This window comes from Xiphias gladius, chromosome 6 (assembly GCF_016859285.1).
Source record: "Xiphias gladius isolate SHS-SW01 ecotype Sanya breed wild chromosome 6, ASM1685928v1, whole genome shotgun sequence".
NCBI classification, from domain to species: domain Eukaryota; kingdom Metazoa; phylum Chordata; class Actinopteri; order Istiophoriformes; family Xiphiidae; genus Xiphias; species Xiphias gladius.
The window spans coordinates 18,644,023-18,782,829 of NC_053405.1; the positions used below are offsets into that span (position 1 = coordinate 18,644,023).

The window sequence follows — 138,807 nt, forward strand, 5'->3', positions numbered from 1 at the left end:
TTCATCCCTTGAATTATGTGACAATGACAACTCTCACATGACTGCGGTGATGCCTAAATGACTCATGTGACATTTTGGTGTGAATGACCCCAAGAGGTTTGAATTCATGAGGCGTCCGAACAGCCAGCAGAACTGAAGAAGCCCCTTGAGTGGGTGTTGAAACCTCTACAAGTACAATCCAGTGGATGGTTTCATTTTGACCTGGGACTGTCAGGTATTGTCCCCCATTTCCTCTCGGTGCTACACTTCCCTCATTTTGTGCGTGTGTGTGTGTGTGTGTGTGTGTGTGTGTGTGTGTGTGTGTGTGTGTGTGTGTGTGTGTGTGTGTGTGTGTGTGTGTGTGTGAGAGTGTGTGCGTGAGAGAGAGGTACAGAGAGAACCTTTGAGGACCTTTGAGCTGAAATTAAAGTGAACGAAGCGTCAATCAGAAAATAAGAATTTAAACGTTAAACCATCGTAGTTTTACTGAGACACTTCACTTCTCCTCCGCTCTACCATGAACTCAGAGCCATTACACATACTTTAAACAGCGGTCAGCTCTCCAGAGCACACCAGCAGCACACATTCTTACCATGTTGCAGAGGCTGCGGTGTTATCCCGCCGCCCTGCGGTTTGGATACGCAACACCAGCTGCACAGTACATTTCCCGCAAGGGGCCTCGATTCTCGCCACTTCACACATTAGTCCCTCGGTGGCACCCGTAGATTTACAGTCAATTCAGACGTGTATCTTTGCGTCAGACGGAAGTGTCCTACCAAACAGTTGAAACATGAACAGTCCTATGAGCCCTCGCTTGGTCTAAACTTGTTATCATGTTATCATCCGCCTTAATGTTAGACTTCGAAAATAAACAACTTTATCCAGTGATGGATAGTGAGGCAGGCATCACGTCCATCGACCAGGGAGGAGAGTGGGGTAAGTGTCGGTTAAATACACTTGCTAGAAAGAAACACACAGGGTAACAGGGAGAGCTATTATACTATACTAGCTACTGGCTGAGTGTAACTGATAAATTCACCCTTAAAATACAATTTGTGAAAAGGTTGTGGCTTCAAAAACACTTGTACATAAGTCTGAGGTCGATGTGGTAAGAGTGGCAGGTCTTAGCAGCCAGTTAAGCATGAGCTAGCTGCAGGTGATGTGATGATGTAACCTGATGAGCCTGGTTGTAATATGTACATTACAATGTTTCAGCAGTGTGGCAGTGACTGCTCTCCACACATGGATCACACGGTGTATAATCTGTGTTGCTATAGATGGATTGTTGCATTTGTTTTGGAGGAAACTGAGGGAGCCGATTAATAACAGCAACAACAACTTTTTGCGTTGTTATCCTGCGTCGTGCTTCAGTTTTTGTTGTGTTGTAGTATTGTCTGTATTTGGACAATATATATTGTTAATGTGTGTGTATTGGTTTGACAGAAATTGAACTAAACTGATAAAACTCCTACAGTACACATCGCATACATACTGTATAAGGCCGCAACTAGCAATTATTTTCATTGTCAATTAAACTGTGGAGTTTTTTTGATTAATCAAGTAGTCCAGAAAATATATTAAAAAATAACGGCTGAAACTGCCAAATGTTTGGATTTTTTTGTTTGAGAAAAGACTAAAATGAATAATCAATTATCAAAACAGTTGCAGATTATTTTTCTGTTGATCAACTATTAGATTAATCGGCTAATTGTTTCATCTTTGCATACATACATTAAACAACGCATGCAATATCCCTAATTAGTTACACTAAATTAGTTTATATTAGTCAGTTTAAATCCATAAGAAACATACATTTAAAAAAAGCCATATACAGTATGACTGCTTACACAGTATGACTGTTTACAACAAATATGTACTGAAATATTTGTTTCATTACTTTTTTTAGTCATGCCATATTTTCTCTCAGTATCCAGTGTCATAATTTGTCTCTCGAATCAACTCTGCAATGGATTGGAAGCAGTTTGACTAATTTTGTGGGCTGAATGCCTGTATTCATACAGACATAAGCCTGTTCGATGAGCTGGGCAACCTAGGAGATGCAGATGAGCTGTTTGAGGCCCTGGAGAATGGTGGCTATGTGAGTAACTCATCCTGTCAGTCTGCAAATTGTCAAGTGCAATGTAGCCTAACATGAAACAGGGCCAACAGGAAATCTGAAAAGCAGTGGCGCAGAGCTACTGATGCAGGTGCAAAACGGTAGGATAGCACGCAATGCAAGAACACGGGATACAATGTGCAAATGTCAGGCAATAACTGTAGGCAATAACAGGAGTTTTATTGACTTCTTCTTGAACACTTGGAGTTTTCTGCTTACTGTATGTGACCAAACTGTTTTCTCTACACTTGGCAGAAATACATGCCTCATAAGCTATAAATTAACAAAGGAATTATATGCCTTGCTTACACTGTTGATCAGACTCTTACTTTTGTGTCCAATTTGCCTCCGGATAAGGTCAACTTGTTAAAAAGTGTGTTTTTGGTTTCTCAGGCCATTGAGGGTCCAGATCTGGACTTTGATATCGACATACCTCCATGGAATGCAGTGGACACATGCAGCACCTGCACAGGTACAGCAACACATGTTTACAGCTGTGTTAAACATGGTTATCACGTTTTAGCCTGAAATAACAGAAATCTGAGCAGAAATACACGAGAGTCTGATTTCGATCTGTTTAATATTGGTATGATGTAATGACATGATTGTGGCAAGTTGGTTATCATGATTTTCCGAAGTCACCCACAAGTCATAATGTTTGTTAGTGGAGTGGTACTATATTTCTTTAAGGAAATGGTACATTATGATAAAACATAACCTGAATAACTTGCATTTCCTTGCATGGCTACTTTCTGATTGCAGTGCAAAGACAGCAGGTGTAGCTTATTCATGAGCTGTGCATTTATGTGACACAGTGGCTTATGCTGAATTAGAAAATGACATATATAAAGGCTGTTTGTCTTAAGATAAGATAAACTTTTTTAATCCCACGGGGGGAAATTGGCATCATTACAGCAGCTGCAAGATGTAGACGAGGGTAGGTATGAAGCATAGTTAAGAGAGAGAAACTATTTACATCAGTGTAATTAAATGAGGTGTAATATTGCACATTGTTTACATGAATGATATTGTACATAGTCTTGGATTGTGTGAGAATACACAGTGATAGTAAATCCCACCATCCCATGCTGATAAGCCTACATACAGTATATGACACATTTGTCTGTGTCTTTGTCCTTGTGTATCCAGATGGTGAGGTGAGCGTGGACTCTCTGTCACCTGCCCACACTCTGAGCTCTGTCCCCTCTCCTGCCTCTGTGGAAGCTTTGTCCCCTTACTCCTTACAAGTAAGTCACTGTCTTCAACTCTTTGTCCTTCTGAGTTTTGGGCATTTGACTTGAATTTCCAATGCAAATTTTACCTTTGTTATTGGTCGTGACTATTTACATACAATATGTGCCCATCTTGATGCATGGTTAGGACGAATACAATCTTCATCCAGATGGTGTCCAAACAATGACAGCTGCTCCTTGCTTGTGGATAGACACACACAAAAACACACACACACACACACTTATGAACAAAAACCTTAAACACCTTGTCAAACTAATAATTTGCTATCCATTTGAGCTGTGTCAGCCCCCTAGTTAAATAAAAGGTGCTGACAACTTCAGCCACATTAGCATAATTTAGCAGGCAGATGTTTTCACAGTGTGTCAAAACAAGGACAAGGGTTATATCTTTGTCTGGCTCCAACACAGTCTGCACACATTTGTCTGCTCACTGAATCACCCTGTTTCCATCCAAGGACACGTTTGTCTACTGGAGTCTTTGAATATTGACAAGGACACTTGATCCATATCTGATCTGATGTGTTTCAAGTACATGTATTTCATAGTATGAGTGGCTTAATAAAAAGGTCAGTGTGTTTAGCAGCAGAAGTAAAGAATATTTAAACCTATGCAAGATTTAATTGTATTTGATGCATTTTCAGTTGTCACTGTGCTATGACCAGTGCTCCCCCCAAACCTTTGTTTACTGCTGGTATCTAAAAAAAAAAAAAAAAAAAAAGACCATGTGATACAGGACCTAAGCCTTCTCTTCCTCCCTACCCAGGATGAGGCCCTGTCGCCACAGTCACAGCCCTCTCCCGTTTCAGTCTGCTCAGAGTCCAGTGACTTTTCTGAAATCTCCTCCCCAGCTAAGAGAGCTCCAAAGAGGACCAGCCAGACTGCACGAGGTGAGGCAGCATCCTCCACCACACATCTGCTCCTTCAGCGTCATCTATATTTGCACTGTTTGTGTAAAAACCAGGGGAAATTCTGCACCACAATCTGGGTTTGCAAAATTTGGGGATTAAGAAAACAAACAGAGATAAAAGTAGTCTCTCATCATAAAAAAGTGGGAGTATTTGTTGGGAAAAAAGTCTCCTTAAAAATACCCTGTAACTGTAAATGCAACTTTCTTCGCCTGATCTCACAGGCAGCCTTTCCTTGTATTTACGTAAATCCTGTATTAACGTTTTGTAATCTCACTCCTTCCATCCACGTCCCATGACACATACACCAACCAAATCAGCTCAGCCAATCAAGAGGCCGATTCAGATCGGCCCCAAAGTTTCCATCCAGCCCAAACCGCTGATTACAGCTGTGCAGTTGGCTCCTGCAGCAGCTCCCCTGCAGGCCAAGACTATCATCATCCAGCCCCTGCAGACCACTGTGCTGCCTGTGGTCAAACCAGCTCAGGTCAACATCCAACCAGCGCCTCCTCCAGGTCAGAGCTCACACTGCAACACATTGAAACACATTGAGACACATTGCCTCACATCACACTGCATTGCCTCAGACCTGTGCACTGGACATATTAGCAAGCAGTGTGATGATGTTCTTTACTATTTGGTAAATTGTATGATATAATACTAGTAATGTTTGTTGTTTGTGAAGAGTTTGGTGGACATTGTTGCTCAATCATTTGTTTTTGTGTCTTGGCCAGCAGAGGGTGCTTTAACCTAACTTTTTGCTTATTGGTGAGCTTCATACCCTACCATTCTACTTGATGTTCAAATAATAATAAGTAAATCAGACATTTAGATGTTAAGCTTTTATTTTTTGTAACCACAATATGTTAAAATTTGGGCTACATTTGAGAAAAATCCAACTTTGGGAATCAGCCGTCGTAACTATACAATCAAGAAAGTTTGTTTTATAACCCACGTGTAAACCAAAATACTATTTATGAGCTGCTGTGTGTTTTGTGCATTAAAATTATTGTTGCTCTTGTCTTGTGGTCCAGCCTTCCTGGTTTACCAATCTGGTCCTCTCTGTGTGTTACATCAACAGCACCTAGGCCAATGTAAATACTTACGTCATTGCCTGGGACCCAAGTGGGTGGAGTATCTGACCTCTCTTGAGTTGAATTTGAGCTTGGCTCCTCTGTCTGCCTGGTAATGGCCATGGTGGCAGTTTGCTAAGGCCAAGACTTCCAAGTTTAGGACCCCAGATGGAAGTCAAGTCAAGCCTGCTCAGTTTTAGGAGTGTCATTATTTTAAGAAACTCTTCTTAATGTTCACAGCTGATGAGTGAGAACAGTGCATCACGAATATAAAGAAATAAATGACATATCTACTGATGAGTTCACATTTTATAGAGTCTGACCTGGGCAGTCATGTGTTTCCAAAGAACAAACAGGCTGACAGGTGTTCCCGAGGCGTTTCATTTCTTTTGACTTTCAGCCTTATGAATTCTTCTTACTGATGGTGAGCTTGGGCACAAGACAGAGTGCTGGCACCACTCACATTCATTAGCAGGACTGGCTAACACTTCTGCACTATTAGCACTGACAGGTTAGAGGTGAAGGTTGCTGGGTCGGTTGTGAGGAATGGTTCTTGGCACAGTCTTACTGGGAGGGGTGGGCTAAGTTTTGGGAGGCTCCTACATTAACAGGACATTTATGAACATGGACAATATTGTGTTTGGAGGTTTTTGTCAGTTTCTTTCTTTCAGGCCTTAATGCATTTTAAATGCAGGCACACGTGCATGTTTATGTGTGTTCATGCACATAAAACTCACAAAGCTCTCAGTTAGGAATGTGGAAGTTAAAGACCACAGGTCAAGATGATAAACATCCTCTCCACCTGTTCTTTAAACACATAGAGTCCCGTTAAAGACAAGGGGTTAATGTAGGTCACCAGAGTTGAGGCAGGTTCAAGTAGCTGGACTGTACCATCTGCAGCAGGAGACTCTTTAAAGAGCAGATTGATATGGTCTAAAGCTTGTATAAAATATTAGTATGAATGTTTTTGTAATAGATAGAAAGACAACTGTGGGATACGAACATGCACACAAACAACAGACTGACAGACACGCATAATCACAGTTGACGTTATCCATTGTTAATCATACAGTAAAAATATGATTATAGTATAGCTAACCCCTGTAATTCAAGAGTGTCTATGTGTTGTGTCTCTCTCAGGTCGCCCTGTAGTGCTGTCTCAGCCAAGCCAGGTGCTACAGATCCAGACACCAAAGGCTGTCACCAGCAATGTGGTCGCCATGCCAACACTCAGCCAGGAGGGGCCTGTCCCTGTCGCTGCTCCAGCAGTGGTCTCCGTCACACTTCGAACCCCTTCCTCAGATGATGATGTGAGTCACTTATGCTTTCCTACCTGAAAATAGCCACATGGTCGCAGAGCATAGAGATATTAACAATAAGTGTGTTCCCATCCACTTATTTTTGTGAGCATAAAAAAAGGACTTGAGACAAATCTCAACGTGCTCAACTCCTAACCTCTGCATAACAGGAGTGGATTGGAAAACGTATTAATTTGCGTTTTCTTTTGCTGATTTCGTGGAGTTTTCATTAAATTTTGCCCTACATATATATGGAAACCTGACAAAGAGTCAGCGGCAAATATCCACCCCTGTATTTATGAGTAGTTATCCAAAAAGTCTAAACATAATTTTTTCATTTTCTCATAGTCTGATTTGTCTTGATTGGATGATGTTAGCTGGTCAGAATGTGAGGGCTTATTATGAGATACAAGAGATACTAATGCTATATCACCCAACACAGTTTAAAAATTTAAAAAATTTACAAATGTGATTTTTGATCAGGGGTCTCAAAATGTGTTTAGTCCGCTCAGTTTGTCTTGATCAGTTAAACACAACATGGTCTGTAGTGGACCTGTTTTTCTGTGGTTACAAAATGTGAGGTCATTCGCGATGAAATCAAGATAATAAGATTAAACACAGGTACATCTGTGAAGTTAAGTGGCGTCACGGACATCTGATTGCCAGTGTTTGACAAGGGTATCAAACTTTGTTCCTGTGTGTTTCAAAAGCACATGTGACTCGAATTAACACCACCACGATAGGTCTGCTCTAAGGGGAAGAGTATCTCCCTCTCCTTCTATTTGTCTCTTTCCAATCTGAAGGATTTTTGGCTCACAAGCTCTTACGAAGATCATACTCTTTAATTTGCTGCCTAACTATGAAGTTATTAGACAAATGTGTCTTCACATGAATAATTTGCACCTTAAACAGTTGTGTTTGTGTGGAAATGCAATGCCTTGCCTGTGTGCACTTGCACGCAGCTGCATGATTATAAGTAGCCACATGGGCGTGCATGCACTTGCCCATTATGTAACTATGATGTTGTGGTTGCCATGTTCACACTTGGGTGGGATCATGTCCAACGTAAACTTTCTCATATTACCCTATTTTTACTATTTACTTTAATTTCACAAGCCATTAAGTTTAATTTCTGGCTAAAATATGAAAAGAAAATGTTGAAGGAAAAAGTCAATACGTTTTTCCAATTTATGTTAGTGAATGTATTTTTCCACACTGAAGGAAAAATCATTACACTGCATGCACCATGCCAGTCTGTAAAGACACAAATGACGCTTCTCTAAAGTAAATAAATAAGTCCTAATAAATTTTTCTATTATAGGCAAAAATCTATCAAAATTAATGATTTTCACTCAGTAATTGAAAGATACTTCTACAGAACTTAGTAACAGTAAGCATCATCAGATTATGTGATTCCAGGTTTTGTGAAGTGATTGAATTTTGTTTTTATTTGTTAAGATGGAGTTCTTAGAATAAAGTTAAAACTCTAATCAGACCAGTCTTTTTAAAAAATGATACGCTGGTTATCAGAGTGTATCATGAACAATGTAGTCATGGAGGCACAAACAATTGATGGATAATCATTATTGGTCTCTGCATGGGTTGTATCTGTGGGGTTTTATTGGAAAGATAGACATGTTATGTAATTGCAGTTCAGACAATGTGAACAGTGTCACAGAATAACATTACTCTCTGTGTGGATGACAGAGATCCTTCCGTGTGTTGCGTGCATGGGTGATGTAAGGACAGCTGCAAATGACAAAATACACACACACAAACATGCAGATTGAACAAACACAGAAATAGTCTCCTCATCATCAGTATTTCTTCCTGCACACACTAATTTCTTGTAGGTGTGTGTAATGACAGCACAGGACAGTATAGAGCTTTCAGGGAATCTTATAAGGTACTATTAACTGCAGCAGGGACTGCCCCAGAGATTTAAAAGTTAAAAAAGAAAACTCAATTACAGTATGTTGTGTTTATGGTGCAAACTTGTGGCCTCTCAATAAAAGCTCCCCATCTTTTGTGCATGCTGTTCTTATTTTGGGTGGGAGAGTCTCTCATAATCTTTTAAAGGCCTGAGGCTGGTTTGTTGTACTGACTTTATTCTCTTTGTTGCCTGAATAAACTTCAAATGCCTCTCATTCTTGTCTGAAGTATCAGCCTCCATTGCGCAGCCAGGGAGGTGCCATGACTTTCAGCAACTTCAGTGTTGTTTCAGGCTCCGGTAGCCAGCACAACAGTTCCCGATGGCTTTCTCTAGTCTGACCTTTTAGTGAGTTGAGAAACATGTTCTCATGCCGTCTTCTGTTTTTTGTTTTTGAGAGCAAGAGTTCCACATTTGCAGTGCTTCCCATTTGTTTTCTAGCTCATCCTGGTGTGGCAGTGAGGTTGCAAAACTGCTTCATTGGACGTATGAGTAGCTTTTTTAATTATGTGTCACATTTGGGGGATGCCGCCTAAATCACCTGCAGTGATTTCTGTGGTGACACTGGGACGACCGCAGAAAATGGTTCCAATTTTCAGCAATTACCATCTTATAGGAACAATCACTGTGTGGCCCTGATGCATTACTCATGAACCCGAAAAACATTAGTCATAACCTAATGTCAGAAAGCTCTGTTTTACCAGTCTCCATAATTTATCTTAACATTAACGATGTTTTCCATCAGGTTTTTTTAATGATTAACCTCAAATGAAATTTCAGGCAAGTGGTTGTTGTTTTATGAATGGTAATGGTTGACCTCTAGCTGTAAAAGCAGTCGGCCCGAAGGGACTTGTCCAATTATCATGGGCATAATCGAGCCTGGAGAAGCACTTTTTGTGCCAGAGCTCTTGAGAAATGTCAAGGAATTCCAAACCCCAGAAACCAAAACAAATATGCTTCTCAGCCATTTCTAAAGCTAACCAAGTCAATAAAGTTTACAATAGGTGATTAAAGGGGAGGAGCTGTACACATTAATTGTGAGGGGGAAAATAAGACTGGACTTTTGGAGCTTATGCCACAACTTACTTCTCAATAAAGAGCAGTGAAAATTAAAAAAGGTAAGTATAGTCACTGAATAGGATTTCAGCATTGTCCAGGGCAGATATAGCTTCATTTTTTTTTTTTTTAAAGATCTTATTGTAAAGACATGAGAAATATATTTAAAATGCAGAAAATATCAGCTATGCAATGAGCCGTGTCATGCTGTGCAAGCGCGTATGCTAGCGCTCAGACTCGCTGCAGCTGTGTTCACTTTATAACCTCACTGTGGTTTAGCTGCAGCACAGTGGTTGACTTGGTGGGCTGGGGGACGTGTAAAATGCCTGTTAAGGATGGCATAGCTGTGCCAGGTGTTGCTGCATGTTGTATCTAGAGTATGTCTCTGTGTGTGTATGCGTGTGTCACTGTTCATGATGTTTAAAGTACTGTATTTTGACCTATAGTTGGCCTAAATAAGCCCGGGTGTTAAACGGCTGCTAACGATTACATGCTTCAGACAGGTGTACAGGACGAAGCATTTTGCGACAGCTGTAAACAGCCATCAGGGATTGGGTCACTGTAATGTAATGGGCTCCTGCACAGCTGGGGATTTAGCTGTGGGGATATTCTTGAAAAAACAGTCCAGCCTGGAATTGTAGGTGTCAAAAAATCTTCCCATTACTGAGATGGGAGGATTTACAGGAGGGGACCCCAGGAAAGCATGCTGTGATTCTGGAATGAAAGGGGTCCCCTACATCTAGCCTAGAAGCTGATGCTTTTGTGTTTTTAATTTTCTTTTGCCTGGGAGCGTTTTAAAATCGAAGTGCTTAGTTGAGTCAAAAAAAAAAAAAAAATCACCTTGTTAAAAATCACCAGTTATCATATGACGTGTTGAAGATATGTTGAAAATTTCAGCTCAATTTTGAGCTCTTGTTTTTGTCAGCAGTTGTTATAATGTGTAAATCTTGCTTTTGTGTCTTTTGGATTTTGAAATGAATGAATTGATTTTGTGAAATCAAGTTCCTAAAAAGTGAGTTGCAACACAAAATAGCTCTGAAAATCACAGGTTAACAGTTATTTCACATGTGGAGCGCTTGCCAGCGTTATAGGTGTTTTATGACCTACAGTAAAATCAAGCAACATTTTCACCTTGACTTGTTAAATGAAGCCCTTCCCATCTAGCTAGGTTAATGGTTCATCACACACTTCCTCCTAGAGTAACCCTTTGGATGCTGAATGGACAAGATGGAAAGTGTAGACCCTCAACAGCAGTGTGACAGTCAGGCATCTGGGGATCTGTTGCTATTTTCTTGTTGAGTCTTGCTTTTTTTTTTTTTTTCTCTCTTGCCTTCGCCGTTCAGAAGTTGTTGAGCAGGAATTCTTCCTTTCAGCAAAACCCTGCAGCATAATCATCCAATGACACACATTTATACCTAGGACTGATAAGTATACCAACAGCTCTCTGCAGCTGGCCACTGTGCAGTTCTACATGAGCTGGGGACATGTGCCCTGCCTATGGGCACCTATGGGCAGGTTTTTTTTTTTTGTTTGTTTTTTCCCCACGTTGACTTTTCCCACGACACTTAGATAGTTTGAGTTAGAACCAGTGTTAGTGTTAGCCTCCCACCCATTCATGGGAGTTTCATTAAGAAATGCCACTCTGCCAATTTTTGCCCCCTGCCCCACGTATCCCTCTTCAGCCCCATTGTGGTGCCGATGTGACGTTCCCCTTGCTCTCCACTCCCTGGTAACTGCTTACTTGCAGTGTTCCCAGGCTCAGGCTAGTGGCACAACTCCCAGATCTGGGCTGGGAGACAGAGGGGTTTCTCAGGAGACAGAACACAAATACAGGGATCCAAATAACTTAATCACCAGCGGGGCTATTAGGCCCAGGATCTTAGAGGCTTACCGCAGGGAGGGTGTTTGTGTATGGAGAAGGGCAGTAGAGGGGTAGTTGGAGACTGGATGAACAATGAAGGTGTTTGGTCACTGCCATGGGTTGTGTTAATTTGCGATAGGTCATGTCAAGATCTGTGCTATTTGGGGTTAGCATACAGGACTGTGATTTCAGGTCTCGGTTCACTTTCCTCCAGTGGAAATAAATCCCACTGCTCATGGTTACTGGAAACAAACTTTCAACGGCTCTTATTTATTTAGTTATTAATTTGTTTATTTTTACATAAATATTTTTTTGTGGTTTGGCTCACCCTTTTTAAGTTTAGACAGCTGATTTGAAAGAAAACTTTGCATACACAAATTTGGGAATCTAAACAGGAAAATGCAGAATATCATCTATTTATTTGCAGATTAACTTGAGCATGTCAGACTCTAATTACAGCAATTAAGACTAACTATGGTCGGACTTGTTTTTTTACATCTAGACCTATAGTATACATAGTGCCACAGTGTTTATGTGTCTCCGATGTGAACCCATTTTTCAAAGACTGACACACTCCGTAAACATATCCTTCTTCATTTATGGAACAGAGGCATTGCAAGAGACCTCTTGACCTCTCAGATGATGCCGATGTAAATATTTTCAAGCAGAAGCTTGATCGCGTGCACTTAAGGATTCTTTAGAGCGATGTTAAAGCCGTGATTTGTTGCAGAGGAGCCATTAACCTTGCAACACATCTTGAACGTATCTATTTATCATTCTGTCACTGTAGTAAACTGGAGCATCAGCAGCCAGGGAGTTCACCTGGTGAGAATAACAAAGTCGATCCAGGCTTTTATGTCAGGTTCTTTGTTTCTTCCATTGACTTTCTCAATATGTCTGTCTTTTTACAGGTTGTTTCTCTCTAAAGCCAGTGTCCCCTTCTCAGACTTCTGCTGTCTTCTTTCACTTCTTGTTTTACAGAGTCCGACAGTGTTGTTCAGGTTACCACATCATGAGTATGGTCGAGTGGGTGTTGGTATAAAAAAACTGAAAAGATTGACAGAGCAGATGCTAGGGCTCTAGTGTGGGGACGGCAGTAAATATGGACAAGCATATATGACATGCTTATCTAAGACTGACTGTACTATTATTTTTCACATACCTAAATGTGTGCACGTTGTTTTTTTTCCTACTTATCTTCTAGACACATGTTTGGGTGGTTTAACAGAGAGAACTTGCTTATACAGTATGAATGAAAAGCCATTTATAACCACATACCCTTGAGAGCATAGATAGACATTATGTCACACTAGTGAGAGGAACCTAAGATCCAAAACCCAACAGGTGGCTCAGGCCTTTCACTGCATTCTCACAATAACCACCCCCTTTCCTGTTTGGATAGGTGTCAAGTGGATGAAGGACGAAATAGATGACTTGACATGAGTAATAACCTATGTCAAATGTTATTCTTGTGTCTTTGTTTCTGTCTCTCTTACCTCAGTCGAAGTTGTCCCAGAGGCAGCAGCGCATGATAAAGAACCGTGAGTCAGCATCCCTGTCTCGGAAAAAGAAGAAAGAGTATCTTCTGTCGCTGGAGGCTCGCCTGAAATTGGCATTGTCTGAGAATGAGGCTCTCAAGTGTGAGAATGGGAACCTCAAGAGACAGCTGGAGGGCCTGCTGAGTGAGGTGAGAGGCTAGAAGCTACAGTTTTGCCAATGTTTCCACACAGCCTACACTTCTGCACAGATAAGGATGCCTGTGCACAGTGGAAATGCTTAAAGGCTGAAAAGTAACTCAGTAAAACCTATGAGGGAGTTAACAAAAAAAGACAAAAACTGTGCATCATATATGATTTATATCTATGATTTGTAGTTTGCGAAATGATGTGGTTCCTTCCTTTTCCCTGCAGAACACAGTACTAAAGGCGACAGCACCCAAGAGGAGAGCCGTGTGCCTCATGGTGGTTTTGGTGTTCTTCGTGTTTAATGTTGGACCAATGAGGTGAGCATGTGACAGTGAATGTGAAAAAATGGGAAGCCCCGTGACTCATTGTGGGAATCAAGCCTCCTACATGAGACACTGCACAAAAAAAGTTTATTCAAAACAGTGCAGAAGCAGTATTTAGTATTTAGTTATTTTTATCTTCTGAACCTACTTCATCCATATCAAAGGTGACAAAGTTGATAAACAACTCTCTATCTTTTTCCCACCAACGGGCTTGTTAATGTTAGTATTTAAGAAAAAAAATTGATGCAGACTTTGTTTCCTTGATGTACAATCCGTAATAATGTAGTCCAGTTATTCACACACTGTACAAGTCCATTCTTATCCTGACTGAAAGTGATGTGGCTGGTAAAGCAACTGACAATTAGTAGTTCATCCATGCCGCAATGCTCTTGTGTGTATGCTCCAGTCTTCTGATGTTGTTATAGTGATGTCAGAGTTTATAGGACTTCATGACTAGTGGGCAAATTAGCCTCGAAACAACCTGCTTGGCGGGGGGGTTAAACATTTACCACTTACAAATGTTTAAAAATTAAAAAAAAACATTTCAGGCTACATAACAAGTATAAAACATTTGTATCTGGCAGCCTTCTTGTCCATGCTTGTAATATTAACAAATGTGACAAATTAAGATGAGTTATATAAAACTACACTAGGGAAAGTGAGCTTGATCCCACCCAGCTAGCAGATGGAGGGATTGTGTAATTCCTCACTCTAAAGCTCACAGTTCACCTCCAACTATAATGACAGATTCTCTGTTCTCATGTCATGAAAATGTTTGTTTTCTCCCAGGAATAACTTCTCCACAAGGATGCAAGCATCTACTTGTTGGACTTGTTGGTTTTGATTATCTGCATGTGCTCTGTGCTGGGAATGTGTTCTTTCAGTTGTTCTCTAGAGAACAACTGAAACGTTTTCATGTTTAACCATGAAAACGTTTCTTGGGACCCATCAATGAGTTTGCTTTTGCGACTTGAGTGGCATTCACAGTAGCTAAACTCCGTGTGCGTCTGTACATGTGCTTGCATCTGTGTGTTTTGTATTCGGGCTCTCCTTTGGAATGTAAAATATGCCCGCTTTTGAGGTCAGATCCCTTTGAAATGAAAATGCCACCCAGTGTATTAATACTGTTGAAAGAGACTGTGTGTATTTTTGCTTGTGTGTGTGCCCCGGCATGCTTTGGGTTATGCAGTCTAGATCAGAGTTCAGATTCTGCTGCTTGGCTAAAAACGAAAACCCTCCTGTGCACAGGATGTGGGCCACATGGAATTCAGTGGTCATTTCAGTCCAGTACCAAGTTCTTTTCAGTTTGTTCCCTCCATTGCAAGTTTCCTGATTTTACCTCACCTGTCCCTTTTCCTTACCTCCCCTGTCTTGTATTTCATCAGTTTGTTTCAGGGTGACCCAGGCTCCAAGCTCGAAGTTGTTTCCATGCAGCACAGCGGCAGACACCTGCTGGATTTCTCCCCAGAGGCAGAAACTGAGGTCGTGATGGGCCCCGAGCCCCTCGGCAGCGGCCCCCCTGAGATGGCCGACAGGTAATGACCTCACCCCCCAGAACACCTTTTCACAACACTGTATTTAACCACCATGTCATTGAACCAGGAAGCACCTGTGCCTGGGCTCAGTCTGAACTGGTACAGCTCATTACAGCACACGTAAGCACATGCGCCAACCGATTACCAACTCTGTCCAAACGTCTGCCTGATGAATGCCTCCAGGCCCCTGGCTAGTTGGTCAGCAGTTGTGCTTTGAGTAACAAGGTGGGAAATTGGGGTCAGGCCTTGTTTGACATCCAGCTTTATATTGCTAGTAACAGTTTATTTTTCTAAAGGGTTATATATTTTTCTTTCTTTTTTAAATGCACTAGAGGACCAGCAGTCTCATTTGTAAATTGCTTGTTGGGCACATTACCTGCACCCCCATGTCCTTAAAATGATGTTTTGCTAGGTGGTCAGAGCGTCTGATGTATGCATGGCATTGCCAGCCTGTGTTGTGTCAGATCTCTGCGTAGGGTATGTCACATGTTAATGCAAACCATTCATCTGTAGTATCAGGTTTCCCATTAAACCAGCGCAGGCAGGAAGGAACACATTAGCTTTTACAAAAGGGATGACAGCACCAAATGCAGCAGAGAGGAGGATGACGGGGGAGGTATGCAACCTAATCTTGGGGTTCCACTGGGCAGAAAGTTGTGTGTGCAGGAAGGTTAATATGGGCCCCTCAGTTATAGCTATGATCGGGCCTCCAGGGTCTGACATGTTGTCTCGCGGAACCATTTACAAGACATTTTGAGAAGGGAACGCAAGGCGTAGTCAACGTTTCGGCTCAGGTCAGGGAGGCCCAGGGGAGGGACTACGTCACTGGCACACGTTTTTCTTAACAAGCCCCCTTCAGGTGGGCACTGACTGTGGACAGTCTACATCAGCACGTCAAAGCAACATAATCATTCACTCGCAAAAAAGGTATAACAGTTGCAATTAAAGTCTCAGTAACATCTGAGGAAGAAAGTCATTCAACGTGCTATTAACTCATAATGTATGCAAACCCCACTACGGTAACAACCAAGGCTTTTGGGCTGTCATTGTCCATAATCAGAACGGGTCTGACCTACTGGGCGGTACTGCCCACTTCTCTGTAGCATGTTTATGATGACTCTGAGCAGGATTTATGGCAGCATGTGGACAAATCATGTCAGAGTTTTTTCACTTCCCGTGCAAGTCAGCGTTTTTGTTTGTACATTCAGAGAGTGAAGCTCTGCCTCCTCTGCATGTCAAGTAAAAAAAACAAAACTCAGTAGTAGCCAACAAAATTCAATTGAGATATAATTGCCCCCACATTGAAGCCATGCTGGTTTCTTTATGGCACCCTTTTGCTTCCCGTTACCAAATTCACTCAGTGTGTTTCACCTCTTTCTGAGGGCAAGCAACAATGTTGGCTCTCAGTTTGCATTCAAAGCATATTTTCATCATGTGGAAAATGTTTTTACCAGATTTTTATTTGAAATTCTTACACATGATTTCAGAGCCTCTGAACAGCCTTGTAAACTTATCGCCTTTCTCCTCGTTTAACAGCCTCTGTCTGCTTTTTATTCTATGTTGTAGCTCTGAGGATAAGGCCCTGATGGTGGTGAAGGATCCCATCTTCCTCAGACCTCCTCCCCCCTGCCAGCCTCCTGTTAACAGGACCAAGTGCATAGAGTAAGTTATGAACCCGTTAATGTATTTCCCAGTTGTATTTTTTCTCTTATCACATAAGACCACAAAATCAACCCAGTCTTACCTAATACGCAAGAAAACCCGCCGTGTTAAATTTGAATGGCAGGTTGGCCCATGAGTTGAGGGGTTGGGTCCACCGTCATGAAGTGCAGCAGACCAAATCCAGGCGCATGAGTAACAGCAATCACAAACCCACCAGGACCATTCTGGTAAGTCACAGCTGCATGAGTTGAAAAACAGGAAAACATATATAATGGTCCATGCAAAAATTTACACAGTGTTCAGTGTTGGCATTAAAGCTTATAAACCACAATTCACTTGTATTTCAAGCCAGTACTTTCAGTGTAAATGGGGGTTTTTGGCAAACCAAAACCTCTCTTTCACCACTGATTCACCTCTCCTCACACCTTCCCTTTTTCTGCCTCTCATTTCTCTTTATTGGGCTGAGTTTAATCCGGCTGCCCTGAGAAAGTAAACACAACACTTAGAGGGGCGCTGTAGGATTAGTGCCCCCTGCTCCTTTTTTCCATCATTTTTTTCAAATTCTGTCACACTAAGTCCAATCTACCAAGAGCTGCCCAGTTAGTATATACCCGTTCTTCATATTACTATAAACAGAAAGGTAGATGTGTTTATTTCTCACCTGTATTGAGCTTTTTTAGCACTATACACACACAATTAAACGTCATAGTATTTTAACATATGAAACTCCACAATACAAGTCATATAATTACTAAATAACTGTATATCTTTGAAGATTCTAAATGCCCTTGTGTGTAAGGCACTGTTTGACAAGTTTTGATAGCTGTCACCCTACAATGTAAACAGGAAAGGTTTGACTCAAGATCTCTTAACTACATGTGCTTTATTAGGAGAAGACCTTGGGACTGGAATGTGTGTGCTGATGTCTAGATTTTTTGATATGATGGTCACAGTGTTGCCGACAGTTTATTCTGCTCTCTCAAGGTTACTTGATATGATTATAAAGCGATTATAGTTAATTCTTTTTTTTTTCCTAACAGAAAGCAGAGAAAAAAGAGGCTGCCCAGATTTTGACAGTCCATTACACAGAAACTACTGAAGAAAAGTGAGTAAAGGCCCATTACAGTGCATTTATGTCAGATTCAAACAATGAAAAACATTTTCAGGTTGCAATTGTTTTTCTTACAAACATTCCTCAATTGTTTTAAAAGCTGCATCAAGCATGTTTTGACAGGTAGAGGGCAAAACATACTGTAGATATCGGAACACATTGACAGTAACTACTACTTGTGTGGTAAACCAACAATGTGTGGTAAATTAAAATGCTGAGTTGAAACCTGTTTAGAGTTGCAAACTCGAGTGTTTATCATCAGCAGACGTAGATTACTGCAATTGTGTTTTTCCAAGTCCATTACATAAAGAAACTATAGACATAACAAACTGGTATGTTTCATTGTTTTAGAGTTGTATTTGACTAAAGTGGGTCTGTAAATGAAACATTTCTGTTTCTATTTTCCCATTTTTGGAGTGTGTCCGCTTGTTGGTTTTTACAATGTGGCCGATTTGTGAGGGTGATTGTTTACTTTTTTTTTTTTTAAGGATGACCATTGTACACTGCTCGGAGGTTTGGCAGTCAGTACGAACTTTTTCAGCTGGACTGCACTTTGTGGTTTAGATTAGCCAGACTGAGTCCATAGTTCTTTGGCCACTTAAATTTTTTTTCCTAGTTGTAAGTCTGACTATGAAACACCCAAATCTACAGGACAAAACAGGGAAAATCCCTTTCAAAAATCGACCTCTGGTTGGCCAGAATGAAAATAACAAAATACACAGAAAATTCCAATTTCAAGTGTGACACAAACATTTTATTTTGGTTTTTATCCTCATGTCTGTGACCTTTTCATTGCATACATCTTGTTTAGAACCATTCATGCAGACCTGATCACAGCAGTAGAAGGTGGTGTTGTATCGGGGTTAAAACGGAAAGACATATCAAATAATACTAGTGTTTTAAAAATAATCTGATAATAAAGCTGTTAAAGAACTAAATCTGCATTATATTTGCAGAATATAATACATATTTCTGGCACAAAAAATTGATCAGCACTTAATCACAGATTAAAACTGACATGTAGAGTATCTAACTGTCAGTTTCGAAAAAACCCAAATCAATTGGTCTCAGACAGTTTCTGTCTGTCATGTTCTGTCTCCCTATTCCTGAATACTTTTATCAGTCTTTTTCAGTGTTCCTCATATTTATCTGCAATCCTATAATACTTCATCTGCCAACAGGAGCCCGGGCAGTGAGCTGCAGGTGTACTACGCACCTCATCACACCTACAGTGACTTCTTTGAAGAGATCAACCGTCGTGGCGACACTTTCTACGTGGTGTCCTTCCGCAGGGTAAGTTTCAGCTTGCCTGGGGTGTGACACTGATTTGAGAGGAGAAACAAGGGGAAGTTTTCATTGCTCAGCACTAATCAAGATTCATTCCCTTTTTGTCTGAAATGACATGTCCTTTTCCAAACTGACTATAAAAAGTGAGTAATTAATTATAGAAAGAGTAACCCATGAATCATAAATTATATGTAGTAGGTCTTTTCCCCAAAAGCAAGGATTGATTTGAGAGGAAAGTGGAGGGTGGGGAGAGGTTGAAATGCACATGCCAAGGGGTGTAACTACCCCTTTCCATTCCAGTTTCCTTAGTCCATTTTCAATCATCAAGATCATGTTTTAGTTTTTAGGCATGACCATATGTCATTGTTAATCTGGTTGGTCTTTAATCAATTTACCATTTTTCTACATTTGAAACTCTAAACCTGTTTTTAATTTTCTTTCTTGATATGATTAATTCCTGGATACCATATACAGAAAGAGTTCTTTGAATAGTTTTGTTTTGTTTCCTTTGAATACTGTCCTTTCTTCCCAAAAAGATATATTTTTTAGAGCTTCCAGCTGTACATCCTTTTGTTTTCACGTACTAACAGAATAAAAAATGAAAAATATTTTCTGGGGGGAAGCTTTTCTTTTTGAGTTTTATCAATTACAGCATGTGTTTCATAGTTATAAGAACTTGCTGCTCCATCTTTTGTTACTGAGCTGTGCCAAAAAACACACTTCCAAAGGTTCCCAAAAAGTATTGGCTAACAAATAGCTGAATCACCTATTGCTGATAACACATGCAATATGTTTCTTATCAAAAATGCATTTGGTCACTGTTCCAAAGAGCTTGATTAGTATTTCATATCACATTTATCACCTCTAGATACTCTGGGCGCTGTTGAGCTTTTAAATCCTCAGGATTACTCAGCGGGGCGTTTTGAAGCATGTGGTCAAAGATCAAGACCCCTTGTCACCAAGCTAGTGACAAAGGTCTGGCTCTGAGTTGCATGGTGACAGCAGGGACAATGGTAGCAATGGTGTACCCGATCTGAGGGCCTCTAGAGGTCAAGTAGCTGTCCTTCAGTTTCGGGCAGCTTTGTGTTGTGGAGGTGCAGTGAGGGTGTTACAGTTTATCCAGAATAAAAGAAATATCAAACTTTGTACGTTAGAATAAAAAAAATTAACATTACAGGGAAATAACCTTTTTGACACTTAAAACGTTTAATCACAACAGTTAAACAAAACGATACATTGTAATTCCTCAGGTTTGATTCTTACTGACCTGTTGACAAAAGGTAATGATAATATGCTTTATAATTATTTTAAAGCCTTAAATAACTGAGAAACCTGAACTGCAAAATGTTTGGCCTTTTTGCTTAAAAAAATGACATAAGATTGAAAGGTTATCAAAGTAGTTGCTGATTCATTTTCTTAAGAGGATTAATTGATAAATAGTTTCAGCTCTGTGAGGATATATTAATTTTTCTGACTTTCTTTAATTCTCTTCCTTTCATTTTATTCATTTACAGCAAGTGCTGTCTCCTTTATTACATGCCTGCTCCTTTTGGATATAAAGAATGTAGATTACAGACCTGTTATTTAGCGTGACCTTTTTAATTCTTACAGGCCTTTATTAACTTTTCTCAGTCACTTTATTTGCCTGTATTTTATGTCCACGGTTTAAGGGTGTGTATGTGTCTGCAAAAGCGGGCGGGCTTTTGTTTTTTTTGTTCCAGTCAGCATGAAGTTATTGCAAGACTGCCAAAGCTCTGGATCAAATTTCGAATCTGTTTAGATTTTACAGCCAATCACTACCAATTTTGACTTTTGTCCCTCTTTGCAAAAATCTTTCATAGAGATCATCATTACCTGTTTTTTCCCTTCTCGCCAGCAGTTGAGGTCGCTCTCTGCAGTATGTTGCAAACTCCAACATGGTCACACTTAGGTCAAGGTTACTTTAAGCCCTCAACAGATACATTATAACCTGTGGACTTGTTCAAGTGTAAAATGGGGTGAGGTGATGGAAAACATAACTCAACAACACCAAACTGTGGAACTGCTCTTACTCTACCATAATTTTGTGGTCTTGCTTCACTTCTCGTGCTGTTTTAGCACCTGTGACTTTATGTAAGGGTGCATTGAGGTGGGGTGGTGGAAACACTGTGGACCATGTCCAATAAGGATCAAGTAAAATTCACCTGTTGTCATGGCAGCTACAGCTGTTGTGTCAGCTTGACAACCTTGTCAGTCCCCTGATGATGAGCAGTAATGTGGTTGGTGTTTTCCTACCTCCTGCCACTCTCCAGGCACAGTCAAGGCACCCGCTCATTCATTTTTACTATTATAACACTCCCTTTGGTGGCTTTCAGCTAATCCCTAATGCCTTACAGTGCCATGAGCATGTCTGCCACACCAGAGCTTTTATTCAGACAGAGGAATTCTCATATGCGCAAGTCTTAGAGAGATTGGTAACCCTGTATCTCAAGCCTTTTACATTGCTCAATCCTATCTTCTCCCCATAGTCTCTTTCTTAACTTCAGACTATACTCCTGCCTGTCATCAACGTAACACCCCTCATTTTTCATTTTACCTAGACTGAGTTTTGTTTGTGTGCTGGAGTTAATCAGTTTTCAGTTGGTTTTTCGGTAGTTGGAAAGCGAAAGGAACGTCCATTCTTGCAGGTGATGGAGACCAAACCATGGGAATTACCTGTCTTAATTAATTTTTTCTCAAAGGTAATTTTTGTCAAAAATAGCAGCAACTGTTTTGTCACTTCATAGTAAAGTTCTTAATAAATCCTGATTATTTCAATGTTGCGGCTACACTCTCCATTCAAACTGAGAGAAGAGTATCTTCTGATGTCCTATCTCATTTTTAAATTCCATTAGGTCCTTATCTGAATTTAGTCAGTTGATTCTTAATTTCTCCACTCATTTCTAGCAGAAAGATCCTCATGCTGGTTTCAGATACTGCAGGGTTTAATTCACCAATCTTAGTATTACTTGAGTTAAATGATTTAAGTCATACTTTTTGAATCTGTTATTGTAGCTATAGCTCAACACTGCCGTTACCTTGTGTTTGTGAGTCACATGTCTTCACACATTAGTGTTAATCTCCACTGCAACTCCTTCTGAGAGGATATGCTTAAAACCATTCCTCCCATTGTTTAATTGAACAAAAGCTATTTTTAATAGCGCCAGTAACTGAAGTACTTTGCTGGTAAATGCCATTTTGATGTCAGACTTCTAGTGGATTAACAAATACAATAAGTGTGTCAAAATGGCCCCAGGTGAAGGTATTGAAATTAGTGTGAATTTTTTTATGGAAATTATTGCCTTATGCTAGGACCGTATAACCTTCTCAGATGACCCATGCATCACTGATAAACTAGTTTTTTTTACAAGCTCTTCAGTATGTCTAGTGTTATGGGTTATAGCTTTAGCTTCAAATCTTGATCAACAACTGGCAAATGCACGCAGCCAACCAATTTATTTGCTTCAATATTAGTTGTATTTTTTCTCTTGATGACCTTCTGTTCTTTGTTCTCAGGATCATCTTTTACTTCCTGCCACCAGCCACAATAAAGGAAGTCGACCCAAGATGTCTGTGGTATTGCCAGCCATGAACATAAATGGTAAGTGCTACAGCACAGGCACAACAGTTGGGTCAGTCAACAGAGAGTAACAGACTAAAGGGAAGCTGGGAGCAGATTCAAAAACACGTCTCCCCACAAGAATGCATTACTTGTGGCCTAAGACGCTTGTAAGGAGAAACCCCTACAACCAAAACAGAGCACTTTTGTTTTTAAGCCTATTAAGGTGATTCTGATCCTTTTTCTTCTTTAATGGTGTTTTGTGTCTAAAACTCTATTTTCCTGGAACTAGAGTTTATGTTGCCTGTTTAACTTAAATCAAATTTTCTTTGTAGATTCTCCTTGCCAAAACGTTTCTTTGACATCTGGCGTTTTGTTAGTAGATGATCTTTGCTCCTTCCCTCCCTCAGAGTCCTTTGTGGTTTCTGTTATGTCCTTCATCCCCTTACTATACTCTCTGATGCATTTAGCAATACTGTAAAGTGTCTGTATAGCCACTTACTGAACCACACACAGACACAAACATAAAATTTTCCAAAAGAAAATGACCACATTGAAAATGGAGGCCTGGACAGAGACTTGTATTTTGTTAGATGTACTACTATATTTTGTTAGATGTACTGCTATAGGACATATCAAAAATATTATTATATTAAAAATAGAATAATTTTCAGAAAACATTTATAAAATGCCCTTATGCTAGCCTACATGGCATCATCCTATACAACAGTTTTTTATTAACAAGGACAACAAGTGCTATCAGTACAAAGCACCCAAAAAAATGTCCCAGCCAGTGTCATCCAGAACTGTGGTTCCACTCCAAACTGTGCCACCTATAAGCAAGGCAAGTAATAGTTTGTGCAGCTTTGACACTTCTGCTACCTGCAAGCAAGGCAGAGTGTTGAAATTGGTTTCTGGTAGAGTATGTTTGAGATTTTACCCTTCATTTTTCTAGCAAATACTGGAGAGTTTTTGCTGTTTGTAGTGTCGTATCCTCTTCAGCCTGCTTAATGTGAGTTTGTTAGTATGTTACATGCCAGGTAGGAGTAGTTTAGATAAGAAGTCATCACTGTAGATTTATTATTCTGGACATATAGGATTTTGAGTTTTGAAACAGCCAGCAGTGCATCACTTGGTCCTGAAACTGTTTCTCACTGTAATTGTTGCACATAATGGCTGCATGCTATTGATTTAAAAAGTCAGATTACCTTCAAGCAAATACAGGACCCCTTCAGATTGTATAGCAGGGATATAGCTCATCTAGACTGCTTCATTCCCTCTTAAAGAGTACAATTGCTGTCCACAGCTTGTCAGTGTGGGTGGCAATCAGAGTGAACTTGGTTGCAGCTTCGGGGGTGGTTTAGACGAGCCCATTTGAGAAGCAATCATCCGTTTATTTGACCACCTGTCCTCAAAAACAAACGCAAACATTTTAAAACTGGTATACATGAGATGCGTCTTAGCATCTAAACACTTGATCAGCAATAACCTTGTACTACCATTGGCACATTTGTTGCCAAATTGTTTTCAAAGAATCATTAAAGTCCACATATGTTCTTGATTTGAATGAGCTCATCATAACTTTTCTCCATGGCCCTCAGATCTGCTGGATTATCAATGCAGCATTTCAAAGTCAGGTCACCAGAGGTTTCAGTGGAAATAAATCTTATATGTCCACATAATGCAGAGTTAATTATCATTTTCACAGTGCCTGCAGGACAGCGAACTGAAAGGAAACCTACCCAAGTGTAACAGTTTATGTAGGGTGTGAGCAATTAGGAAGACAGCCTGTTGATTTTGGCTGTTTAACTGACATTTTATCAGAAATCCTCTGTGGCAAAGCACCAGCAACAGATTTGTTCAGTGTTTCAACCAGCTCTAGGAGGTGTGAGTCAGTGGAATACGAGCCTCTTACTCAGCATGGAAGACATGGCCATTGGGAAATAACTTTTTTTTCTGGGAGGACGTTGTTGGAGATGAAGATTGATGAAGGTAAACATTGTTCTTGGTCGGTCATGCCAGGGAGGAATGTTAAGGTCTCTGCTGGTCAGATGGCCCATTGAAATAGCACCAAATAGTGAAATCCAAGACCTCCCTTTCAGCTAATTGTTGAAATGGCCGAACAAAGGTGGCATTCAGGGAGAGATACAAGGTCTTGAAAGATTATCTCAAGAAAGAGGTCTTCTATTTGCACGATCTGTCATTGATGTTTGCTGTCGGCTACAAATTTAAAACATTTCCTTCTTCTTTGCTTATACCTTAATTTTTTTTTAATGTTGGTGGGATCATGTGGTGTCTTTTAAATAGAGGGCTAACAACAGTTTTATGTTAGCACAGATGCATGTTCAGTAGCTTTAGTTTCAGATGCCATAACTGCTCCTCTGGGTAGATCCTCACTGACCAGACAGTGAGGACTGTAGTTAAAAACCAAGCCAACAGAAGCTGACAAAGCAAGGGATGGTGGAGATTCACTAGTAGCGCAAAACCTGCATGGTCTTCCCCCCGTTACATACAAAACCCCATCTGTCATGAAGATGACAGCCTTTAAGTAGCATTTTAGATTCATGTTGTCTTGGTTTGAAACTCTGACGTGATGAAGTGCAAATGTACATTTTTAGATGGGGGAGACCCTTCAAAAAGCAGAAACACTGTCCTCTTTCTGGAGCCTGATTGCTTGACAGTGGAGGATAATTCTTTCCAGCTCCCTGTTGCTGCACTCCTTTAGGAATGCCTTCCTTCTCCAGTCACTAAATGGTTTTCATCTGGAGGAACTGGATAGACTCTGCTAATCTGGAGTGATCGTTTGGTCTGTCTTGGTCAGTAACTAAACATCGAAGTGAGAGACTTTGATGTAAGCCGTCGTCTGTTTCTGTCTTGCTGGTTGTCCACGGTTCAAGGGTTCTGTTAAAGTTACTTGACCTTGACCTCCTTGATTCCCTCTGAAAACGCATCTGGCTGAGCGGTGGCTCCTTATAAGGACTGAAGGGTGTGTTTATTTAATGATCTTCTGAGTTTGAAAGTAGCTCAATCAAGTGGAAGTGACATGTTTGGAGGAGAGGAATGTTTTGGAGATGACATCATTTACAGGTGGATCGACCGTGGGACAGCAGTCTATTTTTACTGCACTGAGACTGTACATGTGCACTGTAGCTAACAGGCAGCTTTCACTTGGGGTGCAAGCTTGAGCCCCACACCACTGAAGGAATTGGCAATTTTCCTACTTCTCTAATCTAAACAGAACATCCCCACCAGTCCTCTGAAATAGAGTGCACTCTCGCCAACCCAAATGTCTAACCCTTGCCATCCTTAAATACCCAAAATAAAATTCGAAATTGTGCAAGTGATTATTTGCCTCACTCAGTTAGTACTTTATATTTAAGGCTTGTCATTAGCCAAGCTAGTTTAGTGGCTCTATTGACGGCAATTTCAGTGGGTCAATCGTCAGTCCACCACCTTTAACCAGACTGAAAAATCTTAGCAACGTTTGGATTGATTGCATTGAAATTTGGTACAGATATTCATGGTCCCTTCAGGATGAATTGTAATAACTTTGATGATCTATTAACTTTTCCTCTAGTGTCTAATTTTTCCAGTTCTTCACTGAGTGACTAGATACCCACAGAAGGAATGGGATTCCAGTCAGCCTGAGCTGTACTTTCTGTTTAGTGCAAAACTGCCAATGTTAGCATGCTAACAGACCCAACTAAAATGATGAATAATGTAATACCTGCGCTATACCTGCTAAAGCAGGTTTATGAGCATGTTAGCATGCTGACATTATCATTTAGCTTAAAGCACTGCTGTGCCTAAGCACAACCCCAAAAAGCTGCTATGGTTGTAGACTCTTTTCGTCTTGTTACTGCCTGTGAGATTCTTGACTACTTTTTAAAAAAATAGTTTTATTGTTCCCCTTTGGCTTGTGCATTATAATGTAGAACGTCCCACTCATTCATATACAAAAAATCGTGTTATCCTGTAAATAAAGATGAGCATATTGGTGGAATTTTCTGAAAAAAAAATCAGAAAATTGGCTGGATTAGTAGGTTATGTGAATGTTTAAGTTGCCCAAATGACATCCTATTAGACCCTAATTTATTTTTATTGACTCAAAGCATGTCTTGTAATTTTGTGATTTTTGATGATGAATTGCTTCCTTTCTCATGTTTAAAAAAAAAAAAAAGCTTTCCTCATGAGTGTATCCTCAGAGTCTGTGCCAGTCTGGCAGCCACCATCCTCCCAAGAAGTGCTCTCAGGTTTCCTCAGATGCATCATTGCCAGACATCAGGTCTTTATCAGCACACACCACCTCACTGTGTCGCTGAAACTCTCTGGAGCATCTCCAGATGGCACCAGTAAAAGGGGGAAGGAGACCACGCAGAGCAGGACGGCAGATTTGGCAGTCTTTTCAAAGAGCTGCTGTTTGAAGTTTGGCCTCGTGGCTGTGTGTTTGTGTGCTTCCTTTTCCACTGTTCAAGCCTCTCAAGCAGTTAGCTGAATAGCAGTTAGACAGTTTGGTAATTTGCTGAAAGATGGATATAAACAGTGTGGGGGATTGAATTTGAGTCTTAGATAATGGTTAGATTATGGCCCACAATTTACAGTGTACTTATTTTGTAACTGTTGTGCCTGTAACATAATTATGGGGTACAGCATTCTCATTAACGGGTAACAGAAAGTCTCAGAATAAAGACTTAACAACTTTAATTGATTTTTTTTTTTTACAAGCTGTAAACACAGCATTGACATATCATCACTTTTGCCTGTGTACATGTCCAGCAGACATGATGCAACATTAACATTCATTTAAAGTCATGTTTCTGTCCACCTGATGAATCCACTGAAGTCCAATATTCACTTTCCTTTTATTTCTGTTTTGCACTCCATCAACTCCTGAGGGAAATATCTGGCTCATAAGTTGTTAAATGTGCCGCGAAGTTCACCAGCTAGTCTAACCTTGTTTAGGAATAATATGATCACTTATCAGTTATGGGGTACAGTAACTTTAGAATGTGGGGCAAAACAATTATTGCATGGTAAATATGGTGAAAGTATCTCACTGGAATGGTGGATTTACAGACTTAGCTGGCCACCTTAGACACCTCTTTATGAGCTCAGTACAAAATATGGTGGTGGTAATATGAAGCATTGTCTATTATCTTCTCATTGTATGTACTTACGGAGTAAAGTCAAGGCATAACTACTGTATATGACGTTGACTTTGAAGGGACTGGTAAACTCCAGTTCTTACAAACCCACAGGGTGCTATCACTAGCCAGTACTGCTGCCTCCTGCCGCAGTTATTATTCCTAAATTATTTTGAAATATTTTGAAAAATAGTAGCATAGTAATAAAGCTACAAGTCTTTCAAAATTACAAAATTGGTACCTCTTCTATTCAAAGGCTTCTTCTTGGTTGTGCTTCTGGTTGTTCCATGCCATTTTTTAGATCTCATTATTTTGTAACTTTACTTTATTCGCATTATATCAATTTGCACATAAGACTTCACCAATTGCGCTATCTATGTTTTAATCTCACATTTATTATTTAATTGAAATTTGCTAAGCAGTTGTAATGTCAGAGCAGTTTGTTTTGTAGTGAATACAATCAGCAAAGGCTTGACTGTGCAGCAGTAACAGGAACTTGAACTGATGGAGAAGGGAATCAGTTATGATCTCTTCAAGCTACATGGAGATACACAGAGAATAACTTTTCCAGCTCAACTTCAGACAGGAGCCTAATTTCACATAGACATAGCGTGACGAAGAGTTAAATCCAAACCCTGAGGGTGATTTCCAGAGATGTCTTTTTGGAACACTGACGCCATCTGAAAAGTTCAAGTTTCACTGCAGGTGCAAAAGAGGAAGCTCAGTGGTAGATGAAGTCATACTCAGCATTACGCCTTCTAACCATCTAATGATATGAACATCCGTGGAATCTTCCAGCTACAGAAGGAGGCATTGTATAGACTTTGTACAATCGGATAAACTCTCTGTGCCTAAGAAGTATACGTCCATGGAAAAACTGCAGAAAGGCAGACAAAGCTGATGTCTTGCACAGGTGTCTCTGGAAAAAGACTGCAGCTTTTAAACAACTTGCAGTGCTCAGGCATTTTAAAGACGCCTACAGCTCAAATTCTGGGTCATATAAGGGTGCACTAAACTGATTTAAGTGTGTTTGGCTTGTGTGCTCCACATGGGGACCATTGTTATCATTTCTAGCGTACAAAAGAAACCGCAAGTTTTTAAATTGACTGTTAACGTAAGTACACAAGGGATCCATCGGCATGTCGTTAATAGCTTTTTCTAGCAAAAGAATTTTGAAGAAAGTGTCCACTTGAAAGGATGTTCTTCCCCCAGGCCAAGTAAAGTTTAGCTTTGGGAGACCACAGACCATGAACCATGTCGTAGTCTCAAGGCCAGCATCTTTTTCCCAATTTGAATTTCCCAAGATAAAGCCAGAGTACAGTAACTGCTTGAAAATGAAAATGTATTTAATCGTTGATAAGCTTTGAGTTTATCATCACACCATCTGCAGTCTCTAGTGTTTCTTCACACACATTAGCCTGACTCATCAACATCAATCACTTGCAGAGTCTCCTCCTTTCTTCTCTAAAAACAAGAAGAAGCCTCAAGGATCCTGACTCATCATCAGTTATCGTGCTCTCTCTTTCTCTCCCACACTCTTACCAGACTTTCCTGTCTCAAATGTGCAGGTCCCGCTTTTGTTTAGAGCTGTTTTGTTTATCTCAATGTAGGAGAAATCCAGTATGTGACTCACCTCTGGAGTCAATCTGTAACTAAGCCTCCCGCCATACTCACTGCGGTTCTCATCCCCCCCAGCTGCCTTAAACAATACTTCTTTATACTCCCCGTTATACTCCCAGAATATTATCACGTCTCTCTACAGCAAACACAACAAAAAAAACTTGGTAGTAATAATGACCACGTGAAATCATTTTAAGCAAGCACTCTTTCTCTTGTGTTAAATCTTTTCCCATGATACAAATCCACTGTTGATTGAGCATTTACACAAATTAAACTGGAATAATTTTTTTATTTATACACTGATTGAAACAGCAATAAGTAACAACTCTTTTCTTCCTTCCATGCTATTACAGACAGCATCATCAGGGACAAAGAGTTTGAGGTGATGATGCAGATCGACTGTGAAGTAACGGACACTAAGATCCTCCACATCAGGTCTTCCACCATCCCACCTTTGCTCCGGGTCAACCACACAGACAGGTTTTACCAACACTCCCAAACTGACAGTCAGGCCGCACCTCCCGTCGGTGTGCTAATGGGGTCTGCCTAAGATCACCATCAGCACCTGTGTTAATTATAACTCCTCAACAAAACTCATAAAGACGAACTCAAGATAAAACCTGAGTTAACACTTTATTTGATTGATGAATCATAGTTTAAAGCCGGTGTGCTCCCACTGACTTTATGTTTGCGACTGAGATGCAAATGAATGTGCTCTGCAGAAATCATTACAATACAAAGCTAGCTCAAAGGTTTTCGGCAACAGTCAGCCACATTCTTTATTAGGACTGATATCTGGAGGTAGTCTGTAACAGGGTCTGAGCAGACACTAGGTCCTTGTGTGGCAAAACTGACTTTTCCCTGTGACCCCAGACGCCCCACATAAGGGTAATTGCTTAGCGGCAGGGGGCAGAGCATTGAACCCTGAGTCACCCCATCATAACACAAATACTTTTACCCCATAGCAGCTCTCCTCAAGTCTACTCTTGTTTTTTGTTTTAGGACAAAGCTTAGAAAACAAATTGGTATAAACCTAAGATTTACCTACTTCAAATTTTAATTAAGACAGAAAAATACATTTGTAATATCAGTTTTGAGAAGCACAACAAATTCTGTGTTTGTTTCTTAGCTAGAAAATGGAGTGCTGTAATTGTCTCTCTTACTCAGTTTTAGTCTCTTTGACTCTCTAAAAAAAGCAAATTTCATTAGTGAAAGTTTATTAGTGAGATGCCAGATTAGTTACACGCAGCACCAGGGGCATTCAGTAAACTCAGGAAGTCAGGTGATCTGTCAAATCTAACAGGCTAACCACTATGTTGTTGGTTGGTTTCCATTTGGTGCTCTGTTTTTAGCATTGTATCGATGAAGAATTTCAGTTCTTAATTTCGGGTCTTTGCACTGTGCTTCACTTATATTATTGAGCAAATTCAGATACTGTACATATTTATTTCAATTATTATGTAACAGTAATGGCAACTTCTGCGGTGTGATGCAGTGTGATGCAAATTTTTAAATATTAAAAGAAAGGAAACATAAGTGCAAATGTAGAGACTGGGAGAGTTCTTTAGTGTCAGTTCACTGGCTGGACATGCAGAAATTTAATCCTGGAAAAATGTATTGTCATCAAGTTTGAAATCCCCACTAAAAAAAGCCACTGTTTGTCATAAATAACCACTGGTGAAAAAAATATAGTTTGAGTCCTGACTTCTCCGTCCACCGGCTAAACTGCACTTTATTTTGTGCACTTAACCACATATTGAAATTTGAACCTACTGGAAATTCTTATTTTAAAAATTGTGTGGATTTATGATAGATTTTAGTACTGAGTTGTTGGAAACATTTGCACTATAAATGCAGAACCTGGGAAGTTGAGTTCTGGCTTTGAATGCCTTATTTTGATGTGTCTGTAACCTTGTTTTGACTACCTGTAATTTGGGGGTAAAATTGATATTAAATAAGAAATTATACATCATCAGAATTGCTAACCTTCTTCTTATTCCTGGCGAGATTTTTGTATATGTTGATAAAGCAACATACTATACTTCTGTAACTGAAAGTGCATTTCTTTTGTGTACATGATGGTACAGATGGTTACTTTTTAGCTCAACAAATGCCTGTAAAAATTGTTCAGAAAAAAAAAGCCTTTTACTTGTGTTGTTCTAAGCCAGGCCTTCTTTGTGTGTAATTATTTTCCCTCATTTTGGTTTGAAAAATATATTTTATTCACCCATTGTTTTCAATACATCCCGACAGTAGTTATGGAGAAGAGTATAATAAAAAACTTGTGAGGTTTTGTGTTTTGTATTCAATTATGTGCATAAACCAAAATAAACACTGGATTTTTCTCTAACTATACCTGTATGTGCATCTTTTGGGCTGTTGGGGGAAATCGTATTACTGCATTTTCTATTTTTTTTTTGTTCAAAAAAATAAAATTAGTACAATAGATCAATTGTTACTATTTCCTTTTGTCTATAACTCAACTGTAACAGTAAATTACAGGCCTGAACAGTCCTTCTGTCTTTTTTTTTTTTTTTTAAATCTAGTCTTTTCCTGCCTGGTTGTCTTGAGTCTATCCTCACACTCTACCAGTTGGATTAACACTCACAAGCTAGGATTAAAGCCACTTTAACATCAACTGTGGTTAGCCAAACAAAGAAGACATTTTCCGTTAGTATTTCTGAACTTTATTGCAGTCTCCTCAAAGCAATCAGATATGGAGGGAGTAAGTGCTTTCACAAGGCAAATGACCTGTGGCATACGATGCAAAGAAAAATGTAATATAAAACAATGTGTATAAAACAGAAAAACTGAATTTGTCCGCAAAAGTTGGGGATTTGTTCATAGGTGAAGTGTTAATGAATTATTTTTTGTGAAGTTCTTTGACCCAAGCCATTGACTCATTCTGAAACCTTTCTACATTCATTTATCTCAGAGGGCCCTTTTACAGCATTAAAATATATACAGTACAATTTGATGCGTTGACTGAGGAATCAGGCTCACTTTTTTATGTATTTCAGGTAAAACTTAAAACGTTCCTGATGAGAACAAAGCAATGTAATCACAATAAACTGAAGTATATATATGTACATTTTGCCCCCATTTGTCTCCATACTGAAGGCCATGTGGACTGATCTACAATCCATTCAAACCACAGAATTACCTTTTAAAATAACTACTGTCAGACCCTTACTAAGGGTTTACATAGGCAAACTTAATGTTGTATGTGACTTGGTGTCCATTGTCCCACGCATACAACACACCCTCTTTGGGATTGTAGTCAATCTGTGTCGTGTAGGTGTAGTTGTTGGTGAAGGGCATTCTGGGAATCATCTGAGTGTTTGTGTGCGTGTCGAAGGCGTATTCCAGGTTGGCGTCCCTTTGGTTGTTGCTGTCGACAGCGTAAAGGACCCCGCATACGATGAAGCAGTTCCCATAGTGGTTTCTCCTGAGCCCAGTTCTCCAGGTGGTCTCCCTCTGCATGCTGAGGTCTGAGGGGTTCAGTCGACTCAGTACTATCACTTCCTGTAAGAAGCCTTCGTCATCCAGTGCTGGGTAGATGATCCACAGGCCGCTCTCATCCACGGCAAAGTCAATGTCCGAGTGACTGCGCCATTCCCACGGTGATGACGACTCCTCGAACAGGGCGTCGTGCAGCATGGTCCAGGAGGCCACATAACGCTGACGCAGGTCAAACTTGATGATGTCACGGGAGAAGGCACGGTTGTAGTAGAAAGCCCCATCGTAGACCACGTGGCCTGTGCCAATCCAGTTGTAAGGAAGCTTGTAGGAGTTGGTAAAACGGCCTAGAAAGGATAAAGAAGAATGGAGAAGCATGAGATTAATCAGAAGCAAAAGGCAAACAAAAAATAATTGAGAGAAAATTCTGACTAGGGGTTCTTACCTTGTTTGAAAACCTCCAGGTTCCGAAACTCCAGGAGGTTGTTCCCATAATAGAAGTTTGTGACATAAATTTTGTCATTATCAGACTTTGGATCCTTCATCCACGCTCCTTCAGTCCTGCCATAGGTGTTGTGAGTTACAGGCTCGGCGATTGTTGCCAAAGTGTCCTTACACTCCCCTGTAAAAAAGACCCAGAGAGCTATGATTGAGGATTTAGAAGCAATTCAACAACATCCAGACCTACGTCAAAGAGTCTGAAAATAATTACAGACTTTTCTTTTAAACAGCTTGAATCATGGAAAGGGTGAGGCTGCCACAGACGATAGAGCACTGAATTTCAGAGTTTTGCAACTCACAGAGCAATTTCTTTAGTATTTTTCTAGTGACGCATTTAATAACGCTGTGAAAATCATGAAGGCATGATGTCAGTCCTTCCATTGGGTATTTCAAACTGATTAGAGCAAATCACACGTACCTTTTTGGGAATACGTCTTTGGTGCTTTTTCCCCATCAAGCGTCATCATTGGGTAAAATTTTAAAATGATCTTTACTGTGGCTTTTGATCAAATACCATGTTTTCATCAGCCGCAGCTGTAGTCGGTACTGATTGCTGATTAGTAAATGTTAGTGCAGACTAACACATTAATCAAAGATGGTGAATATAATAAATATTACACCGGCTTATCATCAACATGTAAGTGCTGGCACTGTGGGCGCGTTAGCATGCTGATGGTAGCATTTAGCTCAAAGCACCACTCTGCCTAGTAAGTACAGCCTCACAGAGCTGCTAGCACCGCTGTAACATATTTTTATATTTGAGTTTTTGCATGTGGTGCTGATTTCTTGATGTATTCAATGAAGGACAGCAAAGGACAGCAAATTTAGAAGCACCAATATATTTGGTATTAAGAGCAACATACATGTTGATATCTCACTATTTAAACTGAAGAACGTGATGGTGTCATCTTCCCCTCATTTGACATAAAAACTCAACTTATTTACCTGGTTTTTCTGAAGTAAATTCCTCCTGTCTTTGCATTGGCTCATCTAAATTCAGGTGTCCTTCCTCCCCCTTTTCTTCTTCCCAGCTGATTTTGTATTTGCGTTTGACTTGAGCAGCCTGCCTGGTAGTGGTAGTGGTAGTGGTGGTGGCTGTAGAAGAGGTAGTCACAGGTGTGGTGAAAGGCAAAGAAGTGTGTGAAGGCACAGTAGTCAGTCTCTGTGTGGCGGGAGGAAAAGTTGAACCTGAAAAGAAGGTGGATTCAGTTTCTTCTTCTGGCGTTGCGGTAGTAGCCTGTACGGAGGTAGCTTTTGTGGAGGCTGCCGTGGTGTGTACTGGTGCTGAGGTCAGGGCAGCATGGGTCGTGATGGGCAAAGTGGAAGTTGGGCTGTTAGTTGAATCCTCTGTGGTTGGATCTGGTGTAAGTGTGGTTGGATTAGCTACAGTGCTGCCAGGTCTAGTTTGCATTTGCTCTTTCAGCTCCAGGGTAGTTGTTTTCCTCATGGTGGTCGGTGTTTTTTTTGCTGTGAAGGCTGAGAGGATTTCCTTTGTGGCTGTAATTTCAGAGGGACGGGTTGTGTTCATTGTAGTTTCGGTTGTTTCCTTGGAAGTGACGCTTGGGGAGGTGCTGGCTGGTTCATTCTTCAAGAGGACTGGCCACTCAGTGATTCCAGCAGTGACTCTTTGAGTAGTCTGAGGTGCAGTGTCTGCAGCCCTTGTTTTTTGCGTGGTAGAGGTCGGTCCAAACGTGACACTTCTCCTTGTTGATGTGTCACTCTGTGTATCTGTAGACACTTCAGCTGATGTGGTTTCAGTAGCACTCTTGGACTCACTGTGAGTTTCTAAGGTGGACTCAGCTTCTTTCGGTTTTGTCGATTGGCTGGTCTTCTTGGAACTGTGCAAAGGAGCTGTTGTCTTTGGTTGAAATGATCTTGGTCCTGCCCTCGTCCTGGGGCGAGGGACTCTGTGCTGAAGAAGATTCTCCTCAATGAAGAGGTTGATTGGGCTATCACCACTGAATCCATGATACTCAAAAACTGAAGAGAGAAAGGAAAAGGTTTTGCCAAGTAGTCTGAATTTTATGGGCTATTGTGAAATGATGGGTTTTTAAAAATTATGCAGTAACACAGCATTTTTAAAGTTAGTCATTTCCATGCAAATTACAGGGCAAAAAGTGTAATGCGTCAGCTCACAGATGGTCCTTTCAATGATCTGACATCCCCGGCAAAGTAATGTAATATATTTATACATCCAGCCATTCAACAACTTATCCTGTTTTACAGTTACCAGTGTGGGCAAGACATAAAAAAGATTGAGGGTATAATTTTTGACCATAGCTTTGAATCACTTAATGTTTAAGTATTGTGCTGAAGTCACAGCAGTTAAAGCTACCTGAGTGCTCAGTTGATTGATCTGTAAAGTAATGTTGCAACTTCTTGAGACAGTGTTTGTACTTACAATTCTCCCCAGGCTCCCCGTCATCTGCCACCATTGGATCTGGCTCAGATTTGTAAAAGGTCATTCCTCTGATGATCATGCCATTGGGGCCAGTCTTCGACACCTGAGGAGCCTCCTTGTTAGCCACGTTTTTGGGAGTCACCTGAGGTTTGACCTCAATGATCTGAGCAGAACTGTCTGTCTGCAGTAGGGACGAATTTTCCCCAGTAAACTTCCCCTCATACTTTCCCTGTTAGTGGACAGACGGACACACAAAACTTCTATGAGGCAAAAAACATAAACCATACAATGTAAAGATGACACCAATACATCTGTCTGATTACATACTCCGCCGATATTTGTCAATATCAAATATTGACCAATGTGACGGATTTTACTAAAGATATTTACTGTCACATGAAAGTGTGAATGAGTGAATTAGTGAGCTTCTGGGTACACCATGACATCACTGCAACAAATGAAAAGAAAAAAGTAGTCAGACAATCAGATGGACTGTAAACAAACCAACTGATAATCTGAACCACTTTATTGGGAAATAACCCCAAAGTTAGTCCACCCAAAATGTAGGTAATAATTCTTCACCGCAAAGAAAACTGTGTGTGCATAGGATTACGGCAAGAGCAGCAGGTCAAAGTCGAACCCGGAAGTCAGTCTGCAAACTGTGATTAATGTTTACAATGGACATTGTTCGTAATACTTTTGACATTCCCCTTCTGTTATTTCTCTACATAAGTGTAGTTAACCCTGAGTTTGTTTAAAACAAGTGAGGTCATCTGAACGTCTGACTTCTTTTTGACCATGTAGCCATATTCACAGAAACTATGAAGTGCGAACCAAGTTACAATAAGCTTGAATTATCCTTTATCAAAGAAGAAACTTTTAATTTAAAAAAACATTTGTTTAAGTTTCAGCTTTCATTAATAATTTTATGCTTCAAGTTCTCTTGCAAAACATATTAACCCAGTGAATCACTTTCATGTGAAGCCCAGGTCCACCCAGCACTGCTGGACATGCTCGCCAGTTTATACTGAAGTTGTCATGGATCAGGGCCCATTGTTACAGTCACTGGTCTGAGGCATCCTATTGTCCACTGGGACTGCCAAACCTTTTACGCATTCTTGGTCCTTAATCATGGAGACGATGATTTTACTAAGGAGTTTGTGGAAAGAACACACAATTGTTCCTTTTGTTTTGAAGGAACACAGGACTAAATAACGCTTTACCGACCTGAGCACTAACATGTGAATCCAATCACTTCTTTTATACCTTTTCCTTTTTGCTAAATTCTATTATTTCAGTCACAGCCTTCACACCTGCTTTTAATATAGAAGTTATCAGGATTTGCCTCACAATCCGACAATATCGATGGATGTAGCATGGGATAGAATCATTAAATCTTACCTCGAATAAGTTTATCTGCTAAGCTGCTATTTATTCATTCAGTAATTACATTATATACTGGTGTAATTTATTGTGCATAAAAACTAAGGTGGTAGCACTTCCATTTATAGCACATTTATTATGTATATTTACTAAGAATTTACTAGATGATTTGTGTAATTATTGGTTTGCACAAGTAATTATCTAAAGAGTTCCAGGCAAAATTGTGGTTACAGAAATAGTAATTATCTAGTATTTATTAGTTGAATATGCAGTAATAGCTACAAAAAGGTTTTTTACATTCTGTGCATTCCCAGAATTAATGTTGTAGTAAATATCCTGATACTGATATTGGCTAAATAATAATCTTAGTGTGACAGTTAATGTGTTACAACTTTTACAATTCAAGACTAAATAACAAGTGAATACTTACTAATAGGACGTTGGTATCTCTTGGCAATTAAAGTTATTCAGCTTTTTCCATCAGTAATTACCAAGTAACAATAAAGATATGTTAAATTATTACACCTATGTGTTATGTCATGGCACTAACTACAGTCAAACAGAGCAGTAATATAAGGCACTACCGATATCACAGACTTTTACCTTTATGTTACTGGTCCCATCTGCTAACCGCGCGATATCGCTGTTAAGATGTCACACTTACCTCTGGGTTCTGATATGCTGCTGTCCCGCTGGTCTCACTGACTCTCTGCTTGTCCTGATGCCGGTGGGGAGGACTGGTGGATGGGCTTTCAGTCACATTGGCCGGAATCGGAGGGCTCTCCTGGGGCTTCACCTCATTCGTGGTGTTGTTCAGAGACACCGCCTTCATGCAGCCGTGGACAAATCAAGACAGTAACAGAAGTACGGTGCATGTGTTTAATGGAAAATGGGCTGCAATCGTCAGCAGTCATACTCACTAACAGAAGGGAAAAGAATCAAGTGGAGCCCCCTACTATCTTGAGTCACTAATGAACCTTTTTCATTGCAGACCTTCTGACTTGTCACAGTAGAAGAATGACAGGTGTAACTACTAACATTAACATTCACTCTGTTCTATTCAACTGTCCCAGTGAGCCTGACATGTTAAAACGCCCTGTGCTAAAGCAGCTAGGTGCTCGTCTCCCTTACACTCCCCAGTATTCACTTTGAGATGCAGCCAGCGTCTTCACACACTATGCTCACTAACTGTCTCTACACTTTCAACTCTCTCCAGCTGATCTCCACAGCTGAAACGAATTAACTATATATAGTTAATATAGTTAAATATATATATAACTAATAACTAAATTAATAATGGATACACTTCATTTACCCATTAATGTTAACTGCAGCTTCATGCCAAGACAGCTCTGTGAAAAGGGTAATTTCAGAAGCAAATGCCCTGCGCTGACAGTTTGTACATCACAGCTTCCTTAACATCAGGCAGGTAAAGTATGTTGAACATATCAAAATCATCAGGGGTTTTGAACTGTGCCACAGGTCATTGCAAACTCATCAAATTAATGTTAACTCGAACAGTAACCCAGTCAGTGTTTTAGATCCAATCCAAATCCACACATGCAAAGATTATTTTCAGCCAGTTATAAATATGATTTGGAAAACATGACTCATTGGACCAAGTTTGATGGAAGCAGTTGCTGTTAGTGATCAGGAGATAAAACCCTAAGTGTGATATGCAAGGATTGTAAACCTTAGGCCTCTAATCATCGCAATTTGTTCCAATCAGGATTATTTAGAACAATCTTTTAATTTACTGACTAACAGCAAACCCATGGTACATTCACACAGGAGTTTTCAGTTATTTTAGATGATTGGACGTTTCTCTGTGTGGGTATGTAAGCCTCCGTTTACTTTTTCAAAAACTCATACTGTAAGCTTTAAACCATTTCATTGAAACTGTTACCACAGTTAGAAATTTACTAATTTAACAATGGGGGGGGGGGGGCAGAGAAGATATTTTGTTGGTCCATTACAACAGGCCTGTCAGCTCAGTTTTTAAGAAGGGGTCAATACTCAGGCTGATAAACTTGCACATGTGACGGAAAGCCTGGACACCCCTTGGTCCAGCCACCACTGGTCGTTTCCAGATTCATTGTACTGGACCCACGTGAATCGAGAAACCACCGATATGAACACACCTACTACCACCAGTTTGCGCATATGTTATACCAGCATATTTGCTTGAATCTTACACTGTTATTGTACCTTTTCGATGTGTTCCACACGATCCAGGAGCTTAGAGGTGATGGAGTGCAGCTTCAGTAGATCCAAGCCGTAGAATGAGCCCTCCAGCAGCTCAAGGATGGTGGACAGCTAAAATGATCAAGAGGACTCCGTCAAAAGGGGTTTACCGAGACAAACCATGCGTAAAATACGCCCATCCGAACCCCGAGTCTACAGTTATGAATAAAATGAGGGGCTATCCTTCACTGAATCTGATAAAACTTGGTATCCATGCCTCCAGGGATCCAAGCCTCTATAAATCAAGACGTGGAAGGGAGCAGCCTATTGGCTGTGGAGCAGTGACTTGTGTGTACTTGAGGCTCTGGTGTGCATGGAAAATGATCAGGATGACACTTCACCTTGACATTTTCTTTTCCAGCTTCCCTAAGTTGCTTCAGCCTGAACTCTCCCTCGCATGGGTTGACCGCTGACGGCGGAGCGATGCAGGCGCACTTGCACTCTGGCCCAGATGTGATAGTCTCCACAGTGTAGAAGTCCTGCAAAGTGGCGATCCCTTCTTCTATCCGCCGACAGGCGCTCCTGCTCAGGGGTCTGACAACACATTTACACCGACAGTCAGAGCCTTCCGAGAGGGCTTTCACTTTGTCATAATCACCCAGCAGCTACAAAGAGAAGAGGACGGATGTTTTTTCCACCACGCTCAATCAGAAACGTTTGCATTTGAACGCACAAAATGATGAAATGTCCATAGAAGAATCAATGTAAAGAAAGAAAGAAAAGGGACATTTCGCCCTACCTTGGAGAGGATGCTCTCTTGACCATCTATCTCCTCCTGCAGCCTGTCATTTTGCTCCGCATTGCTCTCAAGGTGTGACCTGGGATCTGCACCCATGGTCTTCGGCGCCGCAAAGCCCCGCGCGCAAAACGCACAGCACACTACGACGAACATGCATAACTTATACATGTTGTGAAGCTCACAGAGAACTACTGCTGCGAGTATGCTAAGCAGGCACAGCCTGTCACCAATTAATTTGGCTCCCCAGAAAAATTCATAGCCCACGTCTGGCTCCAGAATCAGAGATGTGTATCCAAAATGTCATCAGACAGGGGGATTACGCCTTATGGCGCTATGTCATCTCTTCCACGGCTGCAGTGAATGTGGGCTAATGAGTCAAAGGGAACCCGCGCACTCGGCGAGAGAGCAGCCGGCATCTGCTGCTGGAGCAGCGCTGACAGGAGGCGGACCTGATCAAACTGGCGAGGAGGAGTCGACCGGCTTCCAGAGAATCTTCACTGGATGTGCAGCTTATTAGTAGTAGGCATAAGTGAGAACTGCACCAAAAGCTTAGGTCTGATCTTCGGTTTTGTGTCAGGTTTAACTTGCAGCTTATTCGAGGTCACATACGGTCGCAGCCTGTCGCACTTTCATTTGATGCCGCTCTGTCGCCTTTCCGCGGCCCAGTTTCAGCTGTGGCGTTGCTGCCCTCTACCCGCGATAGTGTAGATCGAAAAGTGAAACCAACACTTGAACTTGCATGTTTATTTGTAATGTAAGGCACATTTCACTGCGTACTTATCCCCCTCGTGCAAACGTCCTCCAGTACTGTGACGTGTTTAGAAAATGGCACATGAAATGTTCAGTTAAGGCACCTGATGCCGTGCGGGTTTGAGAATCATAACAAAATTGTCATAAAAAACAAAACAAAAACTGAACCCTGTGTTGTGAAACCAAAAGAACATTTCTGTCACGTAACCCTTTCTGATAATTAGCCACAAAAGAACAATAGTCTTACATTAATTTACTTTTCAAATGTACACATATTACAGCAGTTACCATCAAAACTGTACATATACTGTGAAATCCACACAATGCCCCAGTTGAATCACTTTTCATTTTGCATCTTGTATGCAATTACATGATCAAGGGACTAAAAGAATTAAGTGCCACAACCTTTCTGTCAAACATTTTTTTAATGATGGATGTCCACAGAAGTTTTATTAATATCCCCATAGCTTAATTATTATAAATGTCTTACTTCTACTGGATGCCTTCATCTTTAGTGAGCCTCAATATAGTAAGAAAACTTTGGGTCTTTAAAACCAGCGTGCTAGCCCCAGAATCACTGGAGTTGCCTAGTGAGAGATCTGATACCAATGTAAGGCGGTAGTTTAGTTCTTAGCCTGAAGGTTCAAACAAAGAGTGATTATTTATGTGCCCTAGCACCCTTTATGTTCTATCCTTTCCTCTGTCGCCACAGGAAGGATGAGGTGAGAAATACGGCTCCAGAGTCCACTGTACTTGTCAAGGTCCATCCTGTCAAAAGATACAGGGTGGCCATGAGTAATGAACTTCTTCTGAAGGTGGTCGTCCACCATCTCCTCCACATCAGTCAAAGGCATCTTGGCATCAATCTCCTTTTCGTGCCCCAGCAGCACTGTAAAGATCAGAAAAGTCTTCTTATATGCAGCGTTCTCATGGTCACAGTAGCGATAGAAAATGAGCGTGGAGCCTGGAGGGAGCTCCTCGAAGCGGTGAATGACAGCCACGGGTTTGTCTCCCTCGAAAGCTCCTTGCAACTTGCTGTCGATATCCAGTTTGACCTGGTCGCTGTCCTCGCTGGCTTTGTTGGCTCCATCGATGTGGAGGACCGAGCCGTTGAGGGCAGAAGAGAAGGCGGAGGCCAGGCCTTGAGCCAGGCAGTGCAGTGTCCTCTCGGCTCTGGGGCCAGCGGTCAGGATGAGACTCACTGGCGCTGTGGGCTGGGCCGTCTGGAGGTGCCTCTGCAGGTGGATCCTGCTCCTAATCCAGAGCTCAGCACGCTGGTGAGGGAACTGCATCTTCAGGTTTTCCATTTGCCTGAGGAAGACGTCTACATTGTTTTTCGGAGGTGGAGACTCAGGCTGGAGGAGATGATGCACCAGAATGGCAACAACCACCACCATACCCACTGCTTTCAGGCATCCTACACTTCCTATGGAGAGAAGGCACATGTTTTGTCTTATCCAGTACTTTATACAGTAATTCATAAGTTATTCATGATTATGATTATTGTGTATCAAGTAATTCATAACACACATTGTTAGGGAACAATTTATTTTTAATGGCAATCACTGAGATTGGCCCGTAATCATCACAACACTAAAAACAAACAAGAGAAGATAAAACATAAGGAAAAAGTAAAAAAAAAAAAATTACGTCCAAGAATTCCAGTAATCTCTGGAACTGTGGGTTCAGTAGTCTCCTGAGTGGTAGAGCCGATGTTTTCAACAATTTTTCTCAGTTTAATTTTTTCTTTATTCTCTTCCTCCTCTGAGATTTCCTCTGGCCATGATGTCTTTAGGGAGGTTGTGTTCTCCTGTATCTCTCTGTCTTTAGGGGGGGAACAGATTAACATAAACTTAAAAAAAAATCAAAACCAAAAAACAACCCCCCCTCCCTCCAAAGAAAAACCAAAAAAAAAAAAAAACAGACACCCCAGCTGCACATGCATGATCCCTCACTGGCTTCCCACCAGTATCAACCAACTGTTGTGTTAGATTGGAATACCCAGAAGCTCAGCAACCCAAAGCAGAAAGTTAAAAAGGTAAAAGTAATTGAAATTTCAAAAAGAAAAAGTCAGACTCACTCCCTCCAGCTTTAGTGTTTGCGTCTTCATTAGGTTTAGCTTTGGGTCCATCTACTTGGTCATCCTCTCTGTCACTCGGGGTTGTTGAAGCGGCTGCTTCTGGTTCTTTCTCATCTCCAGTGTGGTCTTCGGCTGATAAACGCTTGTTGGTCTCTGTAAATGTAATCCATAAGTTATTTATGATTATCATTATATCAATTAATTATCATATGTATCAATTAATGCATAACACACAATGTTACGGATTATTATTTATTTATCTAAAATTGCAGTCACTGAGATTCGCCAGTAATAATCACAAAACTAAAAACAAACAAGAGAAGATAAAACATAAGGAAAAAGTCACAAAATTACCTCCAAGAATTCCAGTAATCTCTGGAACTGTGGGTTCAGTAGTCTCCTGAGTGGTAATGCAGATGTTTTCAACAGTTTTTCTCAGTTTCATTTGTTTATTCTCTTCCTCCTCTGAGATTTCCTCTGGCGATGATGTCTTTAGGTAGGTTGTGTTCTCCTGTATCTCCCTGTCTTCAGGAGGTAAAGCACCAGTGGGGAAAAAACCAGATTAAGATAAATTTAGAAAAAATCAAAACCAAAAAACAAAAAAACCAAAAAAAAAAACAGACACCCCAGCTGCACATGCATGATCCTCACTAGATTCCCAACAGTATCAACCAACTGATGTGTTAGATTGGAATACCCAGAAGCTCAGCAACCCAAAGCAGAAAGTTAAAAAGGTAAAAGTAATTGAAATTTCAAAAAGAAAAAGTCAGACTCACTCCCTCCAGCTTTAGTGTTTGCGTCTTCATTAGGTTTAGCTTTGGGTCCATCTACTTGGTCATCCTCTCTGTCACTTGGGGTTGTTGAAGCGGCTGCTTCTGGTTCTTTCTCATCTCCAGTGTGGTCTTCGGCTGATAAACGCTTGTTGGTCTCTGTAAATGTAATCCATAAATTATTTATGATTATCATTATATCAATTAATTATCATATGTATCAATTAATGCATAACACACAATGTTACAGATTATTATTTATTTATCTAAAATTGCAGTCACTGAGATTCGCCAGTAATAATCACAAAACTAAAAACAAACAAGAGAAGATAAAACATAAGGAAAAAGTCACAAAATTACCTCCAAGAATTCCAGTAATCTCTGGAACTGTGGGTTCAGTAGTCTCCTGAGTGGTAATGCAGATGTTTTCAACAGTTTTTCTCAGTTTCATTTGTTTATTCTCTTCCTCCTCTGAGATTTCCTCTGGCGATGATGTCTTTAGGTAGGTTTTGTTCTCCTTTATCTCCCTGTCTTCAGGAGGTAAAGCACCAGTGGGGAAAAAAACCAGATTAAGATAAATTTAGAAATTAACAAAAAACAAAAAACAAAAAATAACCCAGACACGCCAGTTACACATGCATGATCCCTCACTAGATTCCCAACAGTGAACACGGCCTGTTGAGTTAGATTGGAACAACCAGAAGCTCAGCACTGAAATATATTAACATAAGTATTCAGACCCTTTTTTATGGCACTTGATATTTAGCTCTGTCTATACTGTATACAGTAAGAACTCACTGCTGACGATACATATCGGAGCAAAAACCAAGCCATGAGGTCGAATAAACTGCTTGTAGAGCTCAGAGACGGGACTGTGCCGAGGCACAGATCTGGGGAAGGCCACTAAAATCTCTACACTGCATTGAAGGTTCCCAAGAGCACAGTTGCCTCCATAATTTTTCAATGGAAGTAGTGCAACAACCAGGATTCTTCCCTAGAGCTGGCCCCCTGGCCAAACTGAGCAATCGGATGAGAAGGGCCTTCGTAAAAGAGCTGACCCTGAATCTGATGGCCATTCTGGCTGAGCTCAGGAGATCCTGTGTGGAGATGGAAGAAGCTTCCAGAAGGACAACCATCACTGCAGCACTCCACTGATCTGGGCTTTATGGCAGAATGGCCAGACGGAAGCCTCTCCTCAGTGAAACACACATGAAAGGAGTTTGCAAAAAAAGCACCTAAGGACTCTCAGTCTGTGAGAAACAAGATCCTATGGTCTGATGAAACTAAGATTGAACTGTTTGGCCTCATATCTAAGTGACATGTCTGGAGGCACCAGTCACCACTCATCACCTGCCCAATACCATCCCAACAGTGAAGCATGGTGGTGGCAGCATCATGCTGTGGGGGTGTTTTTCAGCAACAGCAACAGGGAGACTTGTCAGGGTTGAGGCAAAGCTGAATAGAGCAAAGTAAGGAGATATCCTTAATGAAAATGTGGTCCAGAGTGCTCAGGACCTCACACTTGGCTGAAGGTTCACCTTCCAACATGACAATGACCCTGAGTGCACGGCCAAGACAGCGCAGGAATGGCTTAGGGACAAGTCTGTGAATGTCTTTTAGTGGCCCAGCCGGACCCCTGCCTTGAAACCATTGAAACATCTCTGGAGAGACCTGAAAATGGCTGTCCACCGACGGTCCCCATCCAACCTGACAGAGCTTGAGAGGATCTGCGGAGAAGAATGGCAGAAAATCCCCAGATCCAAAGCTTGTTGTGTCACACCCAAGAAGACTCAAGGCTGTTACTAAGTACTAAGTAAAAGACTGAATACTTATGTCAATGTGATATTTCAATTTTTACTTCCTTTTCATTTTTAAAGTTTTCACAGAAAATTCTACAATTCTGTTTTTGCTTTGTCAGTATGGGGTATTGAGTGTAGATTAATGAGGGGAAAAATGAATTTAAATGATTTGAGCATAAGGCTGCAACCTCACAAAATGTGAGAAAAGTGTAGGAGTCTGAATACTTTCTGTAGGCATGACCATAAACACTGTCAAATAGCTACTGAATACAGCACTCCAGGCAAATGCCAATATTTTGTGACTAAAGAGACATTTGTTTAATCACAACCAATTACAGGACATGTGTGATGAATTGATGGATATGTGTTCGATGGTGGTAAACGAGACTGCAGTAGCAAGCTGAGGAGTTCATAGACACTGCAGTGATTAAGGCAAATGAATGCTGTAATTTTGCCTCTGCAAACATCCACACAATTCTTACAACTCCAACAAATTTCCAAAAGGAAACCTTGAATTCAAAAATGCATTTTCATTGTCTAAAGTTTAGCAGATATTAACTGTCAAAAGTGTAAATGTTGATGTTAACCGTTTGCAGTCGGTAAAGCTCTGCACTCATTGTACAAAGTGTTCACACCACGAACACTGCGTAGAAAACTGCAGTTACAACATTTTTTGATTACTTACAATTGAGACAAATCACACTGGTTAGAGCCCTTACACAGCTTTTCCAAAGTGAGTTAAATGAACTACCCTGGCTCTTTAAAAACTGTTAATAACAACTGAATCACTTGTCATAGCACTTTGATGGTAACACTCACTGGAAATGTCAGCCTTCTTGGTTTGCCCCTCGCTTTTCGGCGTCTTTCTGTTGTAATCCCCATGACTTCCGTCATCAGCCTGAGAAGGGGTGCTGTCCTCATGTGGAAAAGATTCTTCTGTAAGAGGCACCCCCTTCTCTTTAGCTGAATCACAGTCTGTAACAAAAACAGGTGATCAAGTGTCATTTAAGTTATAGCCTGACTGAACTCATCTTAATTTTCAATTTCCATGAAAACTGTTTTAATTTCTATTCCAGATTTGATATATAGACAGAAAGATTTGATTTTTCAACATACCTTTTGCCTAGCAAAACCAGTTACAAAAAGTTTAGGGTAATTATGGGTGACACATTGAAAAATGGTTAACAAGACTAGCACACTACTGTGGGAGGACAGCAAAATGTAAAACAATCTGGGTAAAGTACAGAGACAAGACAACCTGTGTCACATTTACCTATACATGAACACATTCTTATGCAGGAGCAAACGAAATATCAACACAACCTTTAAATCACTGAAGAAATTCACTTTGGATTTTGTTGTTGCTGATGAATGTTCTTTGCGAAAGACTATATGATGGAAATCAAACACTGATATTATACTATTACTTTTACCATCAGGCTGCTCCGTGGTTTCACCAATGTTGTTTTTACTCTCGCTGTCTGTGGATACATATGTGCAAGCTAAATTTTGTTAGGTGAGACAGACGCCATATTTGATTAGAACAGTATATGCAGAAACACATTTGGTAAAGACACACTGACTGGTTTACAAATGACCTTGCTTGAATATTTTTACCTTGCTGCTTTACATCCAGAGCAATATTAGCCTTCTCCTGTTTGTACTCCTGTGAGACGTGGACCAACTTTATGTACTGTGTTTTGTCTACACTGATATCTGTAACAAAAAAAATTAATAAATTTAAACCACTGCTGTAAATGTTTTGTAAGTATACTAATCCAATAGAAGTGATACCTGTTTCAGTGCCTGCTTTGTGCTGGTGGCTGACTTCTGTTTCTCGCTCTGCCATTTCTTGCAATAGGGGCACTTCACTTACTTCAATGGTTCACTGGATGGTTCAAAGCTGCATAAAACAAATGTAACATTTGATGTAACAGCCCCAAGTATTTCTTAGTTTTGCACTGAATCTCGGGACATGTCGTGACAGTCCAAATTGATGTTGCAAAACTGCTTATGTACCTGTCATCAGCGACAGGCTGAAAGATAATCTTCGATTACTATTTAAAATAATCTAAAATTTCGAGTTTTCAACTAACAGTCATTTGAGAAAGACAAACATGCAAGGTTGCAAACATGTAAAACAATTAATGCTCAAAACCGAAATTACTTAGTTTTCTGTTTTGATGTTTCGGGGGGGGGTGCTAAAGAATATTCTGGGGCTAACTTACAACTGAATTTGCTGTGTGAGCAGACAGTAAGTACATGGAAGAAGAAAGTGGTTAACTAACATTAGTTTGAGAGAAAAACGGCTCACCGGTAACCAAAATAATAGCATCCATAATGTGTGAACTATTGGTTAGCTACCTAGCTAGCGGGTTAACTGACAGCCAATTTAGCAAACCTTGCCACCAGTGCAAAGCAATACATGTCATTCGTCTGTAAGAATAGCCCTGGTTTAACTTTATTAACCCATTGATAAGTGGTTACTTTCAATATCCTATTCTTACCAGACGTGCCCTTGATCACATCGTCGTGGAAAATGACCTATGTAACGTTTTCTTATCTTATTTCTGGGTCCGTGTGTAGCACCAACAGAGGACCAACACACAGGCGGAACGTTCAGTCGTGCCCTTGTTTCAATTGAGATAATTTCCGGACATAGACGGTGTGCGGACACAAAATGTCTCCCTTAAAAATCACATGAGATGCTGTTTCTCGTCGTATTATTTAACTTGTGTTTTTGGTATCGTTCGGTCGAGTTGAAATCATAAATGGATTCCAAGGATTCTGAAAATAAGGTTTCTCGCCCCGTGAGACGATCGACAAGGCAGACGTCCGTTAAAGGTGAGCACATGAGTGTAATGATAGTTTGTTAAATTAGCCTTAGCCCCGGAGCTAGCTGACTTTAGCTCACGCATAGTTAAAAAAAACAAAATCCCTTGAATTTCTGCTTTGACTAACGTTAGCTTACTTTATGAGTGTAGACTTTGACGGCTTGGAGTTCTTCGGCATTTTATTTAGTCAGCTGTGGTTGAGGGCACTCACACACTACAGTCATTTGTTTCTTATCCTTCTTTAGTACTTCTTTAGTACCATGGTAAAAGCAAGTGTAGTTTAAAATAAATGGAGGAATCTCTTCCCTGTCGATTTTCTCGGGAAGTGCTCATCTAATAATCTTCACTTCCTTTGGTCCTCAGCAGTACACCCGCCAAGTTTGAAGTCGATCGGACGAACGGTCGTCGAGAAAATCAATATACAGGGAGGCAGACAGACAGAGGTTCCTCTGTTTATAGTGAGATTCTTATCAGATTCTTGTGTGGATCACATGGCCGTGGAAAACGTCCCACGTTACGTTTCCTCATCTTTTCTGGGTTCTTGTGTCGCACCGACAGAGCTCCCAACACACGAGCGGAACGTTCAGTCGTGCCCCGTGTTTCCATGGAGATAATTTCCGGATATCGGCGGCGTCAGGTCACAAAATGTTTCCTTTAATAATCACAGGAGATGCTGTTACTCGTCGTATTATTTAACTTATGTTTTTGGTATCGCTCGGTCGAGGTGCAATCATAAATGGATTCCAAGGTCTCTGAAAGTAAAGTGTCTCGTCCTCTGAGACGATCGACAAGGCAGACGTCCGTTAAAGGTGAGCACATGAGTGTTACGGTCGTTTGTTAACTTAGCCTTAACCCTCGGAGCTAGCTGACTTTAGCTCACACACAGTTGATAACAAATCCCTCGAATTTCTGCTTAGATTAAGTCAGCTGACTTTATCAGTGCAGACTTTGACGGCTTGGAGTTCTTCGGCATTTTATTTAGCCAGCAGTGGTTGAGGACACTCACGCACTACAGTCATTTCCTCTTATTCCTTCTTTAGTACTGAGTATCGAGCCGACCCCCAGGGGTCCTCTGAAGAGGATCAAAAAGGGCGCAGAAAACCGAGCTCCTGTTGCAGCTGTTAATGGTTCCAGACATAAGGAGAATGGCTCGGAGGATGAAGGTGGGATGCTCCAGTGAACAGTATTTGCCCTAATTACAACGACAGTTAACCCTCCGTGTGCTCTGTTCGGGGCGATGCGAGCAACTGTGTCTTTTTATTTCCCACTTCGCAGAGGGCCCTAGCAAGAAGATCCGGCTGGACACCGAGAGGGCAGAAGGCGGCAGTGGTGATGAGAATGAGATGGATGTCCAGGAGTCAGCTGAAGATATGGAGAGCGATCAAAACCAGGAAATGGATATGGAGAGGCAGGATTCCTCTCATGGCAGTCATCCACCCAAAATATGCCGAGGTTAGGGCTTTTAATTACAATTAAGTCATACATCATTTTTTGATTAATTGCTTGATAAATGTCAAAAATCATTACACATTTATCTAATATACAATGAAATAAAACTATCAGATTTGAGAAGCTGCAATCAGCGAATATTTTGCTTTTTTGCTTGATAAATGACTAATAAAAAGGTTACATGTCATACTTAGAGATTTTTCTTTATATTTATAGAGTATTATATTTATAGAATTGTATTAGGCCTCACCACCTATTGATTATATGTGGCAGATCAATGACACTACCACAGTTGTATTTGACAAGTCATTTTTTTGTGTGTGTTTTTAATGTGTCTGCTAATGCTTCCAGGTGCTATCAAATAACAAACATGGCATCTTATTTTCCAGGTGTACTCTGGTTTCTGGCCACTATACATTTTACATAGTTTGAAAACTGTTTTCCTTTATTGTCACAGGACTCAACAGCATAGGATCTAACCAAAGGTAGTTTAGTGGTTTTATTTAAACTAATGTTTTCCCTCTGTTTAAAGCAGACGCCATTGGAGATGTGAATTTATTCCCTCGTGTAGTGCTCCATGAACGCTGCCGATCCAGTCACGGTGTAAATGAAGATGCAGAATGGATTAAAACCAATAGAGGTAGGCAAATGCTGTAAATTCATTCTACATGGGAATCATAACATTAAGAGAGGCTAATACAGTTGTCCTAATCTCGTTTGTTTGTTTTCAGTAAAACCATCAACCAAAGGACCTGCAGCCCCCACCAAGTCTGCCATGCAAAGCAGACCACCACCAAACAGACATGATGTGCTGATCCCCAAGATCACCAGCATGGCTGAGTACAGGAAGACGATGGAGACCAAAGCCAAGGGCGCTGGTATTATAGACACTTTTATTCAGCCAGATTTTACTCAAGAAAATTGCACTGGGCACCCATTCAATGGGTTTTTACATATCTAAAAATGATCAGATTTCTACACTAATAAATTCTTCCTCATCTTTAGCCATACGCAGAGTTAACCACCTTATCCAAAAGGATCCAGCCTCAGAGAAATGCACAACAGAACGTTTGAATAACATTCCAATTAAAAAAAGAACGGTCCAGCACAAGAAACAAGGTATTGCACCTTCAACTGAAATATAAAGTCTTGAGAAAACTGCTCTGGATATTCTTGTAAATTATTTTCATACCCAAAGATACTTGCGCTATATTATTTGCTATACTACATTTGAATTTTTTTCTTTTCAGGATTCATGTGGTATTTATGGTCTTTGGTTCTCTTGGCGCTGCTCAGTTCCGCTGCATTGCTGGCATACAACAAAATCCCTGTGGTCCAAAGGGTCGCAGATCTTGGAAGGCATTTATCCAGGGCTGTGAAGCCGGAAATGTTTGCAAATCAATTGTCTATTCTTGAGGCTCAGTTCCCCAGTCAGCGGCCCGAGTTGTGGAAGAGGAGCAAGATACACCTGGAAAGGCACCTCAAAACAGCCCAGCCCACAGCGCCAGTGAGTCTGATCTTCACTGCTGGCCGCAGGGCTGAGAGGACGCTGCACTGCCTGGCTGAGGGACTGGCCTCCTCCTTCTCGTCTGCCCTCAATGCCTCCGTTCTCCACATCGATGGAGCGAGCAAAGCCAGCCAGGATAGCGATGAAGTGAAGCTGGACATTGATAACCAGCTGAAGGCAGCCTTTGAAGGTGGTAAACCTGTGGCAGTCATTCATCGCCTCGAGGAGCTGCCTCCAGGCTCTACCCTTATTTTTTATCGCTACTGTGACCACGAGAGCGCCGCATACAAGCAGGTCTTCTTGTTGTTTACTGTGCTACTGCCTCAAGATGAGATCAGCAGTGGTTGTCTGAAGGATGTGGAGGAGATGGTGCAAGACTATGTTAAGGAGAGGCTGGTGGGCTCCAGCAGCCAAACTTCCTTCAATGAAATGGACACTGACAAGTACAGTGGACTGTGGAGCCGCATCTCCCACCTGATCTTGCCTGTGGTGTCTGAGGAGGAAGTGGAGGAGAAAGGATGCTGATGAAACAAGCTGGCATCCCAGAGAAGCTACTACTTTGGACCAGCCTGATGCTTCTTGCTACTGTGCAGGAGCTATGAAACAGAGAAGTAATATGGAAATATAACATCTGTGCTGTGATATTTCACATATTGACTTGATTTAAAATTTTTGAAAGTGGTATTAATCTCTCACTGTCAGAGATGAGATTGTACTCAGGCTGCAGTCCAATGTCTGATTCAGTTGACCTGCTTACAAGATGTTCAACACAGTTTTTAAATACCTGTACATGTACAGGCAATGGTGTTGCAACATTATTACACTTCCAAAGAAGGGTATTCAATGCATATTCTTATGCAGATTTAACATACAACATTTACAAGATAGAGACCACTTTGTTCAACTGCTTTTTAATGGACATTTGCAATCTAAGAGGAGTTTCTGGTGAATGACCAGCCTGGACTACACTGGGTCCTTCTTTGGAACTATCAAAAAAATGTTTAATTTTTTGTCGAAATCCACAATTCTTGTATCTTTCTAAGTCAAATCTCAGAGACAATTGATGGCTGACTTTATTTTTCTGTTTAATGCCCCCATGGAGATGTGTGTCACTTAATTTAATTATTTTGTGCACACAGTTTGTTTGGTTTTGCACTAAAAATGTTGTTCACTAGCCATCTTACCAAGAGTACTGGCTTTTAATAAGATACATATTTTATATTCTTTGTTTTTTGTGAATGTTTATATGTTTGGTGATGTCTTTTTCCTAGATTGGAATATTTTTTGATAGCTAAATATAAAAATATAAAAAGTGTGTGTGTGTGTGTGTGTGTGTGTGTGTGTGTGTGTGTGTGTATACACACATCTATAGAGATATCTATATATCTATATAGATATAGATATTTATCTGTATATGTATGTGTGTGTGTGTGTATATATATATATATCTATATAGATTTAGATATAGAAATATATTTTTATATATATATAGATATACATATATATCTTGGTTACAAAAAGTTTGTTGTTCTCCCCACTGAAATGTACTTGCAATGCTGTCAACATAAAATGCAGGTTCTCATTAAATGATTTGAATTTGTACAAATATATTTGACTAAAAATGATCACAAAATGTGCCTTAAACACTCATATGGAGAAGATTAGACTGTTTGAAAAGCACCAAAACACTCATTGGTCATTTGATACTGTATCTTGACAATGATGTCAGAACTCAAACAAGCTTTCTTCCTGATAGATTTTTCTAATGTCTGCAAATTTGAATTATAAAATGTTCTTCCTTGATATCACTCATTCCTCTTACGTTGTTATTCTGAGATGAATATTGTTTTGCTAATATGAAGACCTGGATATTTTCAATAAAGATTATTTTGATACCCAAAAGAGTTAATTGTCTAACGCACAGTTGTCCATAGTCTCTATTTGCGTGTTTAGTTTCAGGAACAGTTGTAGGGAACTTGTGACAAAGGAGATTATAACACACAATTGGAGGGCATTTGGGCTTTTCTGTGTGTCACATAGCCAACCGTGCTTTTGTTGATGAGTAATGATAAAATGATAGTGAAGGGAAAGCTAATACATCTTAAAGGAGCAGTGCGTAGGATTTAGGGGGATCTATTGGCAGAAATGGAATATGATATTCATAATTATGTTTCCATTAGTGTATAATTACCAGAAACTCAGACTCGTTGTTTTCATTAGTTTAGAATGAGCCCTTCATATCTACAAAGGGAGTGGGCCCTCTTCCATGGAGCCCACCATGTTGCAACCCCCATGTTTCTATAGTAGCCCAGAACGGACAAACCAAACACTGGCTCTAGGGAGGGAACTTTAGTGTTTTAACGTTGCCTGTGGGCCACTGTAGGTTCTCCTTCACACTTTGGAGGGGAGGGGTATTTAGTTGGTTGCAATCTGCAACCTCACTGCTAGATGCCACTAAATCCCACACACTGGTCCTTTAACAGCATCCGAAGTGTACAGCATCCAGCCTAGAAACAAGGAACTTATGAAGTTCCAGTTATGAGGTATAAGTCAGTACTGAAGAGAAAAATAACAACATGACTGTGAATAAAGGGCCAAATTATTTTTAAAGTTACAGTGTATAAATACTTGTTCCTACGTGGAAAACATCTCTGTGGCCTCCACCTACTGCATTCCAAGACCTTAAAGTGGCAATCTCAAAGATTTCCATTTAAATAAATGTCTGTTAAGTCACTATCTATCGCCGAATGAGGCAACACAATGGTGATTGAGCCCATGGCCCACTGATGAAGTATTGCAATATTTATATATTTGCAGTATTACGAACTGGGTGTCTGTAGCGACATTGCGACATTTCCGGGAAAAAATGCTGTATTAAGTTACTACTAATGCAAACCAAACATTTCCTGCTGCTCAGCTTCACATTAAAACCATTTAACTGGCAAAACCAAAGTTGACTTTTATTATGAAGTAGTCACAGGAAATCCACACAGTTAAGGACATGACCATACCACTGAAACATCCCTCCCCTCAGTGATAACTGGAGATACATAACGACTATAGTGAATGATATGGCTCCAACGATGACGATCACTGAAACAGCAGTATCGGTCACTTCGGCTGCACTCAGCTTCTTCAGAAATTCAGACAGGCCTTGGTGAGAAACAGGCATGAAATTGTATTTTTACTGTAATGCCAGATGTTACAAATAGTTGTCATGACAATACAAAATGTTTAAATCAAAACATGTTATATTTTCACGATGTGGACAGGATCTCGTCTTTTTTTTCTCTGTTGCCTCCTTTTCTCACTACTTTTACTTTCTCACTACTTTTTGAGCTCCTTGTAAAAGAAAAAAATGACCAATATTATTTTTTCTTTTTAAGAAGCCATACTGTATTTCATCCATAATATTATATTCTAGAAGCAGAATACTACAAATCATTCACCTGTTTTGCTTTTTCTCAGTCTTGTTTGTCTGTGAGTACTGAATATGAAAACCAAGACTGCGAACAGAAAAACCCACACTGTGTAAGCGACGATCACTTTCAGAAGCCAAGACTCTGTCATGCTCTGCCTGCAGTCATCAATCCTCAAAACAACAATAAAGATGACGGCAACTGTGTGAAATAGATTTGGAAAAGAAATCAGAGCAATGAGCAGGCAATGTCAACTATCTGAAGAGATAGTGAGAGCTGTGACATTGCTTAGCCTGTCTCTGTTGATGTAAAGCAATAGTTCGACATGTTGGGAAATGTGCTTATTTGCATTCTTACCAAGAGTTACATGTGATGATTTCTGTCCTGTAAATATATTGGGGAAAATGGGGGATCAACCAGCCTGACGTCTGCCTAGTAGCATCTCTAATGCTCACTACTTAACATGTTATATCTCATTTGTTTAATCTGTATAAAAGTTGTAATGTAGAAAAGTCAAGTTGCAGCTTTACAGGGAGTTATGTACTGGAATATTTCTTGGCCTTGAGCAGCAGTGTCTCTGCAGTTCAATTGATAACGCAAGGATGCAGGATGAGAAGTACAGCTTTGGAGTGCTTGTTGTGCTTATCGTAGTGCTTGACTTCGCTGTAGTTTTAGTTCGTGGCTCAGTACTTGCAGAAGTGCTCGGTTGAGTAGGTCAAGTGACATCCACATCCACTCGTTCCAAGAATTTCAAACATATCAGACAATAACAGATGTTAATCCTTTTGCTCTGTATTGTAACATAAAGCAAAACTGGAGCAGCTCTGTTTTGTCTTTGATTTTTGGAGGTCAATCAAAGTGTACAAATACTTTAAAAGTAACCTGACAGTCATGTCTAGCTCTGCTCCTGCCATAAATTTGCCCTCTTCTGTTCTTATACTCAGGTGACAATGATTCATACGACTGTAAGAAGGGAGCATCTGCAAACCCATGCACCTCTGTGATGCAGTTAAGGCCAATCAAAATCCACATCCACATCTGTAAAACAAATGTGCAATGCCATCTGTAAATGACATAAACCAAATGTAAACATGTCTTTTTCAGCCTTCTTCATCAACGTGCAGTCACTGAAGATTAATAAACTTAGCCTGAAACACTGTTACAGTGATAACCAGCTGAGGAACTGCAAACATAAGTATCTTTTTAGTTTCTTACTGTAAATATGCAAATACATTTTTCAGTTAGTGCTCTCTCTACTGCAGCACATTGGATTTAGATGACAGAGTAATCAAGTTGAAAGTGTTACAGCTTTAGGGGCTGCGGTATATTTTATTTTGTATTCTGTGTCTGTAGAGTACCCTCATGACTTTGTTACCTTCAAACTGGTGGAACAGGTGGAACGCTGAACGAGACATGCTTAAATTTTATTTTTGGGGTCAGTCCATGGGAAGACACTGTTATGTTTGAATGTCTTGGATGACAAGATGAAATATGGCAGGGGGCCAAGAATCACAAAAGTTTGCAACCTAATAGTAGAAAATCCTCAACTATGAGAAATAGGTCAAATGATCCTTAAATTAAGCCCCACCCTAGGGAATGTTTGACACACCCAAGGGAAGAAGCACCAAGGTATATGAGGGTAGAAAAGGGTTTATCTCAGATTCAGTGTCTGTGTTCAAGAACCACCCTTGGTTTTACCGTATTATGCTGAATTTTACAGTAAATCTATAGAATCATACCAAACTCTGCCTGTCTTCATGTTTTATTTTGTGTAATCAGTTGAATGATTGTTAAATGCCTGTTACTCATTAGAAAGAGCTAAATTTCCCTTACTGTTCACCCAGTGCAGCTGTAAACACTCTTGGATTAAAGTCAGAAAGGGCTCCTCCTTCCAGGACAGCTAGGTATGTGACGTGTGCCAGAGCACACTGGAACAATTCAGCGGACCGAATAAAGAAGTCAGAGAAGGCAATCCAAGTGCACAGCTCTGCCCGCGTGCACAAGTGAAGTGGTAAACAAAATACACTTTCCCTTTATCTCTAATCAGACCTACTGTATATCTCAGATTATTCTCATAGTTTGTTGGTTTCCCAACAGCAGTTTCCTTATTTGCTCCACTCTTTCTGTAGAGAACTTTCATGACAGTTCTCAAAGGAAATGTCATCACTGATTTTTTTTGGAAAGTCTGTCTGTGTGTGCCTACGTCCATATCAGTCCTACAGTCAACACAGAAATGAGACACTAAGAAAAAAACAAAGCTAAATTAATATATTGTTGCTGTGTGAGCCAAATGTGACTCAGCCAAATCATGAGTATAAATATCACTCAGAGTTAAAAATAAATAACTAAATGAAAGGTGTTTATGTTGATATAGGCACACATCCTTTGGGGTGTAATCCAGCACTGCGGATAGCACTACACACTCAATGCAAAATCAATCCACAATGAAACAGAGAAAACTGCTTCTTCATGAACATACGTTTTGGTATTTTAGCTGTAGATTTTAGCTGTATTTTGCAGTATGACCCATTTGAAAGCATCATCGGTCTTTCTTTTGCAGTAAAACACGAGGCTATGTATAGGGCCATAGCATAATGTAAACTTATTCCAATTTATAAAAGTTGACAGTATTATATCAGTATGATCTTTTTTGGCCCTTTTGAAATCTTATTAATGCTAATACTGGTAATAATAATTCAGCAAAGCCACATGTAAGCATAATAATGATCACTCAGATCAATGGGGGCAGTGCAACGTCTGTGCAAAGGGTGTGTCCAGATTGAAGTGTGTGGCAAAGGCTGTGTTTGAATGGCAAACCAGCAATGCTTCGTGCCATGACACCTGAAGAGGGTCTGTTGCCCAAAACCAGCACAAGGATGAGCAGGTCTGACGTAATCCTACTAAGAGTTCACTGTATATTAAATTATTTTTTTGTTATTTTTTTAATATGTTAAAGTTTATGTTATACGTAGAACCTGTTATCTATCGGGCTGTCCACATCGCTCTTGTTCACAGAAAGATTTAATATGAAAAAAGTGTATTTCTCTTTAAAAGATACAAATCTATGCAGATTGTTGGGAATATACATTAGTTGTTTATGGACATTTAATTTGGCTTACAGGAAAAAAAAGAAAAAAATTACAGCAAAAACAATAATTACAGTGATAAGTGAAAATTCATGTATAATTCCAATTAAACATCATAGACACTGTGAGGATATTTGCTAGTTTAGCTCTACTTTCACTACATTCATCTTTTTTACATGCCCATGAAAAACACAACTTCTTTTGCAGCTACCAGTAAATAACCTTATGTAACAACTGAAGTCGCATCCCGTACAAGGTACATGTTATGACAAAGGCTTAACACAGACACACCGATGCAGCTATAAACAGGAAAAGGCAGATTTGAATTTTGAGTGTGCTACAGACTGCGGCACACGAGCCAAGTGGATTTGACCAAATCCAGTGAGTCACAAGTAAATCAAAGGAAATGATACACTCAAACAGCAACTAGTACATTGATCCGTGTGAGATGAGGTTTTGCATTCTAACCTGCTGTTCCACAACTGGACTTTGCCGACTGAAGATCCGATGCAGCAGTGACTTCAAATGATTCCTAAACTTCACACCAACAAATGCATAAAAGACAGGGTTCAGGCAGCAGTGGGAGAAAGCAATGAGCCTGCACACATAGAACACATAATCAAGCTGGATGCTTGCTTTACAGTCATCGAATGGTTCAACCAAATTTTCAGCCAACGTCCTCAGAAAGATGACCACATTGTATGGCACCCAGCCGATGAAGAACACAGCCACGATACAGAAGACTAACTTAACGGCTCTGTTCTTTGTGTGGGATCTTGTTCTTGTGATTCTTCCCAGTATTCGGATGTAGCAGTAACCCATCACCACAAAAGCAACCAAGAAGAAAATATTCTGTTGGGAGATAGCAATGCTTTTCCACAGAGTGGCTTTGTATTCACAGCCAAGGGAGTGTCCGTCAATGTGCGGGATCAAGACGATAGAGCTGTAGAGCAGGGAGGGCAGGGCTGCTCCAATGCTGATTATCCACATTAGGAACGACAGAAAAACGCAGCTGCTGAGTTTTTGTGTGCTCAGATCAGAGAGAGGGTGGACCACGGCTAGATACCTGTAGATGGTCATGATGGTCAGGAAGAGGATGCTACTGTAAAACCCGGTGAAGAAGACAAAAGTCACAATTTTGCAGAGAATCTCTGAAAACAACCATCCCCAGATGTGGTAAATTGCCCAGAAGGGGAGACCCGTGGTGAAGACGAGGTCAGAGATGGCCAGGTTGAGGATGAAAATGTTGGTGAGAGACTTAAGATTTTCGTACAGACCCAGGATTACAAGGACAAGAATGTTTCCTGTGAGGCTCAGTATGATCACAACAGAGAAGAAAACAGGAACGGCAATGGATCCGAATTTGACCAGCTCCCCTTTTTCACAAACTTCATCGTCATAGTCAATGACATATTGGCTGTCGTTCAAAGAGTCATTCATTGCTGTTAAATGGAAAGTAGAAAACAAATATAGGATTAGTATGTGCATTAATGTAGGTTACTTTGGTCTTTCAAATGATTAATTTCAGTTTTGCAGTGACAAAGTGACTGAGTGTACAGACATTTGATGTAATTAACAACATGATACACTGGAATTCCTTTTCCAAAAAAAAAATTACCTACCTCCTGTTTGATGGGACTGATATGTTGATTGAAGTGATGCTTTCTCTCTACTCAAAAGAGAGCTTAAAGTGGAAGCTTTAATAACCTCATCACAGAGAGTATTTTTTGGTTTTAATTCCGGTTTTAGAGCTATATTGTTGGCCCGCAGCTTTGGGAAATGAAATTTGCTAACCTTCTCATCATAAAAACAAACAGGACTTGAAACTGGTGAAACTACTGTGGCGTACACTGAGACAACAGTACAGGCCTGAATGCTTGACCCCTACTGTGAGGGGATCCAGTGGCTCTGTTATGCTGTGGGGGGGGCATTTTGCTGGCATGGTTTGGGTCCACTTGTCCCCTTAGAGGGAAGAGTCACTGCAAATCAATACAAAGTTTTTCTGAGTAATCACCTTTATCCTACAATGAATCATTTCTATCCTGATGGGAGTGGTCTCTTCCAGGATGACAGTGCTCCCATCCATATGGCACGAGGGGTCCCCTGACTGGTTTGATGAATATGAAAATGATCATCGTATCATATGCTTTGGCCTTCGTGGTCACCAGATCTTAACCTAGTTGAACACCAATGGGAGATTTTGGACCGATGTGTTAGACAGAACTCTCCACCACCATCGTCAAAACACCAAATGAGGGAATGTCTTCTGGAAGAATCTGTGTCCATCCCTCCAGTAGAGTTCAGAGACTTGTAGAATCAATGCCAAGGCGCATTGAAGCTGTTCTGACAGCTCGTGGTGGCCCAACATCGTACTAAGACACTTTATGTTGGGTTTTCCTTTTATGTCACCTGTCTGTATTATTAGGTATGGGGAGAGTGCCCTGCAAGAATAACAAAATATCAGGTCATGTTCTGCCTTTTAGATTTCATTTTATTTAACCTAAAGCATGTTTGAGGCAGTATACCCAAATTACAAAGCATATTTAGCCTCAGGCCTGATTCTTAACCTAGGGAAAAGCAGTTTGACAAAAAATTCCTAACTCAAGGCACACATAATAGATTTCTAACACAACTTTCGGCCACATCATGGATAACAGAACCCCTATATTTGAATCCCTGTTACTACATTACTGAAGGTCCTTAAATTGCTTCTGCGACATCCCTTTGAGGGATTTCTGCTGCCAAGCCAATACAAGCCATAGAGAAATTTTGAAATTTTGTTGCTCACATAACTGAAAAATTACTTTTAACAGTAACATGCCTTTCCAGAAAGAAAACTGTCTCTGTAATTCTTGATATATTACATAACATGCAGAGATACGCTTACATATAGACTACTGGCATATAGACTACATAGGGTACTAAATTGACTGTTTTTTCAGTAAGAGAAAGAATATGTGTTTTTGTACCTTGGATGAACTGACACTGTGACATATGAGAGTTTAGAAATGAGACTTGAGGTAGCAGCAGCTACCTCCAGCAGCTCAATGTTTTACTTTCATAATGTTCAGGCAGTTTTGAGAAACATATATTTTTTAAAAACAACAACAACAACAAAAAAAAAACCAGATGTGTCAAATTTGATGCACCAGAGGCAGAAATGCTCTGAATTTTAGTCCCTAGTATGGGTCAAGCTCCAGAAGCTACGGATCCTACATGTCCCATACGGCAACCAATAACATTTTTTCATGATACCCTCTCTGCCTGGTTAATGCCCACGTCTTTGAAACTCCAGACCCCCACTTTCTAACACAGGCTTTTCAAATGTGGACTCCAGATTTCAGCAAAAGTGAAAACACAGCAAAGTGGGTCACGCATTTACGCATGTCATTGATCACATGACACGTCTGTTTACTCTGCTACGGCAACCAAACTATCCAGTTTCTGGATCCCGCCTACCAACCTCATAGCCATTGGTCCGAGGGCTACATGTCGCTCTGTCAGTGGATAGCACAATGTCAATCACGAGTGTTTCAACTGTTTGTATGCACAAAGAAACGACCTGGGTTGTTATGGTCATGAGTCATATCTCTAAAAGTATGTCAAAGTTATTATTCTTTTCTTATTTTTTTTTCACCACCAAATATCTGGAAACCTATAACGTTATCTAAGCTATCGGGTCCTGCTAATGTCACGATTGTTTTCAAAACGTCTGTCAAGTGAACTGTGTCAAACTAAATTATTACTGAGAAAGCTAAAAAGGCACAAAGGTCGTCTGTAAAAGCTTAAACTGACAGATAAGTGTTCTGCTTGTCGTACATCGATGTAAGAAAAGTAATATTAGCACTTTAATAGCCGATAGTCAATGTTGTAAAACTGTTATTGATGTTTTCATAACTCACTAGTTAACAGACTAGTTAGTTAGCTGTTAAAAGAGTCTAACGTCAAACAAATCGCAAAGTGAGATTTAACTTAAACTGTGGTGTGAAAGCTCGTGTATTAAAATCCAAGGTGTTTGCATTGTCACGGTATAACCACTTTGTACAACGTTATATTTAGATGCCATATACTTATGAAATGCTTTGTTTACCTCCACATAAACAGGAGGTTGCAGGGGGTAAGATTAACACCTACAAAATATCCAATATCCAGTAATATCTGCTGTAAACACTACCCCCGTGAATGTCATAGTCTGTCTGAGAGGAGCTGACTCAACTCCATGGCAATCTGCGCAGCCATAATTTGTGGTATTTTATGAGCATGGCTGAAGCCGCATCTCCCGCAACAGTCTTAAAAACTACTGAACATTAACAGCTTCTCGCAGGTGGGATTTGTTTTGTAGAGGAGATTCTGAACATGTCAGCTACAAACCAGTAATCCACTGCATGAATGTCACAAAAACAAAGGTGCATCATTTGACAGATAGGACTAAAAGATCACAGCTGAATAGGAGATGGTAGTCAGGAGAGTGACATTATTACATATACAGGTTATAAAGATTATAATTGGATATGTGGGAAGACCATTGTATGTAACTGGCTTTCAGGCCTAAGAGCTGATCTTTTTGCACAGAATTGGTCAATTTACCCATCATGAGAGCTGTGGAAAAAACTTTCAATAATGTTTAGCAGAATTGTGTGTACAAGTTTGCCCATGCATGAGAGAGTATGTTGGACTATTCATGTCAGTCTTTTGTTCCTGACTGATTCTGATTCTCTGATTCAGCAGACTGGATGTGACCCTGTGACCCCTGGTTGCCAGGGAGAGTGTGGTGGGGCCATGGCTACTGGGGCTACTGTTGGGGAGAGCCAACTCCAGAGGATTATCCGAGATCTGCATGGTACGCCAGCTTTATCAGTGTGTGCCTGTTCGTGTGTGTGTTTGTGTGTGTATAGACTGGCAGCAGGCAGTTGTTGGCTGACATGGTGTAACTGAAGAGAAGAGAAAGAAGAGTCAGAGAGGTTCGCCGTGATGTCATGACCTCAGTCTCGGTGTCGGGTCTGAGTAAAATCTTTAAGCCTGGAACTATCTGACCTCTACTGGTCATCAAATAATTTGGGAAAACATACATCTGAACTCATGTTTGTGTAGTAAGGGCGTGGTGGAAGCCTCTGTCAGCATGCAGCGAGACAGAGGGTGCGTGTTGAGGGTGCACCCATCACGGGTGTCCTTCCAGTTTTTACGATGGATACGAGGCAAGTTTTTAATGTACAACCTGATTGTGCTAGAGGAGGGTGGCACGACAAAAAAATAGAAAAGGGTTTGATATTTAGGCAAACAGGGAAGTCTGTGCGTTTGTAACTGGAAATGCACCAAGAAGTTAAAACACAGAATTTTTGCATTTCTATTCTTGCATTCTCAGTTCTTTTGCCAAGGGACCTTTCTAAGAAAAATATCAGTTTTCTTGATTTTTTTTGGGGGGTTTCCTTTCCTACTTCTTGTTTCCCTGATAACAGCATTAGTGTGTTGTCTGCATGAACCCTAGCTGTTAAAATACATTTTTTATGTAATATATTTATCTATAAAGCAAGTATCTTTTAAATATGTTTTCCCAGCTTAATGTTGGTGTTACTTGTTATTGAAGAAATATTTATTAATCCTTGAACTCGTATCTGTATTTGTACCTGTGAATTTCAGAGGCTGTTGCAGAACTTGCAAAGGAGTACAGGGAAAGTGGGGAGCCAATCACAGATGACAGTACCAACCTGCACAAGTTCTCCTACAAGCTGGAGTACCTGCTACAAGTATGTATCCCAGTTATTCACTGAAGATGTGAAAAAGTAGTTTGGTTTGAAATGAGATACTACTTGTTATAAATATAAAGCAGATAAATGTTAACAAAACACAGAACCTTTCATGATCAGTTTTGTATTGGATTACTACAATTTTTGACAGACGTAAACTCATAAAGCTCCATTAAATGAAGAATTCAGATTATTAGTTATAAAGTGGATTGTTGTTTGGAGAAGAACTCTTCTTTTTATTTACATTGAATCGCTAAAAAGAAACACATGCCTCCAAAAATAATCCACATGTAACAGTTTTTCCTTCCAACTCTATCTTTCAGTTTGACCAAAAGGAGAAGACCACATTTCTTGGTACAAAGAAGGACTATTGGGATTACTTCAATGACTGCCTGGCTAAAATCAAAGGGGCCAACGATGGGATCCGCTTTGTCAAATCCATCGCTGAAGTATAAAGATTTTTTTTTTGTTATTGTTGTTTACTGTGATACCTCTAATGAGCACTGATTATATACTGATCATTAATAATATCAGATTAACCCTCATAGCATGATATAGCATCACTTTATGAACAGTTATGTGGTAGTTGAGATTAAATATATAAATTTTTTTTGACAAATTGAGTATTAAATAATGAAATAATTAATTGCTATTTAGTTTGTTGTTTTTGACGTGTGGAATATCTCTGGAGTGTGAGTATGAGGTAAACACTGTTTGAAAGCACTGTGTAAAACAAGGTCTTCTTTTGCTTTGATAGCTGAAGACATCTCTGGGGAAGGGACGAGCATTCATTCGCTACTCCCTCGTACATCAGCGGCTGGCTGACACACTGCAGCAATGCCTGATGAACCAGAGAGTCACCAGGTAAAACTATCAGAGACTAATGAAGTCCCCTTGTCGTGTTTTTTTTTTTTTTTTTAATTTATATATGAAGAATTTTATAGATATTTGTTTTCGGATCACAGGGTATGTGAAAATTTGATAGAGACTGTGACACACTTCCATTTCCCTTTCTGTGAAATGGGCCTGCTGCTTTAGTGGAAACAGTGGTCAGTCGTAGTAGAAGATAAAGAGCAGTTTAATTATTAAGAAGTATCAAATGACTGTTTTCAACGATTTAAGTCAAAACGGGTGAGTCGAGTGCTATAGATACACATTGTACCAAATGGAGAAAATACAAAGAAGAATCTTAATCTTAAAGAGGAATATCACTGTTATTTGGTGCTATAGACCATTTAAATGTTTTTGAGTAATTTCCTAATTTCCTGGTTGAGGTGTGCATTTTGTTATGAGTGTTAAGGATCAAAATATGAGACAAAACATCCTTTTTTGGCCATGATAATTGCTTCTTGTCGTTCCACTATGTATTAATCTGACCTCTCCTTTTTCTCCTTTGCTGCAGTGACTGGTACTATGCAAGAAGCCCCTTCCTGAAGCCCCATCTTAGTGTTGACATCATCAATCACCTGTATGAACTCAATGAGGTCCAGTTCGATGTGGCTTCCAGAGGACATGATCTTGATGCCTCCTGGCCCACTTTTGCAAGGTAAAAAGCACAACAAATCTTGATAACAACACGTAGAACATATAAGAACTATGAAAGTTAATCTTTCAGATAATCTAAATTAGCATTAAGAAATGGTTAGAGAAACAAATGTGTCCAAATATAACCTTTACTTTGCACCAGCTTTGGAGTTTAGTCAGGATGTGTGATATTTACTAATGTTTACAGTATTAAAATTTCTTTTCTAATCAACAGGAGGACGCTGGGAAGTGCAAACTCACCTGGCCATATGTGGAAACCACCCAGTCGCAGTTCCAGCATTAACAGTCTGGCCAGCACCTACTCCCAGGTACCTGACCTATGTCTGTAATAGCATCCTGTCATTTGATCATAATTTTAAAATTATAAGGATATTCAACAGTTCTTCCTTTCTCCTCTGGTTTTCTCTTACAACCATCTAGCAAGCCCCTGAGTTCCCCTCTAGCCCCGACTATGGCCAGGGTCTGCTGAATGACCTGAATGAGTCCCTGCCTGTCTGCACCGAAGATGTCGGTACAGTTGAAGAACTTCGTGTAGAGCTGGACCAGTCAGAGCTGAAGCAGCGGGAACTCCTCAATAAGGTGCAGCAGCTGGGCGAGGAGGCTGCTGAGCTCAGGGGAGTAGTCATGGAACTCCAGAGGCAGCTGGATGTGTCGCTTGCTGCCCAAGAGGAGCAACGGGGCCTGCAGGGGGAACTCAAGGCTCTGCAAGGGAGAGAGGATGCCCTGTCCAGAGAGGTGGAAGCACTCAGGATTAGGGAGAAAGCCATGGAGGCTGATCAATGCCTGCTCCAGGAAAAGTTGGCAGCTGCTGAGGGGAAGAACATGGAGCTCATCGCCAAGTTGGACGAGGTCCTGAATGAGAAGGGCCAGCAGGCATCCAGCTACTTTGATTCAGCACAAAAGATACACGAGTTGCTGGACAGATTGAAAGAGGCAGAAAAGGGGAAGATGGAAGCTGTTGCAGAGGTAGAGGAGAAGAAGAGGCAGGCAGAAAGGCTAGAGGAAGAGCTGAGAGTCAAGGAGGCAGCTGCAAAGGATGGTCAAACAAAACTCGTAGCAATAGTTACATCTGCATCTGAGGAGAGGGCCAAGTTGGAGATGAAAGTGGATGAACAGTTTAGTGCCCTTGACAAGCTGCAGGGGGCCTTAACATTGAGAGAGAAGGAGGCGAGCAACCTACAAAGGCAGCTGCAGGACCTCCAAAGATCTCTCGAGGAGAAAGAGAAAGAGGTGGAGGTGGTGAAGAGGATGGCACAAGAAGATAAAGATGAAATGCAGAAGAATGTTGGCGGCTTAAAAGAGACTTTAGAAGCAGAAGTCACTGCTCTTAAAGAGCAGGTCAAAAACAAAGAGGCAGAGCTAACCTCCACCAATGAGACACTACAACAGCTAGAAGCCAAGAACCAAAGCCTGAACACAGAAAGAGAGAAACTAATAACAAGCCTTGCTGAGTTGGAGGGTAACATCAAAGAACAGACCACAAAGATAGATGACTACAAGACACAGTGCGCCAATTTAATGGAACTGAATGAGAAACTGCTGACCACAGTGAAGAGAAATGAGGAGTTGAAGAAGGAGATGGCAGACAACAGAGCAGTGCTTGAAGCTGAAGTAGCAGCTCTAAGGGCTTCTGAAAAACAGCTTCGAGGCCAGCTGGATGATACCAAGGTGACAGTGGATGAAAAAGAGAAGAAATTGCGCGAGGAGAACCGCAAGTTGGATGAGAGTCTGCAACGAGCCACCATGGCCGCAAAGCTCTCAGAGACCACATCAAAGCGCCTTGAGCAGGAGAACCAGAGTCTGAGAGAGGAGCAGGACACTGTGAAAGCAGCTCTTAGCCGCATGCAAGCAGACCTGAAGAGTGTTCACGGGCAGATCGGAGAATTGGAGAAGAATTTAGGAGCTTCACGCAAGAATGAAGCCAGTCTTCAAGAACAGCTCCAAACCAAAGAGACCCAGCTAGAGAGTAAAGAGAGGAACCTTGTTGAGCTCCAGTCCAGGTTAAAAGCTCTGGAGACCAGGGAGAAGGAGCTTGAGATTGCCAAGGCTGATGCAGAAGCAACCTGTGCTAGACAGACGGAAGTGATCGAAAGGGTGACCTCTGAGAAGCAGGCGATGGAGAAATCTCAGCTGGAGAGGAGCACTGTCCAAGCAAAGGAACACCAGGAAGTGTCAAGCAAACTGACTGTGATTGAGGGCCAGTTGGAGGTGAGCATGAAAGAAGTCTCCAGGCTCCAGACAGAGATCCTGGACCTCAGGGTAAAGGTACAGAGGTCTGAGGAGGAAAAGCTTAAATCTCAAGCACAGCTGGAGGTGACAGAAGCCCAAAGAGATGAGCTCAGGACTCTGACCGAACAGCTCAAAGCTCAGACAGAGGCACTGAATCAGAAGCATATAACAGAGCTTATGGAGTGCAAAAAGAAAGAAGAGGCGCTGATTGATCAGCGTGACAGAGAAGTAGCTGCCCATGCTGAGCAGGCTATCTCTGCAGCTGCTGTCCGAGAAGAGCTGTCCACCCTCAAGGCAGAAAATGGCAGGCTGGTCCTAGAGAACAGCGAGACACGTGAGGGTCTGCACAGGGCAAACACAGAGATGGCAGAGCTGGGGATGAGCATCTGTAAGCTAAGTGCAGAAAAAGACGAGGCCAGAGAGCACTGGGCAGGCGACGCTGCCAGGATTGAAGAGCTGGAGAAAGAGGTGGAGCGACTAGAAAAGTGCATGAAAGAACTACGATTGGAGGCGAATGGACTAAGGGAGGAGCTGACGCAGAGGGAGACAATTCCAGGGACTATCGTGGAGCTCCAGGAGCAGCTGGAAAGGGCAAAGAACCAAGTGCAGAGCATCAAGGACTCCAGCCGAGAGGAGATGGATGCCGTCAAGTTCCAGATGAGCTCAGACAGCATGAATCATCAGACCCAGATGAAGGTGAGGCAGTCAGAAACTGTAAATTATGCCTTGTATTACACTCATTTCTAATAATTTTTGCGCTATTTGACTTTTGGCAATACAGTTTTTAGTTTATTGTGTCAAAATATCCAAATCAGTTACCTTTTTGGCTAGACTGGCCACGGTCCAGTGCTACATCCCCGGATGTCCGTTACAGAGTGAGTGAGCGAGTGAGTGACTGAGTGACTGAGCAAGTGATAGAGTTGAGTTTGTGACAAAGTTAGCCGAGTGTTGGACTTTTCCCATGGGCTGTTGCTCTTTCAAAATGAATTGGTGTGAACATTTACTACTACGTCATCAGGGGGCATTTATAATGGATCCACAACAGTTTTCAACTACGTCCGCATGGGGCCTACATGTGGATTCCTCTCGTGATTGCTCTTTTCCATGCACTGAGAGTCAGGTGGGAGATCACGCAGTTAAAACACCCCAAATAAAAATCATTCTAACAAAACACTCGATAGAGAGTGACTCTTAGAAAAACAAGAGACATAAAAAAAAAAAAAAAAAAAAAAGAGGGGGGGGAGAGGGGGAATCAAAAAAAAAATTTATATTTATAATTATAATTAAAAATAAAAATCAAACATCTCAAGATGGCAGTGTAAAGTATTGTTCTTGCAAGTGCACTTATACATTTTTTTTTTTAACTTAATCGAAGATTAACCATGTCATGTGATGTGCTGCTTCAGTAAACTTTAACAACAAATATTACTAAGACCACTACAGAAAATTCAATGATCATTTAATACTTAGGAATTCACATTATAGTCACTACCAATGACTATCCCTTTTAGTAATTGCCCATAATTTCGCATATTGACCAAACATGCTCCAGCCATATACTAGGTTTTGACCTAGCCTTGTTAGCAATGCTAGCAGCGTAGCTCCAGCAATGGCAATTTCGGTTCATGGGTTGGTCCACCACTTTAGTTCAAACTGATATATCTCAACAACTACTGGATGGACTGCCATGAAATATGATATAGACACTTATGGTTGATTGATAGCATTGTTAGCAATGCTAGCAGCATAGCTCCAGCAATGGCAATTTCGGTTCATGGGTTGGTCCACCACTTTAGTTCAAACTGATATATCTCAACAACTACTGGATGGATTGCCATGAAATATGATATAGACACTTATGGTTGACTCTTTTTCTTCTTTCCATTCTCTTGTGTTACTGTCACATTTCAGAGTGTGAATGAACAGCTGGACAAGGTGAAAGCCCAGCTTCAGGAGGAGCTGAAGAATGTATCCAGCTTGCAGGCCAAAGTGTCAGAACTAGGGGTGTGTGTCTCTCAAGTATCAAATAATTCATGGTTACATAATAAGGAGATACATGGTGGTGGTAGAATGTGTTCAGTAATCTCTGGAGGGTTGCCTTTACAGAGAAATACTGGTATATACACATACATTGCCATCAGAAAAAAAAAATCTGTGAGGTACTCACTTTTTCAAGTCTATAGAAAACCATATATAATTAAGGGAAGACTGTAGATAGATAGCGATCAATAGTGCAAGATTGTAACTGTAGCCTAAAACAGACACCTTTGTCATCAGTGGATTTGCAGGAGCAGGAAAAAGAAAAATACACATTACATGGGACATAATAACCTGCTGAGTATTTGTCTAAAAACTCATTAATAATAGATGATTATATGAGACATCTTCTTGGCCCTGTTCGTACCTGGCATTAACATGCGTCTTGGGTGATCCGATCACAAGTGGACAGCTCTAAGTAGAGGTGTGAATGCACCTGAGATGCATTGAGGAAGCATTGCGATCCGATCGCTCAGACCACATTCTGAGGGGGTCTGAGCTCCATATGGCCACATTCTTTTAGCAGTGTGTACGCAGTGTGACGTCAGTCAACTGACGTCCTCTCTGTGAGTGGATGTACGTGTTTATTCACAAACAAATACAAGTCGTACAAATCACGTAAGCTGGCTTGGTCCATGACGTCTGAACGTTTCGAAAAGCCATTAGAGATATATTACGAGTACGTCAAAAATTATGGGTGATGTGGTTGGTCTGGAACAGACCAAGGAATAGACCCAGTCTGTATTGTTTTTGATTTCTTCTTCATCTTTTTTAATTTCCAGCAGACTAGGCACGGGAAATGCATTGCTGCCTCCTGCTGGTTAGAAGCAACACCTCATTTGGTCTTTGCAAACGGAATTGATGCATGTGTTTATTTGCATATAGAGCAGGGAGATTTGATCCGATCACAAGTGGTCACCCGAGATGCATTCTAATGCCAGGTGTGAAGTGACGTACTCAGAGCTGTCCACCTATGATCGGATAACCCAAGAAGCATGTTAATGCTAGGTATGAACAGGGCCCTTGATTGCTTGAGCAGCTGTCTGTGATTGCTGGGGGTAGAACATATGCTCAATCACTGCGCTGTACTGGTCCTAATCGCATCAATGGTGGTGTTTTTTTTTAGATTTAATTGTAGGGATTTACATTTCATTGTCAAATCAAGTGTCAAAAATGTTGGTACTGACGGATATTTTTACCTGTGTCCTGATAATCTTAACTGAAGGCTGTGAATGAGCAGTACTTGCAGCTAGCTGGTGAGAAAGATGCTCACATCACAAAGACAGAAGCAACCATTCGTGAGAGTGAGAACGAGATTCAGCAACTGAGAAACGCAGTAAGCAGGTGCGTTCATGACCACTGATACCTGTGAATTTCATCTTATAATCAAAAAAAAAAGAGATACTGACTAATTTTGTACCGTCTTCAGTGCTGAAGAAGCGCACTTGGCTGTGCGAAAGGTGTGCGAGGACTTGAAGCAGAAACTCAACACAATGGATGCTGACAAGCAAAGCCAGTACCTGAAGATGACTGCAGAGATAGATGACCTCAACAGAACCAAGACCAACCTTGAAGAGCGGCTCATCGAGCTGATCCGGTATGACCTGTCTCTGTTACAGATCTCAGCCATGTCGAGGCTGTCAGTGCAACGGGTGGAGAGATTCTTAATGAAGAACAGGATTAAAGTTCATTAAAGTTCATTTTCTCTTTGTATGTCTAACACCTTGTTATGTTTGTTGTGTTTTGCACTTTGTTAGTCCTGCTGGGGAGTGTGTATTTTGAACTCGTTTTTCCTTTAAGAGCGGTTCTCTGATGTTGTTATACTTGACAATGATTGAAATGAAATTAGGTGTGAGGAGCAGGATGGGGGGAAAAGGCTTCTTTGAATGCTGAGATGGTTTATTGAGAACAGGTCTGAAAGAAAGACTTTGACAGAAAAGAGTGCGGAAAAATAACGCTGAAAGTCCAACATGAGTGGTACAGAGACACTACAGAAGAGAAGGACATCTTTTTATGCATCATTCTTCACTGGATCTAGCAAGCAATCTTTCCTCCCCAGCTTACAAAGTTTTCATACTCTTTAAGGGATGAAACACTATGTTATTAATTCAGTCGACTCCTTTGGGAGGTGCCCACATTATTTCATTCTTTTGTATTCTTGTATTATGCGTGCCTTCAGTGTTTTTTCTCCCCATCATTTGGGGAAATGAGGCTACTTCCGAACAACAGGGTGTAGAGTATATACGATATATATTAGTTTAAAACTACAGTCCAGTACAATTACAGCGACAGGCTAAATTTGTTCAGTCTTCAAAGATCCTGAAGTGGGAAACATACCATATTAACTACAGCTAACATCACAAGGTTGGTGCAGTTTATCTACAGTAAAGCCAGCTTCCATCTGCCTCCAAAGCAGCTGCAAAATATTGAGCATTAAATGTTTTAACATCCAGTAGAACACAATTATTGATAGAAATTTAGTTGAATTCATCCAAGTGAGAAAAAAAAATCAAAACTGAGGTCACGATTTGTTAAAAGGCGGCAAATGACACTAAACTTCCATGGATTTGTCTTTTTTTGTGCATTACATCAGGGACAAAGATGCTCTGTGGCAGAAGTCGGACGCTCTGGAGTTTGAGCAGAAACTGCGATCAGAGGAGCGCTGGTGGTTGGTGGATAAAGAGGCCACTCACTGCCTCGGCTGCCAGGGCCAGTTCACATGGTGGCTGCGCAGACATCACTGCAGGTGGGGTTTCAGTTGGCATTGACTGGGGCCCACTGTACTCACTGTGTTATCCATACCTACCCTGTTTTGATTTTCAGACCACATACAGCATCACTTGTGCACTTCCCCAACATGCAAGACACCAAGAATATGTTTTTCGAAAATAAATGACAGGTCTAATATGACCATTATTTTTTCTAGGCTTTGTGGTCGCATCTTCTGCTACTACTGCAGCAACAACTTTGTGATGACCAAGAACAGTGGGAAGAAGGAGCGCTGCTGCAGCGAATGTTACACCCAGCACAGTGAGGTGGTAGAGAGGTTCACAGAGGCAGAGCTGAGTCCTTCAGATACCCTGCCCCCTCCTCCACCTGGAGTAGGCCCTCAACCACCTCCTGAACGACCCCCGTACAAACCAACCCCCAGGGTAACAGGTGAGAGTCCCACTGGAAAGAACAGCACATAACTGATTACTACACGCTAACTTGACACAGAACACTGGGCTCAAAAGTGTATCGCTGTAGTTCTCTTGGGCTCAGTCTTTTTTTACTGTATGTTAACTGGGTAGCAGAAGTGGAAAGATCGACTTTGTCAAATTGAGGAACAAGGACAGAAACTTTAGCTAAAGAAGTTTTATTCAAGAAAACGAGAATACGGTGACTTTCCAGAGAGAGGAAACTGTCTTGTTTTTATTGTAAAGAAAGGAAAGCTGCATAATGTTAGATTTATTTTTGTAGTGGCTTAGTCTCATACATGAATTTCAAAAAAGATTTTTTGAAATAAAATAATTTTTATGAAACAATGTTACATAAGAAAAATTTGGTGGTGGTTGTTTTCTGTACCGTGTTTCAGTCATGTTGTCTGTTAAACCTATCGATTCCTCCCAGTTTCTGACCCCAGCAATAGATCTGATGATGGAGCTTTCGACATCATCACAGAAGAGGAAGTGAATGGCGTCTACGACAGTGACACCACCTCCCTGACCACAGGAGGCTCACTGGAGGGAGAACAAGACCAACGGCCTCCAGGAGCACTGGAAATGTGAGTGTAAAGTACATCTGGGGAAAGAGCGGAGGGATGGGGATGAGACCTGGTTCAGCTGGTCAGTTTCTGAGCCAGTATGTGACTCCAAACTCTGGTCAGACTCCTCAGGTGAAGCTCAGCCAGAAAAGTCAAGAAGAAAGAAAACAGCACATGTGTTCATGCCACAGCAGCTTAGTGTTGAGCTTTGACATTAGACCTTTGTGGTCCAGTGTTTGCTCTAAGAAAAGTGACAACTACATAGACTAGTCATCAGCTGTACTAGTGTAATGTTGGTTAATCAGAGGATGTCCCAAGTCAAAAGTGAAATCATACACACTGTATATAGTACTGGATGATTAAAATTACAAAAAAATGCTATGGTGTCATGAGCAGTGCATAAATGTTTCAAACATTGCGCTGCTCATAAAGCAGCCAAACAATTAGGTTTTCTTTTGTGTTGTCACGTTGTTTTCACCTCAATTCCTTGAGTTTGAAAGTTAATATCAGCCGGTCAGGGGAAATCAAAAGGGTAAGTGATGTAAACGAAACCACCAGTGACACTCATCGTTGCCCGTTCTCTAGCTATCTCATAACTGCCGTGAATGTCCCAATGCTGCTTTTAAAGAAGGCAATAAATACAGCTTCAGCACACTGCATTCTGTGTGGATGCAGAAGTTCTGGAGTAGGTGCAATTTGAGTTGTTTGTTTTCTTTGTTTCAATGCTCCCTGATATTTCCTGGTCACAGTGCATCTCAACAGTGTTCAAACATAGAAGCTTGAGAGGGTCCTGCACACATGTCTCTGCCCCCTCCAGGTGGCAAGTAGCAATTAGGGAAGTTGTATTGTTTCCATTGGTAAGTGAAAAACAGAATTGAGAAGAGCCACACTATGTTCATGTGCAGAAGTACTTAATTTGTGAAAATCAGGTTTCCTAAATTGTAACTTTCAACCTAGTGTTTATGCAGCAAAGATGTAGAATTTACAAAGATGTAGCTCAGTGATAACAGTGATGAAGATGAGTTAAGACTGAATGATCTTGTGCTGAAAATCAAGGTAATCATCACTGTCAATGTTAATGTACATGAAATTAAGTAAATGGGGCAAAACAGCAATCTGTGGGTAAAATTCATCCATCCTAAATGCTTAGTCATGACTCTGGAGTGTATCGGGGAAACATTTTGAAAGATGTACTGTACCTGTGTTGGCTTCACCAGAATACTCTGCTTTTGTATGCTGCAGTGATCTCTGATGGTGAAGAAAATCAATTTTTGTTCGGTGTCATTATATCACTACAGCATTGAAGAGTCTCAAACATTGAGAATAAGATGTGTCTTGTGTTGGATTTTGCAGAGGCACAGGAGATGTGACCCCTGATGACCCTGAAGAGCACGTCCCCACTGTACAGGATTCAGAGATCAACCTTCTCAAATCCGGAGAGGTCACGTGAGTCATTACTTTGATATATTTCTTAACTGTATAACTTTTTTAAGTCAGCCCCTTATTGGTTGAGTTGATGCCACTTTAACGCATCTTAAAATTGATTTGTTGTCATTACAGTATGGCTGTTCCTCTCAGCATTGATGATATTTCCCAGTTTGGTGACAGTTCCAGGGAACTCTTCATCAAGTCCAGCTGTTACAGTGCGATAACCGTGGTTGTGGGTGACTGTGGGCCAACCATCAGCTGGATGTTTTCCTCTGAGCCCAAAAGCATCTCCTTTAGTGTGGTTTATCGGGAATCCACTGACACTCAGGTGGAACAGTCAAAGGTAAATGCGCTCATTTTTGTGTATTTTTATCTTTATGCACAAAGAACAATGCTTTTGTAAGATCCAGGAACCACCGGCAACCCTTTTTAACTTGATGGCGTGCGTGCGTGCGTGCGTGCGTGCGTGCGTGCGTGCGTGCGTGCGTGCGTGCGTGCGTGCGTGCGTGCGTGCGTGCGTGCGTGCGTGCGTGCGTGCGTGCGTGCGTGCGTGCGTGCGTGCGTGCGTGCGTGCGTGCGTGCGTGCGTGCGTGCGTGCGTGCGTGCGTGCGTGCGTGCGTGCGTGCGTGCGTGCGTGCGTGCGTGCGTGCGTGCGTGCGTGCGTGCGTGCGTGCGTGCGTGCGTGCGTGCGTGCGTGCGTGCGTGCGTGCGTGCGTGCGTGCGTGCGTGCGTGCGTGCGTGCGTGCGTGCGTGCGTGCGTGCGTGCGTGCGTGCGTGCGTGCGTGCGTGCGTGCGTGCGTGCGTGCGTGCGTGCGTGCGTGCGTGCGTGCGTGCGTGCGTGCGTGCGTGCGTGCGTGCGTGCGTGCGTGCGTGCGTGCGTGCGTGCGTGCGTGCGTGCGTGCGTGCGTGCGTGCGTGCGTGCGTGCGTGCGTGCGTGCGTGCGTGCGTGCGTGCGTGCGTGCGTGCGTGCGTGCGTGCGTGCGTGCGTGCGTGCGTGCGTGCGTGCGTGCGTGCGTGCGTGCGTGCGTGCGTGCGTGCGTGCGTGCGTGCGTGCGTGCGTGCGTGCGTGCGTGCGTGCGTGCGTGCGTGCGTGCGTGCGTGCGTGCGTGCGTGCGTGCGTGCGTGCGTGCGTGCGTGCGTGCGTGCGTGCGTGCGTGCGTGCGTGCGTGCGTGCGTGCGTGCGTGCGTGCGTGCGTGCGTGCGTGCGTGCGTGCGTGCGTGCGTGCGTGCGTGCGTGCGTGCGTGCGTGCGTGCGTGCGTGCGTGCGTGCGTGCGTGCGTGCGTGCGTGCGTGCGTGCGTGCGTGCGTGCGTGCGTGCGTGCGTGCGTGCGTGCGTGCGTGCGTGCGTGCGTGCGTGCGTGCGTGCGTGCGTGCGTGCGTGCGTGCGTGCGTGCGTGCGTGCGTGCGTGCGTGCGTGCGTGCGTGCGTGCGTGCGTGCGTGCGTGCGTGCGTGCGTGCGTGCGTGCGTGCGTGCGTGCGTGCGTGCGTGCGTGCGTGCGTGCGTGCGTGCGTGCGTGCGTGCGTGCGTGCGTGCGTGCGTGCGTGCGTGCGTGCGTGCGTGCGTGCGTGCGTGCGTGCGTGCGTGCGTGCGTGCGTGCGTGCGTGCGTGCGTGCGTGCGTGCGTGCGTGCGTGCGTGCGTGCGTGCGTGCGTGCGTGCGTGCGTGCGTGCGTGCGTGCGTGCGTGCGTGCGTGCGTGCGTGCGTGCGTGCGTGCGTGCGTGCGTGCGTGCGTGCGTGCGTGCGTGCGTGCGTGCGTGCGTGCGTGCGTGCGTGCGTGCGTGCGTGCGTGCGTGCGTGCGTGCGTGCGTGCGTGCGTGCGTGCGTGCGTGCGTGCGTGCGTGCGTGCGTGCGTGCGTGCGTGCGTGCGTGCGTGCGTGCGTGCGTGCGTGCGTGCGTGCGTGCGTGCGTGCGTGCGTGCGTGCGTGCGTGCGTGCGTGCGTGCGTGCGTGCGTGCGTGCGTGCGTGCGTGCGTGCGTGCGTGCGTGCGTGCGTGCGTGCGTGCGTGCGTGCGTGCGTGCGTGCGTGCGTGCGTGCGTGCGTGCGTGCGTGCGTGCGTGCGTGCGTGCGTGCGTGCGTGCGTGCGTGCGTGCGTGCGTGCGTGCGTGCGTGCGTGCGTGCGTGCGTGCGTGCGTGCGTGCGTGCGTGCGTGCGTGCGTGCGTGCGTGCGTGCGTGCGTGCGTGCGTGCGTGCGTGCGTGCGTGCGTGCGTGCGTGCGTGCGTGCGTGCGTGCGTGCGTGCGTGCGTGCGTGCGTGCGTGCGTGCGTGCGTGCGTGCGTGCGTGCGTGCGTGCGTGCGTGCGTGCGTGCGTGCGTGCGTGCGTGCGTGCGTGCGTGCGTGCGTGCGTGCGTGCGTGCGTGCGTGCGTGCGTGCGTGCGTGCGTGCGTGCGTGCGTGCGTGCGTGCGTGCGTGCGTGCGTGCGTGCGTGCGTGCGTGCGTGCGTGCGTGCGTGCGTGCGTGCGTGCGTGCGTGCGTGCGTGCGTGCGTGCGTGCGTGCGTGCGTGCGTGCGTGCGTGCGTGCGTGCGTGCGTGCGTGCGTGCGTGCGTGCGTGCGTGCGTGCGTGCGTGCGTGCGTGCGTGCGTGCGTGCGTGCGTGCGTGCGTGCGTGCGTGCGTGCGTGCGTGCGTGCGTGCGTGCGTGCGTGCGTGCGTGCGTGCGTGCGTGCGTCGGTCGTGCGTGCGTGCGTGCGTGCGTGCGTGCGTGCGTGCGTGCGTGCGTGCGTGCGTGCGTGCGTGCGTGCGTGCGTGTGTGTGTGTGTGTTTCAGTCCTGCCTCAGCTTCCTGTTTCAGTTAATCAGATCGAACTCCCTTTGATCAGAAGCCTTCTTCCTACAGGTTTATCTCCAAGAAAGTCTTCTACAATCTGACCATGGAGAAACCCATAATCTATGATGGAAGCGATTTTCCCTGAAGCTGGATAACACATTCTCACACAGAGGCGTCATCATGATGTCACTGTGGCTTCAGGGTGGCTGAAGAGATGGCAGTTGACTGTTTTTAATTAATTTGACTTTTACCCAAAACTTTTACCCAAGTATTTATGCTTACAAAAAAATGTTTCTGTGTTATTTAACTCTGTGGTGTTAATGTTTTGAGGCGTGCTCATGTTTTAACTGTAGCCCAAGTGAGGTGTGGTCAACAAATTGAATGAGGTTTTAGAAAGAGAAACAGAAAGACAAATGTTTATGCAAGTTTTTTTGTGTTTTAAAAAATATATATATACCAAGTAATTTACGTACCTTTAGTTCAGCTAGGATTAAATTAGTAAATTGTTCATTTAGAGAAATTGTGTAATTTTGTTATTTCTTTCTGTAATTTTGGTTGGTCTTACTTTTGGTTTGGCCTCTCTTTTCTCAAATATGCCATTATGTAAGGGAATGCAGATCACTGCAAGTAACACTAGCAAAATGAAATCTGATATAAGACTGTAGTCAGACGACAAATGTTTATCTGCAAAAGTTGTCAATGAAGATCCAGAAAACATTTTAATATTTTTCATAATCACGGCCAGTTTAAAATGTTTCAAGTGTTGTGCAATCTTTTAAATCAAATAGCCAAAAGAGGCAGAAGAAGTGGAGAATAGTGGTTTGCTTTTGGCTTGTTTTTATTAATTGAATCTTCTGAACATATTTGCACTGTGACAGCGCAGGAAGGCAACAAAGCAGTAACTAATAACTGGCCCGGAAATATACAGTTTTCCGCTTTAAAACAAAGCATATGAACTCTGTGCAAATCTCAGGACTGGGACATAAAATTGTCCGACAGTGGTAGCATGTCCTAATTTTATGTTTTTCGGAAAACTTAAAAAAAAAGAGAGAGAGAAGAAAAACTGCCGTCTTACTTTCACTGTAAGGAGACCTGCACACCAGCTTTCTCCATCCAGTTTATAAGATCCAGTGAAGCAGGGTGCCTGTACTTACTCTACACAGGCTGACGGGGTGTCATTACAATGACATTCACTTAAAATATATTACTCACTGTCAGCTAATGAGCTACTGTACTTTTAAAGTGCCTTTTAACTCTTAATTGCCAGGAATTAGTTTTCTTTTGTAGCTGTATATTTTACTCTTAGTTATCCACAGAGAACATGATACTTGGTATGAATTGGCAGTATTCCACTGACATTTAAATCACAATATAATATGCACAATATTATATATTTCACTTGTATTAGTTGTCATGTGTTTTTAGATAACCCCCTGGCTTTTCTTGTACTCTCAGTGATGAAAGGGGTTGGAATATTGTGAGCTGTTAATTGTTGATTTTTTTTTTTTTTTTTTAAATCACAAAGCAATAAGAAAAAATAATAGCTTGATCACTTTTGGACACAACCTTAAACTCCTTAATGAAGCAAGGGCTTATCTCTATGCTGTTTTTGTAAAGATCTGTTTGTGTTTCACAGTCAGATCTTTTATATTTTTGATGGGTGTAAATTGGTGCAATTTGTATGCAAAGCTTCATATTTTCTCTACAGAGCTGCACTTTGTGATAATTATTTTTTACATTGTTACACAACAATATGAAATCTGTTAAGTTTACATCTTTGTCAAAGAATTCCCACAGGGACAGATTTTTCTACTTGCTCTTTGAAGGATAATTTTTAGGGGAATAAAATGCACAAATTATCACTACAAGCATTCAGTGTAACTAGTAATAGACAAGTCAAGCACCAAGTAAACATGAATAAAATGTGAGAGTGATGATGCCTCTGACACTCACTAACCTGTGTCTGATTTAGTGTTTGACTGCTTGGAACATCAGGACAACAACAGCATTGCATTATGATTGTGTGCCACCTCGCTCACTCAGAAATCTGACACCAACAAAGAAGACAACACACAAACAAGTGTGTTTCCTTTTTAACAAAACCTCCCTCCTAAATTTACACATGAATGAATGTGGTAGGAGCACCGTCTAAAGGGGAAAAGTTTTTTATGATCAAAAGAAAAAAAACAAAACAGTTCAACCCAGATGACAACAACACTCCACAGAGAATAAAAGCTGTAGAGGTTTGTTCCTTTTCCGTAAATCTTGAAGTGTTGAAAACAACGAGACAAATATCTCCTCTTTCAGTTCTGTTGTGATTCAGTGTGACAAGATAACAAGCAACCAAAAACTTCACATCCCCACCGCTGTAGGTCACGTCCTCTGTATTTTCCCTAAGGGAATGTTTACTAGTTCATAATGCACAAAATTATTGGACATCAGATGTGGATATAGCCTTCCAGTATAATAGTCAGTACATTGATTGATTTTGTTTGTTATTGTGCTTATGTCAGAATCTGTTGTGTTAATGATCCTACCAGAGCTGAAAAAAATTAGTCAATTAACTGATAAGTCAATCAACAGAAAATAAATCTGCAACAGTTTGGAAAATTAATTCAAATTTTCTAGCAAAAAATGCCAAATATTTGACGGTTCCTGCCTTTCAAATGTGCAAATTGATGGACATGTTTCACTATTTCCTCATGTTTTACAGAGAAAAAAAATATTAATCAATAAAATGATCAATAATCAAGAAAACTGTTACTTGAAGCCATAAATCTTTAGTAAGCAGTTTTTCTTTGTTTTCTTTGTTTGTTGTAGTGTAAGTGATAGAAAATTGCACCATGTGCTTTTACGTTTACAAAACCCATAAAAACAGTTTCCCCCCATAATTGACAAAATGGACCAATTAAACAGACGAACAGTTTGAAAACATACACTATAGTCCATGTCTGAAAATAAAAACTGTGTCATAGAGAGAGATACAAACAGGGCGCATGAAACGAGTCTACAGAGTCATAGCTGAGTGTTTCTGAAGTCGCCTGTTGCTCCTTTCTGCGTGTGAGTGTGTAAGGTGCGAGTCTGACGCCATATTGCCACAGCGGCAGCGACGGGAGCAAATCCTGTGTGTGTGTGTGTGTGTGTGTGTGTGTGTGTGTGTTTGTATTTGGCGACACAGTCCGGCTCGGGGAGGCAGAGGGGCCGGATTTTGAACCTGACACATCCGATGCAGACGCGAGCGTGCGCTCACTTGTAAAGCTTGCAGGCTAGACTAGGAGCTGACTTTTGCCTTCACAATAAAAGTGAAGCGCGTCTCTTCGCAGTTGCGAGTCGCTCGGTTAATTGGACTTTAATCTCCTCACCGTAGTCTCGGTGGCGGTTCTTGGCATGGCTATGGATAAATGCGAGAAACTATTTATCACCAACCATTTTTCTCGTGCAACTGACAGCTGGGGAGCGAGGCTTTTATTCTGAAAAGAAACGCGGGAATTCCTACGCTGTAACCGTGGCCGTTGATGGGATGTTTCATTTACACCTGGGGAGAGAGAGAGGGGCTCAGCATCCCGTCCTGCCGGAGTGTGTTGCGGTCTCACTGGCGCGCGAAGCGGGGGATACGGAAACGTCAACATGTCCTGGGTCCACATCAGAGGGATTTTTCTCACCCTGTGTTTGGCTCCAACTGTGAGTGATTTTCTTTTACTTCATCTGTGTGTGGGGGGGAAAAAAAAAAAAAAAAAAAGATGGTGATTGCCACATTTAGAAACTTGCAGCTCTCTTTTTTCCCACCATGATATTCATGAGTGTGAGCGCCTGTCTGCAGGCACCTGGTTCCTCACAGGGATCCGGAGTTACTGTCTCACTACTAACGTGCGGCATTGGCAAAGGGCGCCGGCGGGAGGGACAGAGGCGTTTCGCGTACGCTCTGAACGAATGCGAATGAGTGTGTGTTCCTGTCGGTGTTCATGATTTTTAGGACAATTGTATGTGTGGCCGCGTGTGACCGTGGCCTTCGTATGTGTCAAGGTTCAGCATCTTTCACATGAGGTCGAAATCAGTTTGGAGCTGATGTATATTTGGTAAAGGCACAGGGTGTGTATGAGTGTGTGCACAGGTGCAAGATGACATGAAGGTGGGTGTGGGTGTATGTGTGCCTGTGTGAACTGTATATATAGTATGTGCATATTCACCACTTTTGAATTGCTTAGGTGACACTTTTCACAAAGTTCAGGCATTTTATAGACCAAATGTCCCGCAGATTGATCCGCAATGGATATAATCCCTAGTTTAGCCCTAACGTACTGTCGATCGCATTACCTGTCACCTGCTATTGTTTTATGATATTCTTTTACTCAGGTTTTTACATTATGGAGACGGGTGTCGCTTTGTATGTGTGTGTTGATGTGAATGTTTTGCTGCAAGTATGTAAAAGATAGTGTTTATGCCTTCACATCTAAAACATGGGTACATTTATGCAAAACATATGAGAAATTAGCATAGGAAATGTTAGATTTATTTAATTGAATACCATGAAATTTGGAATCTTTTTCATTTGATGAATGCCACACACGCACACGAACACTGGAATGTGTTGAATTCCCTTTATCAAAATCAGGAAAGTGAAAAACCGTTTAGATTAAAACGATGCTGACATTACCACTCTATTTACAGTCTAGTTAGTACTATTTGTTTTGGCTGATCTACTGAGAAGAAGCAAGACAGGCAGCAAACAGTACACATGTATGCACATTCAAACACCGACACTCACAACAGCTTTTTTTTTTAAAGTTATCAACAGCTTTATAAATTCTATATTATTAAATGGCCATCTTGTTAATACCCAAACAGAATAGAAATATGAGAAGCAATAAAGCAAACGAGTGGTGTGATGATCAGTGTGGCAGAGAGGAGAAGGGAACAGGACTGATACTCATCACCATGTTTCTCTTCACTCTATTCTCTCTCACTGCTCAGGACTGCAGAGAATTATAATGAACTACCAGGGTCCATAAAACATAGACACACACACACACACACACACACACACACACACACACACATTACACATTTCAAAAGAAAACATAATCACTAAAAACAAGAGCAGTAGTACATAGCAGGTGTCTAGTCTTTTGAATATTCAGGTAACCAGAACCTGAGAGAAAAAACAAAAACAAAGAAGGGAAAATGAAAAGAGGACAATATTCATCTTTTTGGCTCTGAACATGCCTGAAATGTCCAAACATGCATTTTACCCGTATTAACCAAATTCACGCTACAAGCAGTCAGCAGATGGACCGCTTAATTGGGTTTTTAGACAGTTTTAGACCGGTATGTCCGTTAGAATAGTTCCACATTTTGGGAAAGACACTTTGCTTTCTCTCGAGGAGTTAAGCTACACAAGAGGGTTGGTACCACTCTCTGTACGATAAATATGAAACTTACGAACAGCAGCTGGTTGGGCGAAGCCTAGCATAAAGACCTGGACACAGGAAAACAGCTAGCTAAACGACAAGTTAGAAACACAGAAACATGAGATAGTCAGGCACACAACCCCACCATAAAACCAAAATTTATGCTTTTTACGCTTTTTGTAACCGATTAAACAAAGAAGATATAACGTGGCTCTGTTTGAAGGTCTGCCTGCTAGCATCTCTAATTAATTAACACATTATATCTCAGTTGCAGCTTTCAGGTTGCAGGTTGTACGGGGGGTTATGTGCTGGAATATTTCTTGGCCTGGAGCAGTGACAAACAAGATAATTATATCTTAATAAGTGAGCTTTAGAAGTAGGGGTAGAGGTAGGCAGATTTCATTAGCTGTGGACAGAGCCAGGCCAGATGTTTCCCCCTCTTTTCAGTCTTTATGCTAAGCTAAGCCCTTGCTACAGCTTCATATGTAGCATCCAGTTATGACAGTTCTATCCAACTTGTCGTGTATCTTTTGGCCAGAAAGCAAAAAGGCACATTTCCCAAAATGTCAAACAATTTCTTCAGTATCTAAACTTCAGAGACTAACTGTGTTTGTGCTCTCTTTCCGATTGACTGAACATCTTTTATATTTTTATACTGTGCCAGAGTACCACGGCTGCAGCTTGAAAGTGCACCTCATTCGCTGTTGAAAATAGAAGGCAACATCTGCAAAGTGAGCCCAATCCGATGGCCCCTTTTTGGGTAGTTAGTGGATAATGGGCTTCACCTCTCAGAGAACATTTTTACAGCAGACTGCATGCTACCCTGGCAGTATGAAGGGGGCCTTTGGCTTTGCATTTAGTTTCGTGGCTCATATTATCCAGACTTACCTTATGCAGCCCCCATCAACTCTCCCTCTCCCTCTCCCTGTCTCTGTATCTGTCTCTTAAATGCAGCGTGGTGTCTCAATTTATCCCATCATGCAGCTGAAATGCATGAGCACTGGCAGCAGAGGACGGGTATCGATTTGCTCAGGTTGCTTCCAACACGTCCATTCAATGATGGAGGGAGACAGATGGTGCTAAGAGCTTGCATATTCGTTCCTACTTTAAAAAAAAATGGGAGAATACACTTTTCTGTCCAACAACAGTCAGGAGAATTGCGTTCAGTTCCAACTAGCTTTCTGTATTGTTTTTATTCTGTAGGTGTTTTTGTCATTGTTACTAAAGTGATTTCTTATATTCTGCGCAAACTTAAGCTTTGGCTTTTTGTGTGTGTGTGTGTGTGTGTGTGTGTGTGTGTGTGTGTGTGTGTGTGTGTGTGTGTGAGAGAGAGAGAGAGAGAGAAAGAGAGAGAGCGAGAGAGAGAGATGGTGAGCATGTTGACAGGTAAGACACAAAATGAGGAGAAAGGGCAGAGGTGAGTGATTGCATTGGAGAAACAGAAATTAAGATTTTTGGCTCAAACCAATTTCAGTATCGCTATCTATTTTCAGATTAGTTTCAAGGGACATTATTCATATTTGAATCGGTGTGTTATGGGTTTAAATCCTTCAAACAATCTGGCGTTTGATCTCAAAGGCAGACTCTTTCTTTCTTATCTACATGTACGACTGACACTTTATAGGAATGTTTTTCAGTGTATGTTTCTTTGTTCATTTGTTCAAATTCCTTTGTTTTAATCTAAATCTCTATCCCAGTTTTTATAACAAGGAAACTCATGAATCCCCTTCATCATTTTCTTTTACTGTACTTTTCTGATTAGAGGCCACCTCTTTGTGCACTGCTATTTCACTATTCATTTGGCATTTAACTCTGCTTCCAAAGCAATTTTGAAATTGTTCCTCAGGATTGGTGCAACAACCCCGAAAGTTAACTCTGAATTGTTGAATTCCAGTATCTTTTACAACAACATCTTACCCTCACTCAATTCGAGTCAATGCACTGCACTATGATAATAAAAAGCGTTGTCTATGCAAGGCAGTGCTCAGTCATGTAATTATATGAAATGGCTCGAGGTGGGTTTGTACGTGTGCATATGTTGCTGTTTCCCCCATAGGAGAACCTCATAGATCTTTTTTAAGGGAAATCTTTCTAACACACAACCAGTTCATCCTATTGGATGACACTCAGAAAGCTGGCGTGTGGGGGAAATCAGCGTTCTCCAGAGGGAGTATTTTGTGGTCCCAGTGGGATTTAGCTTCTGAAGCTTCAATTCATCAAGAGTTCGGTTGCATCTTGTGAAAAAGAGACTTGTTTTCCATCTGGTCTCTCCAAATGAGATGCAAATGAGCTGTAACAGGGACAGAAGTCTGTGCAATATGCCAATCAGTAACAAAGATGACTTTATTAAGGCTGTGCCTGCGACCTGTTGCGGTGTCCTGTTGTGTTTTATTGAATGTGCTTCTTCTAAAACCCAACATGCAACTCAGATAAGAGCCTCAAAATAACTCAGCATGGGGAAAACTAAATGCAGAACATTCTGAAAATCTTGAGTGATTTTGGAAATGGAGGGGTGTCATGATTACATGCCTGCCTAAGCATCTCCTTTTTGTCCTTTTTCTAGTTTGGTCTTGTTTTTCCTGCATGTGCTCTTGTCTGATTCTTTTTTAACACACACACACACACACACTGCTCCCATTCATGCCGACATTACAATGTGCCTCATACTTCTTCGCCACTACCACTAGACAATGATGTCTTCAAGGCCCATTCAGAGAAAAAGCTTGTGCTTAAATAGGGAAAAAAAAAAACCCAATTTGACTCTTTTTTTTTCATCTGTATCATTCTCTTTAGATATTTTTCTTTTTCATAGGAAATTGTTAACCAGAATAAAATTGTTACGATTCTTTTCAGTCAATAATAGCATCATTAAAGTCTAACAATAAACAGAGGGATTTAGTAATGAACATGAATGAATCTCTCCAACATGCCACCACTTGGCTTAAATAACCTAAATGCCTATGAAGATGAAAAATCAAGGTACCATATGAAAGCAGATATTATATAATGACAAAATGTAGGTTAATTAAAAGGAGCAGATAGATACTCCAGTAGCAATACCATGTAAGACATTTCATCAGGCAACACACTGTATGTACTGTACTGTGCACAGTATGTTGTAAAAGTTAACAAAGCAAGACCCAAACAAGATACTCCACTCACCACCAGCCATCTCAATAGGCACAGATATAACCCCGTTTAGAAAATATTTATTTAATAATGTTGGGGTTGTAGATTTTTAGTGGTAAATTTAAGTCAAAAATCACTTTCACCCGCATTGGATAGTTTTTTTTATACTTGAGAACTTGCTCAAGCATGCAGCATGCTCACCTCACATTTCCAATTGATACCTGAAGGCAGCATAATGTTGATTTGATACCTTGGCTCATTTGCAGTATGAAATTGTAAGATGTAGCAAGAAAATGTATTAATCATGGACTGTGTCAGGGTGACCTGAGAGTCTAACACCAGACAACAAAGCAGAAGTGGATACTTTAATCTCGATGATAGCCTGTATTGCCACTTTGACCCTTTTCTTCAGCATTCCTGTCATCTGGAAACCCCTCACTACCACTGGATATTACCCACTCTGTCAAACGCAAGTGTTCTATATTCATATCCATACTTTGATCGAAACCTTAGTAATGAATTCTTCCTTCACACTGTGATCAAAACACAACCCTCTTTCAAAACTGTCACTTCTCCACAACTGTCAATGCCAACAACATCCGATGTAGTAATTGTTCAAAAACACTTTGAACATCGCACAAACATTTTCACAGAAGTTGTTTATTATGACCTTATAACCGTTTATATATTTTTTTGTAAATTCTCCTACAACAAGTATTCACTGGCACAGTCTAAGTGCACCGAACTACACATTCACTCAGCATTTTGAGTGAATGTGAGTGAATACATCCAAAAAGATAATTACCACAGAATCATGATGCTCTATAGTCATCCTTGCTGTAGTTCCTTCATCCACCATCTCCCCACGTTACCCCCCAACATCTACCTTACATCAACCCTTTTCTTTCTCTGAAAGAAAGTTTTATTATTGGTTTTACTCCTAGATAAATGCCAGGACAATGTCAAATGCAAATCCAGTTATCCTGTTTTTATTTGAAATGGGGAAACGGAGGGATGAACAGGGCCAGACAAACACAAGAATCACTGTATGGCACTAAATTGATGGAGTGCAGAGTTGAGACAATCATCCGTGTCCTTAAGGACAAACTCATTTAGTGAATTTTCCGAGCTTCCACTCTCTTTCGCTTAATGCCACCAATGGAAATAGGTGCAATTTGGCAATAGGTTAGTGTTTTAGTGGGAAAGCATTTCCTGCTAAAGACTTACTGTCCTTTATAACCTGACATGCTTTTTTTTTCATACACATGAACTGCTCATTCATGTAGTTACAGTCTGCTTGGCCACCAAATGCTCTGCCTAAATGTCTGTATATTTCTAATAGAGCATTCCTTCCTTCTGTTCTTCCTCCCTTCCTTCTTTCCTCTAGGCTTTATCGAGCCTGCATCCTGAATGTGAGTACATATTTCAGCTGGAAAAAGAGGAGCATCACTGCCTTCAGAGCATTGCAGCGCAGGCCAACGGAAGCCATGAAGGTGTGTTTTCAGTTTGAAAATCACCCTGCACTAGTAGCAAATGCTCACATTAAGTACAATTAAGAGTCTAAACTGAAATCGATGTTTCACAGAGAATCATCAGTTGTCAGGGCAGATTCTTGATGGCGTCTCAACTGCAGAATGAAAACGCGCTGGGTGATCTATCACTGTGATGCATCTGTAGAGGAGACCATTAAGGAGAGTTACATAAGGATTTATGTATGTAATCTATCTCAAGAGAAAGGTCTTGCTTGGAGCCCTACAGTACTTCCTCTTTCTTGTCTTAGGTTCACAGAGATGGGTGTTATGGTTTTGAAATATGTTATTTGAAGTATTGTCCATGACAACCCCATTTACCTGTACTGTATTTCCATGAGTAAATATTAAAACTGTGTGCATTTCGGTTGCCGGTGTATGACAGCATGTATAAAGTGGTGTTTATGGAATCTCCCATCTGATTAACTACCTTCACAGACACATATTTACCTTTTTTTAACCTTCTTCCTCCTCCTAAACCTCCTCTGAAAAGGTTGTCGACCAGTCTGGGATGTAGTCATCTGCTGGCCTCACGCAGTCATTGGAGAAATGGTCCAAAGAGGTTGTCCTGCAGTCTTCTCCCTCTTCAAAAACAACACAGGTGACTAAAGGATCACATGGTGAAAGTGGAAGGTGAAGGCATTCATTCATTCTTTTACTCATTTGTTTTGACATTAGGCATCAACGTGTGCTTGGGTTTCAAGTTCTTCTATATTATTAAGCTCTGTGTCACATATATCAGACCTTTCAGAAAAGTCCTTTCCAGTCGTAATTACAACTTGGATGATGACGTGAACACTATTTACAAGTCAGACACTTGTAATTATTGGTTCACCATCTTTATCTTAGTTTAACATGTGATCATGCTAAACACAAAGTACAGCTGACAATGTCATTACTTTTGCAGGTATTTGGTCATAAACTAAAGTACTGGGCGAACTAAAATTTTGACCAGATGATAAATGAAAAGTTAAAGGATCACCAAAGTAATTGGAATTCATCAAGAGGGGAACATGAATGCGTGCACCAAATTTCATGTTTAACCATCCATTTGCTTTTGAGACAATTTACTGAAAACCTCATGCCAACCTCATGGTGATGTTAGAGGAAAGCTCGGGGGATCACCAAAGTCATTTCACTAATAAATCACAAGTGCAAACCTGACGGTGGTGCTAGAGGTGGAGTAAGTTGATAACTGAGGTAGTTCAGATACATCATTTCAGAACCATGAGTGTCTGTATAAAGCTTTGTGTCAAATCCATTGAGTAGATGTTGACATATCGAACAGGTAAAGTGAAAACTTTCAAAAGCTGGTGGCACAACAGGAACAGTCAGAGGATCACCAAAGTTAATAGGATTTGTCCTCTGGACACCATGAATGTCTATACATGATTTCAAGGTGATTCATCCCATAGTTGTTGAGATATTTCTTTCCCACCCAAAGTATAGCCGTTCCTAGAGTGACAGCGCTAGTATGGCTAAATGCATTTTAACTTAATATATTTTTCTCCCTATAGTGATTCTAATCTGAAGTTAATCTCTTCGTGGCTGAGTGGAATTCTTGATCTCTCCACCTCTCACCTCAGGTTCAGTGAGCCGTAACTGCACCAGTGGAGGTTGGTCCAGGCCCTTCCCACCGTACCACATTGCCTGCAGTGTGGACGTTGACATTCCTGAAGTGAGAGTTGCTGGGGAAAGGCTGATACAGAGGTCAGACTGGGGAATGAGAGACTCTAGACTGAGAGTGCAGAGGTCAGGGAGAAATACGAAGCAGAAGGAGAAGCAGCGGGAACAAGCAGACAACCAGCAGAACATGGGAAAACACCCTGTTTCAGCTTCAGAAATCAACACAAAAAAAAACAAGCTAAATTAGAAAAGAAAAATGTACCATGTTTCAAGGTGTCCTCGTCAAAATTTTAGTGAAGACTTTCAGAAGTGAAAATTCTTCCCATATACCTGCTTTTGTTTATTTCTGGGTAGTTGAGGTTCTGGTTCACTGCCTCTTGAGAGGAGAAAAGAAAATCTATTCAAACATAAATGTGCATTACGCGAAAATACTTTTGCAAGTAGTAAGTGAAACGAACGTTACCCATCAGGTAATAGCTGGAATTATCTTGTTTCACAAAGAGAGAATGGTGCTTAATCGTACTGAGCGCTGTTTTTGGAGGATAATTGTATGAAAACTACGTTTGGCTCTCTACAGAGCAGAGTTTTAAAAGACCTTTTAAGTCTTCCACAAGCGAGGGTGGAAACTAATTACGAGTTCTGATGTTACTGTAAGTAAGCAGCTTTTTCATGTACTTTTTTGAGTTGATTCAGTGGTTCAGTTTAGCCCTGTGTTACTGTCATTACACACAGTGTCACACAAAATATGGAAAAAGCTTTCTTGCAGTTATGCTGCAGTCATCTCTTCAATACAGCTGAGTCTCAAGCAAGTCTGCAATTTGGTCTCATTTTGAGACATTACATTCATTTTGAAACCTGACAGCCTTTTGAAAAGCTTTGATATTTGAGTATAACGTCCTTTCATACAAAATCTTCTTTCTCATCTTGCTTTCAGACAGAAGAGTCATACTTTGCTACTGTGAAGCTCATATACACCATCGGCTACAGTGTTTCTCTAGTGGTGCTGGCTGTTGCTGTGTTGATCCTCTTGCTCTTCAGGTAGGAACAGATTACGTTAAAATAAGTAAATGTTGTCTAGAGAAAAGACAGACAGACAGAATTTGAAGCCATTTTTCATCAGTAACCAGGGCAAGTTTACCAAAAGGTAAACTTAAGGTATGTTCATTTACCAGAAAGAGCAAAGCGAAAGCATGGACAGCAATATTGTTGTACTGTAAACAAAAAAGATGATACCTGGGTATAACAATAAATCTTTAAAAATGGCTGACACTCACCAGTTTTTGGGAAAAGCCATTGTCAGGGTCCTGGCAGTCATACACCTCACAAGGCATGTTTGAAGCTCTGCCACATTTTAGTAACCCATTTAAAATTAAAGAATTAAAGAAATAATTCCACATTTTTGGAAATTATGCTTATTCGCTTTCTTGTTGAGTGTTAGATTGTCACTTTGATACCACTTTTGTCTGTACGCTAATACGCTAAATATGAAGCTACAGCCGGCAGGCGGTTAGCTTAAACAGAAAGAGCTAGCCTGGCTCTTTCTTTGGTCTGTCCAGAGTCTTAAAAAAAATCTAACAACTATTAACATGTTATATATATATAGATATATCTATATATATATACAGCTGAAAACAGCTGTGATGGTGTTGTGATGCAAAAAAAAAAAGAATTACCATAAATTTCCCTCTCATAATCCCTCACGTGCTGCTCCTTTTTCTCTCGTACACCTCAGCTTCAATATTGTACTTCTCTTTGTCCCGTCTTTGACATGAAGTGGACCTAACAGGTCCTATAGTCCAATCAAGGGTTTCCTCACGCTCGCCCACCCAGCTCTTGGTTTACTGGATTAACAGAAGTAGGAGTGTGTAGAAACACCAAATCTCTTAATCAGTTTTTTGTCTGTCCAGCTGGTGTGTGGTTTGATAAATCAATTCTGCTTGCCATGGAATCACTTTGAAATGACACCACAGCAGCATCACTTCCATGTATTTTTCATTCTTTTTTTTTTTACGGTTTTTGTTCCTCATATACTGTACATTTTTAATGGTTTTATTTTCTTGGTTTGTTTTCCCTTTTGCTTTTTAATTTTTTCCTTCACACTGTTTGGCTCAAAACTTTGCCTGTTTTCTTCAACAGGAGGCTACGCTGTGCCAGGAACTTCATTCACATCCAGCTGTTTATTACGTTTATCCTAAAAGCTGTGTCGGTGTTCATAAAGGATGCTACTCTGTTCTCAAGTGACAACATCAACCACTGCACCCTTTCCAAGGTAAGATAATGACGATGAGGACAAGAGGTTTGTGGCTAAATTAAGAAAATCCTCTGGGTAGATTTCCCTTTTCTCATATTTACGCATCGTCCTCATCTCATATTGCTTGCATGTCTCCTCTCTCATACTAATCCCTCATTAAAATTCATTCTCTGTCCTTTTCCCTCCTGTTTTTTTCTGTCCAGTTTGCCTGTAAGGCCTCTGTGGTCTTCTGTCACTACTGTGTAATGGCTAATTTTTTCTGGCTCCTGGTGGAGGCGCTCTACCTCAATTCCCTGCTGCTCTCCTTCTATCACAGCCGTCGATCCCTGTGGGGCTTCAGCCTGCTAGGATGGGGTGAGAGACCTTGACATGTAGTTACCCTGACATTAATTATGCTGAGCGGCAGACTAAATGTGAAGAGTTTGGTTCCAGTGTGAGATATCCCGCATTTTAAATACAGGATCTTATATTATTCTTGTTCCTATAAAAAAATGAAAAACAAAGTATGGTACATCTTAAACATTGGTAGGCAATAGATGCAAGGATTACAAAATAAGGCTACTTAAAAAGACAAGATCATTTATATTTTACAGATACTTGAGTTTTCATCTCTGTATTAAATGCACTGTATATTGGTTCAAGGTGAGTTACACTTTCAAATGAACATTATGGACATGCTAAAAATCAACATGTGTAACAGTTTTCTGTGCAAAAAGTTTGGGAGTGCAGTCAAGCCCTTATTAGTTTGAAACCGCTGTTTATTCTGTTTATGCAGCCCATACATTACATTTGCAGGATGAGTTGCTGCTTTTGTTTTTATCAGTATCCATATAACTTGATGCCATAGTGACTGTTATTCTTCTTGGAGTGCGCAATAACATGCACTGTGTCATTTATATTCTCCAGTCCATCAAACTTAAATGTGGTGTGAAACATAACTCTTTATTTTCGAAACTATCTGCTTTGTGTTGAAGATAGTATCTTCATATAAGTATAGCACACTGAATTAAATGAGGATTTTTGTTCATATGTAATACAAGGTTCCCCACGGTGATGCTGCTATATCTTGGGTATTTTAAAAATCAAAGAAAGTTTAATATTTACTTTATGTCTCCTCAGGGTCACTCACCGAAGAATTTGAAATTTTGACCTTTAATTACTGCCAAATAGAATGTATTTATAAATTCCAAACATAGTGCCAAAAATATCATACTTACTGCTCTCATCAGCGTCATGCCAAGGGGCCTAAGATGACAAACTGAGAGGGTTGAATGTTTCTTCAAAAATGTTCTAGTTCTAGTTAATTTCTTGAATTAAATCAAAGGGGTCAGTGTAATACAACAGCAGACACTCACTGCCACTTTACTTGGCAAGTACAATGAATGTACAGGAATTTATCTCAATGGTAGTGAGGAAAGAAACAGATGAGAACCCCAACGTATTCTGCATGTATCCTGCTATAGCCTCTGAATTATTGCATTTACTTTGAGCTCAGATCAGTGCAGATATTAGAAAAGTTGACATTCAGCCAACAGGTTCACACATTGTTTAATTATGATTCACCCAAGTCAGTGTGTACTGATTGCATCTCACTGAAATTAGTTATGGTTTTCTGTCTTTCCACAGGTGTACCTGTGCTGTTCATTATCCTGTGGATTGGATCCCGGCTGTATTTTGAGGACACAGAGTTTGTATAAACTTCCACTACCAGTTCCATCTCCACAAGCACAATGATTTCTTATATACAGTGTATTTCCAGGACACTGCAACAAATTTACCAGTGTCCAAGACTGTGATCCAAAGTAAGGAGTGCAACAGTTCAAACCACAGTTTAGCACTATAGCATGTTACCAAAAGGATTTCCCCATATACAGCACAGGTTTTTAATGTGGAAATACACTTACTTTATGTACTTACCTTTTAAATACATTTATTATTTGCGCTCACTTTGTACTCACCACTATTTGTTGCTTTTTAGGAGATTGTTTTTATTCAGCTCGACTCATTGTCCATCATCCTGGGAGAGAACTTGCACAGACTGTTTAAAGTGCACATTTTAAAATGTCTTTTCACACAGGTGTTGGGACATCAATGAAGACTCGCCCTATTGGTGGATCATCAAGGGACCAATTGTTGTGTCCATAGCGGTAAATGCCCCCATTCTGCTGAAACAAAGAAAATGATGGACCCTTAATTACGCACCTAGCAGATTCCAAATTGTTATGCAGATGGTTTGTTTACTTTCTTTTCAGAGATGGTTTTTTGAGAAAGGATTTGAAAAAACTTCTTTTGTGTACATTAGAGCAGCGGGCCAAAAACTACCCCTGTGTAATTAGCTAGGCCTGGCTAATCACACACATGCCTGCCCATATTGTTGCCTTGACATTCAATGATCACGTTATTGTAAGCGACATTTGGTATAATACCTGTCAAAGTTTTAGCCCATTTAAGCTGAACATTGTTCAATTTTTCATTCTTGTTTTATCTGTCAACAGGTCAATTTTATGCTCTTTATGAACATTATCAGAATCCTAATACAGAAGCTCAATCCTCGGCTGATCCAGTTCAATAACTCCTCTCAGTACAGGTAATCCTTTCACTGCAGACTCAGCTGTGGATACAATATGAGTGACTGAACTCTGCAGAGATAGAGTATCTTCCACTTTAGTCATTGCTGCATTCTGAATACAGAAATAACTGAAGAAGAAGAACATATTAACCAGAAATTACCAATAGTAAGCATTCCTTGGTTTTGAGATTTGCTTTTATCCAATGTAGCTTTCATATTTTCCTGACACAGTCTTGCATTTTCAAAGTTGTGTCTGTGTGACCTGTTTATCTTGAACTGTTAAGATTTTCCACTATAACTAGAAACTTTGATGTCGGAAAAGGTGAGAAAAGTTGTGTGAAAACTGCTGATACACCACAGTCCCCACTGAACCACAAACTAGTCAGTCTGGCCACGTCTACCTTTCCACTTCACGAGGGGCTTATCCGAGATTGTAATTGAAGTAGGCTCCCTAATTTCCTGAAAGTGTTTGGGCACATCATGCATATCTGGATCTTATAAAAGACATACCAAAGATAAGTATATGCTTGACTTCATTGCACCAGATTAATATTTTCCCCTATACATACTGAAAACATTACCTCTGCACTCACATTTTAATATCCTCACTTTGAATCATGTGCCTGTCACTAACTTTCCGCTCACAAACAAAAGCTGTGTTCACACTGACCCACACACACATGCTCTTGATTGGCATCTGACAATTAGCGTGTCTGTATTCATGATGGTATCCAGAGCGGCATTCAGATAAGATATGCACTAAATAGCCCCCTCAGGTAGATTCACCTCCTGCCTCTTGTTTCTTTTCTTCTGTGCAACAGACGCCTGACCAAGTCCACCCTCCTCCTCATCCCGTTGTTTGGTACTCACTACATGTTCTTCAATTTTCTGCCCGACTACTTCAGTGTTAGCCTTCGCCTCTGTATCGAGCTCTGCATGGGATCCTTCCAGGTACACACATGGATTGCACAGAATAAACACTCAATAGTCTGACAGCAACATATTGTATGTGCTCAAATACCCTGAAAATGCACACACTCTCCTGCCAATACCCAGGATGTAATCTCTGTAGAGTAGTGCATGTTGTATGAACTCTCATTGAACCCTCATGACAAAAATAAGTGCATCTAATTCAGACGATATCCTAAGACAATAGTCTAAATCTGAAAGTCAATTAGGTTATTGGATTTGCTTTGCTATCTGCACTTTTATACATATTCCATGCATTGGTGAAAGTTGCATTTATGAGTTTCAATTTACAAATATGCAAATTAGCTGTTCAGTGGAAAGGTATTGAAATTTCAACTTGAAATTCTCTTTACCCCAGAAAACATATGTAAAAAGGCTGCACTTAGGCACAGTGGTGCTTTGATCTGAATGCTAGAGTCAGCATTCTAACATACTCCCAGTGTTAACATGCGGATGTTAGCCAGGCGTACTGTTTTCCATGTTCATCATCTTAGCTTAGCCTGGTAGCATGCTAACAGATGCTAATTACCACCAAACACGAAGTCCAGCTGAAGATAATAGGAATATCGTTAGTTTTGGAAGTAGAACTCCTAGCTTGGATAAAACATATTTAATACTTAATTCCTATTTGATAAAATGCTTGAAGCCCAAAAGTAGTTATACAGTGTGCTTGAAAACCCTTCATAAAGAATGTACTAGTATGTTAATTAGTGGAAAAGGGCTTAGCTGTACTGGAATGCAAGGGAAGCTCAGCACATGTTGTTTACATCTGCCAGAGACATGGAAAAGTCAAATGGCTTCCTACACTTCATGTCACATCTGGCACAAACTGGTTTGCTAGCCAGCTCCCCAAATTGGATTTTGTCCCTGCACCCCTTCCCATTGAGAATTTCAATTTAACTTGGCGCAGCAGTGGGAAATCTACTAGTTACAACAGTGGCCATTTAGCTGTAACTCTGGCTTTGTTTATAAAAGAGGTAAAACAGACCAGTTTTATTCTTCATGTTTTGGTGTAAAGATGAAAGGAGAGGCAGCAGAGTTTACAGTTTACAGAGATTATATGTGGCTTACAGCAGTGTATTACAGTGATATAAATCTAGACCATTATTTATTCCTCTCTCTCTTTGCTGGCCGTGTGAGCAAAACATAATAGAATTTTCTGACCTGTTTTTAATTCTCATTCTTCGGCCTCTCAGCTCTCACTTCACCTTATCACCTTTTAATGATGAAAACCATCTCTCTTACAGGGGCTCCTCGTTGCAATTCTCTATTGCTTTCTCAATCAAGAGGTCAGTACAGAACACACCAATCGAGCATTTACTTTGACATATTGCACAATCCGCACAGATAATTTACAGCTCTCCTTTGCATAGTAAACCTGTGTAGCCAGATCGTACACCAGCGAGGGCTGAGTTGTTTAGAGTTGTCAGGGCTTAAAACACAAAATAATCTGCCACTTCTCTTCCCCTCATTGCGTAAGGGAGGGACCCCAAGCACTTATGTAACCACCAAGAATAATGTGAGGCCAACTCCAAAAGGTCTGAGGGCAACACCAGTCTGTGTTTAACATTCACTACAAATAACTCAAAACTCTGCATTAGGGACGCACTAGTAATACTTTGAAGTAACTGAATTATCATATAGACTAATGGGTTAGTTAATTTGATCTAAATCTATATTCTCTTGTCAATAAAAAAAAAAAGTATGATTTCTAGTGCTTCCAAAATTTCACTGAAACCCCAATAATAGACCGAATGATACCTTACAACCATGCTTAATATCAAATAAAATGACTTCATCTCTGCAAGGAGAACAAGTAATAGAATTTTGTGTTTAGGGTTTTACATACCAACACTGAATTTATGGGGTGCTTTGGTCCTGTTTTTAAAGTTAAAGGAATAGTTGAACATTTTGGCAAATAAACTTATTTTTCTTCCTGCCGAGAGTTAGATAAAAAGATTGATATCACTCTCATATCTCTCTGTTAAATATAAAGACCAGTGGAATCTCCAGGATGTTACCACTCCCGGCTAAGAAGCCCCTGTTAAAACAGCAAATTGTCACTTTAACTGTCTGATTTTCGTTTCATTAAGCAAACAAGATATAACACACTGTTAATCTTTGGAAAGAGCCAGGGTAGCTGTGTCACCCACTCCAAGTTAAGATGACTGGTTTCTGGCTGTAGCCTTATATTTAACGGAAAGATAAGAGTGGTATCAATTTTTTTCATTTAACTCTTCTCAAAAAAGCAGTTAAAAGCATATTTCTCAAAATGTTGAAGTATTGCTTAAGTATATTAAATTGCAACATTGCATAAACAATTATTTATTTCAATCAAAAAACAACCAATTACCTAATGATTTAAACTGATACATTTGGCATGTGGGTTGTAACAGCACCATCTTACTAGTTTGCAGCCAAAAACTGCATTTTCTGTGTGTGTATGTGTGTGTTTGACAGGTCCAGAAAGAGGTCCACATGCAGTGGCTGAGGTGGCAGGGCAAGAGCTATGGGGTGGTGTCACCTGCTGCAAGGGGCAGCCAGATGGACACGCCCTTCTAGAGCGTCCTGATACGCCTTCACCTTCTTTCCTGTCGGACTGCCTCTGTGCACGTCATCATCTCTAATGGGCTGCACAGTACGCACATCACCAGTGGTTGTCGGCAATGTGTCATCGAATCCTAAAAGAGTCTGAAAGTTTTCATTCCAAACTGTATGACAGTGTTTCACTGGCTTGTACACCTCTCAAGACAGCTCCTGCCAATTTTCATACACATAACGAGTAAAGAACTATCAATTACAACGTAAAATAACTCACCAGATATTGGTTTTAACCAACACAGCCACTATGTAGATGCTCATATAAGATACAGTACAGTCAGTTTAATTCCATTTATCATAGATGCTTCAGGCTGTGTAAACAAGATATTCGAGATAGACTTTATCTTAGGAAGCTGTAGCTTACTGCTAAGTGGAGCACAAATGATTCATCACTCAGCTGACTCAGTTAAAATGGATCAATATTAATGACTTTCATATTATTCATTATAGCGTTATATTACATCATGCATGTGATATTATTCCTATCATCTCAGACTGTGGGAAGCACTGAGTGATCGTCATGACTTGTTCGGTACACAGGGAGATGTACTATGCTTTCTTGTGATCTTTGTGCTCAAATTTTTTTGTATATTAAGTCATTCACGGTAAGGATCGAGGTAAAAATGAAATACCTCAACTGATAGTGCTGTTTTGGAGTGCAGCTTAATCAATTTATATCTTTGTGTGTAGCTTTTTTTTTGGTTGGACTGAAAACCTGCACTCTGTTGAGCTTCAGTGGCACATAGTCGAAAGCCACTCCACTATATACTTTAAAGGTCAAAGCCAATGCAGCGTGTTGTGTTCTGTCCTGTCATGTGGTCGACTCCTGTAATATAAAAGAAATCTCTGCATCTCTACTGCCATCTCAGATTGAGCACAGGACTGAAAAAACACATGAACCGAAGCTAGATTATAGTTGTACTTTTAAATGATTTAATACCAGCTATACCTTCTAGCATATTGTACAGCGCTTTAAACTGCATGGTAATATACTGTAAATAATGAGAAAATTGGAAATACTTTGACCATTATTACCAAATTTGTGTCAGATCTCTTTATGTGAGTCAATCATCCTAGTGTTGTATTTTTTATGTTATAATTTATAGCTATTTCATCAAGATTAAAGGTTGTACAATAAATTGAATTACTGCCCAGTTCTGATCTGTTACAATGATGTTTTTTTTTTAATGCAAATGAACTAGTAGCTGTCAGACTGTTGCTTAATAGTCACTTTTCTCTCTTGTTGCATTACGGTGTTGCTGCTTTTCTTGTTCCTCCTTCTGTGACATTTTAATGCCTTGTAAAATAACAGGTTTTACTCAGCTTCATTACGGCTCTCTGCAACCGCCTTCACCATGGAAGACAACATCGGCTGGCAGCTAAAAAAAATCTAAAATCCTTGTGGCTACACGTGATGCAGTTACAGTCTTGATACAATATGTGCTGATACTGGAATTCTGTTTATTCATTAAAGATTTTGCAGATATTTAAGCTCTGAATTTCATTAAAATCTTAATAAATCTGACTCTTTAAAACATGGTTGTGAGATTTGTCTTTGTATTTATTTTTTCTTAACAGTAAGCCAACTTCCTGTCAGATTAATTTAAATACACGTTTTGGACAAGTAAAGCTATTTAAAGGCAGAGCTGGTATGATATATTATCAGTTTTACTTTTAAGTTTATCCACTGTAGCTGGTTAAATTGAGGAGGAAGCCATTAAAAAATTCCAGTGGTTTACAATGGGAAGAACAATTAAAGCCACCATTACCCTTTATATCCTTCACATTATAGTCAGTACTGACACGGTAGTTTCGATTATTCCCAGTAGTTCACTGCATACAAGGGAATACAGACCTTTGAATAAAAAAAAAAAGTCACAATCACAGCTACAGCAGTATCGAGGATACTGTAAATACATTCTTCTTCACTGTTGAGAAAAGTTAAACCCCAAACATGAAGATTTTGTCATTTGGTCTTCCCACTCTGCTGCCACTGACAATGCTGTCACTAAGATGTTTTTCCCATCAAGCAGAATGTAGTAGGCAGGCTTTTCTCTGTTGTCTCTGACAAAAAGGGAATGGCCCTGAAGGTATTCATTAGAGTCCACCAGAGTGCATGAAATGAGCCTCGTGCTTCATACTGCTTGATCAGTCCAAAGCCAAATGACTGGACTCTGGCCTCAAAAGGCCTCTATATACTTTAGATATCTCCTACATTTTCTCCAATCACAAAGCGAAGTGGTAGAAATGTCCACTTCGTTAGAAATAACGAAATGGACCTCTGCTTTGTCTAAACATAAACCGCAGCAGTTTGACACCAGGAGAGTTGCAATGCTGTGAACCGCAGAATCAAACTTCAGAGGGTTGTAACCTGTAATTGTAACCTGTTTTAATCGGTTTCATGTTTCTTCCTATGAACTCTCCGGTGAAGGGTTCACAGCAGCGGCATCTTCCAGCAGCCTGCAGGCCTGTCTCGCTGCGGCTTTTCTGCGGTGGTTTGGGATTTGTGGAATGGGAAGTTCACAGATCCTGAACAGGATGTGGAGTCACTGCTGAGACGAACAGCCCCCCAATACTACCGAGCTGGCTCGCGGCTGCGTGAATCCGCATCTGGAGAGGATAGGAAGCGCTTTTTTTTTTTTTTTTTTACATCTGGGAATCTATTTGTCTCTGTCCATCTCCCGGTGAACCGTTCCTAAGTGCGAATTTATCCAACCCCGGTAAGTTTGATGGAACCAGTGTGTTACTTTGGCTCAGCTTGTGTATCGCATCATTACTCTGTAAGTTAGTCCCATAATAGCAGCAGCAGCAGCAACAGTCCTCATGCGTTTCCAGTTTCTTCTCGCAGACGTTTTCCAGAAACATTGCTACTAACTTTTCATAGGTTACAATAACTTGCCATCAGACAAAATTCAGCTCACTTTATCTGAAACATGTAGCTGTCTTGCAGCTGCTCCAGCTGCTGTAAGCTTCTTTTGTCCTGTGCAGACAGCCCAGGGGGTTGATGTTAACTTAATAACAGGGCGCTCCTACCCCTCTGTTGTTTTGCTTGCCCAGACATGCACTGTATGGCCTGTGTTACCGCTGCACACAATTGACATGAGTACAATTTCGCTTTAAACTAGTGATAGTCAAATTTCTCTCATTTCATGCTTTATTAAATTCTTTGATTTTTTTTTTTAAATTTTTTTTTATTTGCTTGATTGCAGTAAACGCACCTCCTCCTCTTCCTCTCCACACCGATTCAGGTGATGACTCACCTCTGGACTCTGCTGTCAGCCCTGCTGCTGGTTTCGCCTGTGGCCGAACCTCTGAGCAGCCCTGAGGAAAATGAAAACGAAGTCCTGCAACACACAGAGGCTGAGTTCACCAAGAACCAGGTGAGAGTCCAATCAAACCCTCCAGACAAAATGTCCTTTTTGGGTGTGATGGGATGAATTAAACTTAGTTTGCTGCTCTCTCTGGTTTACAATCAGGAGATTGAGAATGCAATCGGAAATCTCAGTGAACCTACACCAAGCCACACACCCAACGCATGTGAGTTTTTTTGTTTTTGTTTGTTTGGGGTTTTCTTTTTGCTATTTATGCAATTTCTTTTGACTTGTCTTTGAGTCTCTCCTCACTTTTTTCTTCGACAACAGCGGCTCCCTTGACTACCACAGTTTCTCCGAGCTCCAGTCTTGTTTCTCAGTGCCGGGGAAACCAGGTGATGCTGGAGAGCAGCAATAGCTGCGGCTGTCCTTCTGGCATGGTGACGGTTGGTGACAACTGTACCTGCCCTGTGGGCTTTACTTTGGAGGGAGCTGCAGAGTGTAAAGGTGAGAAGGGACGGGATCCGCAGCAGAAAAACAGTGTGTAAAGGGGCCTTGTGTAGCATCAGAACATCAATAAAATCATTACTGCGTTCAATTTGAGAAATCAGTGTAATTACTGTATACAAACCAAGTGATTGAAGAATGATGGGTATTTTTTCTTAAATGTGGTGTCAAATGGGGTTTTGATTTGGAGAAAGTACTAGCACTATCCATGAGAAAAAGGCTACCGCTAGTTTCTTTACAACAAATATGCATTTAAAATTTCAATGCTATGCTCAGTATTATCCCTCAGTATACCACATGCAGCAACATGACACCAGAACATGTTTCATATGCTTATCTGCATACAGTGATCTCAGTTAGATGCAGCGTATTATCTTCTCTCTACTCGACAGATGTGGATGAGTGCGAAGGAGAGGCGCTGGGATCATGCGGTCTCCACGCCAGCTGCACCAATACCCCCGGCTCTTACTCATGTAGCTGTCTCCGTGGCTACCTGATGGGTGCAGGAGGGTGTCAGGGTTTGTCAGCATCTGTGTGTGTGAGGCAGAGAGGATGTACCGTATGTGTGTGAGAGATTGTTGGAAGGAGAGTTTCAGAAATGATCATCTCTACCCTTCAGCCTATGTAGTATGGTCCTGATGTGTGTGTGCCTTACGGGTATTACAGATATAGACGAGTGTGGGCTGGCTGCGGTGACAGGCCTGCAGGCCTGTCAGGGTGATGCTGAATGCAAGAACACCCCTGGCTCCTTCAAGTGCTCGTGCCCTGCGGGATATGTAATGGCCATAGATGGACGAGGCTGTGTAGGTGAGGCTGATGTAGACGTCTGTTGTGTATGACTATGGAATGTGGATGTACAGTTTACAGTACATTCAGCACACCTGCACTGAGGTCACAGTGAGGTATATTTGGGTGTTGTTGTTCCCTCAAACGACATAACTGTATAAGAACTGAAAATTCCTTTACAGAGAAGCAGGCAGACTTCTTGTTCAAATTTGATCAGAACACACAAAACTCTTCTCTAACTTAGCCTACATTCAAGCCAGATCATTAAACTAGAGAAATGTAAAACAGCAATGCTTCAAAAAACATATTTACGGCAAGACACAGGTCGAGACACAAAGTAACCTTGAAATACTTGGAGAGGTATAAAGGAGGATCATAATAGGTGTACCTCTGTAATTTTGCCATAGTGAAGAATCCACACAAGACTGTCAAAGGAAAGCTTCTTATTTATTGGTTTCCCTCCACTGCAGATGTGGATGAGTGCAGCTTCGAGGAGCAGTGTCGCCGTGAGCTGGGAAATGTGTGCGTGAACACTCCTGGCAGCTTTATATGCCAGTGCCAGCCGGGTTTCAGAGCGGAGCCCCCCGCCTGTGTTGGTGAGTCCGTCGTTAAGCCTCACCACAGCAGGATAAGACCGATGTCCAGATTTGATCTGGTGCTGTTAGTTTTTCATATTTCACTCAAGTTGCCCCAGAGTTAATAACTTGTGCTGACAGGAAGGGAGGCTTTGCAGGAATAGCGAGGTTTATTCTGCTGCTTTGCTGCTTGCCTGCTCTGCTCTTCTTTGTTTTTCTTCCACCCCTGCTCTCATTTAATGACTAATTTCCTCACATATCCTCTAAAATCTTCCCAAAACTCTGTTCATGTTCTTTTTTACACTTTCCTGCTGTTTGACTCTTCTGCACTGCTGGTCTCTGGTCCTCTATAGGTCCTGTGTGTCCAGACTACACCGTGTGTCAAGGTATGATGTGCTTTCCATGCTTAACACATGATGCTTACCAAATCATAATCCAAGTTTGGAATCTTTGGAACAGGTCCTCTTCATAGGAGTTTCCTTATGTATCCTTGTTTCTGACCGATATTTTACTACTATTTGCACAATTAGCATTTCTTCAGAAATTGCCATTGGAAAGTAATGGAAGTGCCAAGTTGGACGAAGGTCAAAAGAAAATATTGTATTATATCAATACAGCAGCTTCTCAGAGCACTGTAGGGACAAAATTTGTATACCACTTATGCCAAATAAGAACTTGGTTGAGGTTAGGTGATATGAGAGTACTTTGGTAACTCTGTTGCTTACAGTCAAATTAGGGGGGTGCATTGCACAGATGATAGTTGCTTTTTAAACAACAATAAAATGTTTTATTGCAAATTATCACAGAGCAATAAGTCAATGACAAAGTCCCGTATTGTATGTACCACTCTCTTTCTTTGTCCCTCATCTCTGTCCCAGATGTGGATGAATGTACGGAGAGTCCTGCGGTGTGTGATGGTCAGGGTGTGTGTGAGAACACGCTGGGGAGCTATAAGTGTGTTTGTCGAACAGGTTACCGGGGAAACGGCACACACTGCGAAGGTAAGCAATTAGTGCTGACGTCGCTCCATGGGAAAACTCAGTTTCCTGTAGACAGGGTCAGCTTCCCTGTGTGCGTGTGTTTTAATGCTTGCTGTTATGCCTTCCATTAAAATTATCCCGAGTGGCAGAACAATGTTTATTGAGTAGAAATGAACAGAGTTTGGGATCTGATTTGAAAAAAAAACCAAAATAGCGTGTAATCTCTCATTCCAGATGAGAATGAGTGTGCATCAGGTGGTCACGGGTGTGATATCAACGCTCGGTGTGGCAACATCATTGGCTCGTACTTCTGCCAATGCTACCAGGGCTTCAATGGAGATGGACACTCTTGTTTTGGTAGGTAAGCGGTGTTTGTTTGTGTGTGTGTGTGTCCGTGTGTGTGTGTGTGTGTGTGTGTGTGTGTGTATTACATTAGTGTGTGCCACGAGTAGTGTTCAATATCATTAAGTGTCTGCCAGTGATACTTACGTCATGCAGACAATACTTGCCATGTGCCAGCAGCACTTGGGCACTCAGCTCTCACCGGACCCCAGTCCTTCAGGATTTTCCTTGTTTACAGACATTGATGAGTGTGCTGTGAACAACGGTCACTGTGAACACAACTGCACCAACGAGCCAGGAGGGTACAGCTGCCAGTGCGCCTCCGGATACCAGCTGGAACAGGGTGGACACAACTGCACAGGTAAAACACAGGTCGGGAGTAAGGTGTTGATCCATTCACATCAAGTGATGGCAGCTGAAAGAAGCTGTGAACGCAATACTGACAATATCTTCATTTTTTAACTTAATATGGCAAATTTATTAGCAAACAGATGTTTATTTACACAACCAGCAGATACAGAGCTATATTATTATTCACTTGGAGTCATGTTTCTGGCCACCTGACGAAAGCAAGTCCAATATTACCTGTTTTTTAGCTCTATTTTTGGTCTCTACCAACTCCAGAGGGAAATATATGGCTGCTTGGTGGCTAGATGCTCTAATTTCGTCTGTTTGCCGTTTGGTGCTGGGCAGATAGTGTACAGTGGGTTTTTAAAGCTTTTTGTCTGAAAACAGCTGCCTGCTGCAGCCGAAAACGATGCTGCGAGAGCGGTGAAAGTGAAGTTAAGTCACAGACCAGACAGTTGAACTATGAAGAGGAACTCACTATAAAGCTGAGAGGAGCTGCGGATTTGGCTGCTAATTCTCTTTAGGTTAATTACTACGAGTGACCCCTTTAACATTGTCCCACAAATATTGATTATCGATGCTTATTTATGAGGGGTGAGAGTTAGTGGTGGTAACAGGCCAAGAAATATACAGTAGTAATCTACTTGCAAAGCGAAAAAAAACACTGCTAGCTGATCTAAAAATGGATAAAAACAATTGAAGATTCACTGGGCAAGACACTAAACTGTTGTCTTGCCCAGTGAGACATTGACATGTGGACAGGAGGAGTCAGGGATTGAAAGAACAGTCCTGTGATTAATGGATGACCCAAGTACCACCTGTACCCCCTCAGCCACAGCTGCTCAGGAGGCCGTATAAGAGTGATTCCACCAAACTGGCCTCTATGAGGGCAGAGTAATTCAAATGTTACTATACAGCAGAGACATTGTAACCAACTGCCGGTACATAATTTTGCAGACTGTGAAAGAATTTATAGGCTGGCTTCCTGCTTTCGAGATGAGCCCTGATCCTCAATTTGCATTCAAGTTAAGGGGAGTTCAAAATCACCCAGCAGCTGGTCAATAGAGGGTAGTAAAGGGATCGTCTCGCCCCGGACGAGTGCATCGTCCTCAAAAGCCTCAAAAGTGGTCCCTTGATCCAAAGAAGCCACCTTTTATCAACTTGTCCTCTGTTGCAAACCCCACTCACCTGGCCCTCCAAGCTTGTTGAAACAAGTGCTAAAATGAATTGTAAATAGTGTTTGACTAAAGTCTGAATGAGCCCTTACATGGAGCCGTGTTTGGTCATGACAAAAGAATTAAATCAATGTCTCTGATTCCCCCCAGATGTGGACGAGTGTTTAGCATTAAATGGGACCTGTGAGCACATTTGCGTCAACACTCTTGGATCTTTCCAGTGCTCCTGCAGGCCTGGCTACCAGCTGCACATCGATGGCCACACCTGTGTGGGTCAGTCACTCGCCGACACTCATTCACTTCTCACTGCTGTTTACTCACTCGTTTTCAGTCATTAGACAGGATGAGCATCAGTGATTTACCAGCATGCAAAAGAGGCAAAAAACTGACATGAATATGTTACCTCACTGTCTCATTTTGTTCTGTTCTGTTTGGGTTTGTGTGCATCCTTTCTGCCAAGACATAAGCGGGTCTCCTAAGGGCCAAACTCAGTTGCACACGAGAGATAACGGTGTCCAAAACGATGTTTACCTTGTGTGTGTGTGTGTGTGTGTGTGTGTGTGTGTGTGTGTGTGTGTGTGTGTGTGTGTGTGCACTCAGACATCGATGAATGTAAACTCCAGAACGGTGGCTGCTCCAACACCTGCACCAACTCTCCAGGAGGACACACTTGCCACTGCCCTCCTCCTCTGCTTTTAGACACAGACAACCTCACCTGTAGCAGTAGGTTCTCTCATTACAGAGCTGACATCACATCATCTTAAGTTCAGATCTTTACTAAGAAATGATATAAGAACTGCACCTTTTTAAAATTTGGAAAACTTCACACATAGGAAGCCAAACTGTTTTTCCATGGTCTCATTAATTTTTGTTTTCTCACTGTAGCCCAGATTTCATAGTTAAAAATGCTCTAAACAATAGTTTTAACAAATTATGCACAGCAACTGTATGTTACTAAGGAGAACACTTTTTGTTTGATGATTTTTAGTATAATAAAAAGTTAGTAAAAATACGACAGATCAATCGATTATCAAAATAGTCGCAGATCTTTCCTCTATCAATCAACTATTCCGTCATTTCTTTTTTACCTGAAAAGATGTTTCATCTTGTAAGCTGAGAAATGGCGGGTGCGACCACATATGCACTGTGAGGGCAGAGGGTCGCGTCCAGTGTAGCTGTCGAACGGGCTGGATGCTGGGCGAGGACCTGAGGAGCTGCGTGGGTGAGACTTCGTATCCTCTCCTCACACTGCCACCACCTCAGCTGATTTGTTGTGGTTCTGGGGACACTGTGGGGACTAATTGAATATACTGTATTTAGGCTTGCAAAGTTTTGTTCCAGAAATTAGGCTGTTATGCATTTCGTCATATTTTTAAAGGGATTCTGGGAACAGCTTATGTTATTTAATCTGAGGTTAAGCAGCACAGTTTGATGGGCTTTTTTTAATTTTAGGTACAAAGAATGCTAAAAAAAACTGCAGACCCCAGCATCTGTTGAAACAACCATACAAAGACTTTCCAAGTGTCATTTTATCAACATTTATCGCTGTAGTCTTTCAAATAAAAACAGTAGAGAGATGGAAAGGTTTGCAAAGATCTAATCCACTTCTCATCCATTATGCAGGCCGAAGGAGTTCATAAAAAGAAATCACATCGGTTGGGAAAAAAGGAAGCGCGGAAATTTTATTGGCTGATATCGACTCAAAACAGTTCAGCTGTGGCCTAGTTTTCTTGGACGATAATCATTGTTGCCTGTGCAAACAGCCAAGTGTCTCTGGTCACTTAGCCACGAGGGAAATGAACAGACACAGTGTTGCTGCGCTGAAATGTCCGCCTGCTTGACTGTCTCTTTGTCTTTTGCCATGAGATGTGAACGAGTGCGGGGACTTCACCAACGGAGGCTGTGAGCAGCTCTGTGTGAACCATCCTGGTGCCTTTAACTGCACCTGCAGGGAAGGGTATGAGGTTCGAACTGATGACCTCAGCAAGTGCCAGCGTGAGTCCAACAACATACATGTCATGCAGTGATCACGATGGATCATGCAGACAATAGGATTAGCAAAATGGACTTCCTTATTCAGGTTTTTATAAGGAGTTAAGCATATAAAGTTATGCTTGTTAACTTCTCTGCTTTTCCAGCTGTGTGTGATCCTCCCTGTCAGAACTACGGAGTGTGCGTGGCCCCAAACAGCTGTGACTGTCCTCCAGGCTACCCTGGTGTGGGCTGCTCAGGTACAAACCTACACTGTTGTACATGGATAGCATACGTGTACGGATAATGGTTATACTCTGGTAGGATTAGTGCCAATACATTACTTGTGCTGGTGGTTGTGATCTCATTAACAAGATCATGAACTAGTTCACGTTTCAGGTACTTGGTGGTCTTCACTGTACAGTAACTCCTGACAGCTTCGTTTTAAGTCCCAAAAGTCTGTACACAGTGAAAGAATTATCGCTGTTTTAAGTGTTATATGACGTTAGAACCGTCATCATGACGTACAATCATCAAAAGATGGAGTGACAGAAATATCACCCTTGCCCCCAGATAAAAAGAGAAAAAACATGCTATTAGGAACAATTTTGAGATGATGAGCAGGCAGATGTTCGGGGGACATCATATTTTTTAGGTTTCGGTTGTATGCCCCGTCATAAAAATGACTGCAATAACCAAAAACAAAAGGATTCGGATCTATGGATATGTATGTTACATGTGATATTCACGTAAGTTTGTGAATATTTTACGTAGTATTGGTGTCCCGCAGACAGAATATTGGATGGTAGAAGGTTAAGGAAACAAAGAATCACTAGAAAATAAAACCTGCAGATATCATTTCTGTCTGTCTGCGTTTCATTTGCGTGTGTTGTTGAGGCCCGTGTTGAGACTGAGATGGTGATTATAGGACACTGATAGGGAGACAGTGTGATGTGAATGCCAAACCTTACATTTCAGTGAGGGATGGATGAATGAAACTAAATGAAATCCACGTTGGTTTTTTGGGTTTCAGCCATGTGCTCCCCGCCCTGTGCCCATGGAGGTACCTGTATGCGCTGGAACGAGTGTCTGTGTCCTCCTGGCTGGACAGGAGCAGGCTGCCACACAGGTAAAGCACCACTTCTGTATAAGCAAGCACTGTAGAGACAGTTTCTATAAACACAGGAGGATGGCTGTTATACCAAGGAAACAAAGCAGACTGTGCTAAAAAATAAATAAATAAACAAACTGTTATATAAGAAAGCATTAAGAGACGGTCACATTTTTTTGAAGAGGAAATGCTCAGACTTCAGGACAAAGGATAAAAATCTGATTTTCCTCACTCCGCTAACCTTAGTTTTACTTTCTTTTTTTTTAAATAATGTGTCACTCTTTGTGTTTTTACTGCAATCCTTATCTATAACACCACATTTCTCCGCATGGTAATAATTCGATTTTGTTGAATTGCCTTTTATCTTCTACCATTTTCATGTGTATTTATCCTGCTCTGACTTTGCTTTATGTCTCGGTCAGCGGTGTGCGAGTTGCCCTGTGCTAACGGCGGTCGCTGTGTGGGGCCTGATACATGCCAGTGTTCTTCCGACTACGCCGGCCCCCAGTGCCTTTTGCGTGAGTAACAAACCACCAACACATCTGACGTCAGTTACACCAGGCACGCAGGCACTTCTTGAGGGAAGCTAGATGTCTGTCATTTCTACCCTCTTGCCTCCAGGCGCGTTTGCAGCACTGCCTGGTAAAGTGTGGGTTATACCATGATAGAAAAACAAAAAAAGCAACTAGGAAATCTAAAACCTGCAGACTGGACAACTATGCTACCCCCAAGTATAATTTTCCTAAATTGACCTACCTCTTTCTCTATACGTGTGTGTGTTTTGTAGCTCTGTGTACTCCTGCCTGTCAAAATGAGGGCAGATGTGTGGATGTCAACAAATGCACATGTGTCGGTGGATGGCAGGGAGCTCGTTGCCAGATAGGTGAGAGTCCACACGCTCGTCGTCATTGCATCCAATTCATTGTTACTTAAGTGAAACATTTCAGTAAGGAAGCATTTTATACACATGACTGATTTAAACCCGTGTTCCCATAAAATAAAACCCATAAAAAAATATAATCAATAGCAAACTGTCGTGAAAATAAGTCATGAGAATTGCTCCCTTCTTGCTAATTTATGCAAAGCAGAAGGCATAATGTTTTAAATAAGAGTTCAAAACAATAAAAAATCACAGGGACAATGTGTATGATAATCATACCCTAAGGCAGTTATCCCAGGCTCGGCATTGAGGCCCAACCAAGTGCGCTACAGAAATCTGTGGTCGGGCCCCATACTGACCACCCGATTAAAGGGTTAAGGAAGAAAGAAATATGTCTGTTACACCATCCTACTGCATTTTTTGTGTGTGAAATGCTGTATACTTAAAGAACATGTCCTCAGTGCCTTAACAACCCCTCGAATTAAACAATCTGAGAAGCAAATATCACTCTTCAGTTGAACTGCTCTCAACTACTGTTATGAAGAGTCGCAATTAGAGCTGAAGCAATGAGTTGATGAACAGAAAATTAATCTGCAATAATGCTGATAATCGATCAGTCATTGAAATAAAATTTCGAGGAAAATTTCCCAGATATTTTCTGGTTCCAGCCTCTCAAATGTGAAGATTCCTCGCTTTTCTTTGTCTTGTATGATATTAAATTGAATATCTCTTGATTTGCAGATGATATTTTTAACAATTTTCAACAATTTAACAATTTTCAAACGATGAATCGGTTAATTGACATAGTATTCAGTAGCTAATAAAGAAAATAAAAACCAAGTGCAGCCCAAGTCACAAGTAGACATAGGCTTTATTTTAAAAAGTTACAAGCCAGAAAAAATGGGAACTACTGCCTTATGATATGTAGTTCTTCAGGCAGCCAGTCAGTGGCGCTGTGTGCGGCTGTTAGTGCAGCATGAGACTCACTGGTTACAAGTTCAAAAAATAATTAATTAATTAATAATAAAATAAACAGCGCTTCTTGCCCACGGTCATGTTACCTACAAAACAAACACAGTCCAGTGTGGTAAATAGCAGTCCCCTTCACTCTTTGCTGTAACTTTGAGGTCATATTGATGTCCACATTCTAATGAGATACAATCAATGTTCCCTATTAAAAACTTTACTGTATGTTTGCTTTCCGAGGTGACAGAGAAGACTGTGTTGTAGAGATTAGCTGCCTTGAGCTGGATTACTGTTGGATGCATTCCTGTTTTTCTCTTGTCTGTCTCCGTCAGAGCCTGTTCAGTGTCAGAAACCTTGTAAGAATGGTGGATTGTGTGTGGGCCTCAACAGGTGCCGCTGTGCCAAAGGATTTACTGGAAGCCTCTGTGAAACTGGTTAGTCAGTGTGTGTGTGTGTGTGTGTGTGTGTGTGTGTGTGTGTGTGTGATGTATGTGAGTCAAAGGCAAAGACCTTTGCCTTCACTTTGCATTAAGACTCTTGCTGTGCGCTGTGTCTATAGCGGTGACCATCCCCTGTGTGCCGCCCTGCCAACACGGAGCCACCTGCAGTCCTCACAACACCTGCACCTGTCCAGAGGGCACCGCAGGCCTGCGCTGTGAGAGACTGTAAGTATGAATAACAACAGCAGCAAGAACAGAGTCACAATTAACACCCACTTCCTGCTCGATCTTCAGTTAGTGTTAACTGGGCTGCTATTCATCATGCTCTCGTCTGAGAACAGATGAAGCTTCCTAAAATACATGGGAGCACATCCATTGTTTCTCTTGGTCAGACTCATAGTTACTGTTAATGGCAGCGTACAATTAGGAATGTGATATTCTTTTACTTCGCTGTTACAAACGACAAAGCCAAGTTTTTAAGATAGTTGCAAATAATTTGCTAAAAAGAACAAAGAGCCTACATAAGTACTTAATGTCAAGATAATTATCATAATGTGAAACATCAGTGATACTGCTTTGACATTTGTTTTTGGCTTGAAAGTGAAATGTCTTTCAAAGCATCACTTTTGAGCAGATGAAAACGTGTACACGGTAGGTTTGGGCAAAGAAGAAAAGAAAACTTTCTGCTCTAAAACAACAATGTGGGACAAAGGTGAATCTTGTAAGACATAATCATTGCATTAATTTAATGATGCTTTCAGCCTGCAGATACCGAGTTGTCATGTACTTACACTACCGTACCTTACTCATGGATGTGTTTGTGTTTGTGTCCTAGGACGTGCCCTGTGGTCACCACGGTGGTCAGTATGGCTCGAGCGGTGAGAAAGGCGTTTAGGGAGAGTTACGTTGACCGCTGTGGACCCCTGGGAGTTCAGCTTTGCACTAAATACAGGTGACCTGTTTTTTTATTGCATCCTGTAGCCCTAAGTGGTCCATGAAGTTGTTGTCATACGGTTGGAGTAACAGATGGGTGGAGTTCTATCACTAAAAACTTTAGTGTCTGTCATAGGAAAATAAACTGACTTCCAGGGACTTTCCTGCTGTTCTCTTCTATGTGCACTACTTACTTAAACATGTCATAAAAGTACTGACTTTTGTAATAGTTTTTTTCCGTGTCTTGAAAAACGATGGCATAAACCAATGTAAAATATGTGTTACAGTTGCATTTGTGGACCACAATATAAACATAGGTAAAAGTTTAAATTAGATCAGAGTATAAGTATAATACAACGTGACAAGGCTGTGTCGGCTGTGTGGTTGTGTTTCCAGGATAAACCAGGCACGTGTGTACCTGCAGGCCTACAGGGTGGGCTACAAAATCCAGTGTCCAGAGAGGAAGGGCAGATGAGCAGTGCTGTCTAAAAGCTCCTTGTCAAGAGGAACCGTCGCCAGCCAGACAACATTTTGGGCAACAGACAAGGAGTGAAATGCGACGGGGGCGGTTTCACCCTTAAATCAAGCCTCTACGTTGAAATGAAAAGGGGATTGTCTCATTGTCTCATAACGGCTGTTTATTTGGTTTTTGATGTATGTTGACAGTCATCTTCATCTTAGTTTTGTACACAATCATAGGTTTTTTACATTTCAGGAGAAATATTCCTTGGTATATAAAATGCACAATGGATTCGCAATTTGAAATGATTGTATATGGCAGCTTGAAGTTGTTAAATTTTACATTTATTGTCGTTTTACAAAATGGTGTCAGTATTGTTAAGATTTTTACAGTCTGTGAACTCTTGTCTAATACTAATGACTGTCAGTGAAAGGTCGTACTTGAAGAGTTCACTTCAAGGAATATTACCAATAAACTGTCACACAAATACACTTTCATGTTTTTGAGGTCGATATCTTAGACTGCAAACTAGAATTACTGTGTGAAAGACGGGAAAGGACCATCTCTAACAAAGCTCATGTAATCATCTCACTAAACAACTCACGATAACAGTACTTCGTCTACTTTTGTTCATTGATTTCGGTTTGAATTGACCTAAAAGAACAGCAGTGTGTGAAAGCATATCATATTGTTATCGCTGTGTACTACTGATATCCTGTACTCAGAGGGTCATGACATTGCTTTCCTGTGAAATTGTAATATATAAGCAGGTGCCTCTGCACGACATACTTTGATTCATAGACTCTAGATGTTGGCAAACATGTTGTAGTGTGTAGCAGTAGTAGAAGAAAGTGCAACATTTAGCAAGTTAAAGATCCAGATGGTTCATCAGGATTTGTTGGAGATCAAAACAGCCCTAAAAGGAGACTGGATATCGGAATTAGATTTGTCAGCCTGCAAAAACACAACGCCAAATAATGCTTAATATGCTAATATTGCTTCTATGCCTGCTGGATGTGCACCGTATATTACTTATTATTCTTAACGTTTCAGTTCACAGACTAACTCCAATTGTATTTTTTGAGTTCAGCAGGAAAGTTTGTTTTTCTTTTTTTTGTATAAATCTTCTTAAAAGTATGCCCAGATGACTATTATTAAGTAGTTGTTGTGTTATGTAAGTTATATAATAATTTGTTAAAAATCACAGTTCATTTCATTTTAAGGTTTTCTTAAACCTAATATTAAAATTGAATATACAAAATATTAGATGCACTCAGCATAAATATTTTCTGTAGATAATAAACTCCACACTCCTTCTGGGCCTTGTGTTAGACATCCAATGTCTAACACAATAGGTTTCTATTGAATAGGTTTCTATTAAATTTAAAAGGTAGTTTTAAAATTATATAGATTATTAATATTAAACAAGTGAGCAAGGCTAAGGTAAACTAGCTGAAAAACAGGTGTCGTAGCTCATTTAAGAAGGGAAGACAAGTCAACAAAACAAAACAAGAGCAAAGAAACCAACTGTATCACAGTATTGCAGCCTGAAGAGACATCAGCAGTAGACTCCACGGCATGTAACATATAATTAAATCCGAATATCAGTTTGATATTTTCTATAAACCCTGGCGCAGTAATAAAATAATAAGTTTTGACATGGGGGAAAAAGGTTATTGCTTTTTGTGTTTGTTTGTTTTTTTTATTTTTTTGTTGTTTTTTTATGTCAGAGTGTTAGCGTGATGTTACGTAGACCTCATATTGATGCGGTAGATGTTTATTGCACAGAGTTATTCATTACAGCATTTGTGAGGGACACTGGTGATTGCACAATACAGTCACAAGACTGTCAGCTTGGGGAAAAAGTAGTAACATGATGTATCTAGATTGATGGGTGTGAACTGGAAACATGAATGACTTACCTTTGTTATTGAACCAGAAATTTTATGTAAATTTTGCATTTGTTCATCATAAATGTGTCACTGTGTCAACAATTTACCTTTTTTGCCACTGAAGTATTTTGCTCAATGTGTAAATTCATCCAGGATGAAAGGTTAAAGTGACTTCTTACCGAATCTAAAATATCTGAGGGTTGAAAGTTCAAAACGTTTCTGCTGCTTCCAGATGTTCCCATTACTGAAAATTACACCTGATGGGAAATACACATGCTGAAAAACTTCTCAAAATTAAGAATTGAAGTCTTTATTTTATCATTTTGTAACAGCTAAAAAAAATGCTTTAAAACTATATTTCTTATTACCTGTAAAGTACACTGACAAGAAAAAGTATTTTTCTTTTATTAAATCTATAACAGTCACTAAGGAGGAGATCTACTTTGATAAATGGATAAAAATATGATCAGTAAAGTGTGTCTGTACCTTAAGAATACAACAAGCTCATGACAAGGTTAAGAGAGAATCTCCGAACCTAGAAAAAAAATTTCAAAAACCAACACAAACTATAACACTTACTGGGGGAAAAAAGGCAATGTATCATACAGTGTATTCACTCAACTTTCCTGTATGAGTATGGTACACTTTTAAAATGGGTGGATTGACCTGTGTCAGACTCTCATGGGTCCTGCTGTGGTCAACAGTGAATATGTCGCCCACAATAGGGAATGCCCTGGGTCCTGGAGGGAAGCTGGCCAGCCGACAGTACTTAAAATAATCTGCTGTGCGGATGAAAACTGCCGCAAAGAGCAGCAGAATTTTGACATCCCAGTCACCACAGGATCCAATTTCAGAAAAAAGACTAAATCCATTACACAAACAAGGACTCAAACCTGTCTAACTGTGTTTTCCTTGCCTTCCCCTCCTGTGAGACAAAAGGCTGATGTTGTGTTGCCAGGAGCCAGTAATATCACCCTTCTCTCTCCTTTGAGGGAGAAGCTTGCTACTATTGGCTCTTGGCAAAACATCTACTGGTTTTACTGGAGTCTGACCTCTTTACACATGGAAAACTGATATCACACAGTGACCCTATGTGGACAAATTGTATATTGGCAACCAAAAATTATACCCATATATGATTGCCAAACATCCTATTCCAAAACAATGGGCCTTAACATACTGCTGTAAGAGCCTCCACTCCTCTGGGAAGGCTTTCCACAAGATTTTGGAATATGGCTGCAGGGATTTTCTCCAATATAGACACAAGATCATTAGTGAAACTGGGCACTTATATTGAGAGATAAGGCCTGGCTCACAGTTGGTGTTCCAGTTCACCCAGAGGTGTTTCATTAGGGTGATTTAGGTGAGGGCACTGTGCAGACCAGTCAAGTTCTTCCACACCAAACTCAGAAAAACATCTCTTTATGTACCTGGCTTTATGCAGAGGGGCGCTGTCATGTTGAAAGAGGAAAGGGCATCCCCTAAACTACATTTTAAAATATTATTGTATACAGTTTCCCTTAATTCTATCTAAAGGGCCTATTTCAAGTCATAAATTGCTGCATTTATATAGCAGTTTTACCTAAAGTGCTTTACAATTTCCCATCCTTCAGCCATTCACACATACGCACATACACACAGACACACACACACACACACACACACACACTCTGATGGCAGCAAGCTTTCGGGAGCAAATTGGGGATCAGTCTCTTGCCCAAGGAAACTTTGATGTGTGAACCACCAACCCTGTGAGTAGTGGACATCCTGTTCTGCCTGCTGAGCCACAGCTTGTCACAAAAGTAGACCTATAATGATAGTGGTGTCCACAGATTTTTGGCCATATACTGTATTTTCAATTTGGTAAATCGTATATTCTGGTGTAGTACTACTTTACAACGCATGGTGTCAATATAGAATTTCATAATTTTGTCCGATGGGAAGTAGATGATTCTGACCTCAAAATAAAATGTATATTTTACTTGATAGTAAAAAAGCAGAGTTGCAACTTTTACTGGGGAAATCTGCTACTGAGGGAGTGGGAGGGTAAATGTAAAGGAAAACTTTGTCTGTCAGTGTCTCCAAAAATTAATTTATAGCCATTTGTCCCTCTGGAGAACCTTTTAAGATGGTATGAAGTGGTCAAATTTCGTGTTGTATCAGCACTAATTGAATCAGTTTGGTGGCTTCAGGTCTGGCTCAAAAAATATTTTTGAAAATGTTCAATGAGCATGTATTCAGTGAAAGTAACGGAAACAGAATTGGCAAACGGGAGGTTTTGTTGTGAAAGTCTGGTGACCGGAAACGGTGTGGTTTGTTTTAGCTCACTTGTTAGCTCGTATGACCTGCAGTGTCCTCCAACAGTTGAGAATTGTCAGCCGGTCATTTAAAGACAAGAGCACCAAAATCATGGTTTTCGAGGAGAAGATGATCATGAACGGAGAACCCGAGGATGTTAGTAGCCTTTACAGACTTAAGACAACTCTGCTATGCCTGTAACGTTTGGTTATTTCAGATAGCAAGCTAACACAACACGGCTAACTAAGCGACATCATCACCTAGCTTATGTTAGCATTAGCCGAAGTTAATGTTCCCCTCGTCGTTTAAAAATATGTTGAAGCTAATTCATGCATCTGGATCAAAACTGCATACTAATTTGACGTCTGTAATGTTTGTTTGCCGGCTGTTGAAGGTGTAATTTATACAAAAACGATAGCTCACAACTGTCTAAATGTTTGGGAGTGAATGATGTCATTGATTCGGTGTGTGTCTGTTTCAGGAGGAGGAAGAGGAGGAGGAGGAGGAAGAAATGGTGGTATGTTCATCAAAATATCTTAACTGTCCCTCTCTGAAATTTAGGTAGATGAAAAACACAGTGTTAAGAGCAAATGTTACGAGGTCTGGACAACACTTAGAGCTCCTTTTTACACTCCTCATGGACCCCACCTCTGGTGAACATGGCCAGTTAACCAGAGGTGGGGTCGTCCCAGGCTTCCTCCATTGCCAGTCCCTCCTCTTGGGACTATATCTATAAATACATGAGGCATTTTCTCCTTCATATAAAAGAAACGTCAAAACTCAAAGCTATTGCAACCCCCCTTTTTTTTTTTTTTTTAACTGATTGTTTCCAAACACCACACAGTTTTGCTATACAGTACAACACCTGGAAGGGATAGAAGATCGGAGGTTTCTGTGGGTGTGTGTTTTTTTTGTGTCTTTGTGGATAAAGGGAGTGAACCCCTCTGAATCCACCTATGCCCTCATATTCTCAGTTGCCAGTTTATCAGGTACAGCTTTGTGTGATTTTGGTTGTTGTACTGAGGTTTTTTCCAATATTTAGTTTGTCCTGGTTGATACCCAGGGCAACTGAGCGTAGCTCTGACCATCTACTGAGTGTGTGTCTCCTATTGAAGGACACCCTTTAGGGTAGATATTCTGAATGCTGTGTGTTCTGTTTCAGGATCCTCTTGAAACAGTGCGACAGAAGTGCGCAGATGTAGAGCACTGTGTCCACACTCGGGAGCGTCTGGAACAGTGCGAGACCAGAGTTGGCTCTCGGTCTTCGACAGAGGAGGATTGTACTGAGGAGCTCTTTGACTTCCTGCATGCTCGGGACCACTGTGTAAGTGTGACATACTGTTTGGGCCAAGCAATAAGTTATTAAAGTAAACCCCACGCAGCCAAGATTCATGAGTAGATATGTTATGTAACTGCTTGGCAAGCACTAGTTTTGCAAACGGTGGACACCAAAGCTGCATTAACAGTGGCCCTAATTCATGCTAATCTAAGTCATTTGGAGAGCTCTATGTCAGCCACCTAAGAATGTTATACTTTAATTTGTTATTTTCAGATAGAATATGATGCATATTCTTTTGGATGGATGAATTTATCTGGGAGATGTGGAAAATTATAAACAGCTGACTTGTAATACAAAGTTGACTTTATAAGAGTAAAATCTCCTTTGCAACAGTTGGGGTTATTTCATGGTCATTACAGAATTTTCCACAGCTCTAGTGATGGTGAGAGGAAGCTTCATGAAGCACTGAACCATTTCGGGAAGGTTAATTTCTTGATGCTTCATGTTAACAGTACGACATCTACTGGCCAGAATGTAAAATAGGCAAATATAAACATTTGCTGATTAAATATCAATATAAGAGAAACCATAATTTATTTTTTTATTTCTAAGCATACCTTTTTATAGTAACTGCTCTAAAGGCAATCATCATATTTTCTATGCATCAATTGTATAAATATCAGTCAAGTTAGCGTCAATATCTGTGCTTTAACTGAAGTGTGAAAATGTAGTAGTCAATGAGCAATGCGGGCAAAGAATATGTGTGATGGAAAATGATTTTGGAAAAACACTTTAATCATTTATTAACAAATATCAACTTCTCGACTGTGTTGGGGCTAGACTATTTCGTTCTTTTAAAAAATGATCTCCTCTGTCTTTGAGAACAGTCTTTCAGACGGGATAGATGAGGCTGGGGTACACACAAACCCCATTGCCAGCTTGTAAAGGCATGGATAAATAAATTTCTGTCTTTCCCAATATTTCAGTGGATCCCCAAGCTGTCTAATTATTGGGAGAAATAAGATCAAAGTGTTGCCAAACTGGAAAAAAATCTTTGTTTTCCTTGGCGGATCCATTGAAAATATAACAAGACTTTTTATTTTAAGGACTCTTCACAGATTTCAGGATAAATTGCTTCCGTGTATCAATAAATGGTCTTCACAAAATAAATTTGTCCATTATTTACAAGAGAGAGATCAGTGCTCACAGAAGGCAATGCAGCAGCAGTGAGCACATTTTCCTCCAATTACCAAAAAGTATTAGTTTTATTGAAATACAAGCTCTACTACATCCATTTCGACTGTCTTTTTTAGTTGACAGTATATCCTTACAATGCAGAAAAAGGTCTATACCGTACTGTAAGATTATCAAAATAGTGCATTAAAATAACGTTGGTTTTGCATGTCCTTCACATATGAACAGTCAAGCATTTGACTTACTAACTTCAGTGGGGGGTATATCCGTGACCTGCATGTTATAAGTATTAACTTGAAACATAAGTGCCTTTATTTTATTTTTTTTACTTTTGAAAAGTATTTAAGGTGCTTCAGGTTGCCTTATGTTGCACTGCATGTAGTATGTTTTCATAAATGAATGGCCTCTTATGTCCTCTCTCCAGGTGGCACACAAACTGTTCCATTCTGTCAAATGAAATCCTTCCTGATTGTTGCACCACTGGCTGACGACATTCTTCAAATATTGTATTATGAGGCGAACATGGTTTTAAATACGTCCATATGTGGATCTGCTATGTCTTGTAACTTTAAATGTATACTCTACTGTATCTGCTCATGTGAAGAATCTTAAGTATTTAATGAGGTACTCTGAGTCAACATTTCATTAAAGTGGATGGCTTGAAAACCTTACCCTGTGTCATGAGTTTACTTTATGACTATATCAATAAAAGTTTGTAAATGATTCTTGTAAAGCTGAACCTCTGCAAACTGATTCCTGTAGAGGTGAAGTTAGTATTACATTTTATCACCATAAATTATTGCCAACACTTGGTCAGTAAATTTCATGTAGTTTATTATTACACATGGAAACCAAGAAGAGAAGCTGTTTCATGAATAAAAAAAACAACCAAATACAATTTGCTCAAGCCCTGAGTGAAAATTCAGGGACTAAAGCTTTCATCTTGAGACGCGTTTACGTTAGCCAGAGACGCGATGGAATAAAAGACACAATGATGTGACTCTAAAAATGAGCACAAGTGATCCAAGTGTTGCCGTTATAAAACTTAACATTTAACAAGGGGTGTGTTGCCCGCTTTCTGCACGGGGTTAGACTTTGTAGCTGGAGTTTGTGGCACTGTTTGTGCCACAGTAATGTGCCAGATGCTGCTGGAGTTAATGTTGAAGTCCAGCTACAAAGTCTAAGCAGGTGCAGAAAGCAGGCAACACACCTTTTGTTAAATGTTACCAAAACTTAACATTTAACAAAGGTTGTGTTGCCTGGCAACATCTGGCACATTACTGTGGCACAAACAGTCAATGATTAAAAAAATGAAAATCCAGTGAGGCCTGCAAAACTGCCCATCCATTCCTTTTCAGGGGATCTACCAAAATGTATTTATTTATTTATGTATTTATTGGACTTTTTATGTTGAATAACTTGATCATTCAGCTAAAATGACTGACAACGGGCAGCACTAGCGCCCTCTACTGTTTATCTTACTGCTTTGCCTTTCTTCCGAAACCGTGCTATATTGGTGAACGGTGACAGTAGCAGTAAAAGCCAGGTTACACATGAGGAAACTCACGCTAGACTTGCAACTAATCAGGTAAACAGTAGCCAGCTCTTAACTCTGAGGCTCTGGCAAGTCCAAGAACAACACATGCATGGTTTAAAACGGTCACCGTCTGTGTGTGTGTGTTAGCCTGAGTTAGCCTACGTTTATCACTGGGCTTCGAGCGAGAAGGCAAAAGGGACAACCATGGAAAAAGTGAAAGAGCTTCTCCGGGGAGGGGAGCTGGACCGCCGGACTGCGGCACTGCTGACGGGTGCTGCCTGCGGTGCCGGAGCCCTGGCGGTGCTGCTGGTCCGGAAAGTCACCAGCCGACAGACGAAGGAGAAGATCCAGAGAGCCAGAAACCGGAGGACCGAGAGCCTGCAGCGGGCAGAGCAGGCTGTGCTCCGGTACAAGGAGTCGGTGAGAGTTAGCTAAAGGCTTGAGGGGAGGATTTGCTTTGAATTCAAACCTATACATGATTAAGTTCTTTAACATTGAGTTCTCTTAACGTGTATTTTACCGTCGACACGCTTGTTGAAGTGATGGTGTCAAGACGGAGACAAAGGGTATTTAGGGCTGTCGCTAAAGGCTCCTCATCAACATGGGTATTTGTTCTTCTTGCTGATAAGATCACTGGCCAGGTTAAAGTTTGGCGAAGCTTTTGGCAGGGAGTTTTGCTAAGTTCCCCACATTATACATCACTTTCCAGTTATGATTAACGTTCAAGTAAACCTGCCCAAATAGTTTCTTTCAGCTAATTGTCAGCAAATGACTTGGCAGTTTTCCTGATAACGCAGATGCCCAAAATGTACCGGTTCCAGATGCTTAGGTGTGATCATTTCCTTCCACCTTTTTTTTCTTTCAATTTCAAGACATCTCCTCTGGCCCTGGAGATTTACAATGTATTTTTTCATTACTTCACGATTTTCTGACATTTTATAGATTAAAAATAAGTTTATTGGAAACAAACATTAGCAGGTCAGTCGCTAATGAAAATAGAAGGTTGATGTGGCTCTACATTTGTCGTTCGTGAAAAATGTTACCAAATCTTCAAAAGGAACGATTATTGCCCGGTGTGTGAACTCATTTTCCTAACTGTAATGACTGTGTGTGTGTGTGTGTGTGTGTGTGTGTGTGTGTGTGTGTGTGTGTGTGTGTGTGTGTGTGTGTCTTCTAGCATCCAACAACCGACTCTGCTGTCATCTTGACGTTGTCCCTATCTGAGTTGACAGAGCAACTCCAGAAAGGCTCGCTGAGCCCTGAGGATGTGTTTTACTCCTATATGGAAAAGGTTCAGTACCCGACGTAACATCTTATTTATTACATATCAGCACAGAAAAGCAACCATGGAAATAAATAATCAACTTTAATTTTCCCCTGAGCACGATCTTCCACATTGGAATAATCGCCATACATATCCTAAATTAATCATTATCTCTATAGGGATCAAATATAGTCACCCACTGTCTTTGGACTGAAATGTTGCTTTTTAAATCAGGTTTGCGTACCAGCACATTTCTTCTTTTATGGAATTAATTACCTTTCACTAGACTGTAATGTTTTACAAAACCAGCCTTTTGGAGGCAAGGTGTAAATATTTACCTCCTGTCTTATTTTTTTTTTGTCTTTTCTTTTCTTTTCTTTTCTCACAGACTCTGGATTTAAACAAAAAGCTGAACTGCTGCACAGGGATTTTGCTGGAGAGTTTTGACCAGCTAAAAACTATTGGCTCCAACAAGGAAGGTCTCTTGTATGGAGTACCAGTTAGCATCAAAGAAAACTTTGAATGCAAGGTAATTTGTGGTTATATAATACCATAATCAACTCAATAGCAGTTACACTGGCAGGGTTTCCAAATATGTACGCACTGGTAGAACTGTTACGGCATTCATACCGTAGCTCAGGTTTGTGTCTTACTTTGCCATTGTCTAATGCTGCTCTCTTTGTATGTTGTCATTTTACAACGCAAGAATCACGACTCTACCTGTGGTGTGGTCGTTAATCTGGACCAGCCTGCCCATAAGGACAGCGTGATTGTTGAAGTTCTGAAGAGACAAGGGGCTATCCCCTTTGTGAAAACCAACATACCCCAAGGCCTTTTAAGGTAAATTCGTCCAAATCAAGTTATTACAAAGTTAAGCTATGACACTGTATCACACACCGCACAATACCATGTGCACTTATTCCATTAACTATTGAAAGGCTAAGGGTAAAGAATGACTAGCCAAGGCCGTGATGTTTGTTGCTTATCTTTGCTTTTCTTTCATTGCCTCATCTCCAGTTATGAATGCAGTAACCCCATTTATGGGCTGACCGTGAACCCCCATAATCTACAGAAGACCTCTGGAGGTTCGTCTGGTGGGGAGGGGGCTCTCATTGGGGGAGGAGGCTCTCTGCTTGGTTTAGGTAGTGATATAGGGGGCAGCATCCGTATCCCTGCCTCTTTCTGTGGGATCTGTGGTTTCAAGCCAACTGCGGGACGGCTAAGGTGATTGTTTCTGCATCAGGCAGGTTTATGGATAATCACACAGTCATGACACCTTGAACTGGACTTTTATCTTTACTTTGTCGTATTTCTTTGTGTCATGGTCAGTTCACAGGGTTTGACAGCCATTTATCGAGGGCAAAAGTCAGGTAAGGAGGAATACATTATACATTTCACTATATACATACATAGAATAAATACTGAGATACATCATCATTGCCAAGCAATAACACATGTATCATCCACTAGATTTGGCATCTGTTTCTTTTATTTCTCATAAACTTAGTGCTGTCATCTCCTGGACCCATGGCGAGGGATGTGGACAGTCTGGCTCTGTGTATGAAGGCTCTGCTGTGCGACCACATGTTTTCCCTGGATCCCACTGTTCCACCCATACCTTTTAATGTGCAGGTGTGTCAAGTCAAGTCAAATTTTATTTATATTGCCCAGTATTACGATCAAAAATTTGCCTCAAAGGACTTAACGATCTGTACAGGATACCAGACCCTCTGTCCTTGGACCGTCGAATATGAAAAAACTCCTTTTAACGGGAAAAAATGGAAGAAACCTCAAGAAGAAAAACAGAGGGATACATATCATTGCTCACTATTCAGTTTTTGCAATTTCACATCAGATTTGTTTGTTTCCTACAGAAAACAAAGTTTAAAAATGACAGTTTGCCATTTTACAGGGAGTTGTGTGCCGAACTAATTCTTGTCTGGGACCAGTAAGTTCCTGGTCTCTCTGCTGGTTGCCAGGCCAAGAAACAGTCTAGCACATTACCCTCTGTAAAACAGTGGATTGTCGTTTTTAAAATTTGGGTTTTTGTATGGATTAACCAAATGAGATATAATATTTTCATTAGTGAGCTCTAGAGCTTTTGTTACATTTGGACAGAGCCAGGCTAGCTGTTTCCCCCTGTTTCCAGTCTTTATGCTAAGCTCAGCTAACAGGCTGCTGGCTTCAGTTACATGTACATACAGTATTTAAAGTCTGTGCACCCTTGAGAGTGGTATCAATCTTCTCACTTAACTCTTGGCAAGAAAGGGAATAATCATGTTTCCCAAATTTTGAATCATTACTTTAATGTTACACTTTGGGATGAGCCGGAATTGCGACTTCTAAGTAGGCTATAATGACGAACTTAGTGCTCGACCTCAGTAATGGGAACAAATCCCCACAGCCATGTTCCTAAGTCTTTTCGAAAGCCTTCCCAGAATAGTGGAGACTGCCTGTTTTGCCACGCTAGGCCTAACGCAGATCTCTGTACGTGTCTGTGTACTGTGTGGACACATAGACATTAAACTTTAAGTATAGCTACACTTCCTTTTTATGTTGTGAAATCCGGGATCACTCCTTGTACCAGTTTTCTGTCAGAAACAAAAAGATGTTGCCAGATATTCCAAAGTAGTTACAGTTTCCTTTGTGTAATTGTGTTTCAAAATATTGACGCCTCTGGTAGAGAGTAGGGAAAGGAAACATGCTGCTAATTCAGTGGTAACCCTTTGAAACTTTGCCCTTTGTTAAGTCCTCTCATGGTGATGAAATCACCCTTGAGTGGTTTGCTGCCTGTCTTTCGCACCAGGGATGTTTTCTCTGGGGTAATGTGCTCTGCTGTGATGACAATGAGTTGAGTTCAACCATATACGGTGCAGTGGAAACATGAAGGCACATTATTATCCGTATCGATATTTATCTATCACCATGGTCTAAAAAGATCCAGAATTTTCAGGCACAGTGACCCTGACCAGGAGGATTTCACAAGAATATTAGCGGGCAAAGCTCAGGTACATAAAACCCACAAGTTAAATCAACAACTCTTTGTCAGTAGAGTTAACTCATTTTTTGATTTTGCCTTAAGACAAATGAAAAGGCTTCAACCTCCTGTCTATAAAAACCTATTAATTATATACCAGAAACGAATCTTTTTATGTGTGTTTCAACTCAAATGTTTCACAGAGTGTAAAATGTATTGTCCTCAGATATACCAGAGCTCCAAACCTCTTAGGATCGGCTACTTTGAAAGTGACGGCTACATGCAATCGTCTCCAAGCATGGCCCGAGGCATCAGAGAAGTCAAAGCACTGTTAGAGCAAGCAGGCCACACTGTAAGACCAAACCACACCCTGACACACACTGAATGATCTACGGCTACGTAAAATATGTGTGAGATGAGCTGTATGTTTTTAATGCAGTCCCTTTTTTCGTTTGGGCCTGTAGTTGGTGCCCTACAGTCCTCTGAAGATCGATCACGTTGTCACTGAACTGATGCTAAGGGGTATTCTTGCAGACGGAGGCACCAACCTGCTACAGAAACTGTGAGTTGAATTTCCCTTTAAGATCAGTGTATTCATCATTAATAAGCTGAATAATCTGACAATTTTCCATAACTGAAGTGTTGGAGAATCTGCGTGTCTTATATTTTTTGGCCCTCTGATCAATTTATTTATTTATTTATTTTTGGATTAATCCTTTAGTCCTCAAAATCTAAAAAAGAAATTGCTTTTCACGAAATTCCAGAGCCCAAGGTAATGTCCTCAAATTGCTTGTTTTGATCAACTAACAGTTCAAAACCAAACATATTTAATATTTACAATGATATTAAAAGCTGCTATTAAATTGTTTTTGAGTAATTGCTCAAGCAATTAATGAATAATCAAACTTTTTTGCAGTGTTGTTCTGGTCATTTGGTCAGTTAGTCCATTACTTTGGTCCACACCGAAATACCTCAACAACTATTGGATGGGTTGCCATGAAATTTGGTACACACACATCCGTGGTCCCTGGTCCTGAGTTTTTATCTAGTGCCATCGCCAGGTCAAATTTTGAATTTGTCCAGTACTTTGATTGATGACTAAATGTGGTGGCATGCTAACACGCTAAACTGAGATGGTGAACATGGTAAACATTTATACATGTTAAACATCAACATACTACCATTGTCATTGTGAGCTTGTTAGGATGGTGATGTTAGTTTGACCTCAGAGCACCACTGTGCCTAAGTTAAGCCATAGCTGTGATATTAGTTTTTGTTTTTTGAAGTCTATGTTCTGAAACTTTATTAAAACTCACATAGCTGCTTTCTAACTATTACAATAAACCTCAGAACAGACTGTTCTATTTTGTGCCAATGGTCTCTTATTGATCCTGTTTTAGGAAAGGAGGCCCTCTGGACCCCTGTCTGAGAGCACAGATTTACCCCTTATATATTCCCAAGTGGTTGAAGAAAACCCTCTCATTCCTCCTAAAGCCGCTGGTGAGCTAAAGACAATATAAATCTTCCTCAGGAACATGAGTATGACCATAGTTTGGAAATGACCTGGGTTATTGACTATTTGATGTAAAACAGCTACAATGTGTCTTAAAGTGTGTTTCATGTCATTCTTTTGCAGGCACCTCGTGTGTCTAACTTCCTCAGTGTGAGCTGTGGAGTTGGGTGAGAGAGTTGTCTTGAAGTTGACAGTTTGTTCTTGAGGTTTTTATTACATAATCACACTTTGCATGTGATGGGCAAAAATGCCAGAGCCCACTGACTTTTTCTCTGCCTTGTTTTCAGATCTGTTCCAGATCTGTGGAAGCAGCATGCTGCTGTTGAGGTACTGTTAGCTGTCAGCTAATGACGCTTGTGCAAGAATGAATGTATACAAGGGGAAATTGTATTCTCATGTGTTTCCATTAGGACTACATTTGTGAAACGATAGCGGAGTGGAGAAGATGCAACATTGATGTGCTGCTGTGCCCTATGATTGGACCAGCCTTCAACTTCTTTTACTGTAGCAAGAATAACGGTACATTATACTGAACTGATGTTTGTTAAATACCTTAAAGGGCAATGTGAATGATTCGAGAGCAGTACGAGAGACAACAGTGTCCAAGTGTTTTGTGAAAAGTAAATATGAGGTCGGAGGTGTTCTGTTGTTGCTGATAGTTTCCACGATTCATGGATAGCTGTACAACAGAAAAGACTGATCACTAAACTGTTTTGGTGGCTTGGGGCAGTACTGTAATGATGTTCTTTATAGTTGACATTTAGATAAATTAAAATGAAGTCAAAGCCTGTATCATTCATGATATCATAATACCGTAAAACTGGCTCCAGGCTCACACTGGGGTCACTGAAAGAGGAAACATGACTGAATTTTTAATGGTGAAGCAACAGAGGAATTCCTTATTTCAAACATGAAAATTGCAGTCTTTATTTCGACATGAAAAAATTGAAAAATATTAATAAAATAATGATCACTAATGATCATGTCATCATTTTCTTTGAAATATTACCTTAAAGTACATAGAGGAATCTGGCTTAATTATTCGCCAAATTCAGGAAAATTCAACAAAATTGGTAAAACACATTATGACAGCACAGCACATCACCATACTCACAACCACAGCCCAGACCAGCAGTAATGTTACTATTATAAAACCAAGTGTAACGCAGTGAATAACTTATTTCTATTATCTGTCCTTCCAGCTATGGTCTCGTACACAATGCTTTACAATCTCCTCACCTTTCCTGCCGGTGTAGTTTGTGTTTCCACTGTGACAGCAGAGGATGAGGAGAAACTCAAGGACCATAAGGGCATTTATCAGGACTGCTTAGACAAGGTCTTCAAACAGGTAAGAAACACGTGCCAGTGAGAAGTAACCAAGCCCAAATTATATAATACAGTAGTCCTACTCTGTTAAGACTCAAATTTAATTCTGGATACAGACATGTAAAAGGCCCCCCACCCTTCCTGCATAAGAGCAAAACCCCCAAAATGACTATTTGTTTCTTTTTCTTCATAGTCGTTTTGTGTGTCTTTTGTCATTTAATGTCTCTTTATAGCCGTTTTGCATTGCTTTTTAGCTTAGTTGACTACTTTTTTTGGTTGTTTTGTGTCTCTTTGTAGTTGTTTGATTGACTTTCCAACATGAAATATTAATAGTCACTTCAGAGACTCTGGTACTGTAGGCAGCAGGGGTGCCCTCCTGCACTTATGTTCCTGTGTATCACCCAGAACTTGTGTCAGTCCACATTAGCGACTCTCTTAAAACTGTAGTTCTGCAGCTGGTCAGTAGGTGGAGGCAGCAGACCTTGGAGGTTCTGGTTACTGACTGTTGACTGACTGGAGTCTGTGTTTGTGTTCAGGCTGTATCTGGAGGCGAGGGTCTGCCCGTGGGGGTGCAGTGTGTCGCTCTGCCGTGGCAGGATGAGCTCTGCCTGCGCTTCATGAAGGAGGTGGAACAACTGGTCAAACAGAGCAGAGAGTAAAACCTGGTGGCCACAAGTGGGAACTTCAGTGGCTTCAGGTTAAATTTTCTTTGAGTACAACAAGTGTATTGATTGTGAAAACACAAACAATGAGCCAGACTCCAAAATCAATTTTGATGAAGACACTCTTTGAAGTAGTGAATAATAACTGCACAAATCAATATTGCTGTTAACCATATTGAAACAAACTGAAATATGAGTAAAAGTCAACACAATTATTATTTCTTTAGAAAAGGTGGTTGAGTATTTTAAAATCTTAAATAGTTTGTGTTTCACTCTTGTTCTCAGACATTTTCAGCTCTTTGGCTTTTTGAACTTTAATAAAGATAGACTAAATGGTAACTTTTAAACTAAAGACAATAGTCAAGTTCATCAGCACGGTATCCTTTTGTGTTTGTGTTTGCCTTATTCCTTAACAGACCAAGATTTTAACAATTCATTTAATTTGTGTTGTGCTTATAAGAGTCTTATAAGTAAGTGTGTCACTAATTATTATAATTACATGATCCTTATGTTTTTTTTTTTTTTTTTTTTCTTTTGCTAAGTTCAGGATCCGATTTGTACTTCATTAGCAGGTGTCAAATAAGTGTTTGTTCTGTTTTATCACAACTGACATTGTTTAAAATTTCACGCAGTATGGCATAAATAGGACCTGCATGATGTAGAACAAATTGAATTCACATCACCATTAGGCAAAGAGGCACCGTGACCACATGTGGTAAATATTTAAAATTAGAATTTATAACAAACATGGATAATAATATTTTCTCGTTGATCATGTCTGTCTCTTTGTAAAATAACTGACAGCCTATTATGATATGATGTCTGAGAATAAAACAAAGCAGCTGATTTCTCACAGAGGAACCACCACTGTTATTTGTTTTCACACTAGAAATGTTAAAATGTGTTTTCAGATTTTGGAAGTCAACAATAACATACATTGTGCAGGTAAGATATGATACACCGTCAAGATACATTTTTTTAATATGTTGTTTTTGATTGGATATTTTCGTACAGCTTTTCAGACCTGTACGTGCAATCTTTTTGTGTCATTTAATATCTGATGAACTAACTTCATGTAGTGTGGTGCACCTTTAAGGCACCCAGCAGCTGTGAGGGCACAAAACCTCTTCCTTTACCTTATTCTTTACCCTTCACCTCAGCCTCTCAATCACTGTGCCACAGATGAGCACAGATCATTTTCATTCTTATTGTGAGTGATTGTTGCACTGATGCCATAACAGGAAACAGAAAAGAGATAAAGAAGACTAATGACACATGGCACCTCCATCCAAGAGGCCAGCGCACCATGTCGTCATATTGTGATTACAATGTGCTATTGTAAATATGTGTTTCTGTTGGGTTTACATAAATTTACATATGTTTTAAAACTCTCCTGGGATGTGAAACCATTAGGGCCAATGTTAGTGTTTTCCATTACAGTCGCTCACGTTTGCACTGGTGTCTCATTGAATGGAAATGGCCGTGTGCGCGTGGTAGAGGAAGGAGGGCACATTAGGCGAGGAGGAGAGCTGGAATTGAGAGGTTGTTCTTAGCATTATCTGTGGCACATAGAGAGAGAGAGTGTGGCTCTTGCTGTGCCACTCAGTCAGGGAGCATTAAGCTTTAAGAGGCAGTGAAGAGACTCAGGTCTTCAGAGGGAACTTGACATTGTTCATAAATCCCTCAGGATCAGAGACAGAAGTAGTGACATGCATACACACACACACACACACACACACACACATATGCACAAATTCAGCCTTCACATAGGCCCATTAAATACATTTACCAGTTACAGTGTGGCAGTTGTGTGTATTATATTGTATTAAACATATTAAAATCAATTCAAACATTATAAAATTTAGCACTTTAAAAACATCACAGATTATCAAAGCACACGTGATATAGTGCAAAGTTTGAGCAAAATATCCGTATTTAAAGGAAAAATGGTGACTAAACTGATATATCCACAGATTGTTCCATGTAATCCTAATATTGTTGTATTTCATTTACACAATACTAGCATAAAACACATACATGTTATCTTTGTACACGTGTAAAAATGTGTCAGTGTAAAAAAAAAAAAAGTTCTTGTTGTCAGGGCCAACTTTCAAGCGGGGGACTCGTGATGATAATTAGTTATTTTTGGCTAGCACAATGCATTAACATTTAAAAATGTTGTTTAATGTAAAACTCCTTTAGAAAATAATTAACGGCAGGAAGCCAACTCATAACTTGAAATCTAACCTAACGTGAAATGTCTCCTCACTCTGAACCATTTTCTGGATCGAAGCATGTCAGTGAAAACGTGAACCTACAGTCTCCTTTCATGGAACTTTTTGTTTTTTATGGGCCTTTTTCAGAGAAGACATTTTGACGTGTCAAGGTGAGAAAAACACTACATGTAACAAATAAAATCAATGACAGCTGAATTCGATTCAGCTGCTTCAGTTTCAGGGCCCTGGTGTTGTGCATTGCTGGCTCACTGTCATACTGTCATGGCTCACTGGGACAATTGAATTGAACAGAGCCATCGTTCATGTTATTTAATGTTATTAGTTATTACTAACATTTCCATAATTTTCCTGTTATGTCAAGTCAAAATGTTTCCTGTGAAATAGGCTTATTAAGCAAACATCAGGAAGAAGAGATATTTACAGATTAATATGGGTTCATTCATTTGTAATACAGTAGAACTAGAAAGGGTTTAATTTGTACACATTTGTATTTGTGTAGTGTACATTTGGGAGTGTGTGAATGATGCATGGTTGCATATACAACTGTAAGACGGATTGTCAAAAAGAATTCGATTTGATATTACCTGGAACAGCATGAGGTATTAACATTTCAAATCCACTGAATCAGCTCCCACTATGACAGCTATCGTGACACATGTTGCAATTTTTAAACTACAGACCAAAACCCTTCGTATTTGTTACAGTCGCATCAAAGCAGAACTCAAGATTCATGTTGAAGCTAAAGTGTGATTAAAGAGTGTTTAAACTTCCATGAAGTGATTTCAGTATCAGATCAGCTGGCTTGCAAATGTCTCTAGTACTGTTGATACCACGGATGATCAATGGCAAGTTATGTAGCTTTCCCTAACTTTTAGCCGTTTTCAGCTCATCGCTTTGATCTGCAGGTCCATATGTTTGACTCCAGCGGGTCTCATCGAGCCCCCATACAAAACCGCCTGCAGCTGACAAATTCAGATGAGCTGTTTGTGCACTATGGAGACACAGAGTAATGGCTGGAGAACAGAGCCACACTTTTAGCAGAGTACTGCTGCTTAATTCAAAGCTTTGAACACTTTTTCCAGCGTTGCACAATTGTATGTGAAATAAAACTTTGTCAGTGTGATCAGTATCAATGTAAGAAGACTTTGTACTTGTCATGATGTGGTCATGATGCTATAAATAATATTGAACCAGGATTTAAGATCAAAACTTGCACAGGAAAGTGAGTGAAGTAGTTGAAATAGTTTGATAAGATGCAGAGAGCATCTGGCCAAAGCTCAGCTTGTTGTAATCTTACAGCAGAATGGTTTAACAGCCCTGCCAGGCCAAGGTGCTCTTCTCATGTAACGTCTCATTGATAAGAGCAGCAAACACCTCATTTACAGGAACCTTAGGCTGTAAGATCAGGTACTTTAAAAGCCATCCAAACACATTCAGACCCTGCCTGTGTCCCAGCAAATAAAACACCTTGATATTGCCACAACTAAACTAGGATGATTCTGTCTTAATGTCCCATTTCAGGGACCAAGGAGCCCATAGTCTTTATGGCTCCAAAGAATTGCAGGTAGTAATGTTTGACACAGCAGGGTTCCTGCCTTTCAGATGATCAAAGTGACAAGTTCAGTCTGCAACCAGAGCCACTTACAGGAAACATCAAGAAGCAGCAAGATTGGCAGCTTTTAGGTGTTTGGTCCATTTCGTCAGCCATTACTACCAGCAGAGGCAACATGCTGTGGAGGACTAGTGGGAGGAGGGGAAGGCAGATTAACAGACAGCTGATACAGGTGTATAGGCGGTATCAAACAGCAGCTCTGTCAATACAGCAGGCTCCAAATTTCTTTAGAAGGCACCGGGATCCCCAAAGTATGGCCACCGATTTCACTATGACAGGATTAACTGGGAGCTCCGTATGATTTTCTCAGATTCTGTGACTCAACAATTCAGTGATCCACGTTCTATCGGCTTTAAAGGCCCCTATCCCAAGTTTGAAAAGCTTACCCTTCGGACAAGGAACATTCTTTTTCTCCCATGCGGTTCCGCTTTCCCTTTTTTGCTGCATGCAGTTGTTCATCAACCCCCGCGTCCTTGCCAGCTTTCCCATCCTCTCTTCTCTGCACATCTGCTAGGTTTGAGTTTTCCTTTCTTCCCTCCAGCGCCTTGCTTGGCCCAAGGCCCTTATAGCCAAATTGGTTTACATTGGAGAGATAAATGCTCTGCAAATGCGCTTAAACACGTACAGTAAAAAATGCAGACAGTGCGTGTCAGGATTATCACCCAAGTCAGGGGGAGAAAGGAGAGCGTCTCTGTAGCACAAAGCTGGGGAGCCAGAGTGAGGCCTGCAGATATAGTCCGTCTCATCCACTTCTCAGGAGAAAGAGAGGATTTAGCATTTGCATGCTGGTCTGTAATTCCTGGCATTATATAACTTGTCGCCAACAATCAAACTCCTGTGGTATTGTGAAAGTATTGTTTCACATGGGTGAGCAAAGTGTGGAGTTATACTCTTGGGGGGAAGGGGTTTTTGGTGGCAGCACTGAAACAGCTGGTCCAGGATGCATGGCAGAGACCACCCTATAAGCTCAGTCAAGAATAATTATCTGCAACACAACCTCACGCCCAACTAGAGAAGGTGCATTTCAAAATCCTCTCAAAATATTCAGCTTAGGGCATAAATGACTCACCTGAACACGGTGGGTGCTATGTAGAAAGAGGCTGATTCAAACTGCTTCCGCTATGGAAAGAAAGTGACAAAAAGATGCAGGTCTAAAGCTTGACCTTGCAGCTGGTGATTTAAGAGGCTGCTAATGGCATTACTAACTGCCTTTAGTATTTATTGTATTTTACGGAAAAAAGCATATGTAAAATTCATGTTTTCACGTGTGAAGTGCCTGTAAACCACATGTGCCTATATATGGGTTTTAGATTGCAGTTGTCTCATGAGATGTCTTACACTTAATGTGAAAAATCTAATGTTCATATATTATGTGAATTTATCACATGTAAAATGTCCCCAAACTCAGATGTTCCTATTTGTGTAATTTTTACATTTGCTGGAATTTAGCAAGTGATGAGTATGTGAAATGTGATGACTTCTTTCTTTTTTCTTTTTTTTAAGTAGGGCCTGCAAATGGACATTGGCTTTTAGGTAAATATGGTATTTGCTTGAGATTAAATTTTATTTACATGGCACTGGACAAATAGATATTCTGTATTTTCTTTACTGTCAACAAATCCCATGAAAAGACCAAAGCCGACTACTCCACCCTGACTGTGGCAAAAAAGCCCCAAACCCATATGTTTCTATAGAATGCATTTCAGATAGGTAAGGGGGTCATATATAATTTCATTTTTTTTTTTTAAGTTAACTAATATCCTGAAACAGCTGGGCACTCTAATTTTTAGCAAATATTACTCAAACAGCGGAAAATAATGCTTTTTTTTGGGGGGGGGACTATTTTCAGCTGTGGATTAATACATGTTTGATGCTCTGGTGAGTATTTACAGCAGCAGGATGGTGTATGTATCAACTCAAAGTAAAGTACAGTGTCCCTGTTTATTGTAATGAAGGAACATGTCACCCAGTGCAATGGTGTGGCTCCCTGGTGTGCTAAATGAATAGTTTTTGGACAACGGTGAAGGTCTATGGCACAGCGGAAAACACAAAGAGATAAGTTCATTGTTGGTTTTGGTATTTTCATTAAGCAATCAATTCAGTCGATTAAAAAAAATCTAGAATATCAGAAGAATCCTTTTAATAAAATAACACAAACTAATCACAACCGAGGGCTGTTGTTAATTGTCACAGAAGAGCCTACAAGTGTATATGACACTCCCACATACTTAAGTAAAAATTTCATCTGGAGGTGAAAGAGGTCTCACCTGGTGAAGACGTTCAGGGCTTATACGGACAAAGTGGATCCTGAAGATTCAGGAAACAGCATTCTCCTGTCCCACCTGCTGCTGCTTCTGCTGCTTCTGCTACTGTCGTCCCTTGGGGGACACCAAGCTGTGCTGTCCCTGTCTGCTAGCATCAGTGTAAAACCCCTCCACAAGCTCTGCCATGGGGATTTGGGTGTAAAACTTCCAAGAAAGACCACAACTTAACCCCCCCCCCACAAAAAAAAACCTTTTTCTCATCCCTACGACCTATCCCTCCCTCCAAATCAACATTGTCCCCCTCAGACCTCCCAACACAAAGCCCTCAGAGCAAACCCTGCTCAGAAATCATAGCACACCATTCAATCATTGTTTTTTCCTCTCTTTCACCCCTTTTATGGTCCCACTAAAGGTTTTAGCTGGGCAGAGAAGGAGGGCTGTCACTGAGGAAACCTTAGCCCATTGATGAAGTGACAGGAGCTGCCAGAATATGATCCTAATCCTGTTTCCAGCATTCTTTTAGCCCGCTGGCATCGCAATTCCTCCACACATTCTCTGAGCTGTCAACTAGGAAAATCCCTCTAATAGCGCATTGCCCAGATACACATCAAAGAGCTCCTGGAAACCTTCAGCAGCTTAGCTGCCATAGGCACACACTCACACACACTCACACACACACATACACAAATACAGCAGCATTCCCATTAATTTACAGCCATATGATCTTTCTGAACACACAAAACCCAAACGTTCATGACAAATTGACCACATATTTAAAGAGAGTGCCTGAAAATAACCCAAGGGCATTTGTAAAAATGGTCCTTTCAGCCCCAAAATTATTTTCTTGCACTGTAACCGGCCCCATCCTAAATCACACACCCCTCTCACCTCCCCTTCTGCAGTTAGAAAGTGATATAATCGTTATGGTCACGGAGCGAGAAAGTGGGAAAGCGCAGGGGAAAAAAAAAACAGGTGTCTAAACTTTGCTGACTCCGGGAACCCTTTCAGTCCTATTTTATCTCATTCTATTCTTACTTAATCCATCGATATCCCAACCAAAGGTAATCTTCTTATGGCAAAGCATTCTGTTTCGGTGCAGCCAAACCTCAATTGACAGGGTGGGGGAAGAGGGGAGCAGAGAGATAGAGCGAGTGTGAGGGGTGGGTGGATGGGTGGGTGGGTGGGTGTTGGATTGGAGACTTTTTAGAGCCTGACACTGTGCTTCAGTCATTTCATTTAGGATTAGTTATTCTGCACCGGCTGAACAAGTGGCAGGCTCTCCCCTGTGTGGTGTGTAAACCTCACCGACGAGCATAGTAGACCTCCTGTGTCTAAATTATTTACAGATCATCAAGGTGTCTTCAGTGGAACATATTAACCAAACCTAATTTTTACCATGAAGGGTTGAAGGTAATGGGTGTGGAAATCAAAACTATATTTTAAGATTCAGTTTTCTGTCAGTCGCACTCGGTACCGTCAGACAGCCAGGGAGGAGCTGGATTCAGCACACCCTAAAGTAATCCCTCTCTTGTTGCCAACTTCCTCTCACTTGAGAAACTTTGAAAAAATGTTTGTGAAGACCTGCGTGTGAGTTTATGTGAGTATGCATATATGAATGTTGGAGGGATGTCGTGCTGTGTGATTATTCCTGGTTTACAATGTTGGCTGCTCGTCTGGTCTTCTGACTCACCTTTTAGCTGGCCAAGGTCCAAAGTTTCAGAAAATAGTAAACTGCCATTAGGAAAATTGAATCCTTTAATTCAAGTAGGAATATTATACAAGGACTGTTGCTTCCTGTTTGCCACATTCTTTCATTTTGAGCAACAGGTGTTAATATTTTTAGGTTAAAGGTCCCTCTTTGCTTTGGAAAATGGCAAAATGAGGCATTGTGAACAAGTGCAAATAAATATTTTCATGCTCTATTCCAACCGACGACACTGAGAACAGGAGTCATTCTTATGTGTGATTTATTCCCTTGAATTAAACAGATAAATTACTCACATTTAAAACAACTGAGAAATACACGTCTTGAATCTACATTGATATAATACATAGAGAACTGGCCTGTGCATCTTTCTGCTGAAGCCAATGGCTCAGAAAAAGTGGGGAGTTAAATCTGGCAGCTAACAAAATATATGTGGGCTGGGTTCATATTTATTTGTGACCGTGCCTCCTCTTTAGATTCTCCCCTTATTTCATTTCTGCTGTAGGTCCTTTTTCTTAAACCATAACTGGGGAATAAATTGAACGTTTCCTGTCAAATCCTTCACATAAAAGGAGACATCGAGTTACTCTTGAACCAGGCAGATGATGGCAAACACTGAGGGATATTTACAACGCCCAATGGATTCTGTAAGCTGTATGAGCTGTAACTTTAAACAAGGAGAATCGTGTGTCATCTACAAAAAAATACATTTGGCTTGGGGATTATAGTGACTGATCTGAGCTTTATTTCTGATATCAGATCTGATGTGACTTCGTTCTGTGTTGTGTGGCTGTAAGCCATGCTTCAGGGGGGTTCGTGCATGCATAGTTCACGTTCAGGTGTTGGATTATAAAATATTTTAATATCTCTTGTCTGTCCTGGAATGAGAGTGACATTCCAGGACTCTCTGGTGCAAGATTTCCTGCCCTGACTTCAAAAAGGAAGCTCAATTCATAGTGAGCAGCTAGCATTAGAAGAATTGGCTTAAGCTGTTGTTCGGGAGGAGTTAAATACAAGCAAGATCCACACGGGCAGAAAGTACTGTTCAAAACTGCAGTCCGGGTGCGATTTTTTTTTTTTTTTTTTTCATTAAGTCCATTGAGTTCTTGTTATAATCTTGTTTTCTGTTAAGTCTGTCCAGCAGAGATGTTCTTCATTTTCTGGTGTGCTCCCAGCAGTGAGCTGCTTGCCCATATGAAGAAAATGAGGAGTAGGAGAATAGGTGTGTCGACAACCCTGGCCCCAGGCCGAGGGAGGGCCCCTAAAGTGCCTGCTCTGAAACACATTTATGGTCTTGATGTGGGCCTAAAAATATGTTGTTTCAACTGTTTGTAATACTGAAATTGGGTTTAGCTGAAATCTGTGAAACAGCAAAAAAAACATCTGATGAGGATGTTTTGTTAAATTATAAAAAAAGCACAAAGCACAAATTGAAAATTTGGAAAGATTTTGAACAGAGGAATTTTAAACTTAACGTTATGACAGCCAATTAGGTAGCAGTCAAAAAAAGCTTTAGTTTAAATCTGAGATATTTCTAATGTGTTTTTGGTTGATTACTCTGAGTTACTGAGGGTGATGAGAGGTCGAGAGCAAAGTGTTGGGGAGCCAGAGTCACCTCTTGTGGACAGGGCTCATAATTCATAGCAACAGCTCAGAGCAGAGGCCGAACAGGTAGAATGAGCAGCCTGAGCTTCAGTTGGGGAGCGTGTCCAATCCTAGCGAGGCTGCGTGCTGCTTGGCCCTCAGACGGAGGTTCTCAATGCTGGTGGTCTTACTGTTGAGGCTTCCTGGGAGACTGCCTGGTGCCGCCTGCAGCAGCGGGCTGTTCCAGACCTGCTGGGCCTGCGACAGGGTCTGGTAGTAGGACTGGCAGGGCAGCGACCCCAGCGGGGACGGCATGTTGACATTCATCCCCAGGTAGGGCAGAGAGGACGGCGTGCTCATGTCAAAGGACGGGTAGTGCACCAGGTTGTTGGTGGCGGCCATGTGCTGCCGAAACTGCTCCTGCAGCCGGAAGAGGCTGAGGGGAGACGAGGCGTAGGAGTTGCTCTGAGCCAAACCGCTGGTCACGCTGCTGGAGGACGGCAAGGCGGGGGAGCTCAGGGGAGACTCTGAAGGTAAGGAAGAGGGGAGGAGGACTTAAGTATGTTTCAACACACCCGGACCTCTACTGTGAGTATTTTTTTGTTAATCCTGTTTTGAAAAGAACTGTGTGCTTTTGTCTGGCATTTAGATACTAATTCTGTAAAAAAAAGCTTTGTAAATGAATGTGATTAGATTCTTAAATATGACATATAATCAGGACAAATAAAAAAAGCAAAAGTACAGACGTATATTTTTACCTGACGTTGGGCTGAGTCGTTTGCAGGATGGGGAGCTGCTCCCCGGCAGCGCCCCCCCCTCCCCCTGCGTCTCCTCCCTCATCTTCACCCTTGTCTCCCCCCTCATTTCATCCTCGTCTCTGTCAGCATTATCTTCTGCTGCTGACTCACTGTCCGATGGCTCAGGGGAGGTGACGTTGACTTCCACACTCATCTCACCGGGCTGGGGCTGCGCCGCTGCCAGCCTCTCTGTCTCTGAGTGACAGGATGAAAGAGAGGAGGGAGGGGGAGGAGTGCGGACTTCAGGAACCAGAGTGGCGGTGTTGGTGGTGAGGTTGGCCTTGGAGTCCTCTGTAGAGCCCTCCGCTGCTCCCGACGCCTCCTTCTGTTTCTGGAGCTGCTCCTTCTGCAGGCTGCGCTGCTTCTTACGAAACTTGGCCCGACGGTTCTTGAACCAGACCTGGCAGACAGAGAAAACAGACAGAGATCAGAGCTTGGGTAAAATACTCTTAAACAGTGGACCTCACCTATCC

General features: G+C 41.1%; 12 protein-coding genes across 16 annotated transcripts in view; 8 read left to right on the forward strand and 4 right to left on the reverse strand.

Moving 5' to 3' along the window:
- The first annotated feature begins 699 nt into the window (after nt 1-699).
- On the forward strand, nt 700-31,801 carry atf6 (activating transcription factor 6). 2 transcript variants are annotated; one of them, XM_040129235.1, is made up of 16 exons: nt 700-915; nt 2,001-2,077; nt 2,489-2,567; nt 3,245-3,342; nt 4,112-4,235; nt 4,574-4,768; nt 6,467-6,636; nt 12,973-13,158; nt 13,382-13,473; nt 14,865-15,014; nt 16,581-16,676; nt 16,801-16,903; nt 17,717-17,781; nt 18,969-19,080; nt 22,609-22,693; nt 29,769-31,801. In XM_040129235.1, the coding sequence occupies exons 1-16, from the start codon at nt 813-815 to the stop codon at nt 29,963-29,965; spliced, it is 1,932 nt and encodes a 643-aa protein (XP_039985169.1). In that variant the 5' UTR covers nt 700-812; the 3' UTR covers nt 29,966-31,801. The 2 variants fall into 2 exon arrangements, with proteins under 2 accessions (XP_039985169.1, XP_039985168.1); XM_040129234.1 differs by lacking the exon at nt 29,769-31,801 and adding an exon at nt 26,833-27,401.
- Nucleotides 31,802-31,937: 136 nt separating this feature from the next.
- On the reverse strand, nt 31,938-40,599 carry olfml2ba (olfactomedin-like 2Ba). Its single transcript, XM_040129233.1, has 8 exons — nt 40,143-40,599; nt 39,745-40,008; nt 39,368-39,475; nt 37,824-37,985; nt 35,777-36,005; nt 34,321-35,355; nt 33,320-33,496; nt 31,938-33,221 (listed from the first exon to the last, which is right to left on the reverse strand). The coding sequence occupies exons 1-8, from the start codon at nt 40,308-40,310 to the stop codon at nt 32,608-32,610; spliced, it is 2,757 nt and encodes a 918-aa protein (XP_039985167.1). The 5' UTR covers nt 40,311-40,599; the 3' UTR covers nt 31,938-32,607.
- A 699-nt stretch (nt 40,600-41,298) lies between these two features.
- LOC120790749 (torsin-1A-interacting protein 2-like) lies at nt 41,299-48,211 on the reverse strand. The gene is made up of 11 exons (XM_040128583.1): nt 48,049-48,211; nt 47,336-47,444; nt 47,159-47,257; nt 46,975-47,022; nt 46,361-46,516; nt 44,103-44,291; nt 43,749-43,901; nt 43,327-43,497; nt 42,973-43,125; nt 42,543-42,716; nt 41,299-42,318 (listed from the first exon to the last, which is right to left on the reverse strand). Exons 2-11 carry the CDS (start codon nt 47,388-47,390, stop codon nt 41,564-41,566), a joined length of 1,953 nt encoding a protein of 650 aa, XP_039984517.1. The 5' UTR covers nt 47,391-47,444; nt 48,049-48,211; the 3' UTR covers nt 41,299-41,563.
- LOC120791084 (torsin-1A-interacting protein 2-like) lies at nt 48,165-52,662 on the forward strand. 4 transcript variants are annotated; one of them, XM_040129236.1, is made up of 7 exons: nt 48,165-48,385; nt 49,416-49,538; nt 49,651-49,827; nt 50,357-50,464; nt 50,556-50,702; nt 50,830-50,943; nt 51,075-52,662. In XM_040129236.1, exons 1-7 carry the CDS (start codon nt 48,313-48,315, stop codon nt 51,854-51,856), a joined length of 1,524 nt encoding a protein of 507 aa, XP_039985170.1. In that variant the 5' UTR covers nt 48,165-48,312; the 3' UTR covers nt 51,857-52,662. The 4 variants fall into 4 exon arrangements, with proteins under 4 accessions (XP_039985170.1, XP_039985172.1, XP_039985171.1 ...); XM_040129238.1 differs by having other exon boundaries at nt 50,360-50,464; XM_040129237.1 differs by lacking the exon at nt 48,165-48,385 and adding an exon at nt 48,581-49,184.
- A 5,314-nt stretch (nt 52,663-57,976) lies between these two features.
- Nucleotides 57,977-59,505, reverse strand: xcr1a.1 (chemokine (C motif) receptor 1a, duplicate 1). Its single transcript, XM_040129134.1, has 2 exons — nt 59,459-59,505; nt 57,977-59,278 (listed from the first exon to the last, which is right to left on the reverse strand). The coding sequence occupies exon 2, from the start codon at nt 59,274-59,276 to the stop codon at nt 58,263-58,265; it is 1,014 nt and encodes a 337-aa protein (XP_039985068.1). The 5' UTR covers nt 59,277-59,278; nt 59,459-59,505; the 3' UTR covers nt 57,977-58,262.
- A 1,873-nt stretch (nt 59,506-61,378) lies between these two features.
- fyco1a (FYVE and coiled-coil domain autophagy adaptor 1a) lies at nt 61,379-77,471 on the forward strand. Its single transcript, XM_040128584.1, has 17 exons — nt 61,379-61,433; nt 62,562-62,676; nt 63,474-63,580; nt 63,904-64,029; nt 64,338-64,444; nt 64,983-65,126; nt 65,340-65,433; nt 65,546-68,050; nt 69,266-69,358; nt 70,617-70,735; nt 70,821-70,988; nt 71,985-72,137; nt 72,318-72,550; nt 73,004-73,157; nt 74,490-74,582; nt 74,697-74,907; nt 77,379-77,471. The coding sequence occupies exons 2-17, from the start codon at nt 62,616-62,618 to the stop codon at nt 77,469-77,471; spliced, it is 4,461 nt and encodes a 1,486-aa protein (XP_039984518.1). The 5' UTR covers nt 61,379-61,433; nt 62,562-62,615.
- Nucleotides 77,472-80,953: 3,482 nt separating this feature from the next.
- ghrhrl (growth hormone releasing hormone receptor, like) lies at nt 80,954-97,369 on the forward strand. Its single transcript, XM_040129174.1, has 13 exons — nt 80,954-81,007; nt 87,251-87,356; nt 87,886-87,993; nt 88,979-89,070; nt 89,953-90,056; nt 91,155-91,287; nt 91,473-91,623; nt 92,896-92,956; nt 93,347-93,416; nt 93,765-93,856; nt 94,660-94,789; nt 96,055-96,096; nt 97,268-97,369. Exons 1-13 carry the CDS (start codon nt 80,954-80,956, stop codon nt 97,367-97,369), a joined length of 1,245 nt encoding a protein of 414 aa, XP_039985108.1.
- Nucleotides 97,370-100,086: 2,717 nt separating this feature from the next.
- Nucleotides 100,087-102,751, forward strand: LOC120790751 (multiple epidermal growth factor-like domains protein 6). Its single transcript, XM_040128585.1, has 8 exons — nt 100,087-100,128; nt 100,618-100,788; nt 100,885-100,945; nt 101,050-101,226; nt 101,619-101,744; nt 101,893-102,033; nt 102,483-102,608; nt 102,729-102,751. The coding sequence occupies exons 2-8, from the start codon at nt 100,660-100,662 to the stop codon at nt 102,749-102,751; spliced, it is 783 nt and encodes a 260-aa protein (XP_039984519.1). The 5' UTR covers nt 100,087-100,128; nt 100,618-100,659.
- Nucleotides 102,752-104,077: 1,326 nt separating this feature from the next.
- si:ch211-221n20.8 (matrilin-2) lies at nt 104,078-112,463 on the forward strand. Its single transcript, XM_040128586.1, has 13 exons — nt 104,078-104,270; nt 105,583-105,705; nt 106,033-106,155; nt 106,529-106,654; nt 107,299-107,427; nt 107,571-107,663; nt 108,437-108,532; nt 108,937-109,032; nt 109,302-109,397; nt 110,693-110,794; nt 110,920-111,025; nt 111,636-111,752; nt 112,130-112,463. The coding sequence occupies exons 1-13, from the start codon at nt 104,078-104,080 to the stop codon at nt 112,206-112,208; spliced, it is 1,479 nt and encodes a 492-aa protein (XP_039984520.1). The 3' UTR covers nt 112,209-112,463.
- A 3,915-nt stretch (nt 112,464-116,378) lies between these two features.
- Nucleotides 116,379-119,527, forward strand: LOC120790371 (cytochrome b-c1 complex subunit 6, mitochondrial-like). The gene is made up of 4 exons (XM_040127798.1): nt 116,379-116,539; nt 116,865-116,900; nt 117,546-117,707; nt 119,281-119,527. Exons 1-4 carry the CDS (start codon nt 116,426-116,428, stop codon nt 119,311-119,313), a joined length of 345 nt encoding a protein of 114 aa, XP_039983732.1. The 5' UTR covers nt 116,379-116,425; the 3' UTR covers nt 119,314-119,527.
- An 809-nt stretch (nt 119,528-120,336) lies between these two features.
- LOC120790331 (vitamin D3 hydroxylase-associated protein) lies at nt 120,337-129,024 on the forward strand. The gene is made up of 16 exons (XM_040127725.1): nt 120,337-120,444; nt 120,541-120,813; nt 121,571-121,684; nt 122,046-122,186; nt 122,364-122,497; nt 122,675-122,881; nt 122,987-123,027; nt 123,165-123,289; nt 124,861-124,986; nt 125,099-125,196; nt 126,035-126,134; nt 126,271-126,314; nt 126,435-126,474; nt 126,558-126,666; nt 127,350-127,495; nt 128,010-129,024. The coding sequence occupies exons 2-16, from the start codon at nt 120,598-120,600 to the stop codon at nt 128,130-128,132; spliced, it is 1,764 nt and encodes a 587-aa protein (XP_039983659.1). The 5' UTR covers nt 120,337-120,444; nt 120,541-120,597; the 3' UTR covers nt 128,133-129,024.
- An 8,621-nt stretch (nt 129,025-137,645) lies between these two features.
- The window catches only part of LOC120791152 (diencephalon/mesencephalon homeobox protein 1-A-like), a 1,836-nt gene continuing 674 nt past the window's right edge, over nt 137,646-138,807 (reverse strand). Inside the window, exons 3-4 of the mRNA XM_040129354.1 lie at nt 138,296-138,734; nt 137,646-138,064 (exon numbers count right to left, since the gene is read on the reverse strand). Coding sequence (XP_039985288.1) covers nt 137,646-138,064; nt 138,296-138,734 — 858 coding nt within the window. The remainder of the gene's footprint in view (nt 138,065-138,295; nt 138,735-138,807) is intronic.

What these genes read in the sequence shown, in the direction of transcription:
- atf6 (XM_040129234.1), top strand. Translation starts at nt 813, where the DNA reads ATGTTATCATCCGCCTTAATGTTAGACTTCGAAAATAAACAACTTTAT. An exon ending in CGACCAGGGAGGAGAGTGGG is followed by an intron (nt 916 to 2,000) that starts GTAAGTGTCGGT and finishes GTATTCATACAG; the next exon opens with ACATAAGCCTGTTCGATGAG. An exon ending in AACAGGACCAAGTGCATAGA is followed by an intron (nt 16,677 to 16,800) that starts GTAAGTTATGAA and finishes TTTGAATGGCAG; the next exon opens with GTTGGCCCATGAGTTGAGGG.
- olfml2ba (XM_040129233.1), bottom strand. Translation starts at nt 40,310, where the DNA reads ATGTATAAGTTATGCATGTTCGTCGTAGTGTGCTGTGCGTTTTGCGCG. An exon ending in AAGAGAGCATCCTCTCCAAG is followed by an intron (nt 40,009 to 40,142) that starts GTAGGGCGAAAT and finishes TTCTCTTTGTAG; the next exon opens with CTGCTGGGTGATTATGACAA. An exon ending in ATTTACTTCAGAAAAACCAG is followed by an intron (nt 33,497 to 34,320) that starts GTAAATAAGTTG and finishes TCTTTTTTACAG; the next exon opens with GGGAGTGTAAGGACACTTTG.
- LOC120790749 (XM_040128583.1), bottom strand. Translation starts at nt 47,390, where the DNA reads ATGGCAGAGCGAGAAACAGAAGTCAGCCACCAGCACAAAGCAGGCACT. An exon ending in AACCACGGAGCAGCCTGATG is followed by an intron (nt 46,517 to 46,974) that starts GTAAAAGTAATA and finishes TTTTTGTTACAG; the next exon opens with ACTGTGATTCAGCTAAAGAG. An exon ending in AAACACTAAAGCTGGAGGGA is followed by an intron (nt 43,498 to 43,748) that starts GTGAGTCTGACT and finishes TACCTCCTGAAG; the next exon opens with ACAGGGAGATACAGGAGAAC.
- LOC120791084 (XM_040129236.1), top strand. Translation starts at nt 48,313, where the DNA reads ATGGATTCCAAGGATTCTGAAAATAAGGTTTCTCGCCCCGTGAGACGA. An exon ending in GAATGGCTCGGAGGATGAAG is followed by an intron (nt 49,539 to 49,650) that starts GTGGGATGCTCC and finishes CCCACTTCGCAG; the next exon opens with AGGGCCCTAGCAAGAAGATC. An exon ending in GGTCCAGCACAAGAAACAAG is followed by an intron (nt 50,944 to 51,074) that starts GTATTGCACCTT and finishes TTTTCTTTTCAG; the next exon opens with GATTCATGTGGTATTTATGG.
- xcr1a.1 (XM_040129134.1), bottom strand. Translation starts at nt 59,276, where the DNA reads ATGAATGACTCTTTGAACGACAGCCAATATGTCATTGACTATGACGAT.
- fyco1a (XM_040128584.1), top strand. Translation starts at nt 62,616, where the DNA reads ATGGCTACTGGGGCTACTGTTGGGGAGAGCCAACTCCAGAGGATTATC. An exon ending in GATTATCCGAGATCTGCATG is followed by an intron (nt 62,677 to 63,473) that starts GTACGCCAGCTT and finishes TGTGAATTTCAG; the next exon opens with AGGCTGTTGCAGAACTTGCA. An exon ending in ACCAACCCCCAGGGTAACAG is followed by an intron (nt 72,551 to 73,003) that starts GTGAGAGTCCCA and finishes GATTCCTCCCAG; the next exon opens with TTTCTGACCCCAGCAATAGA.
- ghrhrl (XM_040129174.1), top strand. Translation starts at nt 80,954, where the DNA reads ATGTCCTGGGTCCACATCAGAGGGATTTTTCTCACCCTGTGTTTGGCT. An exon ending in CCCTGTGTTTGGCTCCAACT is followed by an intron (nt 81,008 to 87,250) that starts GTGAGTGATTTT and finishes TCTTTCCTCTAG; the next exon opens with GCTTTATCGAGCCTGCATCC. An exon ending in CAATTGTTGTGTCCATAGCG is followed by an intron (nt 93,417 to 93,764) that starts GTAAATGCCCCC and finishes ATCTGTCAACAG; the next exon opens with GTCAATTTTATGCTCTTTAT.
- LOC120790751 (XM_040128585.1), top strand. Translation starts at nt 100,660, where the DNA reads ATGACTCACCTCTGGACTCTGCTGTCAGCCCTGCTGCTGGTTTCGCCT. An exon ending in GGGTGCAGGAGGGTGTCAGG is followed by an intron (nt 101,745 to 101,892) that starts GTTTGTCAGCAT and finishes CGGGTATTACAG; the next exon opens with ATATAGACGAGTGTGGGCTG. An exon ending in GGAGCCCCCCGCCTGTGTTG is followed by an intron (nt 102,609 to 102,728) that starts GTGAGTCCGTCG and finishes TTGTGCTGACAG; the next exon opens with GAAGGGAGGCTTTGCAGGAA.
- si:ch211-221n20.8 (XM_040128586.1), top strand. Translation starts at nt 104,078, where the DNA reads ATGTGCCAGCAGCACTTGGGCACTCAGCTCTCACCGGACCCCAGTCCT. An exon ending in GGACCTGAGGAGCTGCGTGG is followed by an intron (nt 106,655 to 107,298) that starts GTGAGACTTCGT and finishes TTTTGCCATGAG; the next exon opens with ATGTGAACGAGTGCGGGGAC. An exon ending in TGGAAGCCTCTGTGAAACTG is followed by an intron (nt 110,795 to 110,919) that starts GTTAGTCAGTGT and finishes CTGTGTCTATAG; the next exon opens with CGGTGACCATCCCCTGTGTG.
- LOC120790371 (XM_040127798.1), top strand. Translation starts at nt 116,426, where the DNA reads ATGACCTGCAGTGTCCTCCAACAGTTGAGAATTGTCAGCCGGTCATTT. An exon ending in TGAACGGAGAACCCGAGGAT is followed by an intron (nt 116,540 to 116,864) that starts GTTAGTAGCCTT and finishes TGTCTGTTTCAG; the next exon opens with GAGGAGGAAGAGGAGGAGGA. An exon ending in AGGAGGAGGAAGAAATGGTG is followed by an intron (nt 116,901 to 117,545) that starts GTATGTTCATCA and finishes GTTCTGTTTCAG; the next exon opens with GATCCTCTTGAAACAGTGCG.
- LOC120790331 (XM_040127725.1), top strand. Translation starts at nt 120,598, where the DNA reads ATGGAAAAAGTGAAAGAGCTTCTCCGGGGAGGGGAGCTGGACCGCCGG. An exon ending in TGCTCCGGTACAAGGAGTCG is followed by an intron (nt 120,814 to 121,570) that starts GTGAGAGTTAGC and finishes TGTGTCTTCTAG; the next exon opens with CATCCAACAACCGACTCTGC. An exon ending in TAGAGCAAGCAGGCCACACT is followed by an intron (nt 124,987 to 125,098) that starts GTAAGACCAAAC and finishes TTGGGCCTGTAG; the next exon opens with TTGGTGCCCTACAGTCCTCT.